The sequence below is a fragment of the Lotus japonicus genome, chromosome 2 (assembly GCF_012489685.1).
Source record: "Lotus japonicus ecotype B-129 chromosome 2, LjGifu_v1.2".
Lineage (NCBI taxonomy): Eukaryota > Viridiplantae > Streptophyta > Magnoliopsida > Fabales > Fabaceae > Lotus > Lotus japonicus.
The window spans coordinates 50949182-51093360 of NC_080042.1; the positions used below are offsets into that span (position 1 = coordinate 50949182).

General features: G+C 38.1%; 8 protein-coding genes across 10 annotated transcripts; 6 read left to right on the top strand and 2 right to left on the bottom strand.

The window, feature by feature from the left end:
* The first annotated feature begins 24008 nt into the window (after positions 1–24008).
* On the top strand, positions 24009–28229 carry LOC130738232 (uncharacterized). The gene is made up of 2 exons (XM_057590169.1): positions 24009–24484; positions 26560–28229. Exons 1-2 carry the CDS (start codon positions 24389–24391, stop codon positions 27871–27873), a joined length of 1410 nt encoding a protein of 469 aa, XP_057446152.1. The 5' UTR covers positions 24009–24388; the 3' UTR covers positions 27874–28229.
* A 15349-nt stretch (positions 28230–43578) lies between these two features.
* LOC130738233 (silicon efflux transporter LSI2) lies at positions 43579–48381 on the top strand. 3 transcript variants are annotated; one of them, XM_057590170.1, is made up of 4 exons: positions 43579–43906; positions 45072–46547; positions 46691–46880; positions 47923–48381. In XM_057590170.1, the coding sequence occupies exons 2-4, from the start codon at positions 45381–45383 to the stop codon at positions 48183–48185; spliced, it is 1620 nt and encodes a 539-aa protein (XP_057446153.1). In that variant the 5' UTR covers positions 43579–43906; positions 45072–45380; the 3' UTR covers positions 48186–48381. The 3 variants fall into 3 exon arrangements, with proteins under 3 accessions (XP_057446153.1, XP_057446154.1, XP_057446155.1); XM_057590171.1 differs by lacking the exon at positions 43579–43906 and adding an exon at positions 43994–44011; XM_057590172.1 differs by lacking the exon at positions 43579–43906 and adding an exon at positions 44020–44612.
* Positions 48382–52725: 4344 nt separating this feature from the next.
* On the top strand, positions 52726–61263 carry LOC130738234 (mitogen-activated protein kinase kinase kinase YODA-like). The gene is made up of 12 exons (XM_057590173.1): positions 52726–52978; positions 53987–54747; positions 54885–55619; positions 55744–55831; positions 55931–55993; positions 56182–56342; positions 56454–56529; positions 56948–57007; positions 57098–57205; positions 57354–57593; positions 59758–59846; positions 59973–61263. The coding sequence occupies exons 2-12, from the start codon at positions 54194–54196 to the stop codon at positions 60481–60483; spliced, it is 2685 nt and encodes an 894-aa protein (XP_057446156.1). The 5' UTR covers positions 52726–52978; positions 53987–54193; the 3' UTR covers positions 60484–61263.
* Positions 61264–64256: 2993 nt separating this feature from the next.
* On the top strand, positions 64257–67267 carry LOC130738235 (succinate dehydrogenase subunit 6, mitochondrial). Its single transcript, XM_057590174.1, has 4 exons — positions 64257–64332; positions 64628–64845; positions 66545–66647; positions 66911–67267. The coding sequence occupies exons 2-4, from the start codon at positions 64666–64668 to the stop codon at positions 67063–67065; spliced, it is 438 nt and encodes a 145-aa protein (XP_057446157.1). The 5' UTR covers positions 64257–64332; positions 64628–64665; the 3' UTR covers positions 67066–67267.
* Positions 67268–68989: 1722 nt separating this feature from the next.
* On the bottom strand, positions 68990–79053 carry LOC130738237 (short-chain dehydrogenase TIC 32, chloroplastic-like). The gene is made up of 8 exons (XM_057590175.1): positions 78572–79053; positions 71766–71997; positions 71584–71663; positions 71017–71164; positions 70802–70880; positions 70435–70519; positions 69561–69607; positions 68990–69414 (listed from the first exon to the last, which is right to left on the bottom strand). Exons 1-8 carry the CDS (start codon positions 78675–78677, stop codon positions 69238–69240), a joined length of 954 nt encoding a protein of 317 aa, XP_057446158.1. The 5' UTR covers positions 78678–79053; the 3' UTR covers positions 68990–69237.
* A 2610-nt stretch (positions 79054–81663) lies between these two features.
* LOC130738238 (short-chain dehydrogenase TIC 32, chloroplastic-like) lies at positions 81664–87141 on the bottom strand. Its single transcript, XM_057590176.1, has 8 exons — positions 86947–87141; positions 85280–85511; positions 85019–85098; positions 84441–84594; positions 83829–83907; positions 82692–82785; positions 82173–82219; positions 81664–82029 (listed from the first exon to the last, which is right to left on the bottom strand). The coding sequence occupies exons 1-8, from the start codon at positions 87035–87037 to the stop codon at positions 81871–81873; spliced, it is 936 nt and encodes a 311-aa protein (XP_057446159.1). The 5' UTR covers positions 87038–87141; the 3' UTR covers positions 81664–81870.
* Positions 87142–99709: 12568 nt separating this feature from the next.
* Positions 99710–100649, top strand: LOC130736580 (uncharacterized). The gene is made up of 4 exons (XM_057588393.1): positions 99710–99853; positions 100033–100201; positions 100297–100393; positions 100481–100649. Exons 1-4 carry the CDS (start codon positions 99710–99712, stop codon positions 100647–100649), a joined length of 579 nt encoding a protein of 192 aa, XP_057444376.1.
* Positions 100650–110650: 10001 nt separating this feature from the next.
* LOC130736581 (uncharacterized) lies at positions 110651–111754 on the top strand. Its single transcript, XM_057588394.1, has one exon. It carries the CDS (start codon positions 110651–110653, stop codon positions 111752–111754), a length of 1104 nt encoding a protein of 367 aa, XP_057444377.1.
* The last annotated feature ends 32425 nt before the right edge of the window (positions 111755–144179 follow it).

Below are 144179 nucleotides of genomic sequence, written 5' to 3' on the forward strand. Positions count from 1 at the left end.
TTCTCAGTAAATCACAACATAGTTCTACATCAGATGGACGTGAAGAGTGCCTTCCTAAATGGTTATATCTCAGAGGAAGTCTATGTTCATCAACCCCCAGGTTTTGAAGATGAGAAGAAACCAGACCATGTGTTCAAATTGAAGAAATCACTCTATGGTCTGAAGCAAGCTCCCAGAGCATGGTATGAGAGACTCAGCTCATTCCTTCTGGAGAATGAGTTTGTAAGGGGTAAAGTAGATACAACTCTTTTCTGCAAGACTTATAAAGATGATATCTTAATTGTGCAAATTTATGTTGATGATATTATATTTGGTTCTGCTAATCAATCTCTATGCAAAGAATTTTCTGAGATGATGCAGGCTGAATTTGAGATGAGTATGATGGGAGAATTAAAGTACTTTCTGGGAATACAAGTTGATCAGACACCAGAAGGAACATATATCCATCAGAGCAAGTACACTAAAGAACTTCTGAAGAAGTTCAATATGCTGGAATCTACAGTGGCCAAGACTCCAATGCATCCTACATGCATTCTGGAGAAAGAAGATAAAAGTGGTAAAGTATGTCAGAAGCTCTATCGTGGCATGATAGGTTCACTTCTATACTTAACTGCATCTAGGCCAGACATACTATTTAGTGTTCATTTATGTGCTCGTTTCCAATCAGATCCAAGGGAAACCCACTTAACTGCTGTTAAGAGGATCCTAAGGTATCTGAAAGGCACCACTAACCTTGGCTTGATGTATAAGAAAACATCAGAGTATAAGCTTTCAGGTTACTGTGATGCTGATTATGCTGGAGATAGAACAGAGAGAAAAAGTACTTCTGGAAATTGTCAATTTTTGGGAAGCAATCTAGTCTCATGGGCAAGCAAGAGGCAATCAACCATTGCACTATCAACTGCAGAGGCAGAATATATCTCAGCAGCAATATGCAGCACTCAGATGCTCTGGATGAAACATCAGCTGGAGGATTATCAGATCCTTGAGAGCAATATCCCAATCTATTGTGATAACACTGCTGCAATCTCATTGAGTAAGAATCCTATCTTGCATTCAAGGGCAAAGCACATTGAGGTAAAGTATCACTTTATTAGAGATTATGTACAGAAGGGCGTACTTCTTCTGAAGTTTGTTGATACTGACCATCAATGGGCAGATATCTTTACAAAGCCCTTAGCAGAGGATAGATTTAATTTTATTCTGAAAAATCTAAACATGGACTTTTGTCCAGAGTGAAGATGGATCAGAACCTCTGACTATGATACTTCTTGATCAGAAGATGTCTAGTCCAGAAGGTAACTCAATCAGAGTGTGTGTACCCACTGGTACTGACTCTGAAGCTGAGACAGCAACACGTGTGTCAGTATTTCTGATGCATAGTTCCTTGTGCCCGTGTGACAGTCTGTTATGATTGCGTGTAGATGTGCTTCTCTCCTGTGTGTGATTTGTGTATTTACTGTTACTATCTATCTTTAATTTTCAACCGTTGATCTTAAATTGCTTTTTGAATCAACAACAGTTATTTGTCAAAACCCACTATACACACACGATCTCTTTCACTTCCGGTTTTTACTCTCTCTCTCTCTGCTATTTCGAAACCGCTTATCCTCGTTTTCTCTCTCGATCTCTCTTCATCTTTCAACCTTCATCTTCTACCTCAAACCTTCAACCGCTTCAAAAATGGTGAGTCAAACCAGAAGAACTACTGCAGATGCAACCCAGTTCCCTCACATGGTAGTTGGTCTAGCAACGGGTCAAAGGGGCCCTGAGAATCCGACACAAGATCAAGGTCAAGCTCAAGAGCAGATTATTCCAATTGCAGAACGGGGCTGTGCCGTTCACTGCGTATATGCTCCTGAGGAACTTCAAGTCCTGGCAGAATGGAGATTCGACCTCGACAACCTGGCTACAAATGGGTATGATCTTCGTCCTGAAGTCCAAGTTCAAGGTTGGGGAAATTACTTCAACAGACTTCGAGGACCGGTGTATGATAAACTGGTCAAGGAATTCTGGAAGCACGCCGACTGCGATGATACTCAGGTGGTATCTCACATTCTTGGAAGAAAGATCATCATCACAGAGAAGTCCTTCGTGAAATTGCTGGGTGCAGAAACTGCTTTTGGGTATCGTTTCCAATTCACGGAATCGAAGCTGAAACCCAAGACGAAGGATGAGATCAACAAGGCCCTGTACACCAATTACAAACCGGGCAAGACGAATTACAAGGTGATGGACCTTTATCCCAAGCTCAGGATCTGGCACAAAATTTTGCTCCATTGCATAAACCAGAGACCAAAGGGCAGTTCCCCAGACTACATCAACTTCAACCAGAAGGTGATGTTGTTCTTCATCCAAGACCAGAAGAAGATCTGCCTTCCCTACTTCCTGTTCTCCTACTTGAAGGAATGTATCCGGAAGTCTCGTACCACTGCCTCCATCAAGTCAGCGATCAAGTATATTCCCTTCGGGAGACTTTTGTCTGATCTCTTCATTGAGAGTGGTCTCATTCAAGATTTGATAAATGCTGGATGCACAGAGGATCTGACCACCATTGTCAGTGATGTCTTCACGGCAAATTCTCTAAAGAAGATGGGCCTAATCAAGAAGAAGATTGCTCCTGCCCATGAAGACACATCCTCTGAGATCAGAAGTAGAAGGATGCCTCTGAATGACTACCCTCTGTGGACACAGGCAGACAATCCTGACGCCATTCGGTGCTATGTTGAAGACCTAAGGGCTCAAGGATTCGAAATTGATCTCAATGACTTCTTTAGCAGACTGCCGCCAGCTCCAGAGTTTCCTTCTCCTCCCAAGAAGAAAGTTCAGAGGAAGATGATCCTAGCAGAATCTTCTGAGGAATCAGATGTCCCTCTGATAAAAAAGAAGAAGGCTGGTCAATCCAAGAGAAAGCAAGATGAAACCAGCAAGCCCGATGATGGTGATGATGGTGACAATGAGGATGGTCCTCCTAAGAAGAAGAAGAAGCAGGTTAGAATTGTGGTGAAGCCTACTCGGGTGGAACCAGCTGCTGCAGTGATCAGAAGGACTGAAACTCCTGCCAGAGTGACAAGATCATCAGCACATTCAAGTAAGTCTGCAATTGCTTCTGATGATGATTTGAATTTATTTGATGCACTTCCCATATCTGCCATGCTCAAACACTCCTCAAATCCCCTCACTCCTATTCCTGAATCCCAACCAGCTGCACAAACCACCTCTCCACCACATTCCCCAAGGTCTTCGTTCTTTCAACCTTCCCCTACTGAAGCACCTCTTTGGAATTTGCTCCAGAACCAACCCTCTAGGTCAGATGAACCAACTTCTCCCATCACCATTCCATACAACCCATTAACTTCTGAACCCATCATTCTTGAACAACCAGAGCCTACCCAAACAGAACCTAGACCCAGAACCTCTGATCACTCTGTCCCAAGAGCATCAGAACGTCGGGCTCTCAGACCCACGGATACAGACTCTTCCACAGCCCTTACACATGTATCATTCCCAACCAATGTTGCTGACTCTTCTCCCTCCAATAACTCTGAATCCATTAGAAAATTCATGGAGGTCAGAAAAGAAAAGGTGTCTACCTTAGAAGAGTATTATCTCACTTGTCCAAGCCCTAGGAGATATCCTGGCCCTAGACCTGAACGTCTAGTTGACCCAGATGAACCTATCTTGGTCAATCCTTTACATGAGGCAGACCCTTTGGCTCAACAAGCTCACCCTGCCCCTGGCCAACAAGAGCCTATTCAACCAGAACAATCTGTGTCTAACCAATCCTCGGTTAGATCACCCCATCCTCTGGTTGAAACTTCAGAACCTCACCTTGGAACCTCTGAACCCAATGCTCAAATGTTTAACATTGGCTCTCCACAAGGTGCCTCTGAAGCTCACAGCAGCAATCACCCAGCCTCTCCTGAAACCAACCTCTCCATAATTCCTTACACTCACCTCCGACCCACATCTCTCTCTGAGTGCATCAATATTTTCTATCATGAAGCCTCTTTGATGCTACGCAATGTGCACGGTCAGACTGACCTAAGTGAGAATGCTGAACGTGTGGCTGATGAGTGGAACAATCTGGGCACTTGGCTAGTGGCTCAAGTTCCAATTATGATGCAGCTCCTGCATGCAGAGGGAAGTCAGAGCATTGAGGCTGCAAAGCAAAGGTTTGCTAGAAGGGTGGCTCTTCATGAACAAGAACAGAGACATAAGCTTCTTGAAGCTATTGAAGAAGCTCAGAGAAAGAAAGAACAAGCAGAAGAAGCTGCACGTCAAGCAGCAGCTCAAGCTGAACAAGCCAGATTAGAGGCAGAACGAATTGAAGCTGAGGCTGAAGCTCTTAGATGCCAAGCACTTGCACCAGTAGTGTTTACTTCTGCTGCTTCTGCTTCCATTCCAGCTCCTCAAGCTGCTCATAATGTTCCTTCCAGTTCTACTCAGTCAAGCTCGTCCAGACTCGACATCATGGAACAGCGTCTTGACACTCATGAATCCATGCTAATTGAAATGAAGCACATGATGATGGAACTTCTGCGTCGAACTGATAAACCCTAGTTTTAGGATCTCTTCGGTTTTCTTTTTTCTTTAACGTTGTTTTATTTTTGTTAACTTCTGTTTCTTTTTATTTATTTATTCTACTTTGTTCGTTTGTGATTATCTATGCATATCTATATATATTTGTGTCACATATGTTTGCAAAAATCTTTTTATTCATAATCTCTTTATGTTTACATCATACATTCTTTCCCTAAAGTCTAGAATGGAGGATCCCTCCTCATTCTTCTGCACTCCTGGCGCTGCTCTGACCTATCCTTCTCCAGACGCTCCAGTGCATGCTGGATGTTGTTGAGCCTGTCCTTTAGCTCATCCCTCTCCAGAATCTCTTCTGCAGTCTTGAGCTTCTCTTCCAAACTCTCTTTTTCTTCCAGCAGCTTGAGTTCAAGCCGGCTGAGTTCTTGCACCTCCTCCACGAAGGCAAGAAATTCCCTCAAGTCTCTCTTCAACTCTGGACGCAGGTCCTCCTCCAGAAGTGTCCGTGTTAGCTCCGAGATGGTCGTTGTACCCTCTGGATGCCTGATGTTAAGGAACGTGTCTTCCTCGAAGGCCTTCTTCCTCAGCTCTTCTAGTGCTACGATGTATGATGCCATTTTTTCCTTACTGAAAATTGTTCGAGGTGTGAAGCTTACCTTTCTCTCCAACGCTTTATATAGGCTTCACTTTCTCTCTAAAAGTTAATGCTCCTACAGTTTCTCGCGGTTAAGTTCTTGGTAACTGACCCTTCTCTTTACTCCCTTGACCGGTGGTAAACGTTCTTCTCTTGCATTAACTCTTCTATTTATTTCGCCTAACTCTGATTCTTGCATCGTTTTCATTTTCTGTAAACTTAGACCTTCTCTAAGGGGGAGTACCTTGTACTTCAAGCTAAGTTTTTCACACCCCAAGCTTTTTTCTTATGACAAAAAGGGGGAGTAAACCCAGTTTTTGATGTGTAAGATGTGTTAGTGTGATTTATTTTTTTCTTTTGGAGAATTTAAGAGTTCCACCTTCATGACCATAGATGTGTCACTGGGCAAATACAAGGAATACATTTCACTTCTTCTGAAGTGATTCTACGTTGACTCTGATACCCAAGACTCTGATACCTTGTCCGTGACTCTGATTACTTATGCGCTCTGATTACTCGATTTTCATCTATGTCATAAGTTTTTCACTCTGAACTCTTATATCATTTAGCTCAGAATCTAGACTTTACTAACGTTTTCATCAAGTATTAGATTCAGGGGGAGCTAAGCTCATAATCAAGCAGTGACTTGAATTCAGAATGAGCAAGATAAACTATTCACATCAGGATAAGTCTTATTCTATATCTCTAAACTCTGAGTGAATTTAGTTTAATGTTTAAGAATTGTTCATCAAAAATCTTAGTTTTGTCATCATCAAAAAGGGGGAGATTGTAAGATCAAGTTTTGATCTAGTAGTACAACTCTATGTTTTGATGATTACAAATTAACCTTTTGATATGAACAATTGTGGTACTCTAACGTGTCTTTCTGAGTGTGCTATTTACAGGCTCTGACCTCAACTCAGTCTCACACAAATCAGAAGCACTGTGTATAAAGAGCGACCCAAGCAACGCTTTCGCATTCACCATGTTCAGTATGAACAGTGGAAAAGCTTCAGAAGTTCTGAAGTTATACAAACTCTGATGTGGACTCAGTCACTAGAAGTTCTGAAGATCCAGAAAGTCTGATAACCAAGAAACACTGAAGGCTCAGATATTCTGATGGTGTAGAAGACTCTGAAGATCTAGAAGCTGATTAGTGAAATTCTGTTGTCTAGAAGCTAGATACTCTGAAGGCCATGTTCTTCCCTCTGAGTTCAGAATCAGAGGAAACATTGATCAGAGGATCTGGGCTTTCCCTCTGACTCTGATCAACCGGCTTCACAAGTTCCAATATGAAGCGTTCCCCTGATCAGAAGTCTCCTAGGTTTAAAGGTCAAGTCGCTATCCAAGTACAAAAGAAACTGTACCTTCCTGACGACCTACCTAACAGTCTCAGACACAGCAGAAGCTGGATTTTCCAGAACTGCCCTCCAACGGTAGCATTTCCCATGCAACGCTCAACCCTAATCCTTGGAGTATATAAAGAGGCTGAAGACTGAAAGAAACGGCTAGAAGCATTCACATACGCGCAAGACAAACTTAAATTCTTCTAAGCTTTCTTTCATTTGAAATTCATTGAGTTTACTATTAGCTTTTTAGAAGTAAATCTCTTGTAAACAATTCTTTGATAAACAGTTTGTTTAGTTCCTTTAGGAGATCAAGGCTGATCGGATCCTAGAGAAGACTAAGAGAGTGAATCTTAGTGTGAGCTAAGTCAGTGTAATTGTTAGTCACTTGTAGGTTTCAAGTGCAGTTGTAACTCTTACCTGATTAGTGGATTGCCTTCATTCTAAGAAGGAAGAAATCACCTTAACGGGTGGACTGGAGTAGCTTGAGTTATTTATCAAGTGAACCAGGATAAAATCCTTGTGTGCTTTTCTATCTCTTATCTTTAGCACTTAAGTTCTCGAAAGATTTGTCAAAATCTTTAAGGTGGAAGTTTTATACTGAAAATGTTATTCAAACCCCCCCTTTCTACCGTTTTTCATACCTTCACTTTCAAAGATTTTTGGTTTTAAATTACTGTTCTAAAAGTTGGATTAATATTTTTCTGATTTAGCAGATGTGATTGAAATTCTCACCGGTGCAACTGGTGAGCAAGAATGAGAAGGATGGGGAAAAACATAAGAGAATTACTATTCAACTTGACCAAGATGGGTACACTTAATGTTCAATGCTTATTCACATTTAATCCATCTTTATTATTATGAAATCGATTTTATATTTTTCTCATTTTTTTGAATAGGGTTCGGGTTGAATGCGCCTTTTTTGGCAAGTATGTTGCTGAAGTCGTAGGTTATCTTGCATCGGGAGATGCAACAAATGCTGTTGTGGTTGTGCAATGTGCAAAGATCAAGCCCTTTAAAGGTATTTAAAAGTTTGATCTGGTGTCGAATAATCAAAATATAATTGGTGGCGTTTTTTCCTTAGTCCTAATTTTTTTTACAAGTAAGACAAGTCTCCAAATTTTTTTGGGGCTACAAGGGTTCTTTTTAATCCTCTCACACAAGAAGCTGCCCCTTTCCGAGCTCGGTGAGTTTTATTCTGATTTTTAAATCTCTTTCATTTTTTTTATTCATATCAAATTAGTTCAATCGGCTATCTTCCAGATTCTTGGAATCAAATGATACTGCTGCACATGTGATTAGCCCGCTACAGAACTCGGCAAAAAAATCTACCCCTGAAGATGATTTCCTAAAACATAGGGATGGAAAAACCATTGAGCAACTCAAAGATCTTGCTGAGGTATACTCTTGAGTTTACAATTCAATAATAATTTATATTCCATATTTAGTTACAACATATATTACACGTTCTTATCTTCGAATTTAATTTTGCAGAAGTCTTATTGTGTTGTTCTTGGTACTGTTAAGTATATTGCAGAGGGTATGGATTGGTGTTACCCTGCGTGCAAATGTAGCAAGAAGGTATATCTTGCTGACGGAATATATTTCGGTGAGCCATGTGATCGACACATTGTTTCTCCGGCTCACAAGTTAGACTACAACTTCGTGTGATGGATTCAAAAGATACTGCTACCTTTGTCATTTTTTATCAGGAGGCTACTGCGCTTCTAGGCAAATACTTTGCAGATCTGCTTGAAACTAATGTATGTATATTTTTGGTAGCGTATGATTCAATATAGAATTTATGTGTATATTATTAACAAGTTTTTAATATTTTTTTCCACAATTGCAGTGTAACACCCCGATTTCGGTGGCGTCACTTTAGTAACCAAAAGAAAATACTTTAAGCGGAAAAACGTGAATTATTTTTTTCGACAATATACTAAAGACAAAAAGCAATAAAACTCCCCAACAAAAGATAAAAGGAACTACTATACAACTATATATACATGCCCCGTGTCGGGTGACAGAAAAGAGTAACGCCCGAAGGCAATATGTACAGTCCAAAATAAAGATGCTGTGTCCGCAACACTAACCTACAAAAACTGAGAGCAAGTTGGCCCAGCGGCCTAAGAAAAGACCCCCTAAATCCAACCAGCTCTCTGTGATCTCCATAGGAAACCACACAAAAGCTACCGGTAGGAAAACTACCCTGTCCCCAAAACGGAAGCATGACGGTCAGAGCATCGACACAACTCCTACACTATCCCTACCCGAGGAGCCCACACTAGCACTCGATCCTACATGCTAGCGCGGTCGTCATCCGAATCTGCATCCAGGACGACTAGGTCGACGTACTCAACACTGCCCTCTCTGTTCACCCTAATGCGCTCCCGCACTGGACTCTCGGGCTCGGGGCCCGGAACGAGATCCGCAACGACAGCAGCAGCAGTAGACGGACTAGACTCCGTCGAAGCCCCACCTACTGGCAACTCCTCAGAAGGGTCCTCATCATCTGAAGGAGATGGTGGCGGTGGAGGTACTCCCAAACCGGGTCCACAGTGTACTCCTGGAGGCAGGTTGAAGCTCACTATGTGCCTCCTCATCACTCCCTCCGTCAAGCGTCCGAATCGATCGACACGGTCCTCCATGATCCGACCGGTGTAGGTCGCACGGTGGCCCTCGGGATCGACCACCCATGCACCTGGGTCGTCTTGGTCAAGCATCTCGTACCTGGTCCCCCCTGACGGGCTGACCATGGTAAACCAATCCCCCATACTCATCTGACAAATGGCGTAGTCCGCCCAAACACACACAGCAGACGCGAGGGTCAACTCCAAAGAATTATATAATTAATAAAACCAGATATAATTATAGGATAATAAATACTAGCCTCTCAGGCTTATAAGTTTTGGGATAGCTTCCTAGGGTTGCATGTATCACAATAAATATAAAGAGCCATAAAAACAAGTAGCATGCCTCAAAAATAGGATAAACAGTTACCAATCACACTCAGCAACTAAGTTAGCATGTATGTTGCATGAAATGCAATGCTGGGTAACAAAATGCATTCCGGAAGAAGGATGGACATCAACGAGACGGCCCTAACACCAGCCACGGTGGGTACCTTCCTGCTCGCGTGTCTCTTACACCACACAAAAGTAGTCAGATCAGCAGTGAACCCGTAGGTCTGCCATTCCGTCTGCTACTGAGGACCACCGTAGTGTCCTAAATATGGAAATCCGGGTCTTATGACCATTTTGGAATCCACCGAGGTCCGGTATCACGCCGTGTATTAACCTCAAAATGAGTGCATGAATGCAAGTGATTAGCCAAACAACGTCTCCGACCTCACCCGACACGTCGCCACGTGTTCTAGATTAACTTAAAGTCTCTAAAAGAATACCCTAAGGTAAATGTCGATTCTGCGACAAAATACAATTAATCATAAACAAAAGAGTGCAGCCACTCACGACAACTCTTCGAGTCATCAATGCTCTCACGAAGTCTCACGCTTCTGTGGAGTCTCACACATTCACAAAGTCTCACGCTTCAGTGAAGTTTTATGCTTTCACAAGGTCTCACGCCTCAGTGAATTTACACACTTGCACGAAGTCTCACGCTTCAATGAAGTTTTATGCTTTCACAAGGTCTCACGCCTCAGTGAATTTACACACTTGCACGAAGTCTCACGCTTCAATGAAGTTTCATGCTGTTCACGAGGTCTCACACCTCCGTGAAGCTTCTCGGCTCATCCCTTGGATGGCTAAACAAACTGCTCCCAGAGCGAATGAGTATCAACATACCCAAAACTCGAAATCTTCCCAACACTTGGATCCGACGACACTTCTCATTTTCCAAAACTAAACTTCAATCCAAAGCTTGCATCCGAGATTGTTATCTTTATTTAAAGGTTTAGAGGTTGTTTAATATCTTATGAATTTCTTTATAAAAATAGCTCTTTTTAGTCTTATCGTATTCCCTATGAGTTCAAAGTTCCCATAAACCCAAGTAATTCCCTGAGAAGGTCTCGATCCATTGGAGCATGACAAGGTCCGAACTCCGTTCGTCCTTTTAAAACTCTCTCAAAATCTCATAAAAATTCGGCATGACCTGCCCGTAATCCTCACTTTTCAGAATCTCAGGTACAAGTGGAATAGCATCATTGAAACAGCTCAACCAAAAGACATAAACAGCATATTCCAACACATCCTAAGTTAACCATGTAGCACATAGCATGTGAATCATTTAGCACACAATATCATGGCATCAAGTACTCAACAAGTTCGGCCGAAGCCTCAGAAATCATTTCAGACATTTAGCAATTAGGTGCATAACACATAAATCAAGTCGAATTTCATCGACACCTAAAGCATTATCTAGTAATTCAGAGAGTAGCCCTCACCGGTGGGTCTTCCAGCTTCCTCCTCCAAATGTTCTTCAAGCTCTTCTCCTTGGTTTCTTGGAATCTCCTCAAACGAACCTTAAGCAAAAATCACAGAAATCAACACCAAGAGTCAGAAACTCAGCAATCAAAAAGTCCTAGGGTTACACAGTACACTACTACCTCCGTGGTACGACAATCTAACGCGTTAAGACAAGTTTTCGAAAAATCGGATTCTCCTCCCCCCTTGATATAGCTCTCGGCCACTTTCCTTAATTGGGAGGGTCGATTTTTCTTCGATCAAACTTGGTTCCTAGGTTAACATAAGCCGTAACTAAGACGGTTCTAGGCTCGGAAAAATTTTCGGATCGAAAACTGATATAGGGGTAGTTTGGTCATTATTTTTAGCTCAGAATTTCAAAATTGGATTTTTGAAAAACAAATTGGATGGGGACGTCCACAACGACGTTTATGACGACAAATCCTACTAGCACTAAGCCAAGTCGATAGATTAGAGCGTAAAGGTTGCGACTTTGGCGAAAAATGGGTATTTAGGGTAGAAATTGATCCCGGCGGCATTTCGTCGACATTTGACAAAATCTAATCCGCAGAACACGCTCAGGAGCATGCAGGGAAGAAGTTTAGACGCTGAAATCAGCTGTTTTGAACAGTTTTTCAAAAACCTCAAAATTTTGAACTCAGAAAGTCGCAGGAGAAATGGACAGAAACGACGATTCGAAGGAGAGTATAGATTACCTACCTCGAGGTCTTCGATTAGTGACGAACGGTGAAGCAAACGGGCGAGAATCGACGAAGATCCGGATCTCTCTCTCTCTCTAGGAACTCGCGGTTTTGGAGGGGTGGGGAAAATGGGTTTTGTGAAAAAAAACTAATTTTTCAACTATTTATAGGTTTTGGAAAAAACGGAAAAATGATTTTTTTGCGATTCCGATTTTTCCTGCGCGTTCCTCTGCGCATTCTAAGATAGGTTCTGGCGACAGAATTCCAGAACTCAAAATAGAATTCTTGGAATTAAACCAAAAGATCCAAAATCGGCATAAGTCGGTGTAAGTCGGTTTATCCCGAAAAACTACTTTTTGCAGTGATCGTCGGATGAGAAAACTTCCTTCTGAAGAAAGATTAGGAATGATGAGAGAAGTAGGAGAACGCGGGTGGAATCTTCGTTTGAGTTTCCGGATAGAAAAAGTCTTCATCGTCTGTCGATCTTAGGTTTTCCGAACTATCAGGGATTCCGTTTCGGCAAACTTCCGAGAATTGGAATTTGACGTTCGTACATTCCAGGATTTCGCATCGAAATGGTTGTTTAAGGACGGAAAAGAGAAGTTCTAACATTTCTCTGAGGATTTTTGGAATTAGTTTCCATCGTGTCCTAAAGCGTAAATTAACTATTCACTAATACCTTCGACCTAGGATTAAGCGTATGTTAGTCGTGCTATAACTCTTTCGGTTTTTCGATACATTCTTGGACTTTTCCTGAACCTCTTTCCTTCCCAAATTTATCTTAATCAAATAACTTATTTATTTTATTCACTTATCCAAAACGTTAAAACTTGGGCCTTACATTACTACCCTCCAAAAAGAAAGTTTCGACCTCGAAACTTAAGGGTCAGTAAAAAGTTCTGGATACTGTTCCTTGATCTTTTCCTTCAGCTCCCACGTTGCATCGCCGGTGTCCTTGTTCCAAATAACCTTCACTAACTCGATCTCTTTACCCCTCAACTGCTTTACCCTTGTGTCACCAATGCTGATTGGCGGTGTCTCGAAAGACAAGTTATCCTTCAACTCAATGTCATCCAGCTCGATGACGTGCGTCGGATCAGCAATATACTTCCGCAGTTGTGACACATGGAATACATCGTGAACGTTTGATAGAAAAGGCGGTAGTGCGATCTGGTAAGCTACCGGTCCTACACGACGAGTAATCTGATAAGGTCCAATGAACTTTGGCGTCAGCTTTCTTGACTTGATTGCTCGACCAACTCCTGTAGTCTGGGTAACTCGCAAAAACACATGATCCCCTTCTTCAAATTCCAGGGTTCTGCGCCTTTGATCTGCATAGCTCTTCTGTCTACTCTGAGAAGCCTTCATCTTTTCCCTGATCTGTTTAATCTTCTCAGTTGTCTGTTGCAGAAGTTCCGGTCCTACTAACAAATTCTCTCCATCTTGATACCAACATAAAGGTGTTCTACACTTGCGGCCATACAATGCCTCATACGGTGCCATACCTATGGTCGTATGAAAACTGTTGTTATATGTGAATTCAATCAGTGGCAATAGGGTGTCCCAACTGCCCTTATTGTCTAACACGCAAGCTCGTAGCAAATCCTCCAATGATTGGATAGTTCTCTCAGTTTGCCCATCAGTCTGTGGATGATAAGCAGAGCTTAATCTCAGCCTCGTTCCCAAAGCCTCATGAAGAGCTCCCCACAGATGTGAAGTAAACTTCGGGTCTCTATCGGAAACGATACTTGTTGGCACTCCATGAAGTCGCACAATCTCAGCTATATAAATCTCTGATAGCTTATCCACGTTGTACGTAGTTCTCACCGGTATGAAATGAGCCGACTTAGTCAGTCGATCCACGATTACCCAAATCGAGTCATATCCTCTTTGAGTTCTTGGTAACGCCACGACGAAATCCATCGATATGCTATCCCATTTCCATTGAGGTACATCCAAGCTTTGTAGCATACCCGCAGATTTCTGATGTTCCACCTTCGCCTTTTGACAGATTAAACATGCAGCTACGTATTCTGCCACTTGTCTTTTCATTCCTGGCCACCAAAAATTCACCTTCAAGTCCTGGTGCATCTTTTTCATTCCAGGGTGAATACTCAGCTTACTTTTGTGACCTTCGTCCAGTATCAACCTCCTTAGGTCAGGGTTGTTGGGTACGCAAACTCTACCCTTACACCGTAGGATATTGTCACTTCCTACCTTGAATTCCGGGTCCTTACCCTGAATTACCAAATTCCTTTTTCCGAGTAAAAATTCATCTTGTAACTGTTGGTCTCGGATTTCTTCCATCAATCCATTGGTAATCCTGATCATCCCGAACCTCAGTTCTCCCTCGGATACTCTTACGTCCAAACTCAAATCTCGGAATTGTTCCAGCAGTTGTAGCTCCTTCACCATCATTGACGAGATATGCATTTTCCTGCTCAATGCATCAGCAACAACATTAGCTTTTCCAGGATGGTACTGTAAGGTAAAATCGTAATCCTTGAGAAACTCCATCCAACGTCGTTGTCTCATGTTCAACTCCTTCTGGTCAAACAAGTACTTCAAGCTCTTGTGATCGCTAAATATGGTGAAATTGCATCCATATAAGTGATGTCTCCAGATCTTCAACGAAAACACAATGGCAGCAAGTTCTAAGTCATGAGTCGGATAGTTCTTCTCATGAGTCTTCAGTTGTCGTGAAGCATAAGCCACCACTTTCCGATGCTGCATCAGCACACATCCCAAACCTTGATGCGAAGCATCACAGTACACTTCATACGGTTCCTCTGGTTGCGGTAAGACGAGCACAGGTGACGTCGTCAAACGTTCCTTCATTGTCTGAAAGCTAGTTTCGCACGCTTCGGTCCATGCAAAAGGTTGATCCTTTCTCGTAAGTTGAGTCAAGGGTCCAACGATCTTGGCGAAATTCTCAATGAAGCGACGATAGTACCCCGCCAAACCGACAAAACTCCTGATCTCAGTCACGGTCTTTGGCCGTTCCCATGACAACACCGTCTCTACCTTTGCTGGATCCACAGCTATACCTTCTTTAGAAATCACATGGCCCAAGAATTTTACCTCTTCGAGCCAAAATTCACACTTAGAAGGGTTGGCGTACAACTTTGTCTCTCTCAACACTTGTAAAACCTGACGCAAGTGCCCTTCATGATCTTCAGCGTTCTTTGAGTAGATCAGAATGTCGTCGATAAACACCACGACGAATCGATCCAAGAACGGATGGAATGTCCTGTTCATGTAATCCATGAAGATAGCAGGTGCGTTTGTCACCCCAAATGGCATCACTAGATACTCATAGTGTCCATAACGAGTCCGGAATGCCGTCTTCTGGATATCCTCAGTCTTTACTCTAATTTGATGGTAACCCGACTTCAGGTCTATCTTTGAGAATATCGCAGCTCCTCGTAGTTGATCCATCAAATCATCAATTCTGGGTAGCGGATACCTATTCTTGACGGTTACTTTGTTCAGTTGTCGATAGTCGACACAAAGTCTAGATTTCCCATCCTTCTTTTTCACCAATAAGACGGGTGCTCCCCAAGGTGAAACGCTTGGTCGGATGAATCCTTTCGACAGAAGATCCTCAAGTTGAGACTTCAACTCCACCAATTCCACAGGTGCCATCCGATATGGTGCAATCGAAATCGGTCCTGTTCCCGGTACGATGTCAATAGCAAACTCAATGTCGCGTACAGGCGGCAAACCAGGTACATCGCCAGGAAAAACATCCGCGAAGTCCCTCACAACTGGAATATTACTCACTTCCGAATTTCCTTTACTCTCCAAGCTCAACAAAACTGAATACTCTTGAGATCCTTCATTCAGAGAGACATTAATATGATTGGCGGATAGATACTCGGAAAGGTCCGAGTCAGGAAATACCACTCTCTTTCGGCTACAGTCCAGAAGACAATGGTAGTGAGACAACCAGTCCATCCCTAGGATAACATCTAGGTTCTTGAGAGTTAGGCACACTAGGTTAGCATGGTAAACTTTATCCCTATAGGTTACTGGGCAATACATGCATGCAGTATTGGCAAGCAGAGTTTTGGCAGGTGTGGTAACTATAAGATCGAAACTCAAAGCAGTAACGGGAAGTTTTAATCTAGTAGCACATTCCCTAGAGATAAAAGAGTGCGTTGCTCCGGAATCAAAAAGTACAGTTAGGAGATTACCGTCAATCTCGCAACCTCCCCTGATCAGACCATCAACATCTTCAGCTTCTTCACCATCCATGGTGTAGACTCTTGCCTTGGCAGCAGGACGCTTCCCACGAGCAGTGTTTACAGCCGGTTCTGTCTTAGGTGCTCTGCATTGAGCAGCAGTATGCCCCAACTTGTTACAGTTAAAGCATTTGGGCCTCATGTCAGTACAAGCATTGGCATAGTGCCCAGGCTGCCCACATCTGTAACAGGTCATCTCCCTGTTCCCAGTCTGACCTCCAGAACCTCCAGCAGTACCCACCATGGGCCTATAAGATCCTGAAGCAATTCCTCTACCTGCAGGACGTTGATACGGCTTCCTACTCTGAAATCTCCCTCTGCCTTGAAAATTTTGAGAGCCCGACCTCATCGGCCCTCCTGTCCCAACACGGTTCAGTCTCCTGTTCTTCATTATCTCCACCTCAGTGGCTTTCTCAACCAAAGTCTGAAAACGAGTGATCCCCAACGGTTTCACCGAGTCTTCAATATCGGGCCTCAGCCCATTCACAAAGCGCTTGCACATGTAGGGTTCATCGACCCCATTGCGGAAGAATCGAAAGTGCTTGGCCAACGATTCCAGCTTGGCAGCATATTCCGGGATGGACATGCTACCCTGACGAAGTGTCAGGAATTGCGACTCACGCTCGTCCCGCGCACTATCTGGAAAATACTTTTCCAGAAAAGCAGCACGAAACGAAGTCCAGTTCACTTCCAGGTTGTTTGCTTCCATCATTCCTCTGGCGCCTCTCCACCAGTACTCAGCATCACCCAACAGTAGAAAGGTTGCCATTCCCACCTTGGCCCCCTCAGCAGTCTGCAATACACCGAAGATCTTTTCAATCTCCTGGATCCAGAGATCCGCTTTGTCCGGGTCCGTACCCCCCGAGAACTTAGGTGGATCCTGTCTCCTAAAATCATTCAGGCCTCTGTTCTGATCCATTGTCACTTCCCTCTGGCGTTGGTGCTGATCACGTGCCTCCTCAGCAGCACGCCTCATAGCATTATCGTTTGCCTGTGCAGTCACAGCTTGGGCCATAGTGGCCATCATCTCAGCTAGTTGGTTAGCGTTCACCATGTTCTGCTAAATTAACAACCAGTTAGTGCTCATCATAAGATAGCATCCAAAATAACTATACAATATGATTAAGCAATAACTTCAAACAATTCTAAGCGAAAAATCGCTTGGCAGACAATCAATTTTTACTCTTTGCAGAGTCACACAACCTAGCACAGAAGACCTATTCCCCAAAGACTCCCGAAAGACTCGACTAAGCTCTGATACCACAAATGTAACACCCCGATTTCGGTGGCGTCACTTTAGTAACCAAAAGAAAATACTTTAAGCGGAAAAACGTGAATTATTTTTTTCGACAATATACTAAAGACAAAAAGCAATAAAACTCCCCAACAAAAGATAAAAGGAACTACTATACAACTATATATACATGCCCCGTGTCGGGTGACAGAAAAGAGTAACGCCCGAAGGCAATATGTACAGTCCAAAATAAAGATGCTGTGTCCGCAACACTAACCTACAAAAACTGAGAGCAAGTTGGCCCAGCGGCCTAAGAAAAGACCCCCTAAATCCAACCAGCTCTCTGTGATCTCCATAGGAAACCACACAAAAGCTACCGGTAGGAAAACTACCCTGTCCCCAAAACGGAAGCATGACGGTCAGAGCATCGACACAACTCCTACACTATCCCTACCCGAGGAGCCCACACTAGCACTCGATCCTACATGCTAGCGCGGTCGTCATCCGAATCTGCATCCAGGACGACTAGGTCGACGTACTCAACACTGCCCTCTCTGTTCACCCTAATGCGCTCCCGCACTGGACTCTCGGGCTCGGGGCCCGGAACGAGATCCGCAACGACAGCAGCAGCAGTAGACGGACTAGACTCCGTCGAAGCCCCACCTACTGGCAACTCCTCAGAAGGGTCCTCATCATCTGAAGGAGATGGTGGCGGTGGAGGTACTCCCAAACCGGGTCCACAGTGTACTCCTGGAGGCAGGTTGAAGCTCACTATGTGCCTCCTCATCACTCCCTCCGTCAAGCGTCCGAATCGATCGACACGGTCCTCCATGATCCGACCGGTGTAGGTCGCACGGTGGCCCTCGGGATCGACCACCCATGCACCTGGGTCGTCTTGGTCAAGCATCTCGTACCTGGTCCCCCCTGACGGGCTGACCATGGTAAACCAATCCCCCATACTCATCTGACAAATGGCGTAGTCCGCCCAAACACACACAGCAGACGCGAGGGTCAACTCCAAAGAATTATATAATTAATAAAACCAGATATAATTATAGGATAATAAATACTAGCCTCTCAGGCTTATAAGTTTTGGGATAGCTTCCTAGGGTTGCATGTATCACAATAAATATAAAGAGCCATAAAAACAAGTAGCATGCCTCAAAAATAGGATAAACAGTTACCAATCACACTCAGCAACTAAGTTAGCATGTATGTTGCATGAAATGCAATGCTGGGTAACAAAATGCATTCCGGAAGAAGGATGGACATCAACGAGACGGCCCTAACACCAGCCACGGTGGGTACCTTCCTGCTCGCGTGTCTCTTACACCACACAAAAGTAGTCAGATCAGCAGTGAACCCGTAGGTCTGCCATTCCGTCTGCTACTGAGGACCACCGTAGTGTCCTAAATATGGAAATCCGGGTCTTATGACCATTTTGGAATCCACCGAGGTCCGGTATCACGCCGTGTATTAACCTCAAAATGAGTGCATGAATGCAAGTGATTAGCCAAACAACGTCTCCGACCTCACCCGACACGTCGCCACGTGTTCTAGATTAACTTAAAGTCTCTAAAAGAATACCCTAAGGTAAATGTCGATTCTGCGACAAAATACAATTAATCATAAACAAAAGAGTGCAGCCACTCACGACAACTCTTCGAGTCATCAATGCTCTCACGAAGTCTCACGCTTCTGTGGAGTCTCACACATTCACAAAGTCTCACGCTTCAGTGAAGTTTTATGCTTTCACAAGGTCTCACGCCTCAGTGAATTTACACACTTGCACGAAGTCTCACGCTTCAATGAAGTTTTATGCTTTCACAAGGTCTCACGCCTCAGTGAATTTACACACTTGCACGAAGTCTCACGCTTCAATGAAGTTTCATGCTGTTCACGAGGTCTCACACCTCCGTGAAGCTTCTCGGCTCATCCCTTGGATGGCTAAACAAACTGCTCCCAGAGCGAATGAGTATCAACATACCCAAAACTCGAAATCTTCCCAACACTTGGATCCGACGACACTTCTCATTTTCCAAAACTAAACTTCAATCCAAAGCTTGCATCCGAGATTGTTATCTTTATTTAAAGGTTTAGAGGTTGTTTAATATCTTATGAATTTCTTTATAAAAATAGCTCTTTTTAGTCTTATCGTATTCCCTATGAGTTCAAAGTTCCCATAAACCCAAGTAATTCCCTGAGAAGGTCTCGATCCATTGGAGCATGACAAGGTCCGAACTCCGTTCGTCCTTTTAAAACTCTCTCAAAATCTCATAAAAATTCGGCATGACCTGCCCGTAATCCTCACTTTTCAGAATCTCAGGTACAAGTGGAATAGCATCATTGAAACAGCTCAACCAAAAGACATAAACAGCATATTCCAACACATCCTAAGTTAACCATGTAGCACATAGCATGTGAATCATTTAGCACACAATATCATGGCATCAAGTACTCAACAAGTTCGGCCGAAGCCTCAGAAATCATTTCAGACATTTAGCAATTAGGTGCATAACACATAAATCAAGTCGAATTTCATCGACACCTAAAGCATTATCTAGTAATTCAGAGAGTAGCCCTCACCGGTGGGTCTTCCAGCTTCCTCCTCCAAATGTTCTTCAAGCTCTTCTCCTTGGTTTCTTGGAATCTCCTCAAACGAACCTTAAGCAAAAATCACAGAAATCAACACCAAGAGTCAGAAACTCAGCAATCAAAAAGTCCTAGGGTTACACAGTACACTACTACCTCCGTGGTACGACAATCTAACGCGTTAAGACAAGTTTTCGAAAAATCGGATTCTCCTCCCCCCTTGATATAGCTCTCGGCCACTTTCCTTAATTGGGAGGGTCGATTTTTCTTCGATCAAACTTGGTTCCTAGGTTAACATAAGCCGTAACTAAGACGGTTCTAGGCTCGGAAAAATTTTCGGATCGAAAACTGATATAGGGGTAGTTTGGTCATTATTTTTAGCTCAGAATTTCAAAATTGGATTTTTGAAAAACAAATTGGATGGGGACGTCCACAACGACGTTTATGACGACAAATCCTACTAGCACTAAGCCAAGTCGATAGATTAGAGCGTAAAGGTTGCGACTTTGGCGAAAAATGGGTATTTAGGGTAGAAATTGATCCCGGCGGCATTTCGTCGACATTTGACAAAATCTAATCCGCAGAACACGCTCAGGAGCATGCAGGGAAGAAGTTTAGACGCTGAAATCAGCTGATTTGAACAGTTTTTCAAAAACCTCAAAATTTTGAACTCAGAAAGTCGCAGGAGAAATGGACAGAAACGACGATTCGAAGGAGAGTATAGATTACCTACCTCGAGGTCTTCGATTAGTGACGAACGGTGAAGCAAACGGGCGAGAATCGACGAAGATCCGGATCTCTCTCTCTCTCTAGGAACTCGCGGTTTTGGAGGGGTGGGGAAAATGGGTTTTGTGAAAAAAAACTAATTTTTCAACTATTTATAGGTTTTGGAAAAAACGGAAAAATGATTTTTTTGCGATTCCGATTTTTCCTGCGCGTTCCTCTGCGCATTCTAAGATAGGTTCTGGCGACAGAATTCCAGAACTCAAAATAGAATTCTTGGAATTAAACCAAAAGATCCAAAATCGGCATAAGTCGGTGTAAGTCGGTTTATCCCGAAAAACTACTTTTTGCAGTGATCGTCGGATGAGAAAACTTCCTTCTGAAGAAAGATTAGGAATGATGAGAGAAGTAGGAGAACGCGGGTGGAATCTTCGTTTGAGTTTCCGGATAGAAAAAGTCTTCATCGTCTGTCGATCTTAGGTTTTCCGAACTATCAGGGATTCCGTTTCGGCAAACTTCCGAGAATTGGAATTTGACGTTCGTACATTCCAGGATTTCGCATCGAAATGGTTGTTTAAGGACGGAAAAGAGAAGTTCTAACATTTCTCTGAGGATTTTTGGAATTAGTTTCCATCGTGTCCTAAAGCGTAAATTAACTATTCACTAATACCTTCGACCTAGGATTAAGCGTATGTTAGTCGTGCTATAACTCTTTCGGTTTTTCGATACATTCTTGGACTTTTCCTGAACCTCTTTCCTTCCCAAATTTATCTTAATCAAATAACTTATTTATTTTATTCACTTATCCAAAACGTTAAAACTTGGGCCTTACATGCAGGGTTCTGATCCTTTAACAATTCTCAAGGAAATTCTAAATTTGATTGACAGAACCTTTTTATTCAAGATTGAAGTCGCAAATAGTTTCCATTCTAAGTTTGAGAAATCATACCGTGTCAAAAAACTTTGTGCTGATCAAAAAATTATTAATCAATTCAGAGCGGCAATGACCTTCCTGCCTGTAATTAGTTTACCTTAATATGACATTGGTGGGCTAAACAACGTTTTCTATTTCACATTTTTAAGTTGGTTTATTCACATATATTCTTGAACCTATTCTTTGTTGTACAGCTATTATATAAATATATCTAGGTACACAATAAACTAAATCGTCGTGCAACACACGGGTAAAAAACACTAATAACAAAGAGAAAATATCAGAGTCTAAATGAATAATTAGATAACAAATGATGAGTTGTGCCTAATTAGTTTAAATAACCTTTTTGTAATGATTGTTTATTGTTTATGTTTTTTTTTTTTTTGCCTAATTAGTCTGATCAACAATAGAAATGGTTAGCCGTTTGCAAACCCGACACTTAAGTGTTCAAGTTAACCTGACTAATAATTTAGATTTACATATTTTTGGTTGTCTAAAAAATTATCGTATTGAACGACCGATTGACAAACCTTAGTTGAATAGTAATTTGGGCTGAGCGTAGTATAGTTTTTATCAAAATTTTGGTTACCAAATTTATCTTGCATTAATATGATGTTATTATAATATCATAGTTTTCATTATTATAAGCATTATATGTTCAAATTGTAACATTTATTAAAGCATAAATTAAATATAAATAAAATGATATTTTTGGGGTTTTCTTTTATTTAATTACTATTAAAAAATAAGAAAACAAGAAATAATACTACTAACTACTTTAACAAAAAGTTCTTCCAATGTTAATTTTTTCATTTCTTACTTATATTTTAAGGTAATCAAACCAGACGCAACACTAATCTCTATCCTATCTACATTATAATAGCAGCCCCAATTCATAAACTACCAATTGTAATGACCTATTTTATACACCTTATTTTTCTTACTAGTTCTGTTTTTATCATATCTATTACTTATGTCTTTTAATTTATTTTCTTATCTCATTATAAGTATCTACATCTCTTGAGCGTGCCCCTAACATTTTCATTATAGAGAGCGTTCAAAGAAATTATTGTTATAATAATTTTTTTGGTGCTTGTTGTAATACTTTAAGCCATATCGAAGTATAATGTCTCAAATGATGTGTATTAATAGAAAACATACATATTGTGATTAAGTTACCATATTAATACTTTTATTATTATTTTATAATATTAAATATCAATATTATTATCATTATTTACTAAGTAATCATTCACACTTTTTTAACCCTTCATCTTCTCTACATCACAAGAATGTTCCAAACCAGAGGCGTTAGAACCTGCACCATCGCTCTCTTCTTCTACCGGCTAAGATCTCCAAATCTTACCATTCCCGTCATTAATAAGTCTTGACAGTTAAAACCCTCTTCGTTCGTTGGCCACCATGGTGGTGTTCGAGGGTGTAGAAGAGAATATGGAGTGGTGGTGTTCCTAAGATGAAGTGGTTTTGCGGTTGTAAATTTTGTGTTTCCGATTTTTTATGTCATCATTTCAGGTATGTCCAAAGAATCAGGATTTTGAAGTTCAAGATGGGTGTAGAGCATGGAGGATGACATGGAAAGAACTTATATGATCTCCCAGAGAGTCACAAGTTAAATTTGAACAAACTTAAGAATAATCTGTTATTAGTTTATTTAAGTCCATTAAATTTCTTGGAATTACAACGATAAATCCCCATGATGAGGTGGTTTTGCGGTTGTAAAGTATGTGTTTCCAGTGATTTATTATGTTGTCATTTCGGGTATGCCTCAAGAATCATAATTTTGAAGTTCAAGATGAGTGTAGACTATAGAGTATGGAGAAAGATGATCATGATATGAAAAGACCTTAAATGATCTCCCAAAGATTTGCAAGTTCAACTTGAACAAACTTGAATAATTTATTACTATTGATTTATTTAAGTCCGTTAATTTTTTTAGTATTACAACGATAAATCCCTCCGCCTTTTTTCAACAAATAATAAAATTATAACTTAAAACACAACATGACAATTACTCCTTCCATTTCTTAATAACTGTCCACTTTGTAAAAAAACACACATATTAATAATTGTAATTAATTTTGTTAACTTTTAGAAAAATATCATTTGTTTTCCTACTTTACCCTTTAGAATACATTTTATCTCTCCTCATTTATTCTTTTCTTTTTGTAAGGGTATTGTTTGGAAAATCATCAATTAATGTTTTCTTGAAATTCTAAGTGAATAATTATTTTAAAACAATTTTTTTTTTCTAAAATAGACAGTTATTTTGAAACAGAAGAAGTATATACTAGACCACCTAACGTGCAGTTATTGCATTCTAAAATATTAAAAAAATATTTTGGGTACCAAAAAATCACCTAATTTTTACTCCATGGTAATAGCAGTAAAACAGTAAAAAAAATAGACAACAGTGGGACCGAACATCGCTTCACAACATGACGTGGAAATAGTTTCGCGCAAAAACGGAGGTAACCAGGCAGAGGATAACTGCAGCAGCCAGCAGGGGAACTGAACCAAGACACATACAAGTTACAACCATAGAAAGAGAGAACAAGACAAGAAACATAGAAAGAGAAACAAAATGATTCATTGATTTTCCTTCTATTCTATTCTATTCTATTCCTTCTTCTACATACAACCATAACTCCTCCAACTCCAACTCACATAATAATAATTTAATTCATAACTATTCATTCATGTGTCCCTTCCATGTTGAGTAGTGTGTGACTGATCAATCACACACACCACATGACTCTCTCTCTCTCTCACTCTTCCTAATTACTCATACTAAATAAATACTTCTAATTTCCATTCTCTTCTCTTCCCCCTCTCTCTCTCTATCTCATCATTCCTTTTTTTTCTCTCTCTCTCATCCGTTTCTTTCCAATCCATGATTGCATCTCGCCGCCAAATCCTTCCTCCGCCGTCAACTTCCGATCTCCGGTGACCGGAAAACACTCCATCCCGTGTTTCTTCCATCTGATTTATTCAATCTTATGATGGGAAGCCTCAACAACAGCGTTGATACGGTGAACGCTGCCGCCACCGCCATCGCCTCCGCCGAATCCAGAGTCCAACCCGCCGCCGTACCGGTTCGTTCGTCTCTCTCTCTCTCTATATCTCTTAAAATATTCCTGTTACTTACCTCGATTCTTTTCGAGTTTCGAGGCTCTGTTTGGTTTCCGAGAAACAACGTGTGGAAGAGAGAAAATAATGGGATCTCGTGTTCTGTGTTTTATGTTTTCGATTTCCTTTTATTTTTTCTCTTCTCTCTCTGATATTTTATTGTAGTCTTTTATAGTAATTGGACTTGTGTTGAAAGGTTTGAAATCATTTCTCTTGTTTTCCTTTTTTTTTCACTTTTTAGTTGTGGCTTTCAAAAAGTATGAAAAAGAAGGGAAATTTGGACTTTGGAGTTTGGATCTTGGGTCTCCCTGCTTCAATTTTTTTTTCATTGTAGCTAGTTAGCTACTGTTGTTATTTTTGCCTTTTAATGTTTTATGCATTCCATGTACTTTGATTGATTCACCTATCTATCAGAGGCTTAATTTCTATTATTAGCACCTAGATTTTTTGCTAATGTTAACTCTTGCCATTTGTAATCTGTAGTTTCTTATTTTGGGTTGTTGCAATTAGAGTCCTAGAGTCCTCTTGATTTTACATGTTAAGCAGAAACAATCCTTTGGCTGAAAATTTTGAGTTTAGTACTTACTATCATGATTCCAGGAACTTTCTTTTCTTGCTGTTTGATGACAACTTTTGTAAATAATTGACTGAGTTGAGAGCATTTTGGCTTGGCATAGTTCTATATTGGTATGCTTTCAATAAGCTATGTTAATTCTTTATTATATCTTGGTGTTTTTGGGGTGTGTGTCTCAAATTAACATATGGAAAACATATAATTGAATAAGAGTGGGAAAATTGCTTCTACCATGTTTCGATCAGCTTCTCTTTTCTGAATTCTGAAATCCAGTCACATAATATTCTTCCCATAATTGATTCTGGATTTAGAATCAATTGTTAAAGTATTTCCAAACATGCACGTCAGTGTCTGAAATCAGCACCGGATTAACTTCCTAGTCCTTCTGACTATGGATTTCAGTTCACATCTTCGTCTTACAGAATAGGATGAATTTTGAAATTGATTGCGCCATCAATGCCATTGGCTGATAAGGGTATTTCTTCCTCCCTCTTCTGCTCATCGGTGAAGCAAGGCTTTTGTTAGTGCTATTCTTTTTTTTAATCCTTTGACTGATGGGCTATTTATGTTACTCTACCATGATCTTTTAAATAGTAATGCTCACACATTTCAATTTTTGCTGCCTGTTGATCCTTTGATTACTGACATAAATACTAAGTTGCTGACATGTTTTTCATATCTGTATGTAATTAGATAATATATCAAACATTTTGAGAGACATGGTTATCATCAGAAGATGAAAATACTGATAGTTAGTAATCACTTAGGAACGAACTTAAGTAAGAACTAATTAACTATCTGTAACTAACTATAAGTATTTTCATCTTTTGTTGATAATAGTAAACTCAAACTCAAGCTTTCTTCTTCTATGCTTTACCATGGGTAGGCTGATGAATCTAACCAGTAACATTCCTTCCCCATTAGTTATAATAGGTAATTTATATAGTTATTGGATAAATTTCAGGCTTAAATCAATCTGTGTGTGTTGATTAGCTATCAGAAAATTTAATGTGCTTACTCTGGAAGGTAAATGTCTAATGGGCATTCCTTATCTCTAATATGTTTTCTCTAGGCCAAACCTCTCTTTTATCCTGAAATATTGGACCCTGTATAACTCAAAATTGAGTATTTGGTAGTGTGTGTAGTAAAATTACCTCAATGTTAAGAGTCACATAGTAAAGCATTTGATGCTTAATTTATAGGGATTATGTACTATTTCGGCTGAGTAAACCTGACTGGTTTTATTTAATGCATGAATCTTGATACATGGACTTCACTTGCCCCTCAGTGATACAGTAAGTGTTGAAATTGGAATTTTAATTATGAAAGTGGAACTAAATCTAAAAACATAATTACAGTGAAGGGGAAAGGGAAAGGAAACAGTATATAATTTTTCTTTCTATGCAGAAACATAGAGTATTAATTCTGTTTCAACTTTTGATTTAGAATTTTTTTCCATAAATGCAGAAAAAACGCTGGGGAAGCTTCCTGAGCCTGTCTTCGTGCTTCGGATCTCAGAAAAGCAGCAAGCGAATCGGCCATGCTGTCCTTGTTCCTGAACCTCTTGCACCAGCCGGTCCAGCTGCTGCTACTGCCGCACAAAATCCTTCAACTTCCATTCTAATGCCTTTCATTGCTCCTCCTTCTTCTCCTGCATCTTTTCTCCAGTCTGATCCTCCCTCCGCTACTCACTCACCGGCTGGATTACTGTCACTCACTTCTCTCGCTGCCAATGCATACTCTTCTGGTGGTTCTTCTTCCATTTTCACCATAGGTCCATATGCCTATGAGACTCAGTTAGTTTCACCACCTGTATTTTCCAACTTCACAACTGAACCATCAACTGCTTCTTTTACTCCCCCACCTGAATCTGTGCAGCTGACAACACCTTCATCACCTGAGGTTCCCTTTGCTCAATTGCTGGCATCTTCGCTGGACCGGGCTCGTAAAAGTAACGGATCACAGAAGTTTGCATTGTACAATTATGAATTTCAACCTTATCAACAATATCCTGGAAGCCCTGGTGGCCAACTCATATCACCTGGATCTGCCTTTTCGACTTCTGGTACTTCTACCCCTTTCCCTGATAGACGCCCAACTCGAAAATGGAGTTCAAGGATGGGATCTGGATCTTTGACACCAGAAAGTGCAGGGCAAGGTTCAAGACTAGGTTCAGGATCTTTGACACCTAATGGTGTTGGACTTGCTTCAAGGTTAGGTTCTGGGTGTGTGACACCTGATGGTTTGGGGCAGGACTCAAGATTGGGTTCGGGATCTTTGACGCCTGATGGTGCTGGACCATCCTCTCAAGACAGGATCAGTGTGCAAAACCAGTTTTCTGGGGAAGCATCACTTGCAAACACAGAGAATGGAATTCAAAGCAATTCAACATTAGTCGACCACAGAGTTTCATTTGAATTAACTGGTGAAGATGTTGCGCGATGTCTTGCAAATAAAACAGGTATACTGCTTCGAAACATATCAAGATCTTCCCAGGGTATACTGGCCAAAGACCCTATTGAAAGAGATAACATACAAAGAGACTCTAGTAGTTGTTGTGATGTATGTTCAGGGGAAACTAATGATAAGCAGTGCTGTCAGAAGCATCACTCTGTTAATAGTTCTTCCAAAGAATTCAATTTTGACAGCAGAAAAGGCGATGTTTCCGGCACTGCTGCAAATAGCTCTGAGTGGTGGGCTAACAAGAAGGTTGTTGGGAAGGAAAGTAAATCAGCCAACAGTTGGGCTTTTTTCCCAATGCTACAACCAGAAATCAGCTGAGGATATAGTTCATTGCAACATGACTTATAACCTGTATGGTTTTAGGCAAAAAGATTTTCCGTTTCTTTGCAGAATCTTTAGGAGCATACTGAATGAATATGTGAAATTATTTTGAATGCAGTAAATGGATGATTGAGTGACACTCAGTTGATAGTCCCTTAGGATCGTACAAGGTAGAATGCAAGAGGAGCATAGTTGGTATAGGTAGGGACCTATAGAGTGGGTTTTAAATTCTGTGGAACATTACTTCTGGCATTTCATGTTTCAATTATACAGATAGCAAAAGTACAGGTATTTGGTGTTGTGGATTATTGTATCATTTCCTTTGCAATAATGAAAAATAGTATCTTTTTCAATTGGGCATTTGGTTTATTATAGAGGACCTGCATGTATGATGGGGTCTCCAGCTGCAATTGTTGCATTGTGGGGACTTTCAAATATACAGGTGGTGCTTGTATCATTTGAAGGTGGGTTCCCCATACAGCTCCTCTCTTACATAATCTTTGATGTTCAAACTCTGGTAGTCCCTTCTAACAGATGACTCTTATGGGATTCGAACTTGTGCCCCCACTCATATAGGGGTCCAGCTTGCTTACGAATAGACCAAGACCTTGTTGTCCGCGTCTACATTTTTACCTGTAATTGTGCCCTTTAATTAATGCAGCAATGGGGCATGGGGGAGCTACAGTTCAGCTAGCACAATTGGGCACCAATCTACCACTAACTGATGCATGGTCCCATTGTATATGAATGTGTTGCTGAAAGGCTGCAACGAACGAAGTGTTCTGGCTCATCATTTTCTGACTGGTTCAATATTGATCTCATTTCAACCGAAAAGAAAATGAGAAATGCAAAAAGGAAGTGGTTTTATGAGATGGCAAGTGTGTGTGTTTGTCATATGGGGACCCTTATAGTGCTATGCACCAGCCACTATGTTGGTTTTGTCTGAGTTGTTTCATCTTGTCTTGTTTCTTTAAGTTCACAAATGAGTTCCCTATTGGACAAAATGTTTCGCTTTCATGATCAAAAGCTTTTATAGTAGGTGGGTGCCTGTTTCATTCAACCACCTCCAGGATTGAACTTTTCCCTTGACCTTGTCTAAAAAGGCCAAGTCCTGTGAATAGCTTTGTGTATTCGCAGTTAAAATCTGGCGAGTACAGATGTAATTTTCTCACCCGAGAAATAGGGACTGCCATATTTTCTTGACCACCTGTAGGTTAATTCACCATTGCACACCTTTGCCAATGCATGCAATTAAGCAAGGGTTGTAAAGGCGGACTACATGATTTATAGTAAAGGAATGTCGTTCTTGAAGACCACGAACTAGCCAAGATGTAATAAAAAAAAACATGATGGTGCGAAGCCAACCATGTACTCGTGAGCTTCTACTCAAGGGATTCCTGAAGATGTATTAACACAAACTTCAACCCTATAACACAAGTTCAGCCGTTCATTTACGTAACTTGGTATCCATTCTTAGCATTTCACCTAGAGTTCTTTTAAAGCTCTTAGGTTCTCTCCTCACTCACACTTTGATTTGAGCGTCGAAGTGTCTTCTACATGTACCTCTGACGCTTGCAACTAGCACCACCGCATTCTCACCACCACTCTTGGCCGTGCTCCACCACTGAGACCAAAGAAGTGATCCAGGTCTACCTTCAAGAAGAACATATGGTAAGTTTAAATTTATTTGAAAAAAAAAATGCTAGCACTACTTTCTTTTGAAAACTCAGTTCAATACTCTCATCGAATGATTAAAATTCAAGTGAGATCCACTAAAAATATAGAACCACATGAATTTCAACCATTTAATGAAAGAGTGTTGAAAAGAGAATCTTGTTAGCACTTCTCTTATTTGAATATAATTTAAATAGTGACTATGAATAGTTATATATAGTGCACTATGATTTTTTTTTTCTTTTTCGTTTAAATAAAATACTCATCATAACATTAACCAGCAATATTAGAAGTGGAGGATGAGATTCCCTTTGAGGGGATCATCCCACCATAAGCCATTAGAAAAATCAAAATTAAGCTTAAAAAACTAACATATGGCCGGAGAGTTTAATTCCCTACAAACATGTTAAAAGCCAACTGAGGAGTAGTTTTAGTCATCATCTTACAGTCATGAACTACATGCCAATAATTGGTGGGGAATTTCCATACCTCAGGTCATTGTACAGAACTGGACATCAACTCAAATGCACAATCCGCCTGTTGGTTCTATCAAGTATCAACAATAATAAAAATTGGCAGCCTCCTTTCGAAAGATGTATTAAGGGAAATGTTGATACAGGAAAGGATATATAGTGGTTCAAATTATTTCAGATATAAAATAATGATTTTAATCATAAAGAAATTCATGTATAACTCATATGAAGTATTTTTTTTTAACGATATGAAGTATTCTTTAATTCCACTCAAATGTACATTACAAATAACCTACAAAAATTTGTTACAATTGTAAGTTGTAACTGCATATGCATTAAAAAAAGTTGAAGTGTAATTTAGTTAGAAACTTATAATCATAATTGAACATAATGGTTATTTCAATTGAAGCATGGCCTAGTCAAAACTTTTATAATGATATACAAGTTTTTAATTATTTTACGGTTTTCACAAAGTTGTAACTACAAATATTGAATATTACCAATCTATAAATATAGTTTAGTTTTCCACTAAAAAACCAGAAGCAAAGCTATCTTGTTATCATCAATAGTTAATTTTTAAACTTTGAGTAATGACCTCATTCCACTCTTTTAGTCTATTGGTGATTTTCATGACAAGTTTTGCTTTGGTAGTCCAAACAGGGCTTTCAACTGAAAGTAACAATGCACCCGGGCCATTATCGTCCTACGTAAAGTATATAAAAAATTGTGCAGCAGAGATAAACCCGACGTGTGGTCATGAGATTTTCAATAGTGTATTTCATGGTAATCAAACTGTTGGTTATGAATGCTGTCTTGATCTCGTGAATGACATGGGACAACGTTGCCATGAAGACTTAACCAATTTTATTTTGATGTCACCACAGCTCAAGGCAAAAAAGATTCTTATTTCACAAAGAAGTAAGAAACTTTGGGAATATTGTGCTTCTCTTTCACATGACCTCTTTCCAACGGAATCTGCACGTGTTCCTGCATAAGCATTAACGAAATAAATTGTAAACTTTATTGAAGAATATAATAAATGCAGTTACATTATCTCACAAGATATTATATAAATTAGTAATGTGTTTTTTAGGTTGATGAGATTTCATTTATGTTTCAAAATTATGTTATCCTTAGTTATGAGTTATGGTTCCTAAAGGTTTACTGGTGCCTTGTAAAATCGCTGGAAAACCTTCTATCGACCCATACACCAGTCGGATTGTGGCTGCAGCCAAAAGATACAACGACCATTTTAATTGCTACTAAAAGAGATATTTATTTCCGGAAAGGTTCAATCAGATAAATTTAGGTGATTAACATTTATCTTCTCCGCCAACCCCTTATCATCACATCTTCGTTACCTTAGTAGAACATCCACCCCGCCTGACTGTTGATGGTCAGGTATGAGTGATAGAACCGGTATCCAAAAAAATAGGAAAATATACACACAAAAAAGAATGAAACTCCTTATCCCTGAATCACTATGATTCTTGAATAGAGACTGATTCTTATTTATGAGAGCAGAAGATAGAGTTTCTGAGGAATACAAAATGGTGCTTCAAATAATCAGCCAAACCAAATCGTAACTTCCCAAAAACTAAATCTATATAGCTAACTCTCACAAACGGAAGAGTTAGTTACATTCAGGTATGATATTGTACCTATAATCTGTTACGAATTCTAATCAGCCTTCCTAAATTTACGTCTCACATAGACATTACTAAAAGCAGGTTTATGGCTTTATCTATCGATACCCATCCCCCAAAAAGAACCACCTTGTATTCAAGGGGGAAAATGAGGTGTTCTTCCTGTATTTTGGATTGCTTCTCTTGTCGTGCTTGGTGGCGAGCTCAGCTACGACTTGGCCTAACGCTGTTGTGATGTTAGCCTCTTCCGTAGCGGGGAATACCTGCAGAAGACACTCCAATACTCAAGTCAGTGTATGAGCAAATAAAGAATCCATGAGTCTTAGAAGAACTCAGAAAATGCTAAGAATGTATTGCATGTTACATAAATGAACGAAAGAACTTGTATTTAAAAGGCTCGGCATCTGTGTTTAGAGTCTTTGAAAGTGTGAGGGAAGTCCTTTAACTGTAGCTTCCGAGCACACAGTTGACTTAATGTCGTTGTACTTATGTAGTGTATCTCGGCCCTATGTTAGATCGCTCCAACACTTGGCCAATTGAGCTGGGATGGTTCGTTACTGAACCAGGTCGTGGTGGCCGACCTTATGGTGCCTGCTCAAGAGTAGAACCTTGTGATCCAGCCGCCACATCGTCGGGTCGTATGACTTTGAAAGATGATTGGAACATGAGGGGATTTATCTTGAATTTGATCTGCAAATTCCCAAGTACTTCATATGAAGGTAATTGTGCCTACTTGACTAACACTTTTGTGCCTCCCCTATGACTCTCCCTCCACTTTATGGTGTGTTCAGGATGCACCTTTAACTCATGTTTTTCATTCAACATTGAGGGTTAGGGTTGAGATTGTTGATGAAGAGCCTTTTTAAACAAAGAAACATAAAAATATGGGTGAAACTTGGTTTGGTCAGGTAAGTCCGTGAGACCCAAGTTTTTAAGCTTAGAATAAATCGATAAAATTCCTATTCACGATTAGGTTCGATGTAACGTGAAGGAAAAATGAACAAGTGTTCATCAAATGGAAGGAATTTATGAAGAAGAAAGTTCAGGAAAAGGCTAACTGGCTAAGGATAACATTAGAATCGATATAAGTTATAGCGCAAGTATTATTCGCTTATACCTAGGACAGGAGCGTTATTAAACGACTAATTTACCTTTAAAGACACGATAGAAACTAATTCCAAAATCTTCAGAGAAATGTTAGAACTTCTCTTAATCCTTTCCATGACAAGCGTTTCGATACGAAACCCTGGAATGTACGAACGTCCGATTCTAATTCTCGGAAGTTTGCCGAAACTAAATCCCTGATAGCTTAAGAAACTTAAAATAAACGGTCGATGAAGATTTTTTCTATTCGGAGCTTCAAACGAAGATTCCACACGCGAACACCTATTTCTTTCGATGTTTCTAATCTTTCTTCAGAAAGAAGTTTTCTCATCCGACATCAACCGCAAAAAGTAGTTTTTCGAATTAAATCGATTTACACCGACTTTGGATCGTTTGCTTTAATTCTGAGAAACCTGTTTCGAGTTCTGGAATTCTGTCGCCAAAACCTATCTTAGAATTCATAGAGGAATGCACAGAAAAAATCGGAATCGCGAAATTTTCATTTTCCTGCATTTTCCATCAACTATAAATAGCTTGAAAAATCATAAACTTCATCACCACCATCAACACCTAACCTGCGAGCTTGAGAGGAGAAGGGGAGGAAGTGATTTTCGCCGTTTCTTGCCTGATCGTTGCACTGACAGTTGCTACACGTAGACCTCGAGGTATAGATGTTATTCCTTACCTCTGATCGTAAATTATGTCGCTTTTCTCTATGTCTTTCTGTGCTCAAAGTTTCAAGCTTTTTGTAAAACTGTCCAAATAACTTGATTTTAGTGTCTAAACATATTCCCTACTAACCCAAGAGTACTTCTAGCGGATTACATTTCGCCGAATCTCGCCGAATCGCCGCCGAGTTTCAATTCTGCTCAAATACCCATTTTCTGACCAAAGCTTCGCCCTTTAGACTTAAAACTCTCGACTGAGCTTAGCGCCAGTAGGATTAGTTGTCATAAACGTCATTGGTGACGTCCCCATCTAATTTGTTTTTCGAAATTCCAATTTTAAATTTCCAAGCTAAAAACACTAACCAAAATACCCCTGCGTCAGTTTTTGATCCGATAATTTTTCCGAGCTTTAATTCGCCTTAGTTACGACTAATGATAACCTAGGAACCAAATTTGATCGAAGAAAAAGCGCCGCACACAATTGCATGTGTGTGGCCGAGAGCACCTCAATGAGGGGAGGAAAATTTCTCTTTTTCGAAAACTCGTCTTATCGCGTTAGATTATCGTACTTCGGAGTTTATAGTTCTTCGTGTAACCTTAGTAATTATTGTTTGCTGAGTTTCTGACTGATTGTGATTGAATTCTGTGATTTCGCTCTAAGGTTCGTTTGAGGAATTTCGTGGAGCGGAAGGAGGAGATTGTGAAGGAACGCTGCAGGATCGCACTGGAGGAACTACAAGTGAGAGCTACTCACTGAATACTAGATAATGATTTAGGTGTCGACGAATTCGACTTGATTTATTGTTTATGCACTTGATTGTGATTGACTGAGAAATGTTTTCTGAGGCCTCGGCTGACAATGTTGATTATTTATCGCTGGATTTGTTTTTGATATTGATTCACATGCTATGTGCTAAATGGTTAATCTAGGATGTGTTGATATATGTGCCATGACTGCTGGATTGTGCTAATTTGATTATGCAATCACACATATACCTGTTGTACGTCAGAGTGAGGATAACGAGAAGTTATGTCAAATTTATCATGAGATTTTGGGAAAGTTTGACGGGACGAACGGAGGTTCGGGCCTTGTTATTGTTTTAATGGATCGAGACCTTCTCTGGGAGTTACTTGGGATTATGGGATCTTTTAAACTCATAAGATTAGAGGTAAAACTAAATGAAAACTATTTTACAAGGAAAATTCATAATACACTAAACAACCTCTGAACCCTTTAAATAATGATAACAATCTCAGATGAAAGCTTAGGGTTTGGATATTAGTTTTGGAAAATGAGAAGTGTCGCCGAATCCAAGTTTCGGGGAAATTAATAAGTTTCCGAGTATGTTGATACTCTTTTGCTCGATGAGCAGTTTATTTGTTTGGCTATCTAAAGGATAAGCCGGGGAACTATAAGTCCCAAGTACATTGGTACTCTTTGTTCGTTGAGCAGTTTTGACCATCGGAATTAGATGAGTCGGATGACTCGAGAAGTTATCACGAGTGATTGCACTCTTTGTATATTTAATTGTCTTTTGTCGCAGAATCGACATTTACCTTAGGGTATTCTTTTTAGAGACAATAAGTTAGCTAGAACACGTGACGAGTGAGGTCGGAGACGTTGCTTGGCTAATCACGTTGCATTCATTCACACATTTTGAGGTTTATACACGGTGGGATGCCGAACCTCGGTGGATTCCAAAATGGTCATAAGACCCGGATTTTCACATAAGAACACTACGATGATTCTTAGTAGCATAGGGAAATGGCAGGCCTGCGGGTATACTGCTGATCTGACTACATTTTGTTTGGTATAAGAGACACCCGAGCGGAAATGGTCCCACTGTGGCCGGTGATAGGACTGACTCGATGGTGCCCATCCTTCCGGATTGCATCTTGTTCCTCGTCATCTCATTCATGCACCATGCATACTGACTTAGTTGTCGAGAGTGATTGTCACTTGTTAATCTTACTTGATATATGTTATTTGTCAGTAATTATCATTTACATTCAATTGGAAGATATACAATTTATAATGCAACTACAAACTTCTAAGCCTAAGTAGCTATCCCTTAAACTTTATCTATTGTGTGTATTACTTATGTAATTCTTTGAGTTGACCCTCGCATCTGCTGTTTGTGTTTTGGCGGACTACGCCCATTGTCAGATGTCCATGGCGGATTGGTTTACGATGGTCCACCCTTCGGGGGGGACTAGGTTTGAGATGCTTGATCAGGAGATCCCCGGCTCATGGGTGGTCGACCCCGCTGGCCACAGAGCGATCTACTCGGGGAGAATAATGGAAGATCGTGTCGACAGTCTGGGACATTTGACGGAGGGAGTACTGAGGCGTTACACTGTCAGCTTTAACCTGCCACCCGGCGTGCACTGTGGACCCGGTGTAGGAGCACCACCACCACCGTCGTCTTCTGACGACGAGGACCCCTCGGAGGAGGAGCATGTGGGAGGGACTTCATCGAACTCTAGCTCACCTACTGTTGCTGTTGCTGATGACTTTGGATCGGGTCCCGGACCCGCGAGACCGACCCAAGAGCATGTTGCAGTAGCGAGAGAGGGGATGGTTGTAGACATTGACCTAGTCGTCCTGGATTCTGATTCGGACGATGATCATGCCAGCATGTATTTGGGAGTGCTGGGGTGTACTCCTCTGGACAGGATTAGGGTAGGAGTAGTGTTATAGCTCTGGTCGTCATGTTCTTATTTTGGGGCAGGGTAGGTGCCCGACCGTTAGCTTTTTGTGTGGTTTTCTTTATGGAGATCACAGAGAGTTGGTCGGACTAGGAGGTCTTGTTTAGGCCGTTTTGGGCTGACTTACTTTCGTTTTGGAGGACTGTATTACGAACACTTGACCTTTTATTCTAGCTTGTACATATTTGCCCACGGGCACTACTTTCGGCTACTTCCCGTCACTGGAGGATACTCGTGACGTGGTTCACTACTTACATCAGGGGTTGTAAATATATTGTACATTAGTTATGTTTACCTTTCGTTGTAGAGTCTTTATTTCGACAAGTCTGTATTTTATTATTTAAACAAATCGAAAAAAAAATATTCACCGCTTTATTTTCTCTTTGGTTACTAAAGTGACGCCACCGAAATCGGGGTGTTACAAAGTCCAGCTACTGTGCTACAACACTCACCTTTCTTACAGTCTCATAAAGACCATAGAAGTATGAATCTAATTTTGCATATGTCGTTTTCCAAGAATTGAAGCTCTTAGGGTTGTAACTCCAAGTAGACCAAATCCTGAACATCAAACTCTACTAGCCGTCTATGTTTGTTGGCTCGATACTTAATATGATGTTGAGGTTTTAGATACTTAATATGATGTTGAGGTTTTAGAACATTCTGCTTAAGTCTTTTCAAAATATCATTCTTCTAATGCATAAGGTAATTTACCTCTTCCACTTTTGAAGGAATGGTACAACCCTTTATCATCAAGGGAGGATCTTACCCACATAATGCCTTAAAATGAGTTATTCCTACTGAGTCATTGTAACTTATGTTAAACCAAAACTCTTCCCAAGATAACCAATTAAGTCATTGTTTTGGTTTGGGTCCCACCACATCTAATGTAGGTTTTAAGCCATCTGTTAACCATCTCTATTTGACCATCCGTTTGATGATGATAATTTGTACTAAGCTTAGGTTGTGTGCATGCTAAAAAGAACAATTATTTCCAAAAATGAATCAAAAAGATTGGATCCTTATATGAAATAATGGAAGAAGGAAATCCATGTAATTTGACCACCTCTCTAAGAAAAACATTAGCAACTTCCTTTGCATAAAATGGATGACCCAAGGCAAAAGAAATTGTCATATTTAGTTATTCTACCTACCATCACGAAAAATAATGTATTTTCCTTTCATTTTAGGTAGGTCTCCCAATTTCTAATAATATTGTCAATTTGTTACGTATAATATTTAAGATTCACTGGTGATTGATCGTGAGTGACAAGGACTAAATGTTGCGTTTCTACTTATTTGTGAACATTTACATATACCTTCAAAAAAGAACACGTACATATGAGAGATTAATAAAATAAAATTTTGTCTAATACTATAGTCTTGATAAGCATTTCTTCTTTGTGAATTGGACCTCCCCTAGTAGCTACTTCCTTAGAAACCATTGTTAAGATGGAACGAAATTAGCATGACGTGATTCCTTGAGACTCGTTGATTCGCATTTCTTTTATTTTGTGATTAGGATAGGTTGACGTTGAATGGAGACTAAGTTCTGTCCTCAAACTTTACCATACTTTTCAAGAAGTCAATATTGAATTTGATTCGGTTTTGCTAAGTTTCTCTATCAACCTTAAACAAATTTTCAAACCTACATTTACCCATATTCTTAAATACAAATTCATTATTTTAAACTTCATTCAACGAAACATAATTATATCAAACTTCATTTTTCTAAATAATTTTATTTAATAGTAAAACGGAATGACCCTAACTGCACAAAAAGAGTGTCAAGAAAATTGCACTATTAGAACTAGCACTACTAAAAGATAAAAAGTAATTACAAATATTTTTAGAGCATGTTAGGTTGAGTTTTGGAATGGAAAAAAAAAAGAGGGAGACTTATGAGTAGTCTTCTCCTTATTTTCTTATTTGAGAGATTTTAAGAAAGGAAATAAGGGATTAAGGAATTTTTGAAAACCTCCAAAATTCCTCTAAGACCATCATTTAGTTATTTTGTGAAGTTATCCAAATTAAAAGTTTAAAAATAAGAATTTGAAACTAAATGAGGGAAGGGTCTCGAATGATAGCTCAAGTGGTAAGAATTATGAGACATATCAGTTGAATGGAAAAGTCTACGAATCAATTCTAAAAGGTGCAATTTATCTTTCTAATGTAAAAAAAATAGGGAAGAAAACTTTCCCTCCCTCAAAATCTTCTCACTCCATCCCCTAGAAGCTCATAAACACATTTGAGTGTTAGGAGAAATAGAAAAGATGAAGAGAGAGCATAAGAGAAAGATGTGCTAGGGTTTCATTGGAGGCAAACGATAATCTAAGAGTGTTACAATAAGAGACAAAGCAAAGTATAAATAGGTCAAAAGTAAAAGACTATACTACCCATAAAACCTAAATAATAAAATAATGTAATATTATCTAACATCCCCCCTCAAACTCACGATGCATCAACAGGAACAGGAAGCATCGAGAGTTTGCCAATCAAGAAACGAAAACGCCTAGCAGAATGAGACTTAGTAAATAGGTCAGCAAGCTGCATGGAGGAGGACACAAAGGGCAAGGTGATAGTCCCCTGCTGAAAATGGTGTCTAGTGAAATGACAATCAATCTCAATGTGTTTGGTGCGTTCATGAAAGACTGAGTTGCGAGTAATCTGGATGGCACTCATATTATCACAATACATAGGAGTAGGTGCAGAGAGGGAGACACCCATGGATGCAAGGAGCCAACGCAACCAAACAATTTCTGCAGTAGTGGATGCCATGGCACGATATTCAGCTTCAGTAGAAGATCGAGAGACAACGACTTGCTTCTTACTTTTCCAAGAAATAAGAGAATCTCCAAGGAAAATGCAAAAACCAGTTGTAGATTTTCGATCAGAGGGAGAACCAGCCCAATCAGCATCAGAGTAAGCACGCATCTCCAATGAGGAAGAAGAAGGGAATAAGAGGCTTTGAAACTGAGTGCCCCGAAGATAACGAAGAATGCGAAGAATAGCTGCCCAATGAACTGTAGTAGGGGAGGAAACAAACTGACTAACAACATGCACTGCATAGGCAATGTCGGGTCTAGTAATGGTAAGATACACCAAGCTGCCAACAAGAGTGCGATACAAAGTAGGATCTTCCAAAGGGACACCATCAGATGAGTTATATCGAGTATTCATTTCAAGAGGAGTGTCAACTGTTCGAGTATCAGAGAGAGGAGCTTGTGCAAGAATGGTGGCAATATACTTAGATTGAGAGAGGAGATAGCCTCGAGGGGAATAGTCAACCTCAATGCCCAGAAAGTAACGAAGAGTCCCCAAATCTTTCATCTCAAATTGTTTAGTCAATTGAAGTTTCAAATTCGTAATCCCAACAACATCATCCCCAGTAATAATCATATCATCAACATAAAGAGATAGCAAAATAAGACTATGAGGAGAGCATTTGACAAACAATGCAGAGTCATGTGGGCTGGAGGTGAAACCAAGTGATTCAATCACAATGGAAAACTTCTCAAACCAAGCACGAGGGGCTTGTTTAAGCCCGTAGAGAGCCTTCTTCAATTTGCAAACTTCACCTGGATTATGAGAAACACCTGGTGGAGGAACCATATAAACCTCTTCCTGTAGATCACCATTCAAGAAGGCATTTTTAACATCTAGTTGGGAAATATGCCACTGACGAATAGACGCAACTGCAATAAGGGTCCGAATAGTGGTCATTTTAGCAACAGGAGCAAAAGTTTCTTCATAATCCATACCAAACTGCTGAGAAAACCCCTTAGCAACTAAACGAGCTTTGTATCTCTCAATTGACCCATCAGACTTGGTTTTGATCTTATAAACCCAACGAGAACCAATTGCAGTTTTTCCTGGTGGAAGAGAGACAAGTTCCCAAGTATTTGTCTTACGTAGAGCAAAGAGTTCTTCTTCCATAGCCTGCTGCCAACAAGGATCAAGAATTGCCTCTTTATAGGAGGAGGGCTCAGACAAGCTATGAATGGAGGTTAAAAATGAAGCAAATGAAGTGGAATAGAGAGAATAAACAAAATCAGGCTTTTGAGTGGACTTACGATCACGTTGAGGACGATGAGGTTGAGGATCTACAATCTCAGAAGCTTCTTGGGGAGGCATGGGTGCAGATGAAGCTTCATAAGTAGCAGAACTACTAGTGTCGACCCTGCAAAGCTCAACATGAGAATTAGTTTGACTATGGGGAACAAGGGGAGCATCTGTGATGACCGAATCTGTAGAAAAGGGATCAATGCGAATGAGATCAGATTTGGTAAGATCATGGGTACTAGAAGGAACAGTGTAAAAAGGAATATGTTCAAGAAACACAACATGGCGAGAGACATACAATTTTTTACTTGTAGGGTCATAACAACGATAACCCTTTTGACCATCACCATACCCAAGAAAGACACAGATTGATGAACGAGATGACAACTTACTGCGTTCTACATGCGGACGAAGAACAAAGCAAGTAGAACCAAAGACGCGCAATGTAGAATAATCAGGAGCATAACCATATAATTTTTCAAAAGGGGACAAACCTGAAGTGAGAGAGGTAGGGATTCTGTTAATGACATGAACAGAAGTGAGGACAGCTTCCCCCCAAAACTCACTAGGAACAGAAGCAGACAAGAGAAGAGAACGAGCTGTTTCAACAATATGACGATGTTTTCTTTCAGCAACTCCATTCTGTTAAGGAGTATCAGTACAAGACGTTTGATGAGAAGTACCATCAGATGCAAGGAGTTCAGTAAACTTGTTAGAAGTATACTCACCACCTAAATCGCATCGAAAGCACTTAATAATAGCATTATGTTGAGTTTTAACCATAGCACGAAACATATGATAGACAGTTATAAAATCAGAATGATGTTTCATAAGATAAACCCAACAGTAACGAGTGCAATCATCAATGAAAGATACATAATATCTAGAACCACCTTTAGTAGCAATTGGGGATGGACCCCATACATCAGAATGAATTAAGTCAAAAGGTGCAACAGAAATTGAGACACTTTTACTAAAGGGCAAAGCAGAAAACTTAGCAAGTTTGCAACCACAACAATCAGAAATATCGTTAGCTTGCAACTTTCCTAAAGCTCCTGTAGAAACTAAGTATTTCAAACGGGAGAAAGAAACATGACCAAGACGAGAATGCCATAAATAAAACTTAGAAGAGGACGGAGTCAAACAAAAGGACGACAAGTCTGCACTAGTAGCTGCAACATCTGGACTTCGTAGCTCTTCCAAAACATAAAGTCCCCCATATCTACGGCCTGTCCCAATCAGCCTCTGAGACCGCAAATCCTGCACATAACAATAGGTAGAAGAAAATGAAAGTAAGCAACCAGAATCACATAACTGACTTATAGAAATAAGACCCACACATAATTTAGGAATGTAATAGACATCTGGAATAGATAAACGAGATGTGGAAACAGAACCAATTCCTTCTACAGGTAGAGGTGTGCCATCAGCTGTTACAATAGGTACAGTTGAAACAGGGTGTATGGACACAAATGATTTGAGATCAGGTGACATGTGATGACATGCTCCAAAGTCAAGGATCCACAAGGATGGAAAAATATCTGAGGGACTGGTGGATGGCAAACCTATGTTGGACTCGGCAGAAGATTGTGCAGCAGACATAACAGACATGGAATATGAGTGCGTGGAAGACGGTACAGGCATGGCTGACGATTGTGCAGCAAGGAATTTGTTGAATTGCGCAGTAAGATCATCTAAGGAAGGACCAGAAACATATTTGCTCTCATCAAACACAGGAGTAACTGCATTAGTATTAGGTGCTGGAGGCCTGGAATTCTTAAAGTTGCTTTGGTTGAACTGACTCGAAGGCTTCCATTGAGAGGATTGTTGTGTTTGTTGTGCCTTGTTCACCAGTTTTGGACATTGGGCTTTCCAATGCCGTTTTTGCTTATAAAAGCTACATTCATCAAGACCAACTTTTACATGAGATTTTCCTTTAAAAGGAGGGACAGCAAGAACAGAAGAATTTGGACTTTGGAGAATTCCTCTGTCAACTTTTCCTTTATCAGATTGAGATCTAAAGCGAACTTCTTCAGCTATCAATTCACTAACCACTGAATCAACAGATGGAAGATGATTACGATGCAGAATTGACCCACGTATCCCCTCAAAATCATTCCGAAGAGCCATTAAAAATTGAACTAGACGTTGTTCCTCTCTACGTTTAGTGTACGGTGCAAAAGCACTAAGTTCTGCAGATTCAGTGAGCGCCAACTGGTCCCAGAGGTCAGACATAGCAGAATAGAACTCTTGAATGCTCATGTTATCTTGTTGAAGAGCCCGAATGTCAATTTCCAGCTGATATTGTTTGGCAAAATTTGACTGCACATACAACTTTTTCAAATGATCCCAAACCTCCTTCGCTGTTTCAAATTTTGCTAACTGAAAGCCAATAGACTGCATAACAGAATTATTAATCCAAGTAATAATCTTTGAATTATTTGCTTCCCAAGATTCGAGCTCCGTTTCATATTTTCCATCTTTCTTGTCTTTTGGTGTTTGAGAAGTTCCAGAAACATAACCCCATATTCTTTTGCCTTTCAAAAAAATCTTTAATACATAGCTCCAATACGGATAGTTTTTACCATTCAATTACACACTAATAGCTTGAAGGGAATCATCCTTTTCACCGGCCATTGCAAATAAAGATGAATAAATACAAGTAAAGAGAGAAGTGTGGGTGTTACCAAACTAATGCAAATCTGATGCAAGAGACAAGAAGCAGCAAGCACAATTAATCAAAAAGTGCCCAAAGCAAATTCTTCAAATATTAGTGTCGTGGAGCACTAATTCTTCAAAAAGCTTTGCAAACTTCAATAACAATCTAAATTCTGTAACGTCCAAAACATAGGAACAACGCTTGCTATGGCGAACCTTGATTTTCAGCAACAACGAAAAATTCTTCAACAAAGCAAATTCTTCACCAAGGCAAATTAAAATCACGTGGTGGAGCATATATCAGAGGTGCAACAAATTAAAGCTTCAAATCACGTGGTGCAGTGGCAAGACAATTGAATCTTTAAATAACTAATATTATGGACCAACTTTGCTTAGAAAGACCACTAGATCTCCAAGAATCAAACCAGCTACCATGTTAGGAGAAATAGAAAAGATGAAAAGAGAGCATAAGAGAAAGATGTGCTAGGGTTTCATTGGAGGCAAACAATAATCTAAGAGTGTTACAATAAGAGACAAAGCAAAGTATAAATAGATCAAAAGTAAAAGACTATACTACCCATAAAACCTAAATAATAAAATAATGTAATATTATCTAACATTGAGAACATGTGGTCAAGAAGATCCAAATTATACTATTAGCATTCACTATAACACTTTATAGAGAGAAAAACTTTTCATTAAATTTGAAGTGGAACCCAAATCTTTTTATTATTTGCACCGCCATACATGGCTTGTATTCTCCTTAGTTTATAGACGACAGGGGGGCACGTTTCTCCATGTGGCTATGAGGTGTCTTGAGAAGCCTCTGAACATGCTGCAATTCTCTTCTACCATTTTCATTACATAATCTCATCTCAACCCCAAAAAATAAACCTTTCATAAATTTGTTGCTTTTTCAGCAAATGACAAAATTCCAATTCTGAGAAGAGCTTCCAAGTTAGAGTTCCGCCCAAGAAATAAAGATCTTTCCTTTCAATGTGTGTGGTCCACATGTTCGTGCTCTTTTCTTGGAGAAGAGGTTATATAAAATGATATTTTTGCTGATAATTTGCACAGCATGTGTTCACCATAAAAGCAGAGACAATAAGGATAAGGGGTTTCACTTTTATCATCCAAATTGAATGTGAATTGTTTCTATAATTTTAATTTTGATTTAGCTGAATAAGTTTGTTGTGCTGTACATGGTTACTGTTTTTTTATTTTGGGATTTGTGGGTTGTTTCATTCTCTGAGAAGAGTACCAGGACTTGCATTTTCTGAAAGATGTGGTTGAATCGTTGACTTTTATTTTCTCTGGAATTTTTTAGTTCTATGCTTTCTGAAAGTTCAGAGAAATTGTTATTATATCTCATTTTGCTAGATTCTACTGCTTTTTTGTTTCTTGCTCAACTTTGACTTTTTGTCATTTTTTAAGCTCTGTGTGTACCATGATTCCATGAACATATCTGCTCCACCTGGTTGATCACACAGTAGTGATTCATATCAGGGTAACAGGGTTCTAAATTGCGGTTCGCAACTGCAGTTTCCCGGCCACAACATTACGGGTTTGGAAGTCCTGCAACGGCTTCTCGACTCGCAATTGTAGGCGTTTCAATCCGCAATTCTGCAACGCAGCAGTGCAGCCAGCCACAAACGCAATTTAAAACCCTTAGTAGTATTTTGAATCAGAAATGGAGTCTTGCAAAGTTGGATTTTCATCCATTTAACTAACTAATTGGAGTTAGGGTAGTGAACTCTGTCTTTTTCCCCTTAGCTGCAAAATAAGTAGTTTAAGCTTGAGCGAAGTAATAGAGGTTACTGTATGAATAATCCTTTCATGTTTTGTGCAGTTTTAGAAACTAGAAGCTCCGTAAGTGTTGTACAATAATTGATTAACTTCATCTATGATTTGAATTGATAGAGTTTCCGGACAACTAATCAGATTCTTTTAAGAAATTGTTATTATAGCTCGCTTTGCTAAATTCTACTGCTTGTTTGTTTCTTGCTCAACTTTGACTTTGTGTTATTGTTTAAGCTTTGTAAGTACCATGAACATATCTGCTCCGTCTGGTTGATCACTAATCTTAACTGTCAGTAGCGATTCACATTATTGCAGTCCCTCATAGTAGTATATTGAATCAAACCGGAGTTTGAAAGGTAGGATTCTCATCCATTCTTACTAACCAATTGACTTTTCATGTTCAGGAAATTTCAATCTACCAGACTAAATTTTGTTGTGCGAAAGGCCTAGTGGTACCACCAAACGCGTAGATAAAATGGCACGGGATTGTTCTAACAAGCAAATGTCTCAGGTTAGAGTATCTGTAAATGCAGCTACATTAAGTGCTAGTTAGGGAGAGCTTTGCCGCCCATAGAGGTCCTACTCGGCTCGAACAGGATTGCCTCAGTGGAGGATACTTGTGGTTTAAACAAACCACAGAAAAAAAGGCCTAGAGGTGGAGATTTTAATTCAATCATTGACTGGAACTGATTGTTTCTTGTTTAGCCACAATAATGGCACTGGCTCCTATTCCAAAAGTTATCCTGGGTTCAACTGCCTTTGCAATCTTCTGGGTATTAGCTGTTTTCCCAGCAGTGCCTTTTCTACCCATTGGGAGAACTGCTGGTTCACTTCTAGGTGCAATGCTGATGGTCATATTCCGAGTCCTTACTCCGGATCAAGCTTATGCTGCAATTGATCTCCCAATTCTCGGTCTTCTTTTCGGGACGATGGTTGTCAGTATTTATCTTGAAAGAGCAGACATGTTTAAGTACCTAGGGAAATTACTCTCTTGGAAAAGCCAAGGAGCAAAGGACTTGCTTTGTCGAATCTGTCTGATTTCTGCTGTATCAAGTGCTCTATTCACCAATGACACGTCATGTGTTGTTTTAACTGAGTTCATATTGAAAATCGCGAGGCAACACAACCTCCCACCCCATCCTTTCCTACTTGCACTTGCCTCCAGTGCTAATATTGGGTCCTCAGCAACTCCAATTGGCAACCCCCAGAATCTGGTTATAGCTGTTCAGAGTAAAATTTCATTTGGGAAGTTTTTGACTGGTATTCTTCCGGCTATGCTCGTAGGAGTCGTAGTGAATGCTTTAATTCTTATAGCTATGTATTGGAGAATATTATCTATTCATAAGGATGTAGAGGATCCAGTTGCAGAAGTTGAAGCAACTGAGGAGGTTAATTCGCATCAGTTTTCTCCAGCCACAATGTCTCATGTTACATCCTCTAATTCTCAAGAATTGAATGGTTATCTAGAAACTTCTAGTCTTCAAAACTCTCCTCTAGTTCATAATTTAAGAAACCGATCAACTCCAACTGACAATGAAATTCACAAGGTTCTTGGTGGCACGCTGGACTCCACAAGAAACTCAAATGCATCAATGGAGGGGACAAATGATGTGCCCTCTCAGATAAAAGAGGAAACAAATCCTTCAAAAACTGTTGCAGAAGTAGATAACCCAACAGAACATGAAATGCACTCTTCAGAAGGAAAGGGCAATATAGACGTAATGTGGAAAGATATACTGTGGAAATCTTGTGTTTACATGATCACATTAGGAATGTTGATTGCAATGCTTTTAGGTTTAAATATGTCATGGAGTGCAATTACAGCTGCACTAGCTTTGGTTGTTCTTGATTTCAAAGATGCTAGACCATGCTTGGAGAAGGTAAAACCTATAAAGATAACCTCTTTTACAATCTCTTTTTTTTTTACCTCTCTCCCCCTTCAGAAACACTAGCTGTTTCTCTTTTTCTAGTGCCGATTGATATTTGAACTGTCTCTTAGAATGGTATTTTTTTCTTGTAACAGGTTTCGTATTCGCTATTGATATTCTTTTGTGGAATGTTTATCACAGTAGAAGGCTTCAATAAAACTGGAATTCCAAGTTCCTTATGGGACTTGATGGAGCCTTATTCTGAAGTAGACCGCGCTAGTGGAATAGCCGTACTTGCTGTAGTTATACTTGTCTTATCAAATTTGGCTTCGAATGTTCCAACTGGTAAGTGGATGATTCTCCAGTCACAATAATTTCATCATGCGTTCTTTTTACTCTTTCATCTTTCTTTTTGTCCTTTTTTTTGCTCATGTGTCATGATTTTTGAAAACATTCCGAATGCATATTTCTTATAGTAGGAACCTGGGAAAATCTGCATTCTCCAAGTCCACTGAGTCAATTCTTGCAAATCCTCTTGATTGCGAACTTCATAGCAATTCAATAAATTTAGGAACATATATGAGTGAGTTGTTTGCCCCAATCATTGAAGAGCTTGCATGTCTTCATTTAAGGAAAATTGTGTGTTAAGACAAAAAACAGTTTATCGAAGATGCATATGCACAAATAGTACATAACTTGTTAATAAAACGTCTGAATAAGTGCTAGCTACAATTATTTTGATCAAAATGATGGTTTTTTTCATTAAAGAACATTTAAAAATTTAATTTTGACTTTCCTTTTAGATCTATATATGTGTGTGTGTGTGTGTGTGTGTGTATTTCTCAACCATAAACTGGGGAGGAATAAAGAAAGGGGATAACACATTTTACTATTTTAGGAATATTCTGCTCTTATAATGAGGATTGCAGAGCTTAGCAGGAGTGTTGTAATAATTTAACGGAACATGAGATCAATCAACTAAATAGCATGTGCAAGTGCCATTTTCAATACAAAACAACTAAAGGTTTAAAGAAAACAGATTATGGAAGATATGTTCGTCAAAGTTTTAGTTATTGCCTTCTTTTATATGGAGGAAAAGAGCATTGTTGTAAAAGGAACCTTGAACTGCAGTTTTCCTGAAAAAGGTTCAGTTTTATTCTTTGAATGTTTACTGATTTGATCTGTGGTTTCATACAAACAAGAAATATGTTGAGATTTCATTTCCCCAAAAGTTTCCACTTGTATGCACAAAACTAATATACACAGTAGAGTCATGAAATGATTATGTAAGTATGTATTCTAGAATTGATCCTAATGGAGCTTTGTTTTTCATTTCTTTTCCTATAAAGCCTGTTATTAAGTTGATCTTATGTTATATATTTTCTAGTTTTATTGCTTGGAGCAAGAGTTGCAGCATCAGCTGCTACAATTTCGAAAGAAGATGAGAAAAAGGCATGGCTCATCTTGGCTTGGGTTAGCACCATAGCGGGGAACCTGTCACTGCTGGGATCAGCAGCAAACTTGATAGTGTGTGAACAAGCGCGTCGAGCTCCGAACCTTGCTTACACATTAACCTTCTTGAGCCATCTGAAATTTGGCCTTCCTTCTACTCTTGTGGTCACTGCTATTGGTTTGACACTCATAAGATGATAAGAATTTATAGAACTCCAAATTCTTACTTAGAAATTCACATAGCACCAAAAAAATCAGTATATCTGGTATATTTTAAGTGTATATGAAAACATATGTAATGAATCATGAATTTTGTGAGTTTTGATCCTCCATGTGAAACCAAGAACCACTTGCAAATTTGCAAATAAGAAGATTAGATGCTATTGTGCATGTATGATTGCTTGATTCTTTATTCCAATTTGCACAACTTCAATTTTCGATATTGTTTTCTTTCAAAAAATAAAATCGATATTATTTTGTTTTACTTGCCGGAATCAAAAATTCTTATTACCATCAACCAACAATTGGCCAGTTCAATGGTATCTTACTTTCAAAAAAAAAGGGTAAGATCTTAAGTTTAAATATTGTATATAGAAAAAAAAAATACTTACTAGAAGAACTAATATGTGAATTTTTTCAAATTGAACAAAACTACCTCCTATAAAAAATACTTGTCTCAGATAAAAAAAAAAATGTTAAGTAAACTTTGGTTCTCACATGACCATGGTCATATGGAGATCTAAGCCTTTAATCATACTTTAATGAAATTTGAGCGCTTGATTGATATTTGGAGAAAGAAAATTAAAATTGTGCGGGAAATAATATTGACCATCAGATTTCATTAAAAAAAATAATTAAATGTTTAGATCTATCACATGACATGATTATGTGAGATTAACACATGAGGGGATCTAAATTTGATTTCCCGTTTACTATACTTTTTTTTTTAAACTTACTATACTTTTATGATATCTAAACAATATATAATTTCTTTTTTCCCTCTATTTCTCTTTTCTTATCACATCATATTATGTATCAAATACATTATTTTTTCTTTTTTACTCTTCTTTTCTCATTCAGTGTGTCAATATTGTACCTAAGTTTTTCAGAGAAGTAAGAATTCGTTCTAAAATACGTACTTTATAGAATTTATAAATAATACTGATAAAAGTAATTATTTTCGTATACCTTTTTTAAGTCTATCAAATAAACATTAAAATGTGATTTTATAAGAGATGCAACATTTTAATGTTTTCAGTTTTGCATCCAAAACCAATGGAATGACTCAACATGATTGTGTGACAATTTTATGGGACATGTTAACACCCATTTAAACACATTTGATGCCTGAAATTGAAATCCAAGCAAACATCATGGGAGATTCTATCATCATGCAATGGATCATTAAAGATTGCTTGCCGGGCACCCTTGAACTCACCTCTATATTGATAGTACAAATTCAATGCAACATTGCCATCATTAACCTTCAATCATCTAGTTTGTGGTGGTTGCCTACCTGATGCAGCACAAAGAAATTCGCCAATTTTCTATCATACTATATATGAGGTTCCTGATCCAAAGCTTGGAAACCTCCTTAGAAATCATGCTCCATCACTAAGTTCTTAAATACACTTGCTAAGGCGCGAATGTACTTATGTACCCTTCCACCAGTCGGATTAGGGAATATACCCTTTAATCAAGGTTCCCAAGTTTGATCATACTTATATATGCTCAGAAGAATTGGCAGGGGTTGTATACCTTCCTATCTGCTAGTAACGGTCGTGGGGACCACAAGCGACAATAAAAAAGAAACTGATCATGAAAAATTAGGAGCAACATGGAGCAAAGATTCATAGGATAGGAGGAACAAATAGTACGTAAGCAAAGATGCTTAAAGAAAGAAAGGGACAACAATACTTCAAGACAAAAAAAGGAGCAATTGGGCTAAATAGAAAAAGCCCAATTGACGGAATTAAATGTGTCCAAAATGTAAGGAGAAGACATGTTGACTTAGTGACCAAAAAAAAAAGACATGTTGACTTGAAAATTATGTAGGGTCATAGTAACCGTTGCAAACAGAAGCAATGTAAAGGAAATAAGAAGTAAACAGAAGCAATGTAAAGAAAATAGGAAGAAGAGAAGAGAAAACAAAATGCATTAGGATCTACATTGTGAAAAATTGATTTCATTAAAATATAAAATACTTATCCATACTATGAGTAGACTCCTAATCCTAATAATTAAATAGAGAAACAAGGAAACAATTTAATCTATAAAATAATCTAAACTACCTTACACTAGGATAAGACTTCGATAGTATTGGATACTAAAATATATGACAAAGATATTACTAGATATCTTTTTCATATTCTAATACTCCACCTAAAGAGTAAGTTAACTAAGTCTTAAGTTTGTTACAAAAATACCCTTTACAAAAAAAGAAAAACTAATGAGAGTCGTTGTCATTGCCACCGTTGTCATTGCCTTAGAGAAGAGGAGAAAATGAGATAGTGAGATGTAGGCGAGCTCGTCCACGTTGAAACTTGTTGGGGTGTGATCTTCGTGCAATGGTTTTCGGAGAAAAGTCTCAGCTTCGTTCAGCTGTCGCGAATGAAAGATAACCTTGTTGTCGCTGAATTCGTAGAAGGTCTCTCACGCAAAAGCCCATTTAGATTTGAAGTGTGGAGCATGTACAGACCCACTTAACATGTGCTTTAAATTTAACTTTTTATTAGAAGAATTGTGGGCGGCAATGATCAAACTCTAGATTGTTTGGTCATAGAGGTTCTCGTTGTTGCAATTGTTGTTAGTGAGATAATGAGGCAAAGGCGGCGCGTGTGATCTACCCATATGAATGATATATCTTGTAAGAAATATGTTTTAATATGAGAACATAAGAATGAATTACGATCGTTGATTATAAATGGTTAAGATTAAAATAAATTATGTCATATGACGTCATGTGACTATGTTTTAATCTGAAACATTCATTGTTAGATGTAACAGTCATAATTATTCTTATGTTCTCACATAAAAAATATCATTCTCATTAAATACATCACATAAAATTAATACATATATATATATATTCTAAAATTTAAAAATACACTTAAACCATCCATTAATTTTTTATATGAATATTTTAATCTTTTGTCGTCAAATAAAACTACTATTTGGATGGGACGCAATAGGAAGCAATTAGATGGTTATCTTTTCAACATTGCTCAGACCTTGAGGCTCGCTTCCTCCATGATCACAACAGTCGAGGAGAGAGCGAGCTTCACACTTCAGCTCTAGCGAACCAAAAGGTACGGTGGCTGGGCCTCATGATGGTTGGGTTAAAGTAAATATTGATGCTGCTTTCAAACCGGATCGTGGTGCAGGTTTAGGAGTTTTCATTAGAGACGAGAAGGGTGAGTTGTTGGTCGCGACTTTGTTCTTTGTGGGTCACCAAATTGATGCTGAAACAGCGAAGTCTTAAGGACTGTTTTGGGCTCTCCGGTTATGCCAGGACCTGGGTCATACGAGAGTTATATAGAGGCAGATTGCCTTCCCCTTCTACATGCTTGGTGCTCATTGTTGGCTGCAAATTCATATACCGTAGAGTTGATCAAGGACTTCAAGATTCTTACTGGAGTGCTGGTCTCCCTTCATCTTTCATATGTTTTTTTTAAAGGTAAATATATTAAAACAAAAGATCAAACAAACACCAAGACCCTTACATCATCCTGAACGAAATGCTCAACCTCATGGGGAACCTCCTCAATCCAAACAGTTTGGTCAAAGTCCTCTGAATGGCGAGCACCTTTCATATGTTGGTAGGAACAAAAATAAGGCGATACAATTTATTTCTAAGCTAGCCAACTATCATAATGATTCTGTATGGTTGGAGGAGGGCCATGTTGGCATTGAGCTTATATTTTCTAGTGACGTGTGTCGTTTCTTCCCCGCATTAATGAAATCGTGAAATTCCCATAAAAGATTACTATATCCTCCCTCTCTCTACGTATAAAAACTATTATTATGATTAATATATGTATACAAAATTTGAAATTTACTTATAAGATAAATACACGTGGATAAACAATGAACATTTGAATTTGATTTAATTTATTTGCTCTCACAGTGTAATTTTTTTACATATTCATCATTATATCTCTTCATTTTCCATTTTAAATATTTTTAAATTTAATTATAATATGAGAAATTAATGGATTATAATGGATAATTGTGTAATTTTTTTACACTATTAGTGCATAATAATTAATCTGTTTGAATTTATTGGGAAAATAATCATAATAAAAATTATTGATAAAATGAAAAACATGAAATTTTTTTAAAATTCAGTTTCAATCAATTAAAAAAAAGTCATTAAGGCAAGTACATCATCCTAAATGATTGAGGAAATAATCCAAACCATAAAACTAAAACGAAATGAAATACATAATTTTTTTTGAAACAAAATGAAATACATGATGATTCACATTGTTGATGGAGTATGAGTACATTACGGCTATGTTACGTGGCAAAGTGCTCAATAATAGTAATCACAATTATAATTATAATCATAAAGTGCAAATGGAAACCGTAAAGTAAGATTCTCTCCCAAAATTATATCCTTTTAATTTTATAACATTTTTTATACGCCTTGTAATAATTCCCAACGAGGAAAAATCAATTTATAATAAAATGTAATAATTACCTCCCATAATATTTTTCATTTTTTCTTAATATTTTTGTCACACAACAAACACACTCTCTCTATTTCTCTCTCTCTCTCTCCGACCGTACGCGATCTCTTGCACTCTCTTCAAATTCCTAATTTGTTCACAGTCACCACAAACCACTGCAAAATGCAAATCCTTCTCCATTTTCTTGCATTTTGGGTTTCTAGGGTTTTTCAATTTTGGGGGTTCTCTCGTGTAGCTTAAAACGCTTGAAATTTACTCAGATTTGAGCTGAACATTTTACACGACGTTGAGGAATTCGAAGTAAGTTTCTACCTTTCTTGCATTTTGTGGTTTCGTTTTTGGTTTATCTTCAGTGAATGAATGAATGATCATCTAGTTAGTTGATTAAACTAACTGGGTTGTGTTCTGTGCTCAGTGATGTATGTGTGTTGGTGGATGAGTCAGTGGATCTGTGTTTTGAGTGAGGTTTTTGTTTTTGACAATGGGGGTGGTAGTTTCAATTGGGGTTGAAGGGTGTGAAGTTGAAAGTTTGAGTTTTTATTCTACTTCTTCTTCTTGTTTAGTTAGGGGTTGGGGTTTGGGAATCTGGGTATTGAAATACACCAGAAAAGTTGTGCTCTTTTGAAGATTAGTTTACTGTAGACATGGGTTTCTATTGATTTGACCATCTGGGTACAAATTTAAGTCTTAATGTTTTCATTTACTTCCTTTTATAAAAAACATGGTTAGAGCTTTGGAGTTGGGATAGTAAACACTGCCTTTTTTCCCCTTAGCTGAAAAATAAGTAATTTAAGGTGGTGCAAAGTAGTAGAGGTTACTGTCTGAATGTTCCTTACAAGTTTTGTGAAGTTTAAGAAACTAGAAGCTACTTATGTGTTGTACTATAATTGATTAATTTATGTTGATTAGGAAGTTTAGTGATGCTTAAGCTTTATTATATGGAATAAACACAGGACTAGTATTTGGGCTAGGAATTATGGGGCCCAAGGTTAGCTGATGAAATAGTTGATATTTATATCTTAGTTAATTCATGTCAAATCAGTTGTATTGTATTTTTCTCACACTGTTTGACCATATCTTATTGAGAAAAAAGTGGATTACTATCTGTTAAATAAAGTATTGAATCATTGAATTTGTAGCTTCTTCTGTATCACAACTTTGTGAAATTTATCACTTTGGAGTATCTTGTTATAAGGCTCACAGATTAAGAACAGATGTGCACTTATAGAGTAGTTTTGATACAATTCAAAAAATTACAAACGTGTGCATGACTTAGTAATGGAAAATACTTGCTTTTCTCTGTTGCAGGTTTTTAGCAACCATTATCTATCATATTTTCTGTCTCTCACTTTGAAGTACTGCTTTTGGAATTATTGAATCCTCTACTAGTGAGGATTTTGGAAGATCATAATGTTGAAACTTCATCTACTGATATGAGTTGATGGAGTTTCCAAACTATTGATGGGATTCTTTTAAGAAACTTGCTTGCCACGTTGCACTTTATAACATACAAATATGCCTTCATGGTGGGGGAAACCATCGTCAAAAGAAACCAAGAAGAAGGCAAGTAAGGAAAGTTTTATTGACACACTACAACGAAAATTTAAAAGCCCATCCGAAGGTAAACTAAGCAGTAGATCTGGAGGATCCGGTAGACGTTGCAATGACACAATTTCAGAAAAGGGGGCTCAGTCTCCTCCTGAATCGAGATCTCCTTCACCTTCCAAAGTTGCAAGGTGTCAAAGTTTTGCTGAAAGGCCTCGTGCTCAACCATTGCCTCTTCCTGGCCTGCATCCATCTAATATAAGCCGAGCAGATTCTGAAATTAGCATATCATCTAAAATAAGACAGGAAAAGAGCTCCAAACAATCACTGTTTCCGCCGTTACCAAGACCTGCATGCATGCGTGGTCGACTAAACCCTGGAGATTTGGATAGTGATTTGATCACTGCTTCAGTCTCTAGTGAGAGCTCTGCTGATAGTGATGAACCATTGGACTCCCGCAATCGCAGTCCTCTGGCGACTGACTCCGAGACTGGGACTAGAACTGCTGCAGGCAGTCCTTCAAGGTATACTCATGACCATTCAGGATAATGTGCTTCCAGATTGCATATTTCGTTAAATTACTTGTATGCATGGGTTATTTATGATTACTTGCAACTTATTTTTTACTTTACTCATCTCGGATGTTGGCATTTTAATGAAGCCTAATGCTCAAGGATCAATCAGCTGCTGTTGCCCAAGTAAATTCAAGGGAAGCCAAAAAGCCGGCAAACATTCTGGGTAATATGTCTTCTACTTCACCAAAACGGAGGCCTTTAAGCAACCATGTTCCAAATCTGCAGATTCCTCCTCATGGTGCCTTTTGTAGCGCTCCTGACAGTTCCAGGTCAAGTCCATCAAGAAGTCCGTTGAGAGCATTTGGCACCGAACAAGTATTGAACTCTGCGTTTTGGGCTGGAAAGCCATATACAGAGGTCAATTTTGTTGGGTCTGGGCAGTGCTCAAGTCCAGGTTCTGGACACAATTCTGGGCACAATTCAATGGGAGGGGACATGTCAGGACAGTTATTTTGGCAACCAAGCAGGGGTAGCCCTGAATATTCTCCTGTACCTAGTCCCAGAATGACTAGCCCTGGTCCAAGCTCTAGAATTCAGAGTGGAGCTGTTACACCTATTCATCCCAGAGCTGGGGTAACATCTGCTGAATCACAAATAGGACGGGTTGATGATGGGAAAAAACAGAGCCACCGTTTGCCCCTTCCTCCTTTAGCTGTTACCAATTCCATGCCTTTCTCTCATTCAAATTCTGCAGCAACATCTCCATCCATGCCGAGAAGTCCAGGAAGAGCAGATAATCCAATGAGCCCTGGTTCACGTTGGAAAAAAGGAAAGCTACTTGGCAGAGGCACATTTGGGCATGTCTATGTTGGCTTCAATAAGTATGTACTTAGGAACAAAATTTGTTGATTTTATTATGAACTAATTCTTGGAAAAAAACATTCATGTGAAGTTGTAAACATCATCTTAACAAAATTGCTTGATGCAAATGTTTGTCTCGTTTAGGGAAAGTGGTGAAATGTGTGCAATGAAAGAGGTGACTCTGTTTTCTGATGATGCCAAGTCTAAGGAAAGTGCTAAGCAATTAATGCAGGTAAATTGATTTATTTTTAGACCCAGGAAAATTTCATGGAATATCTATATGTTTTAAATGTAATGTACCTTTGAAACTCTAACTCCTAGATTCTTGCAGGAAATTTCCTTATTAAGCCGTTTACAGCATCCGAATATTGTGCAGTATTACGGTTCTGAAACAGTAAGCTCTTCATTTCCTGTTTCATTCACATTCGGATAGTTATGTTAGCATCTGAATATTGGTCCATTTCATATATATGCATGATTGCTGGTGGTTTACCTTTTTATCTAACAGCATTATATTAGAAACATGTTTGCATTGTTTGTTTTTCATCTACTTATAGAGCTTCTGACTGTTCCCTTAAACAGGTAGATGACAAGCTTTACATATACCTGGAGTATGTAGCTGGAGGTTCCATATATAAACTTCTTCAAGAATATGGGCAGTTTGGTGAGCTAGCTATTCGTAGTTATACTCAACAAATTTTGTCAGGGCTTGCTTATTTGCATGCTAAAAACACTATCCACAGGTGAACTAAGTCGCATATATTTTTAGATTATAAATTTTACTTCTGCCACATAATGATTAATTTTCTACACTTACTGATATATCTGACAAAATTTGCATTTTTCTTGTAAAGGGACATCAAAGGAGCAAATTTACTAGTAGATACTAATGGGCGGGTCAAGTTGGCAGACTTTGGCATGGCCAAACATGTAAGCTTGGAGATTAAAACTATCCATTTTATAATTGACATTTAAGCTGATAGAGAATATGAGGTTCTGATGCTTAGAGAAATTATGAATCAATTACAAAATATCATGGATTTACTAATTCAAGGGAGATGCTATTGCCAATTCTCTGGGGTTTATTCATGTTAGTAGTTTTTTTTCCTGCCCGAAATCTTACCCATTAAACGCGCATGTCTTTAACTTAAAAAAATATGACATAACCCAAAAATCTTTCACAAAGACTTTAGATTCATTTGGTTATAGTGTTAACCAGATGTTGGGTTCCTGGTTAATTGCCATATTATATTGCATCTGGTTTATTTATTTATTTTTATTCTTAATGCTTTCAATAATCACAAGGTTGCATAATTCTTGCTTTTTACCCAACTTGCATATTTTGCAGATAACAGGGCAATCATGTCCATTATCATTCAAAGGAAGCCCTTATTGGATGGCACCTGAGGTTGTATTATTTTTCTATTAGCATCTGTTCTTTATAGATTAAACTACGTCTCAGTTTTGTGACTTCACATCTCTGCTCCTAATTAATCAGGTTATAAAAAACTCTAGTGGGTGCAATCTTGCGGTAGATATATGGAGTCTTGGATGCACTGTTTTGGAAATGGCTACAACTAAGCCTCCTTGGAGTCAATATGAAGGGGTTTGTAAAATATCTTGGAACTTTAAATTATTTCTTTTGTCCTAATATATATGTACTGTTTTTTCATTTTTATAAAGTACTGATGATAATTCTAGTATTAACTTGGCTTGGCTTAATGTAGTATTGCATTTGTGGGTTAACATAACAGGTTGCTGCCATGTTCAAGATTGGTAATAGCAAGGAACTCCCAACAATACCAGATCATCTCTCTAATGAAGGAAAGGATTTTGTTCGGAAGTGCCTACAACGTAATCCTCAACAGCGTCCTTCAGCTAGTGATTTGTTGAATCACCCTTTTGTAAAATGTGCTGCACCTTTAGAAAGACCTATTCTCCTTCCTGAAGCTTCAGACCCCGTATCTGAGATTGCACATGGATCAAAAGCTCTGGTACAGAAACTATTCCCAACATAATTCATATAAAAATAAGTCTTCTTCTGTTGTATCTCCATATTGTCATTATTTTAGCCAGGGATGGGTTGTTTGTCTTGCATTGCATGCCATGGTTTAATGTCAAATATTGTTTCTCCCTTATTCCTCTATGCATGGTAGGAATAAAACATAAAGCCATCTGGTCCTTTACATGAAAATATTACATAATTTTCTGCAGTTCACTCTTTTGAATCCCTCCTGAGTGATGAATCAGTTTTGTAGTTATGTATATTGTATAGACAATTCATTCTCTTGGAAATGCAAAGATGACCAATTTTAATCTACCAGAGACCAGAATATTTGGGCTAATGAAATATCTTTCTTCTATCCGTTGTCCATATATGTTGCCATAGAAGTTAAACATTTTTCTGAGGCAGCATAAGGGTATAGAAGGGAAAGGCAGGTACAGCAGCTTGAGAAAGATTTAGTGTTGAAGGATAGGGTGATAGAAGCAGGATTGGAACTGAATGAAGGTTCTAGGTTTAGGACACCCTCAGTTCTGGAATCCAATAGATTACATAGAAATTCCTTGAATAATTGTGAATGAAAAAATATTATATCTAAATATTTTACACATGGGCCCGCGTTCATGTAGAAATAGTACAACTTTATCGGCTCTTCTAGGACTTTTCTAATCCATTTATATAATAATTTACCATCATAATCACCTTTAAATTATCTTAAGTAAGTTATAATAGTATACAAAGAACAGCTATTAAAATTACTAAAGGCCTATTCGGTTTGTTTTTTCACTTCCTGTTTTCAATTTACATTATCAGTTTTAATTATATAATAGTCACCTTGTTTTCTCTTTGTTTCATGTTTTCAAAGTTTTGTACTGGAAACAGTGAAAATAATGAAACAGGGAACAAATTGAAAATAACGTGGTGGGTGTTATAATTAAAACTGAACAGAAATAAAAATAAAACCAAATAGGCCCTAAAATATTCAGAAGTCAAAACATCACTCTAAATTGCAGCAGGGCAAAATAGTGGACATTTGTAGTCGAATAATGTTTTGTTGACACTCGAAACACATCTACACCTAGTGAGATACAAGAAGAAAAGAGAGAGGATTAATGGATAATGTTGGATAATGTGATAGGAAAAGAAAAGAGATAGGAAGAGAAGGTGAGTGGAAATGAAATGTAAGAGAAAGTGAAGTATGAATGAAATACTCTACCTTTTCAAAGTATTACCTGATAAGGGACTTTTTAGTTTGAACAGAAAACCTTCATGGTGATTTTAAATTTCAGACTCATTATTATGATAGAGACTGGTTCAGAAGATAGACATTAACAGAAAGAAAATAAGGAAATTTTACTGAATATCCTTCCCCAAATCTCGATCAATGGATATCCAGGGTCAAAAATGGCAAGAATGATGTACAATGTTATCTTCCTGATGAATTCAAACTAGTTCCCCCTACCCAAAACTGACTGACTAACTAACTCCTGTCCTGTACCTTCGCTGCCTCTATTTATAACTGCTTACCTAATTAACTATTGACAATTTACGAGGCCTGCTCTCAACTTACAAAGCGTAACTAACTGGGGCTGGCCATTTTGATCCCTTAGGCCCTTATTCTTGTAGACCTTCCTAATTGGAGGTTGCATGCTAACATCCTGCAGAAACTATGATGTGTTTGTTTACATATTAGTAGAGAAGGATTCTTCTTCTTGCTGAAACTTTAAGTTTTTTACTAATGACTCGTGTTATTGAATCCCTTCGTATTAGAGGATGAAGACACAGCTATACAGACACAATGAGAAAAACTGTATTAAAGTATAACTAAGGAGTTTTTCATTACCTTGGGTAAAACAAACACTTGGAAGTTCAGAGGGGAAAGCAAAACAAAGATAAGGGCTTTTCTGTCATCATAAGAATTGTGGGGTTGAATATTTTTTATCAGCAAAATAAAGTTAGTTTGTTACCTCTCCATGTGGAAGTTCCAAAGTTTCTCTAGATTAGGTATTCAATTGAACTATCTTCCTATTATAAGATACTAGAAATTTTTGCTTGCATCAATGAAGTGATCTTTGAACTTGTTTTCCCTTTGTGGTTTCTCCTGTATTCTCTTGTTATTTTTGTGGTAATCTCATTAATCATTGATAAATTTTCAGGGCATTGGACAAGGACGGAATCTTTCTATGTTGGATTCAGATAGACTTTCTCTTCATTCTAGGTTTTTGAAAAATAATCCTCATGCAAGGTCTCTCTCTCTCTCTCTCTCTGTCTGACTCTCTCTCTCTCTCGCACACACAGTCACACCATGCACACACAAGGGTGATGACATTGCCCATGGTAATCTAACATTATTTTAATTATTGATCTCCAGTGAGCTCCATATTCCAAGGAATATATCCTGCCCTGTCTCTCCCATAGGAAGCCCACTTTTGAGACCAAGATCACCACAGCATATGAGCGGAAGAATGTCTCCGTCTCCTATATCTAGCCCTCAAACTGCTTCTGGTGCATCCACACCTCTCAGTGGTGGTAGTGGTGCCATTCCATTTAGTAATAACTTAGTTTACTTTCAAGAGGGTCTTGGAAGCTTGCCAAAGTCCCCAAACGGCATCTACATTAGTGGTCCTGCTCATCCTGACTCAAATGTTGACATTTTCCGAGGAATGCAGAAGACTTCTCACATTTCATCGGAACTGGTTCCCAGTGAAAATGATGCTCTGGGCAAGCAGTTTACAAGGCTTCCTCAAGACAAGTCATATGATGTTCAATCAGTCTTGGCTGATCGTGTTTGCCGGCAGCTGCTCGGGGATAATGTGAAGATTAACCCATCTATTGATCTAAGACCCAACTCCAATCTGCTCAGCCGAGCAAATGGTTTATGACACTTGCATTTTTCTAGTACATGTTTGAAGTTTCTCAGGATACCTTTTGGTTACAATGATCTCTGTTTGTGGAGGAAGTAATTGTACAATATGGAGCCAAAGCATAACAGAATCAGTGCAATGAATTTGGAACTGATAATAGGCGAGTTGGGGCGCTTAAGTCCATTTTACTGGTGAAGTGCCAAACTCAGCCATAGGATGAAATTTTCTGACATTTGATTTGTCCACATCAACTGAAGCAAATGCTCGAGTGTTGGCAAAACGGAGCTTATATTTGTATCTAGAATATTTAATATGCAGCATCAGTGCATGAGAAGCAGGGAGCTAGGATTTCTATCAGGAATGACAGGTTAAATATTAATATTAGCTCAAGGAATATGAGTTTTTATAACCATATGTATGGAGTTCCTGCGGTTAATAGAATTCATGGAGTGACAACTCTATCTTTTTTAACATCATATAGATGCCAGAAAAAAAGAGAAATTGCTGAAAATTTTAGCTTCTAGACTATTTTTTGAAATATCTGATATTGCTGTACAGAAGATGGGAGACCTTATTGTGACTGCATTTATTAATGGGAAGGCAAGGATTTGTGTAGCACATACATCTATTGCTTAATTGCAGGTTCAGATGTATTTACTGTCATTATGTACTTTTCTACCTATTTTGTACATTTTTATTTGTCGTAAAAATCGCAGATACATGATTAATGATCCTCTCACTAGATTGTAAACATCAGTCTCTACTCCTTATGATACTTAATGTCAAAGTTTGAACAAATTCGAGTTATATTCCTAGAGTTTCATTGCCAGTTCTGCATATGCTGCTTCTGAACTTGCTAAGTTAAATTACAGTGCACAAAGTAGCAACCAGTCAACGGTTATATAAGCAAAAGCATATAATCAGGAACATAAGGTAAGCTTTCTTTGAGTTTACTCCAGTTAAGTATCCAGAATGATTCAATTTTACAAACCTCAGTGTTTAGTTTCTGTTTTATAAAATAGTTTTAAGTTTGGCTTTAAGTTTCTAAAAATAGAAAAAAAGGAAACCATAAATAGGTTTTAAAAGCTATTTATAACTCCTTGGCCAGCCGCCTACCGCCGCCTACCGCTTAGTGCGCTGACCGTGGGGCGAGGGATTAGTCTCACGGCTGTCGGCTGTGGGGATACATTGGTCAAGAAAAAAAAAGCTATTTATAATGTTTATATTTTCAGTTTTCAAAACTAAAATTTAAAAGGAAGGGAGGGCTGCTAAAAAGATTTTCTTAACGTTAACCTCCCAGCAAAGAAAGATCTTGCCTTTCCAATTAGAAAGTCTGAGATGCTCTATCCAAGATGTATTGGAAAGTTTGGATAGATACTCTCTTATGATTAAGAGGCACCCCGAATATTTACCAACAATATTAGTCTTGAGGAAATCAAATTCAGAAATAATCTGGTTACTGACATTGAAGCACATTTTTAGAAAATGAGTTTCTTGTCATTATCTCTATTAAACTTCTGCCTTGAACTTTACAAAACAAACTTTATCTCTGTTAAACTTTTGCCTTGAACTTCTACAAAATAAATCAATGATATATATTTTTTAATGACTTCCACTTGATCCAAGTTAGATTTTGCTAAGAGAACAAGATCATCTACAATTGAGAGGTGCGATAATTTAGGGCCATTTCTACTCAGTTTGATCAGCTTCCAGAAGCCCTGATCAATAGCTATCTTGAGCATGTGAGTTAGTTTTTCCATGCACGACACATAAATAAGGAGATAAGGGATCTCCTAAATGGCTGAGGTTCTTCAAAAGCTTCCCCACTGAAAACCAAACACAACCTTAACCGTTGAAATGCAAGCATAAATGAGTCTGAATATCTTGTAGAGTTTCCAAATGAATTTCTATCTCACTTTAGTCTTCTCCAAATCCAACTTAATACCCATCCAACCAAGTTTCCCTTTCTTGTTTCTCACAGAATGGATTACTTCCTCTGTTAATGTGATATTATCGCTACTATCTCTTCCAAGCACAAAGCTATGTTTAGTTGTACCAACAAGATGAGGCATGGCATCTATGAACCTTGTAGCTAGGATTTTTGAGACAACTTTATATGATACATTGCATAAGCTAATTGGTCTCAGCTATTTCATGTTCATCATTTGTTCCACTTTAGGGATAAGACTGATTAAAGTATAGTTGATATCTTCCACCTTCAAAGGGCTATTGAAAACATATTTCACCATACTGCATTATGCAAGTCCATCTACATCCCAATTGCTCTGATAAAAAAAAACTTGAAAGTCATTTGCATGGAGCTTTAAATCCACCCATATTCAAAATTGCAGATCTGACTTCCTCATTGGTCACAGGTGGTAAAGTATTTCCTTTCGAAAGATAAGCAAGGGAAACACATCATGTAATGCAATAAGAACAATTTTTATTTGGCGAGTACATATTTTTGAAAAATCCAGTAACCGTGAAGTACAAGCTATCACTAACACTAGCATGGATCTAATTCCCTCATCATTTTGAAGATCTTCTATTTTGTTTTCTTCCCTTCTAATCATTGCTTTGCCATGAAATAACCGTTAGTTTTGATCACCAAATTGGCGTCATTTACACCTAGACTTTTGAAAAAAAAAAACTTCTTGATGAAGGAAATCTTCATATTTTATCCAGAGAAATTGCAGATTCTCCAGAAACCAATCATGTCCTCCACCCAAACTTATAGCAATACCATTCAATCGGTTTAGGAGTTTCTTCTTTCTCTGAAAAATATTTCCAAAGATATTTGTGTTCCAATCACAAAGATTAACTCGAAGGTTTTCCACTGTCTCATTCCCAATCATTGCGCCTCCAATTACTTCTCAAAAATTGAGGAAACTGTACATGGGATAACCCAGCAGGCAGCAGCTTGGAAACAAAATGGTCTTCTACATTTGTCTTAGCTCCTGATTAAGAGTGATAAGAAGAGGGGCATGATCAAACTTTAAGCTATGAAGATGGTAAACAGTAACCCTGAGGAATTCTAATCCTGCATTCAATATTACACATGACTCTATTGAATCAATCTTGGCACCCTCCTTGTTTCCAAGTGAAAGAGTTACATACAAAACCCATATCAATTAATTCACTACGTATTCTTTCATGATCATGCATAGTAACATTAAAATCCCCCATCAAGCACCACACTTCATTAGTATTTTCCACCAAACTCTTAATATTATTCTAAAGCTTTTTTAGAAGAATATTTTTGGTCGTGACCAAGGTATCCACACAGCCGACAGCCGTGAGACTAATTCCAAGCCCCACGGTCAGCGCACTAAGCGGTAGGGGGCTGACCAAGGAGTTTTTTCTATTCGCAAAAGTTGAGATTCAAATTTCTTAGAGGAATATAGTTTGAACTTCCATAAAAATCATTAAAAATACTCATTAAAACATAATATAACGAAAAAGAACATTTTAGAGAAAAATTAAATTTTAACATAATTTCATTATTTTAATAATTTAAAATAAAATTAGTTTGAAATATCCAACGATCCGGTCGGAGTGATAAAAAATGACTGTTCGAACTCCTAATTCGAGAGTTCAATTCTTAGGAACCGTAGTCCTGGAGACCCTGTTAGCCTTCACTATATCCAGGTCGAAATTGTGAGTGCAATTTAACACAAAAAAAAAATTCTTAATTATTTCAATATTTAATGACCAAAATTAATTTTTTAATTGTTTTTTTTTTCGATGAAATTTTTTTAATTGTTGAAATGTAAAATTTGTTTTACCTAAATAACACAAGTTTACAATAATCGAAATCAGACGAGTCCGAGACTGAAACTGTGGCGTGGGTTTGCTGCGATTGCTTTGGTAAACCACTCTCTTTCTCCTTCTCATTCTCCTTGTTCTTCAGATTCGTATTGATTTTGCTTGATTGAATCTCTCAACCATCAATTTTGTTACAACTATTATCATTCATTGTTTTTCTCTCTCTAGTTTCATTGTTAGAACTATTTGTTCGCTGAATGATTCGAATTCGAGCACGGAAATGGGTGTATTTTTTTCGATTCGAATGATGAAACCCATTTTTTATTTTTGATTCTAGTACTTGATTCAGTTATCGATTTTTCTAATGGAACTGAATCTGATTCATGGGTCATTGCAGAGGGAAACAACAAGTGAAGGAGTAAAGAAGAGGGGTTAATGGCGGACACCACACAAGGTTCATCGTCCTTCTGGGATGGCTACAAAGAATTTTGGTCACAGAGGTTTGCCTTTCTGGGCAACTATTCCAAGTTTGTGAAGCGTGAGAAACCTGTCCGTTCCTGGTCTAGCTCTGATGTTGAGGAGTTTATTGCTTATGATCCGGTTCACGGACCCGTCGTAATGATTCTTTCACTTTATAATTATCTCCATTTGTGTCCTTTGATGTTTGTTTTGATTTATTTCATTGTCTTTTGTCTGTTGTTCGTGGTTTATTGCTTTTGATGTTCATTTGGGTGTTCCTGGCTGTAGTGATTTTTGTTGTTATTTGCCATGGTTTGGCTGGAAGAAAGTGGTTGGTTTTAGATTTTGAGTGCATGACTAAATGAATTTCTTGCTTGGTTAGACTCTCTCAAGTGTTTGGTGTCTTGCTGGCTGCTAGGATAGTCTTTGCATTTGTTAGATTAGTTTGAATTCAGAAAAGGTGATGGTTTCCTTCTCTGTGTCAAACTTAGTTTAGATTTTATGAGGATGACTGTTTTTATGACAAACTAGTGCTGTCATTTCCTTCATAAATTCCAAATTAGGGTATTTGTGAGTTGAGTTTTGGAGGGGAGGGAAGGGAAGAGGGAGGCTTATGAGAAGCCCTCCCCTTGTTTGGGAATTTTTAGAAAAAAGGTGGGGGGGGGGAGTGTTTGTGGAATTTCTGAAAACCCGCCTAGACCCTCCTTTAGTTGTTTTGTTCTGAAAAGGATGGGTTTACACCACTTCCCCCTCTCTGCCTCCCCTCCCCTTTCGCTCAAAGCCTTCCCCTTCCCTCCCCTAAAAACCCACAAACACACCCTTAAGGAATTTTAGGTCTACAACAGGACTCTCCTACTTTGTTTTGGATTGGAAAAATGGAGTTATTCCAGCTTTTCCTCTAAGATTTGTGTTTCAGTGTGAGATGCTCATTTAGGTAATCATTTGTTCATTTTTTGTTATTTTGTGTATCTGTTTTGTTGTTTAATCATAGGCTTCTCCCCAGAACTAGTTAGCAATCATCTTCTCAATGATATGGACGGTTTCAACTAATAAAACATCAGATTATAAAGTAACATATCCTACTTGACCAGCAAGATAAAGGGATCAAAATGAATGTAGTGTAGCATGCTTAGAAAAAAGTAATGCTTAACAATCCATAAACAACCTGCTAGCTTGTGATCAAGTTAAGAAGAGCACAATGAACATAGTGACTGGCCTAGATATAACAACAAACTTGGTACAGTATAAATTTGATCGTCTTTTTTAAAGATATAAGAACAACCTGCCTAATGCATTTGTGCCTTTTTTTCAAAGAAAAAACACTTTTTAAATGGAAATATATGTTTGAGAAAAATTATAGGAAATTTGTTGGGTCATAAAATTGTATCATAAGCTTTAAATTTTTTAATGAACACTTTGAATTTGACAACATTTATCTATCTATGGGTGGTTATGATTCTTATGATCCAATGGGATAGAAGAAATGAACATGTTTCCAGCACCCACAGTGATTGGTGGTACCCTTGAAAAATCCCAACTCTTCCCAAAACATAAATAGGAACATAGTATAAAACAAAAATCAGCATGGACTAACCAAATTTCTGTTTCTTATTTTTATTGTCTGTTGGAGCTCAGTCTCTTAATAAGCAAATGAAAACAAATTGAAGTTGTTAACCCTTCAACATCAATAACTGTTTGTAGCTGTCAAATTTGTAGATTATTTTCTGCATTTTTTTGTGATTTTGGTAAATAGAAATAGTTCACCTGCTGGAATATATTGTGTTTTTTTTTTAAAATTTCATATTAACTGTGATCTGAAGTGCTGCTTGGATAAATTTCCTTTTTCCCATGTCAGCTGAAAACTGCTAGAGAAGCAGTGCAATATAGTGTCGCTGGAAGTGCTTTGGGAGCAGTAGTTACTGCAGGTGTTGCCTTGAAATATTCAAAGAGCTTACATGGTAATTAGCTACTTTTCATAATATTGATACCTTTTACTACAGCAACATACTTTTGGATAGATGTTAACTTGATTATCATATTGTAAGCAAAAGCAGACATCATTCTTGCTCTTTTTGACACTTAAAATTCTTTGACTCTTAAATTAACTTTATAATATTTTCTATATGAAGTTTTTATAGGGTTTTTGAAGTGCAAGTTGTGCAAAAGTATTTTATGCACATTGCTAATCATACACTGTTGTTTCCCCTGCCACATTGAACAGGTGCTGGACTGTCTCTTTTAGCTGGAGGTATATTTGGGTGGACATTTGGGCATGAGGTTGCAAATCATGCACTTCAACTTTACAGGGTAGACACATTGGCTGCTGAGGCTAAGTTTCTGGACTGGTGGAAATTTAAGACTGAAGGAAGTGATTAAAGCTGTTGGCTTCTGGGTGTTAATGCTGCGTGCATTTGTTACCGTTTCATGGAAATTGAGAATAATTTTTGTTGTTGCCTGTGGGATTTGTGTCCTCTGAATAAGTACTTTGATGTGATCAAGTTTTAGAACCAATGCATCATATGGCAAAACAGGTTGACTTTATGACATTTTTTCTGACTGTATGTGGTGATTTTTGTTACTGATTGTTGACGGGATCATAAGGGCTTGCATTTTCTACTCTGAAACAGGGGGTGATATCCTAATAGAAAATAGTCACGTGAACAAACTTTTACCTCAATTCTCGGGAAGAATTTTGCTTACTTTTTATCTTAAATTTGCGTCACATCCGTCTACACTAGTGTTGATGATTATTCAAACATAGCTTTAAGCAAGAGCAAGCAATGTCCAAAGAGTTAAATGTACTTTAATGGAAATTAATTCATAATACAAGTGAGAGGCATGTTAGCTCTTCGCATGACGTACAAACCCACCCAAAGTTGTCATGGAATCCATAACTGTTTATATTGTGGCTCTTCATGCTTGCTTCTGTGGAGAACCTTTAAGTTGATAAAGTTCTTGGTTGAGAAAATTCTGAAGTCGTCCGAATATCTTCTATTGACCATAGAAAAATAGAAAAATACTCAGGGTTGGAAGAATGTGTAGAAAACTTAAAATTTGTTGGACCCAATTAAAAAGGCAACGACCAAGGCCTTTTTAAGGTTAAAAGCAAATTAAATTAACACTTGGAAAGTTGGAACACCACTCCTCCATTTTTAGTGGCCAACTTTGGCAGCCTACGCACACCTCTTTGCTGTGAAGAAGAATTCTTCCTCCTATAATCTTGGGTATGGTTTTGATGGTTACAACAATACTACAAAAGAAGATAAAGAATGAAGGCCTCAAGCTAGAGGTGTTAAGATCATAATAGCTAAATTTATTGATTTCTGTATTGCTTTCTAGTTGATTTTTTTTTTCTTCTTAGGAAGATCACCTAAATTCTCTAGTTAATATGCCCTCTCAAATTATTAGAATGTGTTTAAATTGAGGTTAAATGGTTTTATAATTAAAATATTTAGAAACCCTAGATAAAGTGACTTAAAATGTGTTTTTAAAAGGTTTTCATAGTAAAAAAAAATCAGCATAACAAATTACCAGTTTTCAGGTTAACTCATCTTTGTTTGTAACACATTTGTTACAAACGATAGGAGGACGAGTACTTGTTGGTGGAAATACAATGTTGATGGATCAATTAGGAGTTCTAAAGAGGCAGGGTGTGGCGGAGTCCTCCGAGATAGCGATGGTCATTGGGTGAGAGGCTTCTGTAGGAGGTTGGGAACCTCAAATCCTTTGCTTGTAGAGTTTTGAGCTATCTATTATGCAGCGGAGCTTATATCCAAGGAAGCTTTCCCAAGGGAGGTCGTGGAGAGTGACTCGACGGAGGCTGTGGAGGCAATTACTTTTAGTGGCGTTCTGGTCAATCCTTATTTGGATCTTGTTCGGGATATTCGTCAAATGATCTTGTTCCGTATTGAAGTTAAATTCCAGCTAGTTGCACGTGAGGCAAATTCTGTAGCGGATATCCTTGCTAAGAGCGCTCGCATGCTTGGTTTTGGTGCCCACATTTTGCACTTTCCTATGACGGAGTGTCGTAGCTTGTTATTTCAAGATGCAACGGAGGCCTTAGCCTCCCTCTATGCTCCTGCGTTGTAGTGTTTTCGCTTTTGGGGCTTCACCGTGCCATGTTACCAACAACATATAATAACTATCCTGTCTCCTTGTACGTTGTGAGTGTAAATTCAAAGCAACAAGTTGACTTCTCATAACTATAAACGAAGAAGTTGATTTCCCATCTCTATAAAAGAGATTTCATAGTTAGCCGAAACTCTCCCTATAAATAGGAAAATGAATATTTGTAACAAAATTACAGTCATAATTGTCAATCAAAATACAAAATGTAAATTTACCAGTGTATACTTGAATACCAATATGAAAATCATTAGAAGAACACTGGCTTCGTCAAAACATTTTTTTTGCTTTTCTAATTGCTCACATGATACACATTGATACACACTCGATGCTGATACAGGGGCACACAAAATTGTATGCTTAACGAGGGAAATCATATTAAAAACAGTAAATTACATAATGACAGATCTCACAACATTTACGTTATATCTGGGTGTCCTGCGGCTTAATCAAATTCATGCTGAAATCCCAGAGTTTCTTGGCCAAATCAATGTCTTTTCCCCTTGAACTTGCTTTGGCAAGATTACTATTTTGAAAGAACTCGCCACTGATTCCCTGGACTTGTGGGTTCAATGCTACATAGCATGTTGTTGCTGCTCCCTATAGTAAGGTTTGACAAGGTAAAAAACATTGAACATCAGAAGAATCACATGTTAATATCAGATTTATTTTAAATCTTTTTTATAGATTCAATCACCAAACAATTTCTTCTCCACATAGTCATAGGTCATATCGGTTAAGCTTACCTGAGGTACATTTTTAAACACGACTCTCCCAAGTGTATTAACTAGACCTGCATAAATCATACAAACATGTATCCATAAACTCGGTAACTATCATTATCTAAATGGAAAAATACTTGCATATAGAGCCATCCATGAAAAAAGAAATAGAAGATAACATGAGTTCATATTGGCATGGTCTAGTTAGGTGTTGCATAATACTAAGGCTGCCTCCATGTGAGGTGAACATGTGAAATTGTTTGGCAAGGGTATTTGACTATTAATCATGTTATGTTGAGAGTTCAAGTGTGAGTTTGAAGTCGCACATCGGTTAAGAATCAGTGGCGGACCTACCACAGGGCTTGGTAGGTCCAATGCCCTAGCTCAAAGTAAAAAAAATACAAATTTCTTTGGACTAGGTAGGTTTTTTGGCCCAAAAAAAAATTAAAGAAAAGGCAAATTTATAAGGAAATGCAAAGTTTAGGGACTTAATCATAAAATTTGCCTAGGCTTCCTAAAATTTCTAGTTCCGCCACTGTTAAGAATGATTGGTGTGAAGACAATATAAGAGATGTGACTCTCATAAACTCAATGTCTTAAGGTTTTGGGTAAAAATGTAGTGTTCAGTTCTATTGATGTCTAGCTTCCTTGACCCATGGACTCACACTGTCCCCCCAACATGTTAACCAGCCTGAACTCAAAATATGAGATTATAACACCTAAAACTATGTTGAGGAATTGGAACTTAGAGACATCTCAAGGAAACTAAACAACACTGGTGTCCTCTACTAATGGAGGATTATGCAGTATACATCATTTAGTTTCCCAAATCCTATGTTTTTAAATAATTCCTAATCATTACCATAAATTCATATGAATAGTGCAATGTCGTAGTTACCAGAAACTATACGTTGACGACGAAAAATCTTGGTGACAATGGCTCCTGGATCAAGAGAATTAGCAGTAATATCCACCCCTTCTTCCTGATCAAGTTGCAACAATTAATGAACAAGCAATATCACGTATACACCACAGACAAGCATTGAGGAACCAGAGAGCCATTTTCACTGAGTAGATTCACAAACATAAGAAAGTCATCAAAACAAAGAAATAACAGAGTGAGTAACCAAACAAAATTGTCTTGTGATTTTGGTTTTAGGAGTTGACTAGGTGCGAGAACTGAAAAGAAAAAGCTATAAGCTGATTTTTTTTACCAGAATAACAAACATATCGTTCAAGCTACGATACAATAAACTTCAACATACCTTGAGATGTCTTGCAAGTTCATTGGCATGTAATATGTTTGCAAGCTTTGATTTCCCATATGCAAACCACCTGCAGTAACTGTACACAAGGAAGCAAACATAATGTACTAGTACAACATAAGATTCCACTGCTGTCTATGGTCAAATCCCATTTCCCTGAAAAAGAAGCTATGCTAGCATAATTTATCACACCTAGTGTTTAGACTACTTCTTACCTTGATTGATCATTGATTTTATCAAAATTGATTCCGCCAACATATCGGTGAGTGACGGAGGAGACATTAACAATTCTCCCCTCTTTCTTACTTTCGCGTGCTGTTTTCTTCATAGTATCCAACAGAAGATTTGTTAAGAGAAAATGACCTGTGGAATTACATGAATTAAAACTTATAGGATTCAGATCATTTTAACATCTTCTCAGCCTATGCTTTTGAATTTTTTTTTAAAGAAACAGTGGAAAACTAATTAATTTGAAGTTTTATATAAACTATATAACCCAATTAGATGAGCTAAGGCAGATCAAAAGTGTTGAAGATGATTTATGACCCTTCTACCATGATTGAGAGAGAGAGAGAGCACTCACATATTATAGCCAAACTATTCCTTTCTTAAGAGCTTGAATAAAAAAAAAATGAAAACATCATATTCATATTCCCCAATTAACTCCTTACTCCTTAGAAACATTTTCATTGTCATAATGTTTATTTTTTCCCTATATACACCGTGAAGCTCATAAAAGATTTTGTCATTGTCTTCTTGAAGATTATAAAGTTCCTACATACCTATATGATTTGTGGCAAAGTGTAGTTCAATGTTGTCTTTGGACAGTGCGAAACGGGTTGCCAGAACACCTGCATTGTTTCTTAGAATTGCAACAAACAAACAAACAAACCATGAAACACTACTATTCCATTGTTTCCTTATATGAAAAACTTTGACAATGTAGCCCATATACTCTTCTTACATCAGAATGTTTAGTGGAAGACCAGAGGAATTGAACTCTGATGCGAATTTCTGAACAGATGCGATTGAGCTAAGGTCTAACTCAATGGCATCAACTTTAGCTGTGGGAATCTTCTTAAGTATTGCATCTTTGACATCTTGTGCAACAATCATATTTCTCACCCCCATAATCACATGGACACCATGCGAAGCAAGAACACGGGTAGTCTCAGCACCAATACCACTGGTAGCCCCTGTTATTACATTGTCCAAAATCAACCAAACTTTGCATTTAATGGTAAATTTCATATTTTTTTTGGAAATGGTAAATTTCATATTGAATTTCCTATTTCTTTAACATTGTAAGCTTTTGAAACTGAAAAAAAAAGTTACGGCTCCTCTAAAGTGAGTGGACGAACTTTAGAGGGAAAAGTAAGCATCACAATCATTGCAGAATCTAGCATGGACCAGCTAAAATAGTAATTCACCTATTCAGTGCTTAGTAAAATTTTCCAAAGACAAAATTATCCTCAATAAATATTTCCAAAATTATCTCAAATCTCATATTTTCATCTTCTTCGACGACGACAGCGAAACAACTAGATACGATGGCAAGCGCAGGGCAGCACGAAGACTCTCCCTTCTCCCAGGTTCGATGAGGTTTCTGGTGTGGCGAGAAATCACAGTGGTGGAGGCTTCTGGTAACAGGAAGTCAGAAACGACGACCTTGGAAGCTTCTAATTGACCTAGCTACTTTGTTTCTGTTCTAGAACAAACCCTAAGACTAAGTAGGCTGCATGAGAAACGAAACCTTAAAGTTGCATTCAGTAAAAAGATGAACATTCATCCGCCCAAATGTCTTTGAACTGAAATAGTTAAGGTAAACAAATGAGTGACAAAGAGAAGGAGCTAAATCCGGGATCCCTAGGAGAATCGGCCATGATAGAACCTGACATGTCAACTGGACGAACCTAAGCCGCTTGCTAGGCCACATCATGCTGGGCCATCCTTCCTTAATGGCCAAGCCCAGTTTCCCATACCTACGTTGGTCGGCCCAAAAACCCCAACTGTACACAACCCTCCAAGGTTTGCGTCTAGAAGCTAGGCCAAAAGGCTTTGAGAAGTCAAATCACATCAGTCGACTGACCCCCCATCCCATGCTTAGGAGAGGCTGAAAGTATTCTCACCGTCCAAGAATACGTTGACACCTACTTCACCGCCAGCTTACAAACCATGTGCAAGCAAGTCTGTGCCCACATGATCCAGGCTGTCGCCCAAGACAGATTGGACGAGTATCTTTTCAACGGCGAGTGCTTACTTTATTGCCTAGTTTGTTTCTATCTTGCATATCTGTTCATGCCTTCTAAAGTTTTTCCTCTTGTTTTTACAGTTGGTGGCGTCAACCTTTCCCTGGAGGCCATGGACGCCTTCCGGAAACGCCAGCAGGCCCTTGAGAAAGAGCAGAAGCTGCGCATACAAGCATCAACACTGGGTCCCGACAAATTTTCTTGAATGATGGACTTGTTGTTTCCCGGCCTTCTGGTACTTGCGAACTTAGCCAACACATCCGCCCTAGTGTTTTGCTCTCGAGGGACGTGTTCAATGTCCACCTTGTCAAAACGGGTCATCAATTGCTTAACAGTTGTCAAATATCTTCCGAGCTGTTCGTCCCGCACTTGGTAGGTTCCCAAGACTTGCTTGACCACCACCTGAGAATCACTCCGTATCGATAATGACCTTACTCCATCATCCAAAGCCAGTTTTAAACCTACAATCAGGGCCTCATACTCAGCTTGGTTGTTCGTCACATTGAACTCGAACCTTAGCGACTGTTCAATTTGTATTTCTCCTGGCCCGTCCAAAACAACATCCGCCCCGCTACCAGCCAGATTCGAAGAGCTGTCAACTGAAAAAATCCACAACGCCTCCTCCTTTGGGGTCCCGCCGGGTGTTAATTCCGCAACAAAATTTGCCAAAACCTAGCCCTTTACCGCCCCTCTAGGCTCATAAGTCACTGAGTACTCTGTCAACTCTACGGACCAAGACACAAGACGTCCCGCCAGGTCCGGCTTTCGCAGGACTTGCTTTAAAGGCAAGTTCGTGCGCAGCACCACTTGACAAAATTGAAAATAAGCGCGGAGACGTCTCGCTGTAGTGATTAGAGCGAATGCTGCTTTCTCAATTTTTTGGTACCTCAGTTCAGCTCCCTGTAAAGCTCTACTGACAAAGTAAATTATGTTTTGCCGGCCCTCCACCTCTTGAACCAAGACCGTGCTCACCGCCATGTCCGTCACCGCCAGGTAGATAATCAGGGGAAGTTTGATATCTGGCTTTGACAACACAGGTGGTGTTGACAAAAGACACTTTAAGCGTGCGAAAGCCTCCTCACACTCGTCAGTCCACTGGAAGGTCGCGCGCTTCCTAAGACATTTGAAAAAAGGGGCAGACCTCTCGCCTAAATGGGGGAGGAACCGCGATAAGGTTGCGATTCGTCCTGCTAGTTTTTGGACCTCCTTTACATTCGATGGACTCCGCATTTCCTTGATAGCCTTGCACTTATCAGGATTCGCCTCAATTCCTCTTTGTGAGATCATAAAGCCTAAAATCTTTCCGCTCTGAATGCCGAAAGTACATTTTTCTGGGTTCAAACGGACATTGTGCTTCCGCAGCTCCCCGAATGCCTCTGCAAGATCAACTTCATGTGCTCCACCGGACATTGTTTTTACCACCATGTCATCGACATATACTTCCATGTTCCGGCCCATTTGTTTATGGAAGATCATATCCATCAGTCGTTGATACGTCGCGCCCGCATTCTTAAGGCCGAAAGGCTTGGTTTTGTAGCAGAAATTGGCCGTCTCGCATTCTTAAGGCCGAAAGGCTTGGTTTTAACTTTTCGAAAGCATCTCCGTAAATGACATCCGCTGAGCTCCCCTGATCTAGCAACATTCACTCAGTATCATACCCGCCTATTATGAGCAGGACCACTATTGGATCGTCCTCATGCGGAGCTATTCCCTCAAAATCCTTTGTTGTGAATGCGATGGGCGGGTGATCAAAGCCATGCTGCCCAGCATGGACCAAGTTGACCATGCGCAAGTATCTCTTCCGGGCGGATACAGTCTCGCCTCCACCGCTGAAACCTCATGAAATACTACATACACGCCCCAGTGGCTCATCTAGATCTAAGTCCGCCTCTTCCACTGGCGCCACTTCGTTGTTGGCTTCAGTGTCCGCCACAAATTCCAGCAAGTAACCCTTCTTGATTAGGCGCTCCAGCTCATGCCTCGAGGTCCAACACTCGTCCGTTACATGCCTGTTCATCCTGTGAAACTCGCACCATTTGTTCGAATCATCATTCACCGGAGGTCTGGACCGCTCCCTTGGGAATGATATCAACTTCAGACGTGTAGCCTCCTTCAGGATGTCAGAAACTGGCGCATTCAGCACTGTTCCACCGCGTGCCGGGTTCATGTCGGTCGTTCCTGCTTCTTTAGATGCTCCAACTGCATTCACAACCTTTAAAGGCTTCGGGGCGGACGACCCTGTTGACGGTCGCGCCTGATACGGACTTGGGCGACTCGTTCTCGCCTGATTGAATTTGGAAGTGGGACCTGGATGTGCTTCCCCTTTGAGAGATGCAGACCCGTTCCGCTTTTGCTTCTGACGATTATCTTCCTCCTCCAGGATGTAGCTTCGTGCTCTCGCCCTGATTTCCACCATGGAGCTTGCTGGGTGCCTCGTCAGATTCCCGTTCAAGCGCCCCTCCCTGAGTCCATTCTTGAAGGCTGCGACGCATACTGATGGCATTGAATCCTCCAAGTGCACCGAAAACTCGTTGAACCGCGTCATGTAGCTTTAATCGATTCATTCTCTCGCTGAATCACTGTTAGCAAAGCCACTATTGTAGCCTGCTCAGATCTGCTCGCAGAAAACTGAGACAAGAAACGTGTCGAGAACTCCGTAAAATCGGTAATGTGAAGGTGTGAAAAACGACTAGAAAGGGGGGGGGGTTGAATAGCGTTTTCAATATAAAAACTTTCCCCTTAAGATTTAAAGTAAATCTTTTCGGTTTCTCTAAGATAGATGGTGCAGCGGATAAAGATAGAGAGAAGAGAGAAGCACACAAGTATTTTATCCTGGTTCACTTGATAAATCCCTCAAGCTAATCCAGTCCACCCGTTAAGGTGATTTCTTCCTTCTTCGAATGAAGGCAATCCACTAATCAGATAATTGTTACAACTGCACTTGAAACCTACAAGTGACTAACAATACACTGGCTTAGCTCACACTAAGATTCACTCTCTTAGTCTTCTCTAGGATCCGATCAACCTTGATCTCCTAAAGGAATCACCACTAAGATTCACTCTCTTAGTCTTCTTAAGGATACTGACCTACCCGGTCCCTTAAGGAAAATCAAACAACTGTTTTTGGTTGGTGTTTACAAAGGTTTGCTTCTAAATAAGCTGAGTGTAAACTAAATAAGAACAGATGAAGAAAGTAGAGGCTTGAATCTTTTCTTGTATTGCAGCTCTTGATCTCTCTCTCTTAGCTTTCTTCTTTTTCTTCAGCCTTTTATAGTCCAAGGTGCAAAGGATATTTCTGTTGAGAGAATATGACCGTTGGAGGGCATTTCTGGAACTTCCAGAACCTGCTGTGGCTGAACCTTGGTAGGTAGGCTTATCAGAATAGTACACTGCTCTTGTACTTCTTGATAGAGACATTTGCCTTTAACCATTGACTTCTGATCAGAGGAATGCTTCATGTTGGAACTTGTGAAGCTTGGTGATCAGAGTCAGAGGGATGCTTGGATCCTCTGACCTTCGTAACTTCTGCTTCTGGACCTTCAGAGCTTCTGGACCTTCAGAGCCTCTGGTCCCTCAGAGCTTCTGGTCTTCAGATCTTCTGATCCTCAGATCTTCTGATCCTCTGATCCTCTGATCTTCAGATCCTCTGATCTTCAGATCCTCTGATGAATATATCTTCTGGTGTCAGAATCAGAACCTGTTTGTCAAAACACTCAAGACAAACATTAGAGTATCATAGTTGTTCATCCACAAATAAATACTTGTTATCATCAAAACATAGAGTTGTACCACATGACCAAATCTTGATCTTACATAATGGACCCAGGAGGAAGGGTCGTGAACCAAGTCATTGCCGACTTCCTGAAGGTGGATGGAAGTAGTTTACACTTCACTGCATCGTTCACTCCAGCGATTACCATCCTCGTGTTGAAGTAAACTAGATGCTCCTTTGGATCAGAAGCTCCGGAGTAGGAATTTAGGGCGAGTGTCTTTACATGCTTTGGGATCTCTGCCTCTGCGATCCCCTGCGAGAAGGGTTGGAAGTTAACCACCGCCGTCGCCGTGTGACGGTCAGATCCTTGATGATCCATCTTGCCCCGTGTTAACTCTGTCACCTGAGTTTGCAAAGCCTCATTCGCTCTTTGCATCGTGTCAAGCCTATCCAAGATCTCTCGGAGATCTGGGTTTTCACCCACATTCGCCGCCATGCTCGGTTGTCCAGTAGCAGCCGGTAGTGGTGTTGCCTCGGGATGAGTCCCGGTCAATCTCGCCGCAACCGCTCTTCTGGTGAATCCAACCAGCTCTCACTGTAGTGGGACTGATGGTGTTACCGTCGGGCCCCACGGTGGGCGCCCAAAAGTGTTCTTACACGGCCAAGAGCCCCCGAATAAGAAGGTTTATGGTTTAGGGTTCCGTGCCGCAAACACAATGAATGTAAGTAGAAATGAGAACCTGTATATTCAATGAAGTATTTTGCCTTTAATAGTGGAGCTGTTACATTAACCCTAATCTATTACATATGGGCCTCATCTATGCTCTATGGGCCTGACTACTAGCCCACTATCTACCTGGTCCATTTCCCACGCTCGCACACATATACGTTCACTCGCCATCCTATGACCCCTTAACCCTAAGGACCCGCCAAAGGCCTATTTGGCGAGTCCTGTCCAGTTTTTAATTATATTTATAAATATTATGTAATTTGAACTGTCAAAATTATTTTATTAATATATATGAAGACCGACAAAACTTTAGGACAAAACAAATTCATTAGGACCACGATAACACCACCTTATCAATAATGAACCTATCTGTATTAACCAACGCATACAACCATTAATTGAATTATTTTATTAGTTTTTTTTCAAAGTTGGTAATTACTTTATTAGTTATCATTCTTCCTTTATCTTTTAAAGTGAGTCATGAATATGAAGGAAAATCTAAAAAAAAAACTTAATTGCGTCCCTTAATTTAAACTATGTGTGATCCTCCTCCCTTAGAAAGTGCGTGTGACGGCATGGAAATGTTATCCGATTTTTATCACACCACAAGTGTAACATATGATAGAGGAAATAAAGTTTTGCTATTAAATTAAAATTAAAACAAAATTGACTAAATCCTTGATCCTATATGGTGTCCCCTTAGATGCCTTCACCACATCATAACAAACGTCAGATTGTACATTTATCCAATTGTTATTCTACTAATTTTTATTTATGGTCATCACATATTGACATCAAACTTTCTAGCTCTTGCATTTTATTTTCACTCCATTCATCTTCGTATCTCATTTTTGTCCTATCATATCATTGATTAAAATATTTTTTTCTCTCACCACTTTTCTTATCTTTCTATAGCTATATGTGTGATTGGTGTGTTCTTTCCTTTAAGTTAATTTAATTTAAAACTGTGAAATAGTGCTTTACACTTGTCGTTTGATACATGCATCATATAGGAGAGCTCTTTCGAGATAAAAATTAAATTAAAAGAAACAAAAAAAAGAATGAGAAAAGTGACCGACCTGTAACAATAGCAACGAGACCATTCCCATCGATTCCATGAGTAACATCCTCAGCTGTGGAAGATGATGAAAACCCAGAAGCCCCTTTTCTACAGAACGGCCACATCCAGGTTTTCTCTGTCCCTTTCTCTCTCTCTCTCTCTCAACCCAGAAGCCCCTTTTGCGGATAAACTTGCAAAAGATGGGTGTAACAGGAATGAATCATTGTGGGTATGTCTAGATATATAATTTTGACTAAGATGTCAAAAGAAGGCTGCTGACTTTGTTGCAGTTTTCAGGATGTTCAGGTTCGGTTGTAGTTTCACTGATAGAGGTACTGTTTAGCTTGCTTGCTGGTACAAGTTTTCTGTTTTGCTGCATCTCATTTAATTTCTGTTTTTTTCTTCTGTATTGCTACTCTCTCATTTCTTGTAGCTGTAATCTTTGTATGGATTATAGAGCTTTGCCTCTCTCTTATATATATATATATATATATATATATATATATATATATATATATTCTATTTGGTCTTTCCAAAAAAAGTTTAAATACTTAATTTCTCTCACCAATTTACTTTTTATATTCTTTTGGTTTTTCACATCAACTATTGGAAAATCTGGCTGGAACTTTACGCAGAATTCTGGTTGGCGAGGGGACCAATCTATAAATACTACCGCTTTGTTTGAAGGTAGAGGTGTAAATAAAAGAAATGGATATGAGGAAAAAAAATATAAGAATATGAGTTAATTTTCCGTGATTTTTATGTTATTTTATTGATAAAAAAAAAGAGTGAATGGAAGCAAAAGTGAGTGTAATTACTGTTTTACCCCTCTTTTTATGATTATAATACGGGAGAAACTTATATGCAGTACCCTAAGTACTGTTGGTGTTGTTATCCAACCAAAATATTACATGTGGACTGTCCTTACACATCATCACCCCTGACCTTCATTTTACCCAAAAATTGCTCGCGACCAAAACGCCAGCCTCCTCCTTTAACCTCCAAGTCTTCCCACTCACACGAAAACTCTGATGTTGAATCCCCTAAACCCACGACATGGATGGTGATGAAATGGAGAATGTTTCTAATCACTCTCCTGGTTCTTCTAGTGGCATTCTCTTAGCCCTTTTGCAAATTCAGCATACATCAATTGAGTCTTGATTCATAAAATTGAGAAGCTTCAAGCAAAAAACAAATCCTCTACGTTCCTGGACAGAATTCAGAAATGAATTGGTATTTGGTGGGGCTTCAGGGGTTTGCTCATCCCATTAATGGTGAATTGGTGATGATGAGATGTAGTTTCCAAACGAGAAACAGTGAGCGATGGTGGCTATCTTGTCTTGAGTGTGGCTATGTCATGGTAACAAGGTGGACTAATTGAGGTGAAGATGAACGCGCAAGCCATGGTAGTGGTGAGCGATTGTTAACCATGAGAGCAGTTTTTGGGTAAAATTGAGGGTTAGGGGTGATGATGGGGAATGACAGTCCACATGTAATATTTTGGTTGGATAACAGCACCAACAGTACTTATGGTACTGCATATAAGTGTTGCCCTTATAATACAACATAATATACTGTTTTACCCCAAAGCTCTGCATGGAGAATAGAGCAATTACCTAGATTAATAGAGAAACCCACAACGAAATAAACAACCTTCATGGTTTCTCAAGATCCCACCACACGCAACATGATCATTCAAGGAGGTAAAGGAACCTTCTGAATTCATTTCAATCCAATCATGCATAGGAGGAGACCATCTCCATTCCATTTTCTTGCCCATTCATTTTCCACTTACATCCAAACACACAAAAAAGTAATTTTCCACTCATAATTCATCCTACCAACTTTTTTCCTCATAAAATACATTCAAACAAACAAAGTGGTACAGGCTATTAAGATCAAAGTCCTGTTCATGTTCATAGTGGATTTCATTGATTGTGGTGTTGGTATTCTACAAATGGTGCTAATTTGGTGGGAGAGACCGGTTAATGAAACAATGAAATATCAAACCATATTAAATGCAACTTGGACAATGCAACGTGCGAATGAGAAAATTTAATGACTTTGATAGTAATTAAACTTTTTAATATTAATGTTTTGTATTAATAAATTTACACTTTTCAAAAAATTAATGATTTCACAGCTAAAAAGCTAAGAGAATAATATAAAAAAGGGAAAATTAAATTCAAATTACTACCTTGACGTTTAGCTTCCGTGCGAATTAACCCCTCACATTTTTAAATGTATATTGATAACCTTATGCTTTTTGAAATGTGTAAATTTAACTTTCTGTTAAATTTTAATAAAATTTGTCAAATGACATGCACATGACTTTTTCTTTTCCAAAATTAACCTTTGTAAATGAATCTTTGTTGTGTGAAAAAATTCATGCTTGACGTTCCAGAATTTTTTTCCACCATTTTTCTTCTAGCCAAGTTTAGTACTTTATTAGTTACTACTTTTTTTCATGTAGCTTAAGCTTTCATCTACTGTTTTGACGTGTCTATTGTGCTTTAGTGCTTTTTATTTTAAATTCATTGGTTTTATATTGAATTCTTACTCGGTCAAGGTTTTAGATGGAGTGGGGGAATGCAATGAGTTTTTACAAGGGGTAATTTTGGAAAAGAAAAAATTATGTGCATGTCATGGGACAAATTTTAATAAAATTTAACAAAAATATTAACAGAAGGTTAGATTCACACATTTCAAAATGCTTAAGGTTATAAATACACATGCATTTTAAAAGGTGAGGGGTTAATTCGCACGGAAGCTAAACGTTAAGGTAGTAATTTACATTTTTCCTATAAAAAATTAATAATTTATATAATATATTTAGTATTTTTAAAATTCTTGTTAAAAACAGTCCTAAAATATCTATACGCAGCCCTAAAAAGGCAATTATTTTTTTTTGAAATACCGAAAGGCAAAATGGAATGCATATTTCTCGTTCAGTCCCTTCCTATCCATTTACTGAAATAATTTTGCGAAGGTAGTTTCACCAAGGTTCCTTACTAAAACAATTTGTTTGTTGCATACAGATTTCTGAAGTGTTCGATTTTGGTTGCTCTCAAGTCAGCTAATTGCATGTTTAACAAGATTGCCATTTTACCCAGATAAAAATAAAATTTCATTTTTCCAATTTAATGAACATTGATGCTATGCGCCATCAAGTATAAGTTTCATAACACCATACATATAGGTTCAATGCCATATAGAGGCATAGAATGCAATAATCAGATACTTATATCATAATACTTTTCATTCAATAGAGAAGTGTTTTCCATCTGCATTGACAAATGCTTTTGAGTTTTGAGTATTCTATTCAGTTAATTTCATGCTGAAATCCCAGAGCTTCTTTGCCAACTCAGTGTCTGTTCCATGTGAGCTTGGTTCAGCCAAGTTAATGTCTGAAAAATACTTGCCACTAATCCCCTTCACTTGTGGATGCAATGCTACATAGCATGTTGTTGCTGCTCCCTATAGTAAGGTTCAAGAATGTGGACATGGAAGAATAAAATAATCACTAAATGAATTTTGATTTTTTTTTAAGATTAAGTAAGTAATCAATACCAAAGTGTCCCTGGCATTTATGTTCAACATGTCAAACTTAGTTAAATTACCTGCTGGACACTTTTAATCTCGTATTTCCCAAGCACAGTATGCATCTCTGCATGAATCAGACAGAAAAATAACCATAAAACTCAGCAACTTTTATCATCTGAGTGGAAAATTTCATTGACTAGAACCGACTAAAGTAGTTCTGTACACAACATAAGTTAATGTTGCAATTAAGTTCTAATAATTATAAAGAAAAATAAATAACTAAGATGTCCTCCACATTATGGTGGATTATGCAGAATACTTAGCAGCTCCTCTGAGTCATGTTAAATAGTAAAGCAAGCCATCACAAACGGCTGAGATTTTATAAACGCTATAGTTTGTTATACATGTGCAAGTATGTCATTACAATGCCAATTGTTGCTTTCTCAACACCATTGTGACGGATTACTTTACCCTCTAAAGTGATTCCATTACTTTACAGGAGCCAAATCTGTGATTTTAATATATCTAATTCTACGATGTGCATAATCTGTAGACAAACCATAAATTGACATAAATGATGGAAATGTGGTACTTACCGGCTGGCATAGTTAGACCAACCTCAAGATTTACAATACCGGTGATAATCGCTCCCGGATGAAGAGAATTTGCAGTAATATCTACTCCTTCTTCCTGATCAAGATGCAAAGATTAATATTGAGCATACTATTGTATACCACAGACACCTAATGAAGAAAAATCAAAGGGACATCTATAGGAGTATATCCTAATTACATATAAGATATATTTTCTAATCTGAATGTAGTTTCTCTTATACCTAGATTCTCCTATACCATCTTTTCTCATAAATAAATGAAAGGAAAGTCATCAAAATGAAAAAAAATGAGAGCAGTTGTCATATCTATATTTCATAGATATGTATAGTTTCCAATAACTAGTAACTACTGAAGAAATTTATCTTGTAGAACCAGTGAGGTATAGGGATTAGAAAGAGTAGTGCACAGAAGATAAATACTGCTAAAATAATTTAAAGTAATTCAATAAATAACTATTTTGGTGTATTAAATTACTCTCGCAATTTCGACCCATATGTGGTGAAGGCCAAAGGTCTCCTCTCCAAGGGTGCTGCTCATAAGGATCGAATTTTCGACCTAGGGGTTCAAACAACCACGTTGGACCACTGCGACCAGCAGCCATTGGATCCATGAATAAAATGCTATAACTCCTTACGGAACAATGAACATAGTGAGGAGATATAATATAAGAACAAAATGTGGACAACAAAAATTTGATATCTCCAACCTAACCATACAAAACCAGACAGAACATCAACCTCAGAAGTTCACCAGTTCATTGTTCAACTGGTTCATCCAAACTGACCTTTGAAAATTGAAATTGAATAAAATAAAAATATATTAAAAAATTATTTAAAATATTAGATATAGGATCTAATAATGTTTAACATATAAAGACTTCTTGTAGCATTAACTTCCCTAAAGACAATGAAAAGAACAAATGTGTCTTCAGGGACATCTGTTTCTCAGTAATCTCGGCCAAAATTTTAAGGAAATTAAATGGAGCCAATAGTGCTAACTTTTAATGGCCATCACTAACCAGCTAAAATGCGTCACTTTGCTTAAAAATAAAAACTTTTAGCAACTTCTTCACTAGAATAACCACTTTATCACATTAAAGTACGATAAATGTCAACTAACCTTGAGACGTCTTCCAAGTTCATAGGCATGTAAAATGTTAGCAAGCTTTGATTGACCATATGCCTTCCATCTCTGGTAGCTGTACACAAAGAAAGGAAACAAAAATGATGATATATACAAAAGTCTGTACTCTGTACGACTTAGAGCCCGTTTGGATGCAAGTCAAAGAACACTTATTGGAACTTACTTCTTGTTTGGATACGGATTAAAGACCACTTATTAGAGCTTATCAACAAGAAAAATCACTGGATAATTTCCAGTAAGTGTTCTTTGGTCCACATCAAAACAAACTCTTAGTGCTTTTTTTAGTAGAGAAGCTTCAATAGCGCTCTTCAGTCCGTATCCAAATAGACTCTTATTCCATGGGCATTAAAATTAATATCAGCAGGTTTTCTGTACTACAGACTTTTTAATCTGATACCTTCCATAAGAGGCAGGTGACAACAAATTTATACAAATCAAGTTAGCAATGTAACACCTTAAGTGACATATAGGCACAAAAAAAGAATAACTCAACCTTCAAAATCTACAATAACATTTCTTTATATAGCTGTATTTTCAATGGAACTAAAACTGGGTTTCCCAATAGTCTGTGCTTAGGCTACATCTTACCTTGACTCATCATTAATTTTATCAAAAGAGATTCCTTCAGGATATATATAACGGTGACCATCAGAGGATAGATTAACAATTCTTCCCTCTTTCTTGCTTTCACGTGCTGTTTTCCGCATAGTATCCAATAGAAGATTTGTTAAAAGAAAATGACCTGTGGAATTATGAGAAAAACAAAGTATTAAGATTCCTTTCATGTCTTCTCAGTCTGCATTTAAAAGAACATTGGAAAAATTATTTGCAGTTCTATATAAACTACCAACCACTGCTAATTATATAAACTTACAGTTTGAGAGTTGAGACAGATCATGAATAAGAGTATAAGGTTAAAAGATAGATTTCATGTATTAATGATTTACAACCCCTATCCTTTCCCAAAGAAAGAGAAGAAAGACAGAGAGAGAAGTTTCTTATGTATGTGATGCAACAGGACCAAGGTCTGAAAGAAAATAGATCATATTCCCAAAGCTCCCTAGAAAAATTCTCAGTGTCAATGTGTTTTTGTCTACCACGATTTACATGTGAAGGTCACTCATAAAAGAGTACATGTTACCAGATATCAGACTTTTCCTACATACCTAAGTGATTAGTGGCAAACTGTAGTTCAATGTTGTCTTTGGACAGTGTGAAAGGCGCTGCACAAATTCCTGCATTGTTTCTAAGAATTACAACAAACAAACCAGAAAAACATTAGTTCTCCTGTATATTTTTTCTCAAATGATCAAAATTTAGGTATATACATGAATAAGGAGAGTAATTGAAAACTGTACTGAAAACATCATTGAGTGGCTTAAAAATGTAGAACATTGACAATAATGTAGCTCATGTATTCTTCTTACATGAGGATGTTCAATGGAAGACCAGAAGAATTAAACTCTGATACAAATTTCCGGATTGAATCCATTGAACTAAGATCTAGCTCCATTGCTTCAACTTTAGCTGTGGGAATCTCCTTAATTATTGCTTCTTTGAGATTTTTTCCAGCAATCATATTTCTTACCCCCATAATCACATGAACACCTCGCAGTGCAAGAACTCTTGCAGTCTCAGTGCCAATACCATGGGTTGTTCCTGTTATGAGAATGTCCACCAGCAACAAAAATATGCAAATAATTAACTTTGATGATGATAAAAAGAATGTAGACTCCAGTACATATACCAAGCCAAAACAAATAGGTGCTGTGGTACCTTAAGGCTTAAGCCAGATTAAGGCGTGGTACCCAGAATGATATAAATTAATAGAAAAATAATACAATTTGAACTTAAAAGAAAATGATGGATGAAGATTTGCAAGGTTCAACATAGGTGAGGCATGAAGAAAGAAGATCCTGACAAGAAAGGATTTTAGATGATCTCTCAAAGTTGAAATTTAAACATAAAACCTTAGTTTTTCAAATCATGCATTGAACAATATAAACAAACTTAAATACAATATGTTATTAGTTCATTGAGTCATGAAACTTAAATTCTTAAAAATTGCAACAATAAATCATCCATTCTTTTTAAGAAAATAACAAAATTATAACTTAAAGTAATATATGAGGTACCACACCCGAAAAAAAATATGGGTACCACAGAATTCACCAAATAACTTGTTCAAAGAACTTCTTACTATTGTCCCAGCCAATTGCAAGAATGAAGCAGGATATAAACAAAGTTGGTCTTTGAAACTTCACCTTAATTTTTCTATTTCATCTCTCAAAGTTTCTAAGTCAAAATTAAGAACTATAGCTATGTGGTTCATTAAAGTATAGACATTAAGTTCTTCCTTGTGAATCCAATTGTAATTTACTTCTATGAGTGAGAATTATAAAGTATATTTGTATATTTAAAGCGTAGAAAATAAAATATGTATATATATATATTTGTATTTTTTTAGCGTAGAAAACATATATATATATATATATATATATTTTGTTAAAACTTAATTCAATCAAAATCAATTCTTCCAAAATTTACCCCAACAGAAAGGATTTGGAAGGGAACATGAGAAAGTTTTCACTTGAAAGGTACCTTGTCCAAAAGTAAACATTTCTAGTGTTCAACCAGCATGGAAAGGGAGAACAGAACAAAATTCCAGTACTCCTGTAGTAGACTCAACATCCAGTTCTCTTTAAGTTTAGATTAATTTTTTTTGAAAATATACAAAAAACTAATCATACATGGACATGTGTCATCACTTTTTGAAAAGAACCATGGTGCATTTGGATAAACATCTTAATCAAACATTTGACAAAAAACGCTTTAATATGCGAAATTTACTAAAATAAACTGAAAAAACGTTATGAATAATAATATATATATACTCTTATTTACAAGCTAATATGAATAGCTTATGTAAATAAGCTCAAAATAACTTATAGTAAACCATAAACTATTTTACATTACATTTTCCAAAAACTTACAGAAGGGTTTACACTGTAAGATAAATAAACTCTTCCAAACACTAAAGTGACAATTCTTAGAATTTTGATAAAGAAAAAGAAGAAAAGCTAATTAGTAAAACCTGTAACAATAGCAGTGAGGCCACTTCCATCAATCCCTTGAGTAACCTCCTCTGCGGTTGAAGACCATAAAAACCCAGACGAAGAACACATGACTACTACTCCAATTATTTGAATTTCTCTGCTTTCTCTGCTTTCTTTGTTGTGTTAGTTGTGTTTGGATTAATTGCATGTTGGACTTATATAGTCACAGTTGCCGGCTCGTTGAATCCCAAAAATGATGACTATTGATTCAGTATCAACACACACTTTATTGGTCCAAGTGTGTGGTGTTTTTTTCAAGTCAACAAGCTAAGTGTTAGTGTGTGGTGTTTTCTTCTTGGTTTATGTTTTGGGTTCGGCATTTTTTATTTTTTTTATTTTGTTTGGCATATGCTATTACTGTACCCGGCCTGCACTCTCCTTCTCTCTTATTTTTTTCTCCCCGTGTTATCTCTGGAGCAGAAGAACACCACTAACACCATTAACACATTTTGGCTCAGTGGTATAAGAATGGAGCAGTTTTTTTCAGAAGGTTATGTGTTTGGTTTTCGCGGCTGATGTGGGGTTGTATTGGTGGATGATTTATAAGTAAATTTGTAAGTAACATGTAGTTTCAGTAGCACGCCCTGACCCGTGGTGGTGACTGAAGTCAAACTCACCTAAACTTTATTAGTATAAAAAAAAAAGAACACAACAAAAGCGGTGCGCAGAAATTTAGTTGGTATTTAGAGTAAAAGAAAATGTTTAGTGGCTGAATTCTTTTTTGTATTTAAAGTCGTAACCTTAAATTTTCATTCTCCAATTTAAATCTTTTTGAGTTCGATAATTGGATTTGTAAGGAAAAACAAAAACCAACTCTGTCCTAGAGAGAAAACACCAAAAAGAAAAACTAAAAGAGCCAAAACCAAACACTTGTACCAAATCCAAAAGCAACATAAAATACACCAACGCTCAAGACGGCCACTGCTCCTTCAATTCCTCTGCAAGGCCTCAAATAGCCTCTTCGTCACTAGCATCAACCTCCAACCCCAGAAACTTGTCAAGAAGCCACGCCTTCTTGGCTCGCGTGAAATAACCACAAAACATAACACTACCCGGAACCAACAGTGCAGGAGAAATAGGTGGCGTGGCCACACCAGAAACATAACGGACTTAGGACTTCTCTTGATATTTGTAGGACGCCCGCGCCTACAAGGTTTGGGGGTAGGAGCTCTTAGATTCTGGTTATTGAGAAGACAAAGAACCTCCTCACACCAAGAGTCACCATCCTCCAAACCACCAAGAGCAGTAAAGAACCAGAAGAAACAGACTGCTGTGAGTAGCTAGCAACCACACCAACCTCACAAGTAAGGAAAACAACAGCAAACCTGTTGGGAACAGGATGGAAACCCGCAGAATTGCTCTGCCCCTCCCTGGCATCCCTCAAGCGAGGTTGAGCGATACGTACCAGTTGGCATAGTCGGACCATCCTCAAGACTTACAATACCGGTGACAATCGCTCCCGGATTAAGAGAATCTATATATATATATATATATGAAAAGCTCACTTGAGCTATAAGTATTAAATGCATTAAATAATGAAGTTAAACAAATTTTTATTCAACTTTTTTTTTAATTTTTAATTAGTAATTGTTAAACTTTTCAATTTCTCATATTTTAAATAAAATATTGATATTATTTAAATTTTAATTATTAATGAGGGAAAATTTTAAGTAATAATAATAATTGAAATTGACTAACTTTACACTAATAACAATATTACATAGTTAATAGTAATTTATACTTCTTTCTAATTGTAAAACTTTCTAATTTTTTATATATTAAAATTAAAATTAATTTAATAATAATTATTCATCATAGGTTGAGGAATTTAAAAAAAAAAACTTATTACTATTTTTTACACCACCTACTAAAATGTAAAAGTAAAAGTTACTTTGAACCTTTGTATTAGCATTTTCATTTGTATTAAATAAATTATATTAAAAATGAATAAAACTGCCTAAGTCATTAGCTATTTAAACACCTACTAAAATGTATAATTAAATTGAAATTTTGTTATAAATACACCAAAAAACAAAAAAAAATTGTATTATATACATTAAACTAAACTAAAACCTGATCAATAATATTTTCAAATTAATTAGTTATTCAACTACCAACTAAATTTCATGTTTGTTATATAAGGTAAAATAGAACATGACAAAAGACTCCTGAAACATAACTCTTTAGTTCTCTAAAAATGTGTGGAAAAATAAAAACGAAACAAGACACTCTAATAAACAAAAACTTCACTTTTATTTCAGGTAGGGAGGTTAATACGAGTTAGTGTAATGATTTAATAAAATATTTAATTAGATACAAAAATATTTCAAAATATATATATTAGTCATAGTCATTTATTTTTTAATTTAATTCTCATAAAAAATTCATTAAATACATTAAGCAGTAAAATCTTCCTAGCTTTGTACTAAAATAAATGAAGCAATAGAAAATTTCTTTGTAATTAATATATTAAATAATAAAATAAAAAACTGAAAAAAAATATATTTTCAAGAGTAATTCAACTACCTAAATTGAATAATAATGGTCATAAACTTTAAAAATTGACTTGAATTTCGCATTAGGGAAAAATAACAAAAATTAAACTTGATTAATGACAAAATAATGTTATCAATAAATAATTTAGGTAAAATAGTTTAAATTTTAAAATGACGCTATAAGGTATTTACTATTAACTATAACGTAACGTTCAAAAAAATCTACAACGTATGTGTGTTTTATTTGAAGAAACAATCTCAATATAATTTTATGATCTTATTATATATTAGTAAAAATGACTTTGAGCACGCTTAATAGAGAAAAATAGTTATGATCGAAGTTGAATAAATATAAATTTATTACATAATTCTTAATCTATTTAATTTATATCTTATTATAGTTGAAAAAGATGAAATTACTTTATTTTTCACGATTTTAATATGTGTAAACCTGTTTGGGAAATTGTGATTACCCTTTCCAAAAAATGACTTTCTCCGAAAAAAGTACAAAAAATGGTAAAACAACTTTTTTAATGGCATTAAAAACTTATTGCTTAATCTTTTTTTTAAATGAACTGTATTATTTTTCACATTATTAAATAAATAAATAATTAAATTTATAAAATGATCTAACATGTGTAAACCTGTTGGGGAAATTGTAATTGCCCTTTCCAAAAAATGACTTTCTCTGTAAAAAGTACAAAAAATTGTAAAACAACTTTTTCGATAGCATTAAAAACTTATTGCTTAATCTTTTTTTCAAATGGATTGTATTATTTTTCACATTATTAAATAAATAAATAATTAAATTTATAAAATGATCCAATGCTGATTATTAAATATTAATTATTAAATTCGAGTAATATTAATTATTTATAAAGAAAACTTCAATACTATTTATTGAAAAGTCTTTTTTTTTTCAAAATTATTGAAATAATGAACACAATTATTATTTTTTATTTTAAAATAAAAATTATTTTAATATTTATGTTATAATTTAAACTGTAATTATTATTATATAATGTTAAAAAATGTTGTAAATAAACCCGTGCAACGCACGTGTATAATACCTAGTTTGCTGTAATATCTACTCCTACTTCGTGGTCAAGATGCAACAATTAATATTGGACATAACATTGGGGCCATCCTCACTCAAATAAATAAATGGAAAGTCATCAAAAAAGAAAATTTTTAGCAAGAAAGAGAAAGAAATGAGAGAAGTAAACAAAATGATCTTAGAATTGTTGTTGTTGTTATCATAGTTACCCTGCCAGAAGGAATGAAAAGCTTGAGGATTAAAGAAGGACTATATAACCATGAGAACATAGTGAGCGAATAAGCGAGATTAAGAACAAAGTGTGCACAGTAAAATTTGATATCTCTAATCTAATCATACAAAACCAGACAAATTTTAAAGAACTGGACAGAGCATCAACAACAAAGTTCACCAGTTCATAGTTCAACTGGTTCTTCCAGATTGTGAAACACATCTTGATGCAAAATTAAAATAATAAATTTTTTGTTTTAAAATGATAAATTATAGGATATGTTAATTCTTAAGATATAAACACATCTTGTTTAAAGAAAAGAACAATCAAAAGAACAAATGTGACTTCAGGGACATGTCTTTCTCAGTAATTTCTGCCAAAAGATTACATAAATTAAAGGAGATAATGCTACTAATTTTAGAAACTTCTTTACCACAATGATGTCTTAATCATATCACAGTACAATAAATGTCAAATTACCTTGAGATGTCTTCCAAGTTCATATGTATGTAAAATGTTGGCAAGCTTTGATTGTCCATATGCCTGCCGTCTCTGGTAGTTGTACAAAACACAAGGAAACAAAAATAATGAAATATATACATGTCTGTACGACTTAAAGCCCATGTGAATGCAAATCAAAGAACACTTATTGGAACTTGTTTAGATCTTGTTTGGATACGGACTGAAGAGCCCTTTTTGAAGTTTATCTACTTGAAAAAAACACTGGATAAGCTCGAATAAGTATTCCTTGATCCGCATCCAAACTGGCTCTTAGTGCTTTTTTAGTACAGAAGCTCCAATAGCGCTCTTTAGTCCGTATCAGAACGGACACTTATTCGATGTGTATCAAAATCATATTAGCAGGTTTTCTGCCCTAGACTTTAATTTGATGCCTCTTCCATAAGAGACAAGTGACAACAATTTTTTACATAGCAAATTAGAAATGTAACACCTTATGAGACATATAGGAACACAAAAGAATAACACATCCTTAAAATATAAAGCTGAACTTCCCTTGGAAATAAAATTGCGTCCTCAATAGTTTGTGTTTAGGCTACAGGTTTGCTCCTCTGGCTTTCGACCTACAGGCTCAAATAGCCACTTTTAACCACTGTGACTGACTGACACCCATTGGATAGTGTTTAATGCATATGGTGTAACAGGAACAAGCTGCTTTTATCTCTAAGTGCTTAATTTCCTGAATCCGAAAGAAAATAGACCATATTCCCTACAAAGTTTCATTCTCAGTGTCAAAGTGTTTCTTTGTCATCCATCATTTACATGTGAAGGTCATAAAAGATTTCATGTTACCAGATATTAGACTTTCCCTACATACCTAAGTGATTAGTGGGAAACTGTAGTTCAATGTTGTCTTTGGACAGCGTGAAAGGCGTTGCGCAAATTCCTGCATTGTTTCTTAGAAATGCAACAAACAAACCCCAAAAGCGTTAGTATTCATATTTCCTGAATGATCAGAGTGAGGTATATACATATGTGTTGGTTTGTGAACAAAGAGAGTAACTGAAAACAGCAATGGAAACATAATTGAGTGGCTAAAAAAATGTAAAACATTGACAACCTAGCTCATGCACTGTTCTTGCATGAGGATGTTCAGTGGAAGACCAAAAGAATTAAACTCTGATACAAAATTTCCAGACTGATGCCATTGAACTGAGATCTAATTCCATTACTTCAACTTTGGCTGTGGTGATTTCCTTAAGTATTTCTTGTTTGAGATTTTTTCCAGCAATCATATTTCTTATCCTCATAATCACATGAACACCGCACAGTGCAAGAACTCTTGCAGTCTCAGTGCCAATACCATTGATTGTTCCTGTTACGAGAATGTCCACCAGCAACAAAAATATGTAAATAATTATGTGTGATGATGATGATAAAAGAATGTAGACTTCAGTACATACCATACCAGTCTATGCTTAAAATTGCAAGAATTTAAGGTAGCATGTGTATAAAATGAAGCAGGATATAACCAAACAAATGAAGTTCAATATAGAAACAGAAACTGTCTGCAAAATTTTAACATTTTGAGATTTCTTGTTAAATTCTTCTTCCAAAGCCAACCAATTTTTGTGACTGGTTTTTAGAGATAATGAAAGGAGGCACCCCGCCTATCAGGTTGGTCTTTCCCTTGTTTGCAAGTCCAAAACCCCCCATCAAAGTTTGTCAGAAGCTAGCTTTAAAGCGCTTTAGCAAGTCTGCGCTTCAAGCCAACACTAAAGCAGAAGTCCTGCTAAATACCAAAAGCTACTTAAGATTATGCTTTAGCGTTTTACGCTTTAGGACCCCTCACCGCTGTGTATCTAAAAATCCCGCTTTTGACCAAACCAACTGCATCATTAACATGAACAACCAGGCCATTTATAACAATATGTTCAAGGAATTGTTTGAAGATATTAACTGATCCCGCACATCCTACCAGAAATTATTAAGTATAATTTCTTCTTTTTAAGAAAGGATCAACATACTTACTAAGATATTATGATAAAATGTTTGTGGATGCTAATTAGAACACAACTTGAATGGAAAGGAAAAAGAAGGTTGAAATGGAAAGCAGAAGAGGGCATTTTACAAGTGAACTTGTTTTTATGTTGAAATATAAACAATTAAGCTTCATAATCAATTATTAATTCTATAGATACAATCATTCATAACAATCTATTTAGTCAGTTACATAATAAAAGGCACAATATATCATCCCATCATACACCGATCAGCAACCCAACTTTGGGAAAACGTACTCAAATAAAAGAGATGAAATATTGCAAATCGACATGTCAATTTCATGTTGATTTGGTGGCTGAAACAGTAACAAACAACTAGAACTGGAAAAAAGTTTTTAAATTTATTGTTAGTAGTATATCTTTATTTCTTAGGGGTTAAGTTTATTGTTTTTAGGCTATTTCAGGTTTGATCCATGAATTGAGTAATTGAGCTGTAAAGGGAACTGGCCCTATTGGAGACGCTCTCACTTGTTTTAAAAAAGCCCTATCTTCTTCTCAGTTTCTAGGTCTTAGAGACAACCTCAATGTTGTTGACAAATTCTCACTTGTCAAGCCACCTTGAGTTTACAGGGGCATGTTAGAGTAAGTGTTAGCAGCACACAAGCAAGTCAATTAGGTATCAACTGTGTTAGTTAGATGCATGTGTGTGACAGTCACTCTAGGTAGCTTTTTAAGTAATCTGTCTCATGCTATATAAGTGTTGTAATCCTGTGTAATTCACATTACCATGAAATACAATTACAATTCAGTTAGTTAGTTTTCTCTCTCTCTCGAACTATTCTATCAAGAGGAAAGAACATGGCTAATGGTTGTCATTAAAATTCAAAATAACAATGTGTACTGAGAATAGAAAGCATCATACCTAATTATACTCTTCAAGTAGACCTCTACCAATCATTAGCAGAAAATATCCCAAAACCTGTAGCTTTAAAAGATGGATTGCGCAAGAATATGTGCGAAGTTATCAAAAAATCTGCATCTCCTGTATCTTTATATCGCTTCAATGTTTCAACTGCGCCATCAAAATTATAATCCTTGCATATAGCATTTAATTTGGAAGTGTAAGTGATTCCATTAGCGCGCATCTCTGCCAGAAGGACAATAGCATGCATGTAATGCAGTAAACTGAGCCACCCTTCAATAAGAATACTGTATGTTTCTGCATCGGGTTTGATGTCTTTAAGATCTATATAATGATAAAGACTCATATAGCTTCATCCACCATCTGTAACTCACATAGCCCACTAATCATGATATTATATGTGTGAACATCAGGAGTCACTCCTCTTCTAGCCATAGTGCAGGACAAAAATCTCGCCTTGTTCATTTGATTAATTCGGCAGTATCCCTCCATCAAGGTATTATACATAAAAACATTCGGTTCCACACCTGCTTTTATCATCACAGCTACCACAATGCTAGCTTGTTTCACCTTTCCTTCCTTGCATAAGGCATGAACCAATGAATCAAATGTGCAAACAACAAACCAACCGCTTTTGTCAATTGACCTGCGCAAAAGTCATATATTAGAGCATTGTAACTCTGTTATGTATGTAGCAAGCCATATTCATGGCTTCACCCCCAAACTGATAAGGAATCTTTTTAGTATGTAACATGACTCTGGCTGATTCCTGCAGAGTTTTATTCTTCCTCTCAACAAATCCATTTTGTTGAGGTGTGATAGGTGCAGAGAACTCATGACTTATTCCTTCTGATCCACAGAACTCAGAGAACTTAGAGTTCTCAAACTCCTTCCCATGATCACTCCTGATTCTTACAATGACCTTGCTCTTTTGGTTTTGAAGTTTCAAGCAAAGGTTTTTGAAAATTTCAAATGTCTATGACTTTTCTCTAATGAAGTCAACCCAAGTATACCTGGAAAATTCATCAACACAAACAAATACATACCTTTTTCCTCTCATACTTTCAACCTGCATAAGGCCCATGAGATCCATGTGCAAGAGTTCAATGACCTTTGTTGTAGTCTGATGCTGGAGCATCTTGTGCGACATCTTTGTTTGTTTGCCTATCTGGAATTCTCCTCACATTCTTCCTTCACCTAGCTTCAACTTAGGAAGACCTCTTATTGCTTCTTCACTGACGATCTTTTGCATGCTCTTGAGATTAAGATGACCCAGTTTTTGATGCCACATATTTATCTCATCTTCTTTTGGCAATAAGCACCTTGAAAAATGAGACTTCTCCTATGAGATCCACATATAACAATTATCCTTGGATCTGAATCCTCTCATTACTACCTCTTGATCATCTTTAGTAACAACACATTCTGTTTCTCAAAACTTCACATCAAGCCCTTTATCACAGAGTTGACTTGTGCAGATGAGGTTGGCTGTTAGCCCTTTCACAAGTAACACATCAGTTAGATCAGGGGATCCAGAACCTACAAATCTTCCAATTTCTTTGATCTTCCATTTGGCTCCATCTCCAAAAGTGACAAAACTGCTGGAGTGTCCTTTGATATTTTCCAAATAGCTCTTGTCTCCTGTCATGTGTCTTGAACAACCACTATCAAAATACCAATCTTTCCTTGATGAGGCCCTAAAAGATGTGTGAGCAATCAAGCTCGAGACTTCACCTTTGGGTTTCCATTTCCTTTTCACTTGGGACTTCTCAGAGCTCCTAGGTTGACTTGATATATGAGGATAACCATACAGCTTAAAACAGTAAGACGTTATATGACCAGACGTTATATGACTATTTCTACCACAATAGTGACATCTCCAAGGGGCACTTCTGACATTTTTGTACTGAGAAGTCATATGTCGAGGCACATGCTGAGACATCTGTCCATACAACAGGCGGGTTATTGGTTTCTTGAATTCAGATTGCTTGGCAGCAGCCACAAATTCCTTTGGAGCCTTATGACCTTCCTTGTTTGCAGTCCTGTAGTCAAAACCAATACCCTTCAAGCTTCTCCCTTGTTTGCTTGTTTCCTTGAGGATCTCATCAAGCATATCTAGGCCATTGTTCAACATCCTAAGGGATTTGTGTGTGGTTTCAAGCTTGTTTTTCAAAGAAGCAACTTCCTCCTACAATTCTGCATTAACACCCATTAATTTTACCTTTTCTAGAGTATCAATGCCTTCAAGCTTTGATTTCTAGTCATCAAGTTCTTCTTTTAGTTTACTACTGATCTCATACAACTTCTCCTTTTGAGTAGTTAGCTGTTCTATTCACTTTCTTGCTCTCTCACACGTTTACATGCTTCCTTCTACTTGCTATACAATAACCTGTAGGTTTCAGCCAGCTCTTCATCAGTTATGTCCTCATCACTGGAGTCAGGTTCATCAATTGTTCCAGAGAATGTAGTAACTTTGTTTGCAGAGACCCCGTCTTCCTCATCTGTGTCTTCATCTGACCAGGTTGCCATCATGCCTTTCTTATGCTTTTTAAGGTAGGTAGCATATTCAGTTCTGATGTGACCATATCCTTCACATTCATGACATCACACTCCTTTATTCTGACCAGATTTATCATCCTCTTTGGCCTTCCTCTGAAAGTTAGAGGATCTGGAATTTTCGAACTTCATGTCCTGGACATTAGACTTTGATCTTTTGTCAATTTTTCTTAAGGCTCTGTTAAACTTTCAACCAAGAAGATCTAGAGCTTCAGAGAAATTTTCACCTTCACACTCAATATCATCATCCTCATCAGTGTTTGACACAAATGTTATGCTCTTATTCTTCTTTTCAGTCTTGTCAAAGGTTAACTCATATGTTTGCAAAGATCCAATTAGTTCATCAACCTTCATGCTCCTAATGTCTTGAGCTTCCTCAATGGCAGTGAATTTCATAGCTCTCATCTGACATAGGTTCTCCCAAAGAAAAAGATGAGTTAGCCAAGTCACGTACACACATATAAAGTTCTGAGATTGTTTCCTCTTCAGTCATCTTCATGTTCTCAAACTGAGTAGTAAGCATTTGAAGTCTGGACATCCTCACCCTGGTAGTTCCTTCATGTGCAGTTTTCAGAATATCTCAGGCAACCTTGGTAACAGTACACGTATTGATGAGTCTAAACATATTCTTATCAACACCATTGCAGATAGCATTCAAAGCCTTAGAGTTTCCCAGAGCAGCTTCATCTTCTTCCTTTGTCCATTCTTCCTCAGGTTTCTCAGTGGTCGCGATAGAACTCCCTTCAGTTTGTTCCTTGGTTGGATGCTTCCATCCTTTGACAATGGCTTTCCAAGTCTTGCTGTCAATTGACTTGAGAAAAGCTGTCAAGCGAACTTTCCAATAGCCATAGTTAGTACCATCTAGAATGGGTGGCCTGTTGACTGATCCTCCCTCCTTGTTGTCAATGAGAACTGAATCTATTTCCCTGGAGCTCACTCAAACAGAATATGGTGCCTGCTTTGATGTCAATTGAAATTATAGTTCCCGTATGACAGATGTTCTAAGCGATGCTTAAGCAATTGCTTTGACAATCGATTAACAGTAAACAAAACAAGCATAAAATACACAAAGCACAACACCAGAGTTGTTAACCCAGTTCGGTGAAACTTCACCTACGTCTGGAGGGTTTTTACCCAAAGAAAGGAAATCCACAATATCAAGATATAGGAACTACAGACACTCATGAACACCACAGCTCATAGTTCTCTTCCTAATCTATCCAGTGTATTTCTACTTAGTATATCGACCTAAGTATGAGAGCCCCTCTCACTTTCTCTCAACCACTGCCACAGTGATTGGTAAGAACAACAACAATCAGAGTTTTAACACTCAAGTACACAGAAAACGACCTTGCCTTATAGAATCAATGAGCAAGGTTTGTTCACAACGAATACAAGGACTAACACAAATAACAACCCTAAAATGCTTGATCAGTTTCTCTCAAGAGCTTCAGTCGTCTTCACATTTTAGTTCTTCATATATATATATATGCTTCAGCAGCCACACTAGGGTTTCTAGAGGCTGAAGCAGTAGTCCAACAACAACAAATCAAAACACAATCTTCAGAGTAATGATTGCGTTTACAATTCAATCAACCATTAACACAATAGAAACAAATATTCAATCAGATATTGTTTCAACAAATAAACTAGCACACAATAAATAACCAAGATACAACTACTTAAACCGTAAGTAACCACAATAGAATCTTCACCAGATTTTCAGGGCACACATAAGCACTCTAAGTCATGGACTAATTTCATGTGTTACACATATGCAGATGTCACAACATCTGCTTCGACATCAGGTTGTTTTTGACAAAATGCAAGACAACAAAAAGTAACAACAAGCCTCCTCAGTTGCTCAAAAGCATTTTTGGGTTGGAAATATGTGTTCCTGAGCGAAAGGAGATGAAGAATGGAGGCATCTTCGTCGCACTCTGCCGTGCTCCGCCGTCGGAGGAGATTTCCGGCGAAAACTCCGGGGAGCTTTTTTTTATAAAAAAAAAAAACGAGGACCTTTTCTTCGGGTTGTGGTGTTGTGGTTATTGTGGAGGTTAAGCGACGATAGTGGTGAGATCGGGAGGTTGAGTTTTCAGCTTCTGCGTTTTAGTTGAGTTTGTTGGACTGATGAAGGTTTCTGTAAATCTATATACTTTAGAAAAGAGAATCACTGTGAGCCCCACTTAGATGAGTTGACATTCCAAGGTTAACCCTCACTCACCCCCTCATTAGCTGACAAGTGTTACACTCCTATTCATTTGGACCAAATTATTACAAGCTCATTTGAATTTGAATTTTGTGTGGAGGCCCATTATTGACAACCTTTTGACTGCTTATTTGAATTTTGTATGGAGTCCCATCACTAATTAAATTTTTCGTTGGCATTGGTTAATTAATCTTTGACTAATTTGGTTTTAATTAATTGCAAATAATTTGGACATTAATGGTTGATTCATTCCACCGCATACTAAAAGCACTAATTTGGTTAATCAAATTTCAGATGTTTTTAAAAATTAGAAGTCTTAATTTCGTTGACTGCAATACTATTGAATATAAATTCATAATTTCAAATTCCTTCTATAATTTGAGCAACAAACTTGATTTGGAAAATAAAAAATAATTAAATAATGTTACAAGAGTTAGGTACGGTAATTAGCTCAAATAAGGTTGTTACAATAATTCTGACTATAAATAAAAATAATCACAATTTCAAATTCCTTCCATATTTGAGAAACAATCTTGATTTGAAAAATAAATAATAATTATATTAGGCCTTACAAAAGACATAAACGATAATTAGTTGTACGATTGGCTGTTACAAAAGTGTAAAAAAAATGATTGAATGACTATGTAGTCTCCTTAAAAAATTAATTACATGATTAATTCACATTAAATATTCTCCTTCCTTTTTTAACCCGCAATCATCATTAACCCCAAATCTGACTCATCTATATATATCACCTTATGTTATTCTTCACCTTCATCATTCCTTCCATTTACCAGCATCTAATAGCTTTGAAATAACCTTTGTTCTGATGGCAATCTATCATCTCGCCACCATCGATGCCTCCAAGAAGAACTGGACTGTTTTTGCAAAAGTGAACCGTTTATGGCTAAGTCCGAGCTTATATGGTTCAAAGCTTCCCTTTTTCATGGCAATGGTTCTTATGGATGACAAGGTATATCATTTGTTTTACATAATCACCATGTTTTAAATTCTTTTTTTATTGGTTGGAAAATCTCTTATGTTCTCTATTTATTAAATTTCAGGGTTGTAAGATTCACGCTTCGGTTAGGAAGACTCTTATATACCGATTCCAGTCTCTTATGTTTTCTAAGTGAAGGACGTGTATATCAGATTTCGTTCTTTGGTGTTGGTGAAAGCGGTTGTGATTTCCGTCCAACCTCGCATCCATTCAAGATCAACTTTGATATACATATTTATGTACGATTGGTTCCTAACAAGGCTATCAACTTAAGCCCTTACTATTTTGTGCCACTTTCTGACATAATGTTTAAGGACCTTGGTATGCCTTTCCTCATAGGTATATACTATTTTCTAGCCTTTTGATTTTTAAATTAAATTTCTTAAGTTTACTTAAATGTGTTTTTGTTTGAGCAGATGTGATTGGAATACTCACCGGAGCAAATGGTGAACCAGAGTTTGAGAAAGATGTTACAAAGCAGAAAAGAATTACTATTGAACTTGACCAAGATGGGTACATTCAATGTTCAATGCTTATTCAAATTTTTTCCCAAAAATTTATGTGAAATCGGTTTTATATTTTCCCAATTTTTTGGAACAGGCTTCGGGTTGAATGTGCCTTTTTTGGAAAATATGTTGCTGAAGTTGTTGGTTATCTTGCATCTGTTGATGCAAACAATGTTGTTGTTGTTGTGCAATGTGCCAGGATAAAGCCTTTTAAAGGTATTTATAAATTTGATATGGTGTCGAATAATTATAATTTAGGCTAAAATTTTTTTTTGGCCCCTGATGTTTTAAGTTTGTGCAAATTCTGCCCCTACTTTATTTTTTGTCGACGTTTCTACCCCTCATGTTTTCAAACAATGCATCGTCTACCCCTCCGTCAGTCAGGCTTTCTCAGGAGAGGTTTCTGAGTGGATTGGAGAGATGAAGAAGAGTATATGAAGTTGATGATTATCAAGGAAATGATATAAATTAAATTTGCTTGATGTATATATCAATTATGTATGTAACTAAATTGGTTAAATGCATGTTTTTCTACTTACATGTCTTGAGTTTGAATCTCCCATGCCCCCTTTTCACAATTTCACTTGTAATTTCCACCTGGCAGGTCCAAAAAATATATAAAAAAAAACCAAATCAGCTCATTCCGTTAGTTTTTTAACGTCGGACTGACGGAGGGGTAGACAGTGCACTGTTTGAAAACATAACGGGTAGAAACATCGACAAAAATAGAGTAGGGCATAATTTGCACAAACTTGAAACATCAGGGGCCAAAAGTGCTTTTTAGCCTATAATTTATCAACATTTTTTTTTCCTTTATACCAATATTTTTTTACTGGAAGATTTTTTTTTTCGAGAGCAAAAATGATATTATTATTCAATAAAAATCAAAAGAGGTACAACCCAGCGGGAATGGAAAAGCAAAAGAAAACACAAAACCACCCAAAGAACAAAAACACACCAAAGAGACAGCGCAAAAAACCTGACGTAAAGAAGGGAATTTTTTTTAAGATCCGCTGCCAACCCCCTCGAATGACATCTTCATCGCTACCCGGAAAAGCCATGCCTGCGGACTTTGGCAGAAACCGAGCCTTCGTTGCACGCGTGAAATACGAGCCGGAAGGGGTGGGGGGACTAGACGACTGCAGAGTAGCATCAAGAACCACACTCTCCGATTTACGAGGACGGCCCCGAGGTCGACGTGAGCCCTCCAAACCGCGCTTCGCCTCTTTTATCCGCTTAGGTCGACCCCGAGGACGAGGCCTCGGAGGGGAAAAATCAAGAACGGGATCATGAGCAACAACATCACTATCCACCCCAAGAGAATCCTCCACCCACGCAAAATCATTACGAGCTTCCAAATGCACTAAAACCAAGGTAGAGCAAGCGCCAACCTCATAGCAAGAGTGTGATGGACGACCAGGGGCAAGCCCATCACAACTCAACACACCTACATCATAAGCTGAGTCCCCAACAACCTCCCTTGCTTCAGAGAGCCAGGACCAATCACCTGCTGAGGAGACGCCAAAACAGAGGAGAGGGTGCCACCCACAAGAATAGCCGAGAAAGGAATAAAAAGATGCACCAAATAATTATTTAACCAAGGCCAAAAATTACTCCTAGATCCAAGGGTAGAAGTTAATAAGAGTTTGAAATTCAAAAACCCAATTTCAAAGGAAGCCAAACCATCCCTAAATTCAATTCTTGGTGGGATCAGACCAGAATAAATAGTTAAATTATCATTCTTGGCCATTAATGGAGAAAAAAAATCCCTCTCTCCTGCTACTGATTGCAACTCTGCATATTCCACCACCTGCACCTTTCCAAATTCCACCGCTAGCGACCTGCCACCTTCATCAGAGCTAGAAGCACAGGCAACCAAAGCCATCCTCGAATCAAGACCAGACCAAGCAGCCACCTCCGGGAACAGCAAATCATCAGAAACGCGTTGCACCCCCTCAGCCTCATGCCTTCCCACAACAATCAATTCAGGGAATAACAGGTCATCAGAGATCCGGTTCGAACAGGAAGCGCAGCCACCAACGCCCATAAGCATAACCTTCGAGTCCAGTAGCAGCTGCTTTTCAGTCCCTTTACCACGTCGCTCCAGGAACGGCATGACGAAGCATCCAAAATGTTTATGGGGCTACAATGGTTCTTTTTAATCCTCTCATACAAGAAGTTGCCCTTCTCCGAGCTCGGTAAATTCTATTCTGATTTTTTTTATCTCTTTCATTGTTTGTATTCATCTCAAATTGTGAAATCGGCTATCTCCCAGGTTCTTGGAGTCTAATGATCCTGCATCACAAGTAATTAGCCCTCTTCAAGACTCGACTATAAAATCTACCCTCGAAGATGATTTCCTAAAACAGAGTAATGAGAAACCATCGAGCAACTCAATTGGCTGAAGTATATTCTTGACTTTACAATTCAACATGAATAAATATTGAAGAAAAATAATAGTGTGATTGGAATTTGAAAATTAAAATTGAGTAAATGCATTTCCTTTCTCAAAATAAAAAAAAAGTAAACCGCATAATCTATATTAAAAAAAATGAAAACGCGATTTGGATTTGAAATAAATGTTGAGTTCTAAATAATATTATTTGGGGCTAAGTTTTCAGGAATATTTGAAAACAATTATCTTAAAGAAGAAAAAAAAAATTTTAATGAGAATCACGGAAGGTATATACTTCCATATTTTAAAAACATTCTAAATTGATTAACTAAATTGATGCTTTTATTATGTGTTGTAATGAATATCATTAATGTCCAAAGTGTGCAATTAATTAAAAAAAAAGTCAAAGAATAATCAACCAATGAAAATCAAATAAACATGGTCGTCTTAAATTATGTATTACATTAAATGAGTAAAAGTCATGTTTTTTGAAGTATTTAGTTTTGGGTTAAAATCTGCACTATTACCGTAAATAATGAAATGAATTTTCGTTAACTACATGAATACTTAATGTAAAACGTATTTAATGGTGTGAAAATAAATTGATAGCATAAATTCCAGAAATTAAGAACTTAATGTGTATATATTGTCCTTACATAATTATTTATTATTCTTTGTTAATGAAAAAATATAAAAAAGAAAAGATCACATAGATAAAGTTCAAACTTCAAATTTAGTTAATGCATTTTCTTTGGTAAAGTGAGTATACCCTTATGTTTTGTTGCATAAATTAAGAAGTCTACTAAATAATAGTAATTGGCAGAAAATATGAGTAAGAGTTCATATAATGAATACAAAATCAATTTTTTAAAGCAAAACATGATTTAGACATTTATTTGTGTACATAAGGATATTGCAATTCGCCTTTTTTTAAAATATTATAATAAAAATTGGAATTATTTTCCTTACTGAAGCTCTGATATATATAATTTCCAAATTTAATTTTTAACTTGAAAAAAAATAATAGTGAGATTTGAATTTGAAATAAATAATGCGTTTTCTTTTTTAGAAAATATAAAATAAAAAACCAAAATTGTATCTAATTAAGAAATAGTGATTATTTAAAAACAATTCCAACATTGATTAACCAAATTAGTGCTTTTATTATGCGTTGGAATATTTCAACCATTAATGGCCAAAGTTTTTTCCATTATTTAAAGTTGAATTAGGCAAGGAATAATCAATGAGTGTCCATTCAATAAAAATAATCACCTTAAATTTTGTATTACATTAAATGGTTAAAAGCCTCGTCCTCGTGGTCGTCCTAAGCGGGCTAAACAGGCGAAGAGTAGCTTGGAGAGCTCTCGTAGGCCTAGGGGTCGTCCTCGTAAATCGGGGAGTATGGATCTCGAGGCTACGCCGCATTCGTCTAGTCTCCCCTCTCCTTCCGGCCCGTATTTCACGCTTGCTACGAACGCTTAGTTTCTGGCTAAGTACGAAGGCATCTCTTTTCCAGGTAGTGATGAAGATGCCATTCGCGGGTTGGCTGCGGAGCTTAAAGAAAATTTTCCTTCTATCTGCTAGGTTTTTTGCGCTTTTCCCTTGGGTGTTTTTGTTCTTTGGGTGGCTTTGTGGTTTATTTTTTTCCTTTCCATTTGGATTGTACCTTTGATGATCCGGGATTTAAGGCTATTTTCCTAGTTTATCATTTTAATATACTATCTCAGATATTTTTGTCATTTTAGCACACTTTAAACTTATTTCATGAATTTTAATGTTTTTATTTGGTTTTAGTATTTTTCTACATTTTATATTATTTTTATTGATATTATTAGGATTTATATACTTTAATTTAGGATTAGATAATTTTATTTTAAGGTGTTATCTTATTTTTATCTCTTATATATTTTTATTTGCTGTATTTTAGGAGAAGATAGAGAAAATTCAGAATTGAAATAGAATTCTAAAAGCTGGAATCATGCGAAGCGCAAGTGCACGAGCTTACCATGCACATGCTCTGGGATCGAGACACGTGGCAGACTCTGGAATTGGAAGCTCAGGATCACGTGAGTGCACAACTTTACGATGGGCGCGTCCGCGCTGAATCACCAGCTGCGTTAGAAAAGACAAAATAGGTCCAGAACACGAAAAAACACTATAAAATTAGTTTTTAACATTTTTTATGGGATCTTTTCATCTTTTCTTTTCTCCTAAACCTAATAAACTCTTGGGAGACTCTTGGAGGCACTTGCTTCGTGGAGAGGAAAGCTAGGCCCTTGAGGGCTGGTGTCAGGGTCATGGAGGAAGGTGACTGTTCCGGTCAAGAACATAGAATCAAGGCATGGTGCCTAGAGTGTGTGGAGTGTGATCGGAAATCTTAGAGAGATGAACTCCTAACTGTTTAGAGAGAGAAAATATAACTGAATTTCAATGTTGTTATTGCCAAATGAGCTAAGAGTCCCTTACAATTGGTATTCCCCTCCTATTTATAGGGGCTGAGTCGGGCCTCCGCGCCTTTAGTCTGTTTAAATGGGCCAGTTGGGCCTCGGGGTGCGAGGCCCAAAAGACCTGGGTCTGTCCAGCGCTTGAGTGTAAGCATCCTGGGCGAGGGACCCTGGGGTCTCGCCCAGCCCAGTGACGGCTTCTCCGGACGTCCATGACTCTGTTCTATCTTGTGTTCCACTTTCTTCTTTAACCACTTTTTGTCGTCTTTTGACTCACTTTTAGTATTTGGGATGATAGAACTTGATTTGTCTCTTATTCAAAATACTATTATGCAATTATAATTATGGATTTTCATTATTTGGTGTTTCTCTCTATGTTTAATGCTTCAATTGGTTAATTGGTGATTTCAAGAGTCTACTATATTAATTCACAAATAGATTGATAAATTGATGTGAGTTAATGTAGGCTTAGTTCATAAAAAGAGAAAAAATTCATATGTCTTAGGTTATTAATTCTCTTTGCACGTTCATGTATCTTTTGCCCATATGATGGCTATGTTTGGCATGCCATTTCAGCTAGCTTATAGCTTATTTGACTAGCTTAAAGCTTATTTGACTAGCTTAAAAGCTCTTCAAAAGTGTTTGGTGAATGAGCTTATTTTAGTAGCTTAAAGCTTTAAGCTATAAGCTATCTCAGGTAGCTTAAAGCTTATAGCTTATTAAATTTATTCTCATTTTTATCCTTATTATTTTATTAAAATTTCACCATTACCCTTATATATTTATAAAAACACTAAACATATTTTCCCCTCACACTTACGTATGCAGTTCCCGCCACACCTCTGCGCACCATAAGTATTAAAAATATTATATTAATAAAAATAAGTAAAAATTAATATTATATTTTTAAGATGATAAATAACTTGAGTTAATAAAAATATTTAAAATGATAATAATTTTAATATTAATATCATATAGGTATTAATGTGAAAATAAAGTAATGTTAAATATAAAAATAATTATACAAGTATGTCCTTTTATGTCATTTTACAATTTCAGCTTGTTAAACAGCTAGTTTTACCAAACACTTTTATTCCAATCACGTAGCTTTTCAGCTTTCAGCTATCGGCTTTCAGCTAGCTTATCAGCTTTCAGCTATCAGCTAGCTTATAAGCTTTCAGCTAGCTTTTCAGCTTTCAGCTAGCTTATCAGCTAAACATGCCAAACATAGCCGATGATTTTTAGGATTTGCATGACAATTGAGAAGTTGTGTGAATTTAGTTAATGAAAGAAACCACCTTTGCATCAATCATCTTAAGAAAGACATGTCTTAGGTAGGGTTAAGGTTTTCTGGATGAAAATAGGAGACATTAACTCTTAGGTATGAATATCATGAGTTGGAAAAGAGATCTATACCGAGTGACAAGTCAGGATACTCACCTCTCTAGGATAGGATTATCTAGTAGGAATTATTAGGATTTCTTGAGTGACAGACAGAGATTCTATCCACTAGGACATGAACTTCTTGGGTTAGGAACAGAGCTTGGGAATGTCTTATCGAGTAGGTATGGGCTATAATGCTCCTTTTATGATCACTAGGGCTTAAGGAATTAAGGCTAGGTTCTTATTTGATAGATTCACTTAGCTAAGGAATTAGTAGGTAAATAGCTCTTATCGACATCTTAAATGCTAATTTCATCTTATAAAAGTATATTGGTTGAGAATAAGTTGTAAATCAATTGAACTCATTTTCCGAATACACTTTCTTCTTTGTTTGCCTCTGTAAAACTTCTTTTATCGCTTTATTTATAGTTTTTCCTTTATTTAAATAAACCTATATTCTACTTTTAAAACCGCTCATCTAACATCCAGCTAGTGAGATTAATACGTAGCAACACAATGTCTGTGGAGACGACAAAACCCGATATTATACTACGATTGAGTCTTGAAAGGGATTTGATAGTAGTTAGTGGAGGAAAACCTCTTCATTAAATATCCTTTCATCAAACCTCTTTTGATTATTAATGAATAATCTCTTTTTTCTCTAAAAAAAATATTGATTTGTGGAATAAGATCTACACTATTAACTTAAATAAGAAAATTACCTTAAATAAGGAAATGTATTTCCGAATAAAACCATAACAATTAATGTAGAACGTTTTTATTTGTATGAGAATAAATTGATTTAGCATAAACTAACTAGATTAAGAAACCTAATTTGTATAAAGTCACATTATCTTATTCTATCATTCTTTCCCGTAAGTTCGGTCTACCATTCTTTTACTCACTCATATTTGTTTCATTCTCTATCCTGTCAAAAACTTACGGGAAATGAATAAGATTTAAGACTTTCCATGGATGGATTACAAGTATAGGGTTCCTGTGCTAAGTTATAAGTGGAAGGTATGTTTAAGCTACAATTTCTTTGAAAATTTCTTCCTTTATATTTGAGTTGTGATACTCCATGCAAGCCAAACAAAAATTCAGATATTAATGCGGAATGGGTTACATCTGAATTCTTAAATGATTTCAAATGCTCTGAAATTCTAAACCATGCAATTAAACTGAAAGTTTGTATCTCTATCATGCTCATTTGAAACATTGACCAAGCTGCAGGGTTGTGTAATGGTACTCGAATGATAGTCAACGCTCTGATTAAATATATAATTGTTGCTACTGTTTTAAATGGAAACAAGAAGGGAGAAACGACCTTTATTCCCTTCAAATTCCAGCGCAAACAATTCCCTGTTAATTTTTGTTTTGCAATGACTATAAATAAAAGTCAGGGGCAATCTTTATCTCATGTTGGACTGTATTTGTTAAGGCCTATCTTTAGTCATGATCAGTTATACGTTGCACTCTCAAGAGTTAAATCTAGAAAAGGGTTGAAGATGCTCATCATAGATGACGAAAGATTTGTATCTAACACTACACGCAACATTGTGTATCAAGAAGTCTTCGATAGTATTTGACATGTAAGTGCTGATTTTTCTTATAATTATTTTCGATTTAAATTTTATTAATAGGAAAACTGATATGGTTTTTCTTTTAATCGTTGACAACATAAAAAGATATCAAGCAGTTTATTGATCATCAAATTCGAAAGCTTATTGGCGTTGTTATAAGGTTTGTTTAACATTTTCAAATTATATTAAGTTTATCTTTGTATTGGTTACTAATTATTGCTCTTATATATATTTTTCCTTTGTAGGTTCTATTGCTCAAATATGTTTGCTAGACTACAAGGTCGATTTTGAAGTTTTTATCATTAATCATGGACTACAAGTTCTAATAAGCGTTCATGTTGTTGTCATTGTTATGTTTATTTTATTTCGATTCCAATGTAATGGATTCCTTAAAAACTTGGTTCTTATTACTATTAAAATGTTGGCATTGTGAGGTCTATACAACCTCATCAAATTAATATTTTTACTGTGGTCTATTCATCTACATGTTTGAAACATATTTTTGGTTTCACATTTGTTCTACTTATTAAAAAGAGTCTAAACTAAGTCAAAAAAAAATTCTACTGATATATCTATACAATAAATTAAATCGTCGGGTAACGTACGGTTAAAAAACACTAGTGTGTGAAGAACTGATGAAGAATTGTGTTTCTGTAATTTTATATTTTTAAGGGTTAATCATTAAGAACGATTTTTGTTTATTTTATTTTATAAATTAAATTTTTTGATGTGTTATTTAATTTTCCTAAATCCACGTAAGCGTCATTAGCGCAGTCAATGAGGATCCAATCATTACTCGTCGAAGCTCTGGGCTTCAACGAGGATCTGCCCCAAATACTTTACAAATGAAAGGATATCTTTTTGTATTTTTTTCAGCGAGTGACTTAGTTCAGACAACAACTCAAAGACATGGACTAATATGAGAATTTACCTTTTTTTAAGCCCAAACTTATCTATTTTAAAGTATTGTCTGGTCTAGTTATATATTTAAAAACTTTGTTTTATGATAAGACATTCGAGAAGAACAACAAATCTATTTTAAAATAAATTTATAGGCTAACAAGCTAGTATGTATTAAGATCAATAAATAGGTTATTAGTTCATTTCTCAAGAGGTTTGTATAGTTAGATGATTACATAATCTCACATGTTTTTTTTTTTTACAGAACAAAGAGATTTATTAATGATCAAGAAAAAGATACAACCCCTCCAAAGAGGAGACAAGGCACAACCAAAACCACAAAAAACCAACCGACAACCACAAACACTCAAAAAACCACAAGACCCTACCCATAATCTCACATGTTTAAATATATAAATAAGTTTAATTGATATGCATCGTCGGTATGTCGGGTGGAATAATTACTTGCGTTTTAAATTTTAATTAAAAAAATATATATTTACTGATTTTGCAGAATTCAATTGGAAAATTGTGAAAATATTTTTTTTAAACTAACCGTGCGTAAATCTTTAATCCTATATAAACAAGTAAATAATTTTAAGATATTATAATAAAATCTAATAAAAAAATAACAAATTAAATTTATATTAATCAAATTTAATTAAATAAGTTGGCTTGTGGACTGGGCGAGACCCTAGGGTCCCTCGCCCAGGGACGCTGGCTTAAGGCGAGGAATGCATCAGGGGCTTGAGCCTTTGTCCTGGAGGCCCAACTGGCCCATTAGGATGATTTAGAGGCACTAGGTCCAACTCCCCCAACTATAAATAGGGGAGGGGTACCAGTTGTAAGGGACTTTTGGCTCATTTGTGAAATAACAAGATTGAAATTCAGTTAATCTTTCTCTCTCTAGCGGGTAGAACCTATCTCTCTAAGCATTCACATCACTTTCCTCAAACTTTGGGTACTATACCCCTATTGTATGTTCTTGGATAGAACATTTGGCGCCGTCTGTGAGGATCGGTAGATTTCGATTCCCAGACTACGTGAATCGTGATTCGGTTGAGAGGAGCTCGATTTTCTGTGCGATTTTCTTCAGTTTTCAAGATTTTCCGTTTGCATTCTTCGGTTCACTAGCGAAGCTCGATGGAAACACATCGTAGACTATGTGAATCGTGATTCAGTTGAGTGAAGCTCGTTTTTCTGTGCGATTTTTTCTTCAGTTTTCTTTGTGGATCGTGACTTGGTTCCCGCGTGGTTGCAATTTGATTTCGAGAAGTTCGATTTTCTGTGATATTTTCCACGATTCGAAGACTTTTGGTGGAATTCTCGGTTCATCAACGGAGCCTGATGGAGCCGTCTCGCCAACGACGTCACAAGGAACCGGAACGAAGCTACGCCGTGCTCTGAGTGGCGACCTGAGATTGCAAAATGAGTGTCTGCAGGAGCAATTGAGGTACTATCACCTTCGGCAGTGGAATCAAGAGAAGGAGGGAGCTGAGGCTGCTGCCGAGGTTAAACCTTTCTCGGCGGCAGTACTAGAGGTGACCGTACCGGACGATATGACAAACCTCGTGTTGGAAACGTACGACGAGAAAACCGATCCGAAGGATCATCTGCTTCGTTTCAATGCGAAGATGGTGATGAGCGCGGTTTCCGACCCGGTAAAGTGTAGAATGCTTCCATCCACATTCCGAGGTGCAGCTATGGACTGGTTTATGGCTTTGCCTGAGGGATCTCTAGCCAGGTTCCGCGACCTCTCATCAAAATTCCTCGGTCATTTCTCCGCGAGAGCGATCGAAGATCTGTTTGATATTTGGCAGGGGGAGCGTGAAACCTTGAAACAGTATATGAAGCGATATAGTGCCATGTCCGCGAGGTTCGAAGAATTGGAGCCACGCGTGTGCGTGTGCGCTTTCAAGGGCGCTCTGTCCCGGGGAAAGTTTAGCTGCAAACTGAGTAGGGAGCTAGCATGCTCAATGACGGAAGTCCGCGCCCGAGCGCAAGACTACATCCTAGAAGAGGAAATCGAGGCGCACAAGAGGAAACACGAGAGGGCAGTGAAGGTGTCGCTGGCGAGGAAACAGATACAGGATGAGGAAGCGAGTCAAGAGCAGAGGGTCAAGGAAGCTGGCCAATTTGTTAAGAAAAACAAGAGAGGGCTATCCAGTTCGGGAAGAAAAAACGTAGGGTACCGGCGCTCTCGGCGAACAGCTGAAACGAGTCGGCGAATGAGACCGAAGGGGCGCTCAAGTAAGGAGTTGACAAAATTACTTTTGGAAGTAGGGATTGAGGACATGGACAGGGAAGGCGAGTGCAGAATGGATCCAGGGTACGTGGCGAAGGATCAGCCCAAGTGGTGTGAGTACCACAACTTGGAAGGCCATAGCACCACTGACTGTTTCACGCTGAAGGGTCAAATCAAGCAGCTAATCAAGGCGAGACAACCACGGGCGGCGAGGAGGAAGAAGGCTGAGGAAACTGACAACGGCGAGGGCAAAGGGACGGTTGAAACAGCTAACACGATTGCTGGGGGTTTCGAGGGTGGCGACGGTGTATCGACAGCAGCACGAAAGCAAGTAGGGGGTAACAGCATCGGTGCAAGAGTATCCAGCCCCATTTGGGTGCCAACACCCAGACATAGTAGTATCGTCCGCGGATTTTGAGGGAATCAAGGCCCATATAAATGACCCGTTGGTGGTAATGGTAAGAATTAAAGGTTTCAATGTGCAAAGGGTGCTCTTGGACCAAGGCAGCTCAGCGGATATAATCTACGGGGACGCATTCGAGCAGTTGGGACTGACGGACAAGGATTTAAAGCCATACACAGGAAACCTGGTAGGTTTCTCGGGAAAGCAAGTTCAGGTGCGCGACTGTGTGGAGTTGGACACAGTTTTTGGAGTGGGCGAGGACGTCGAGCTTTTGAGGATAAGATATCTGGTCCTACAGGTTGTGGCAGTTTATAACGTCATCATAGGACGAAATACTTTAAATCGCCTCCATGCAGTGATATCCACGGCCCACCTTGCGGTAAAGTATCCGCTGCTCTGCGGAAGGGTAGGGAAAATAAAGGTAGACCAAAAGGGGCGAGGAAATGCTACAACCATTGCCTTAACTTGTACGGTAGGAGGGGAGCTGGCGACGGACACAGGTGCCATGAGATTGAGGTAGCCGAAGGCGAGCAAGAACATCTACATCTAGCAACACAGAGCCAGGGCGACGCGGGCGAACAAAGAAGGCGGGTCGGCAAGCAGGTGAATGGGACGAAGAAAGGGAGAAGTCAGGACGAGGAACCCCGAGAGGCGAGGGAGAGCGGATCCATTACTCGAACAGATAGTGAGTGGTATGGCGAGAGCCGAGAAATGAATGCAACCAGTAGAGGCATATTGGCGATCGAGCCCAGGCTCACCATTGAGCAGGAGCGACGCCTAAGTTAGATGGTAGGGGACAACATCGACCTCTTTAATTTGGAGCAAAAAGGAGCCACTTCCAAGGGGCTGCCCACATTTAACCGGCCCTCTCGGAAGGCTGGAGGAAAGGATAAAAGTGGCAGAGTCTTCAGGATAAAAGGAAATGCGAGCAGCTAGTGGATGGGAGTAAGAGGCCAACGAAGTCAGCTCGGCACGCCGAGCGGGAAGATGAACAAGGATGGATTCCTTTTTACGACAAGGGGGTCAAGCAGGGCGACGAGGATGGAATACTGGGTGTGATATTCTGACCAAGGAAACAACAAAAAAGCTAGGACTGAAAATAAAGATGCACTCTTTTTCTCCGACACAGGAGTTTTTTAACGAGGCATCCCTCGATGTAAAATTTTATGCAAATCAAATACAAAAGGATATTCTCAGCAATACTCCTAACTATTAAGACCGAGACGGCAGCCTGGTGGGAAAAATTCCCTGAAGGTGGCAATCCCAACACGACCTTGATGTCTGGGGATCGCTTCGGAAAGTCCGGCGCTGACCGTAGCCCCTGCAGGCGACATATGTGGATGAGCTTCCTGTCGCCACCCGTTGGCGGCGTGCACGAATAAGCTCTTTATCCAAAGAACATCCCCGAAATATGGACGAGTCAAGTCTTCCTGAAACGCGGGAAGCATTTTTAACTAGGCAAAAAGTCTCGGGTAAACTCATATGGCCATTGGGCCCCGAGCAACTGTAAGTCCCCACCTAATAAGGCTGGCGGGGCCACACCTGCTCTTACGGGAAATATGCGTGTGAACAAAAGCCTCGGTCAAATACCGAGCGGAAGTCCTAGTTATACGCAGCACACTCTCGAAAAATTACTCACGCAAAACTCGGAATCCAACACTGAAAAAACACGTGCTAAGCATCGAACAACGGAAGGCGAGATAAGTAGCGGGCCGCCCGCCTTGCCCGCTTATCTATCCTTCGCTTATTTAATTATTCATTTATTTGCTCCGCATCATTTTACTGATTCGTTGCTTGCTTGCTTAACACATTCATGATGGCACATATCTAAATCATTCAGGAAACAACTTTTATTAATATCATTGCATTACATTTTAAAATGGAGGATTTCTCCTTATAAGCCTACATTGACGACGAAACTCCCTTTTCTCAAGTTCCAGGCGGTGCTGTTTGTACTCCAGTCGAGCCAAGTTTCGGCGAAACTCCTACTTCTCAAAACTCTCCTCCATGGCCTCCAGAGAAGCCTCCACCGCATATATCTTGGCGTAATTATCCAGCTCCCGCTGGAAGAGATCCTGCAGTTCCTCCACGAAGCCGAGGAGCAATCTGAGGATGCTATCCATCTCTGGACTCAGATCCATCCCCAGTAGCTGATTGATCAGCTGGTAGATGCTAGGATCCTCTGGATGCCTAACATTGGTGAAAAGATCTTCATCTAAGGCTTTCGTCTTTAGTTCTTCGATGAGGGCTATGTAGGATGTCATTGCAACGTTGATTTAAGAAGAAAATTTGATGTGAGGACTGTTATGCTTTAGTCACTATTTATAAGCCCAGTTCAGTCTCCGGAAGTTATTGCTGAAGCAGTTTCTCAAGGAGTTTTCCTTGAAAAGGATGCGACTCGCAATAAAGGCTTGAGTATTCATGGCCGGTGGTCAACGATAACCGTTGGAATTTGGAGAGAAGCACTTAAGCAAATGTCAGGATTCTCTGGGGAAAACAACTCGCATGATTTACAGCCCAGAGCCTTCTTGGCGGGGTGCTTATACCTGAAGTTCGTGACAAGAACAGCGTCGGCGGAGAAGAAGGACATAAGCTTGATTGGATTTTTAAGAGAAAAATAGAATAAACATAGAACGCAAAAAGAATTTGGTGTTCTCATTTAAAAACAACAGGGAAATCAGTCTTTAAGTACAAAGTTGACCTAAGAATCGCTAGCATTTTTCGGTTTGCTCTACATCTTCTTCGGTCAGGAAACGCCCGGCGATGAAGCCAGGAGGATCGTCGATCCCAACCAACCCTGTGGGGGTAACCTTTTTGAACGCCCCCATTTGGTGAAGATCGATCTGGGGATAAAGGTGCTGAACTTGGGCTTTGGCGAGGAAAAAGCCACGGTCGCGCTCAAAAACGGCGGAAGCAGCGGCGTCTGACCTCATTCTTTCCTCCAAGTCCTTCGCGTCGAGCTGAACTTGTGTCCTCATCATGGATAAAACTTCATCCGTCTTCGCCAGTTCAGCACGAAGGTGTTCGAGTTCAGTCTCCATTGAGGAAATGGCTTGATCCTTAGAGGCCGCCAGCTCCACTTTTGCTTCAGATTCCTCCTGAGTCTCCTGCCGAAGCTTCGCAAGGGCCTTCTCCAAATCAGAGATTCTTCTGTCTCGGAACTCCAGGCTGACTTCAGCACGGCTAGTTTGTTCGGCCAACTCTTTGGCAAGCGAGGTCTCCTTGGCGTTTAATTGGGCGAGGAACGCCTTACGCTCCTCAACAAATCCAGCGTTGAGGGCGCGGAGGCGCGCCACCTCTGATCGCAACACCTCGACACCCTGGGCGGACCGCTTATAATGATGAAAAGCGTGGAACGCCGTCGCCAATGCACCTTCTGAAACCATGTCCAAGCCTTGCTGCTTAACCACTTCGTCCATCCTCGCAATCTGCGCTGGCGTCAGGGGCAAGGAATATGGAGGCTCTCGATTTATAAAGCCCTGGGGCGGGGCTATGGTTGGGCGGTGAAGCACTAGCAGATGGCATTGAGTTTTGACCAGGAGGCGGTAGGATAACTTTCGCACTGAGGGCAGGCTTGTCGACGGAATCACCTCGGGCGCGAGGCGAGGAAACCAGAGTCGCCAATAAAGGCTCGCCGGGCTGGTTCGGCTTGGGAGTCTCCTAAGGCCTGCGAAAAGCTGCAGAGATGACAGGAGTTCTTTCCCCGCCGGAAGACGATGTAGCGGCCGCAGAGTGTGGTCTGGTTGGGGACGGGCGAGAGGCCTCCTCGCCGAGAGGCCTCTTCCCACTCACTTTTAACAGGGACGTTTAGTCGCCCTTCAGGTTGACTCGGGGGGGGGGGGGGGGGGGGACGAGACGTTTCCTTTCTTCTCAAAGGCGGTCAGAAGGCCCTCGCTGACTTGGCATATTTTTCCTGAAGCAAAGAGCGACAAGGGTAAGCTAGCAGAAAGCGGGAAAGACGGAGTAGGTAGTGAGAAAAAATTTACCGATTACACGAGTGCAGTCCAAAACCGGGAGTCTAGCCTGGAAGCTGATGACAGTTTTGTCCTCAGGGGTCAGGGAGTCCTCGGGCGGGTCAATTACTTGGCGCACTTCTTGGGTCCAGTAGAGGGGGAATCGGGCGGTGCCGTCCCTATGGGTAAAAACCTCAGGATACTCATCGGACACCAAGACCCTGAAGAACTTCCGAGCCAAATCGACAGCAATGCTGGGCCAAAAAGGGTTGAAGCGCTGACGCCCGGGTCTGGCTTACAGGGAAACCCAGTTATGTGGCGGCGACGGCTGGGCGGACACGCGATAGAAATAGAAGAAGTGGGAGGGTTCAGGCTCTTGCTGAATCACGTCGCAAAGGATTTCAAAGCATCGTAGAAAAGCCCAACTGTTGGGGTGAAGTTGGCTGGGAGCGACATTGATGCTATGAAGCACTAAGCATATGAAGGGGAAAAGGGAAACCTAATTCCCAAACTGGTGAACATGTATCCATACACATAGAAGAAGTGGGGAACACCCACGTGGTTGTCTTGGGTACGAAGCCAAGGATGTTCGGCGGTTGTGCACACGTCGTAACTCATGAGGTTGTGAAGAGGTTTCTCATGGCAAAACCCACCGGATTCTGAAGAAATTTCGCAAATGGATGACCACTGATCCAAGCTTGATGGTTGGTTGGGCATCATTCCGGCGGGCAGGGCCCTAACGACGGGAACCAGCAAGGATTCCCAGGTTCTCGTTCGGAAGGCAACGGTGTCTTTCTCTTCAAGCGGAGCTCCCCCTGGGGGGGCAGATCAACAGGGGGAACGCACCGCAGAGGAGTGGCTACGGTGACATTACGCTTGGAATTTTTGGTTTGGCGCTTTGGCGTCATTATGAAAAGGGTGCAAGAAGTGAAGGTTACTCTAATGTTGTGAAGGTTCGCCGGAAGAAAGGCGGTGCGCAGGAAGTCGCAAAAGCTAAAGCAATGAACTGTGGAAAAGGTTCGCGCAAGGAACGGGAAGCAAGATTGTAATCGTGAAAGGATTAGAAGAATGAGTAGGACAACACCTTTGTAAACGGGAAATGTCGTTTGGAAGGAAACGTGTGAAGAAAAGCTAAGGGAGGTTGTTGTGAAACGTGGATGAAAAGTGGGGAATCGTGCCCCATGACGTCAGGAAATGATATGATGGCAGTTGCGAGATTTTGGGGAATGGCGAGGACGCATTAAATGAAAAGTTACAACGGTTGAAGCTAATTGGTTTAAATTCAAATTGTCAGGCTCAACCATGATTCGAAGGGACGTTTCAGGGGAGCAGTTGAGATTTTGCAGACCTAGGCTGCCACGTGTCGTAGGCCCAAAGGCATCAAGGTCTCAGGGTGCAAGACGTGTGCGTGGCCACAACGGGGCGGGCAAATCACGTGTCATCGCCACAAGCTGGCTTGTGGACTCAAGCCGCCACTAGACTCAAGCCACCAAGGGAACGCGACAGGGCGTTCGAAATTTCAAATTTTTAGGCTTTAGATTACCAAGCCATGTTGGAAATTGCTCTTTACTTTCGTGCCTTATGTTTAGCATTAGTTAGTTTCTTACGTCCATCGTCTTGTCTCTTTTGTTTAAAGACACACTTAGCTCTCATGCTTCGAGCTCGGTGTCTTGTGGACTTGTGGACTGGGCGAGACCCCAGGGTCCCTCGCCCAGGGACGCTGGCTTAAGGCGAGGAGTGCATCAGGGGCTTGGGCCTTTGTCCCGGAGGCCCAACTGGCCCATTAGGATGATTTAGAGGCACTAGGCCCAACTCCCCCAACTATAAATAGGGGAGGGGTACCAATTGTAAGGGACTCTTACCTCATTTGTGAAATAACAAGATTGAAATTCAGTTATTCTTTCTCTCTCTAGCGGGTAGAACCTCTCTCTCTAAGCATTCACATCACTTTCCTCACACTTTGGGTACTATACCCCTATTGTATGTTCTTGGATAGAACAACTTGTTAAGATTACGAACTTTTTTGAATAGCCTAAGGCTGAACTTTTTACCTAAATTCTATATTGTATCATTCAGTTAATATAGTTGACAATATGGTACCATCACTAAACTTGAAATCTATTTTTCAGTTAATATAGTTTGTCACTTCACGGGACAGGCCCCTTGAAGAGCATTGGCTGGCAGTAAAACACATTCTTCACTATCTTAATGGCTATCTTACTCAGGGTCTACTATTACAGCCTACTACTCTAAAGATTCATCTGCCATTGGTAGCCTTTTATGATGCAAACTGGGCTAGTGATCCTGATGATAGAAAATCTAAATATGGTTCATATATTTTCCTAGGTAATAGTCTAGTATCTTGGTGGTTCAAAAAGAAGTCTCTGTTTGTTAGATCGAGTACTAAGAAACACACTATCGCGTGTGCACTCGTCAAATTGGCATCGTTGCCATTGTAAACAACTTTTAGAGGTTTTTTCCTTTTCCTTTTATTTATTATTATTATTATTATTATTTTAATAGAGAAATTATCTTGTCCTTTATGACTTCCTTCATTGCATGACATGTTTGAACTCTGGTATTTTATACCTTTTGATCTTGAAATTGTTAAAGACATTTCACCGTTTGCAAAGGAGTCATAGTTTTCCTACTTTTATATATCTATTTCTCTCCAAGCTAGAACAAAAGAGCTAAAGTGTAGGAGCATCTAGGGCATGGGGAAGTCAACCCTTATGTAGAGAGAGGAATGGCTTCCCAAAGCTTGCATCATCAAGCTCCTCTCATGTTCCTTTTAAGCCAACTCAAACTTGTCCTCTAGTGCTTTGCTTAAGTCCCTAGGGCTATGTTTGGATTGATGGAACATATAGTTAAAGCTTGGGCACCAAGTTTTCATGGAGAATCTACCCAGATTTTAGATTTGGCTTGTTTACGAGATGAGCTCACCTCATTTACGAGCCGAAAACAATATTTGTCGATTTCTTTACCCCATAGCAATATTACAGTTAAAATTCATCAAATCACTCATACATTATTGTAATAATAAGGAAAATATTTAATTTTCATTCAAAAAATATTCCTATATATAAATAATGTTCTAGACAACATGTATTTTTCGACCGTTTTCGAAACGTAACCGAATTCCTTCAGCAACGCTTAAAGAAACGCATGGGAAATAACTTTGGTTTGAATAATCAAAATATTTTTCATTGGATTAAATCAATCATACAAAGTAACATACAAGGATCAGACAAATTCTGTGGTACCCTGAAATTCTTTTGGGTACGGTACCCCAACTAGATGAAATTATGAAATTGAATGGCAAAAAAAGAGAGAAAATTAGACCTTTTAACTTTTGTTGGAATCTTAGACATCATGCCCGTTGTTCCAGCTCTTTTTAAGTCACAATCTAGTGGTGGAAGTGGAAATGTATGCGATGTAGGAATAAGAGAGTTATTGACCATAATAAGGGTGAGATATGGAAATTGGTGTCTGGCGAACGACAAGATAATGAAATAATCTACTAAAATGTTCATGAATGATGGGTCTAGAGGCTTTTAGAAGTAAATTTTTTTGGAGATAAAGTGGTTTTACATCATTTAAGATACCGTACCCTCGTTCAATTTATTGCCAAACAAACTTTAAAGCAATAAATTGAAAAATTAACTAAGTTAATTCCCCTTAACTAATTACAGTCTTACACTCCCATGGTACGGTGCATCATAATAAAACTTGCACAACACTATCTCTTACAATTAAGAGCGACATATATACTTTTTTCCTGTAGTTGAAAATCATTCTATAAATATTATAATAACTTGATATCACTATTGAATTTTCCATTCAAGGACTGTTTTTACGTATCTTTTGGTTTGGAATAAAAGCAAGACTTTGAGCTCGTATGCCACCAAGGCCAAACGAGCGACGATAATGTTCTTTGGTGGGTCTCATGATCGTGAAGCACTGGAGCAATGGAAGAAAATGGATGACCACCTAGCAGTTGAAATGAACTTTGTGAGGTTCCTTCAGAGAGAGATAAAAGGTGATAACAATGTGCTACGCCATAAAGAAAAGGAGTTGGATGAGAAGGCAGTAGGGGAGTTTCAAAGTGTGAAGGAAGGGATGCTGAATTATATTGAGATGGTTTGTGGCAACATAGTGAAAGAGGTGTTGGCCATAGGGAAAAGTGGGTATTATTATGAATTCCTCTTCTTTAGTGTCTCTCCCTTTCCACTTTGAAACTCTCCTATTGCCTTCTCACCCAACTCCTTTTCTTTCTGACATAACCCAATGTTGTTACATTCTCTTTGAAGGAACCTCATAAAGGTCACTCAAGTACTGGGTGGTCAACCATTTTCTTCCCTTGCTCCAAGGCCTCAGGATCACCAGACCAACCAAAGAACGATATCCTAACTCGTTCGGTCTTGGTACTATACGAGCGCATAGTCTTGGACCCAGTTCCAAACCCTCGATCCAAGAGCACCACCACAGAGCAAGGTGGGTACTTAAGCACCCTCTGGTTAGCCCCTCTCCACTCTTGGCCCGTGTTCTCCAACACAACGTCGCCCTTGTTGTGCTCCTTGACAACTTCCACCCAAAACGAAATCTTCAATCCTCTCCATTAACCCTTCACAAAGCTGGCATCGCCAACCCGAACACGAACGCCTCGAATATGAAATGGATTCCAATCATGTTCGTCACAAACCCCAACACCGTGGCACCGGCAAGCGTCAAAAAAAAAATGTAAGCCTCCTTGACAACCTCATTCTCATGGGAGAACGTCGCTCAACATGTGTCATGATGGGTCGGATCACGATCATCATGAAAGCCACGAAGGAGGCGCTAGTGAGGAGGACCTCGAAGGAGCCAATGGGGCTCCATGATGGGTAGATGTGGTGTAAGTAGCTCTCGTTCCTCCCCAATACTGATGGTTCTAGCAGAATCCCACCCTGTACAAATATTCAAACAAGATCACTTTGTTAATTTGCTTTTATTTACAATATATTATTGTTAATATAACCGTGATCGGATAGAATGGATTTACTTGTTAACTAGATTTTAAATGTAGAGTAATATTTTCCACAATGAATACGATCAAAGTTTTCAAGAATTACATGTCAAATCAAATATATAAGAAATGAATGGTTAAACATTTATTTTTATTGATTACACACATACAACGATCAAGAACTTTTTGTATTGAAATGATTTTGTTAGGAGCACATATATCTTCTTACCCGGCCGGGAGAAATTGTCAAATCTGCATCCTCTCAATTCTCTCCGCTCACAGCTCCAAAGGGAGAGTTTGATCTTGATTCTTCACTCTGCGGCTGCCACTAATTAGACATTTTCGAACTGAGATTCTCTCTGGCTGTTGCACCACCATCCAGCTAGCATAAAACAACACATTTTGATATTTTAAAAAATTAACCATGTTCTTTTTAATCAACAATTAATTTCTAAAACTGCTAGGAGCTGGAGTTTTTTAAATTAATGCTTGGTTGTAAAATCTGTTATAGGGAGTCGGAGAGAGGCTTAGCTGGAGAGGATCCCAATTCCTTGTAAAGTTGGATTAACTCGGCATGCATTACTAGCTAGCCGATCCATGTAGTTAGTGGCTAAAATAATAAAAGCTTTAGTGGTTATAAATTATAAAAACTCAAAAGCCTAATTTTTATTTGAAGTACGAAACATCAAAAGAGTAGAATAACATAAGAGCTAATTAGTATAACATAACTTCACTGAATTAGATATATTCGATTCAGTTTCTCATATATATATATATATATATATATATATATATATATATATATATATATATATATATATAAAAGAGCTAATGACATAACTAAAAACAGTTGTTGAGTCTTAGAATTAATTTTGAGATCATAGGGGTAAGATGATCCGATCCAAATGTACTATTAATTTTGATTTAGATAGATTAATAAGTTTGGAAACATGCTATTGATTGATTAATTTTTGAAGGATAGGGAAACTTGTGCACTTACCACAATCTCAGCTATGAGGTTTGGCCTGTCGGATAGGTTCAAAGAGCAAAGCAAGGGAGCGGCTGAGGCTGAGGACGAGGACGAGGGTGGTTTGGACGATGAGAGCGGTAAGGGCAAGGTGTAGTTCAAGGGAATGTACGTCGCCTTGCCAGATTCCATTGGAGTTCCAAAGATGTTCTCTAGTCTCTATGAGTAATTCATGGCCATATCTTACATGCATGGGAGTTGGAGGTTCATACATTTATAGCCATAGGAGTGAGGTGATACCATATCACACGACTGAATAGCCGCACGACCAGCGCCTGTTATGAAAGTAGGAACTGGTCAGAATTCATAGAACTAACAGTTTTATTTTGAATTATTAGTTAACCAATCACATGTGCTGGTACCATATATATAATTTCTATAAATTTATTTAAATGTAGAATTCTCATATATATAATTTCTATAAATTTATTTCTCATGTAACTGAAAGCGAAGGAAGTTATTTTTCACTAAGACTTATGTCTTAAATTTGTTTAATTAAATAATTTCAAAAACATTCATGTTGTTATGAAATATATGGATGCTCATCAGGGTTAAGAGTCCATGAGCCAGACCCACATGTATACTTGTTCAACACTCCAAACCTAATAATATAAATACAAGGGAGTCTGCACCTAGCAGATCATCTCCATCACACTATTTCTCTATCTCTTGTTCCTCTTGCTTACTCTTTATTCACAACACGTTATCAGCACGATAGTCTCTCCATAATTCCTAAGTGAAAGAGTAAGTACCACTTCCAGAGTAAGTACCACATCCATGTGAAAGGTTATAATTTTTAATTTCTTCTTCTTCTTCTTCTTCTTCTTCTTCCTTCTCCTTCTTCTTCAAATCATTTATCTATGAGTCCATAAGTACTATAGTAATAAATATGAATCCTGAAGATTCATAGCCTTACAGTCCAGAAGCATTGTAATTGAAATATTTTGCATGAATCAAGAAGATTCATAGCCTTACAGTCCAGAAGCACTGTAATTGAATTATTTTATTTTTTTGCATGAATCAGGAAGATTCAAAGCCTTACAGTCCAGAAGCACGGTAATTGAAATATTTTGCATGAATCAAGAAGATTCATAGCCTTACAGTCCAGAAGCACTGTAATTGAATTATTTTATTTTTTTGCATGAATCAGGAAGATTCAAAGCCTTACAGTCCAGAAGCACTGTAATTGAAATATTTTGCATGAATCAAGAAGATTCATAGTCTTACAGTCCAGAAGCACTGTAATTGAATTAATTTTTGCATGAATCAGGAAGATTCATAGCCTTACAGTCCAGAAGCACTGTAATTGAAATATTTTGCATGAATCAAGAAGATTCATAGCCTTACAGTCCAGAAGTACTGTAATTGAATTATTTTGCATGAATCAAGAAGATTCATAGCCTTATAGTCCAGAAGTACTGTAATTGAAATATTTTGCATGAATCAAGAAGATTCATAGCCTTACAGTCTAGAAGCACTGTATATGAATCCTGAAGATTCATAAAGATCATATCCGAATTGTATTGAGATATATTCTCTTTGAGCTATGAGTTCAGAAGTAACATAGCATGAATACACAAATATTGACGTGAATGAAATATTGATTATTCTTCATTCCTTTCTTGATGTGAATGGAATATTATTGAATCTTTCCACCAGAAGTGGAAGAGATAAAGAAAGGTCATGAAATATATTATAACGGGGAGAGATCAAGAAAAGAGTCATAAAATATACTATATATTTAAATTGAATTGATCTCTTTATTGAATGGATGATCCTATCTTATTATTAATTAACTTGATTTGTGATATTTTATCTTTTAATTTGATGAGATTATTTCAGAATTTTTTTTTACTTCAAACTGAATTGTTTGATATATATGATATATATATTGTTAGGTAAAGTTTGTAAAAAATCTAAAATTTTTTGTCAATATTTTTTTTTAGTTCGTAACATCTTTTTGATAAAAAAAAGAAGTAAGTTTGTAACAATTTATTTTTTATTTTAAAGATGTGATATAAAGATAAAGATAAGAGTAAACAAAATTAAAATAAAAACAATTTTTTAAGGTTGATTTTAATGTCAATTATCCTATGTTTTTCTCTTTCTCTAAAGTATTTTAGATATACACGAATCTTTTAACTATGATAATTGACTCCATCTTTATATGTGAAACGTGGTACATATTGATTTTTAATTATTTTGAATACATGCAGCAACACTTGTATATGGATGTGCTCTATTTTAGATAGTACATAAATCTTATGAAATCTTAAAGAGATATTTTTGAATTCGTGTAAATATTTATGAAATCATGAAGAGAGTATATTTATGAATAATTTTAAGAGTTTTTTGTACAATTATTTTAGTTATTCATTATAAACAAGTTTTTGCACATATATTTGAAATTCCTTCTTTATCATAAAGGAATATTTAAACAAACTTGATTATTTCAAATAAACAAAAGAAGAAGATCTTATAGTCATTTGTGAATATCTACATTATAGTTCCTGAAGAACTATATCGTTATCATTATAAATGATCAAGTTGATTGAAAGATATGTGTCTATCATGTAAGCTACAGAAGTAGCTATATTAATGAAGGATTGAGATATTCCCTGAAGTGAATATTTCAACAAACATGACAAAAGTTGTGATCATTTAGATCAACACATGGTTAAATGTCCCTGAATGACATCCAATGACATATATGGTATTGTTTCATGAAATGAAACTTTTGTGGTGGCTCTCTAGAAGAAGCCTATGAAATTTCAAAGCAATATTTTAAAATGGATCATTGACACTCTTGAACAGATCCATAAATCAATAATATTGTATTTTTGCAAGAAACAACCCAGATGCGGTTGCAATCATAGAAGTGGTATTTGAATCAATGGTTAATGTGACCATGATAGTGACTCCCCATATCGAAAGTCTTCTTGACACAATGTAGTGGTCATGCGACGTGTCCTATTGACACGGTGATGAAGCGAATTGCAGTGCAATTGCTAATAGCTTGTTGAGGGGGAGCATAATAATATGGTTGTGACTCGCACTTAGGGGGAGAATGTTGAGAATTGAATTGTGAGTTAGAGTCTCACATTGGCGCATGATCTAATGCTTTCTGCTCCATTTATCTTCCCCTAAATTGGTATCAAAGTATAGAAAGATAAGGAGCAATATAAACACTGTTGTTAGATATTGCTTGGATCAGTAGTAATTTAGACATGTGAAGGTGTCAAACTCATTAAGCTTTTCCATGCGATAAATATGAGTTAAAGGAAAGTATTAGATGCAATGTTCATCTTGTGACACAACTATCATGTATACATATTCCTTATTAATTTGAAAGTCTTTGAAGACTTTATTTACATCTTATTGATGTAACGATAAACTATGAGTTGAAAATATCAAAATCCTTGAAGGATTTAAAATGCCAGAAAATTTTACTTCAAACATTGAAGTAATATTTTGAATGAGAAAGTTCTATATATGGAACAAATTGAATGTGATTGGCATGACCGGTTAGACCATCCCAAGTCTTATGATGCGAAAGTATATGAATTCATATGAGTACCTATCGAAGAGCCTGGAGATTCTTCAATATAATGAATTCTTATATATTGTTCTCATGACCAATTAATAATTGGTAAAATATATGGGTTTGAATCCCGCATACTCTTGAGTATATTTGATGCGATACATGTGCACGTATTCACTCCTTTTATGGGTCATTTAAGTATTTCATAAATTTATCGATGCATCGACTAAATGGCTAAATATGCCATCAGCTCTCAATATTGATAGAGTGAAAATTTCAACTTTGATCAAGTTGGTAAATGACCTGATTTTGAATATCTAGTTGCACATGTTCATATTCAAATGATCTAGCTGAGTTGTTAAGTTAAATGCCTCATATTTATAGCTAGACAGTTACATATGAGAACAAATATCCTTATTTATGGATATGTGATTTTGCAATTAGCAGCATTGACACACATCAAGCCAACAATTCATTAGAATTCTCCCCATTGCAATCGGTTCATGGTCAGGAACCTAATATCTCCCATCTAAGAATTTTCTATGTGCATTATATATTTTGAATTGCTCCACCACAACGCACTAAAGTGGGACCACAAGGAAAGCTGAGATTATGTAATCAATTTGAGCCATTATCGATAGATATTTCATATCTTATTTGTTGTTTCTCAACATTAGGGGGAGAGGAAATTAAGCAGCTCTGAAAAATTTGTAAAGAATGCATATGTATACTCGCACTATGAACCAGAAGTTCAAAAGATGCATTCTCTAACCTAAAAGGAATTATTAAATTCCTTATATGCTGCAAATACCCTTCTCTAACTTAATATGCCAGTTGGAAAATTTGTCATTATTATTAAACTAAGGCATGCCTAAAACTTGGTTCAAAAAGATATATCCTAGAGAAGGAAGATGATCTTGTTAAGGAGGCAAACTATCTTGAAAAGTGTAGAGACAACAAAAATGTTTATTCCTCCTGAAGTGGTTCAGGTACCTGTAATTATTTATTTAAGAGATCTCGTATGATTATGTCTCTACAAGTTAAACCAAGGAACCAAGAATATGAAGAATTGTCGACATGATGAAGTAGCGCTCAATATTAGAAATATGTGCGAGAATCTTGAATCCAAAAAAATGAATGGGTATGATTGGCCATAAATAGAAAGAAGAAATTCATTTGCTGAATTTAAGGGTCTTTGGACCTCATGTCTATACCCTAAAGGTATAAAGACGATAAGTCTTAAAGAGTCTTTGTAGTAAAATGAAATAATTTTGTCATATTTATGACTCATGTGACAATCATGGTGGATACTTGGAGTTACAACTTATTTGTATGGCTCACTTGAGATTGATATCTCTATAAAACTCCTTGAAGATTGTAAGATACCTAAAGCACACAATTCATGTTCTCAACAATGAACAAATTACTAGATTAAAGCAATCTAGATAATTATTTACTTAAGAACGGTCACAAATTGACCCAACCAACTCATGCATATTTATGATGAGATGTGAGATTGCTTATGTTATAATTAATGTTAGTGACAATGATTTATTGGGACTCTAGAAGAGATACCAAAGCTGTAGATTTGCTAAAGAAATAATCTGAGATAAAATGGTTGAGAATGAAAATTTTGTCTAGCCTTATCAATTGAGTATCTAAAGGCTGAGGTATTTATGTACCAAGGGACTTATATTGCAAAGGTATTAAAAGGAATATATATGGACAAATCATGTTCATTGTGTACTCTATTGATTGTAAGGTCATTAAATGTAAATAAATATCCTTTTAGACCTTGAGAAAAGAATGAAGAATTACTTGGTCCTGAAGTACCATATCTTAGTGCTATCAAAGCATTAATGTATCTTGCTAGTCATACTCGACTTGATATATCATTTGCTATTAACTTATTAGCAAGATATAGTTCTTCACCTACACGAAGACATTGGAATGGAATAAAACAAGTCTTTCGTTATCTTAAAGGCACATTGGATATGAGTTTATCTTTTCCCTCTATGTCCAAGCTTGATCTAATTGATTATGCAGATGTTGGATATTTGTCTAAATATCTCAAACAAGTTACTTGTTTACATGTGGAGGAACAATCATTTCATGGAGATCTGTGAAACAAACTATGATAGCCACCTCGACTAACCATGCAAGAATATTAGCATTACATGAGGCAAGACGAGAATACGTTTGGCTGAGATTCGTGATTCAATGCGTACTTGATATCGGTGATTTGTCCTCTGGAAAGATGCCGCCAACAACTATATATGAAGATAATACTATATGCACTGCTCAATCAAAAGAATGATATATCAAGGGAGATGAGACAAAGCAAATATCACTGAAACAAAAGAATGGTGACATAGACATCCAACAAATTCGCTCAAGTGATAATTTGACAAACTTATTTACGAAGACTATTCCAACTACAACATTTGGAAAGCTTGTGCGGAATATGAGAGTTCATCGGCTCAAAGATCTCAATTAAAATGCATTGCACTCTTTTTTCCTTAACCATGTTTTTTCCCATTGGGTTTTCCTGGTAAGGTTTTTAATGAGGCAATGTACAAAGAGGAACTATAGAATGATGTACTCTTTTTCCTTCACTAGGTTTTTATCCCACTGGATTTTTCCTAGTAAGGTTTTAATGAGACACATTCTTAAGGGATGGTCATCCAAGGGGGAGTGTTATGAAATATATGGATGCCCAATAGGGTTAATGTAAGATCAAGATTTGGTCATGTGGTACAACTCTATGTTTTGATGATAACAAGTATTTATTTGTGGATGAACAACTATGATACTCTAATGTTTGTCTTGAGTGTTTTGACAAATAGGTTCTGATTCTGACACCAGAAGATATATTCGTCAGAAGTTCTGAAGATCAGAAGATCTGAAGATCAGAGGATCTGAGGATCAGAGGATCTGAGGATCAGAGGATCAGAAGATCTGAGGATCAGAAGATCTGAAGACCAGAAGCTCTGAGGGACCAGAGGCTCTGAAGGTCCAGAAGCTCTGAAGGTCCAGAAGCAGAAGTTACGAAGGTTAGAGGATCCAAGCATCCCTCTGACTCTGATCACCAAGCTTCACAAGTTCCAACACGAAGCATAACTCTGATCAGAAGTCATTGGTTAAAGGCAAATGTCTCTATCAAGAAGTACAAGAGCAGTGTACTATTATGACAAGCCTACCTACCAAGGTTCAGCCACAGCAGGTTCTGGAAGTTCCAGAAATGCCCTCCAACGGTCATATTCTCTCAACAGAAATATCCTTTGCACCTTGGACTATAAAAGGCTGAAGAAAAGAAGAAAGCTAAGAGAGAGAAACCAAGAGCTGCAATACAAGAAAAGATTCAAGCCTCTACTTTCTTCATCTGTTCTTATTTAGTTTACACTCAGCTTATTTAGAAGCAAACCTTTGTAAACACCAACCTCAAACAGTTGTTTGATTTTCCTTAAGGGACCGGGTAGGTCAGTATCCTTAAGAAGACTAAGAGAGTGAATCTTAGTGGTGATTCCTTTAGGAGATCAAGGTTGATCGGATCCTAGAGAAGACTAAGAGAGTGAATCTTAGTGTGAGCTAAGTCAGTGTATTGTTAGTCACTTGTATGTTTCAAGTGCAGTTGTAACAATTATCTGATTAGTGGATTGCCTTCATTCTAAGAAGGAAGAAATCACCTTAACAGGTGGACTGGATTAGCTTGAGGGATTTATCAAGTGAACCAGGATAAAATACTTGTGTGCTTCTCTCTTCTCTCTATCTTTATCCGCTGCACCATCTATCTTAGAGAAACCGAAAAGATTTACTTTAAATCTTAAGGGGAAAGTTTTTATATTGAAAACGCTATTCATCCCCCCCTTTCTACCGTTTTTCATACCTTCAATTGGTATCAGAGCGCAAGTTCTGATTACCACACTTAACAGTGTTCAGTAGATCCGGGCCAGTGTGAAAAACTCATGGATTCCACCACTACTACAAGCAAATATCAATACAGTGCAAGACCGCCTATCTTTGATGGTCAGAGATTTGATTTCTGGAAAGACAGAATCAAAAGCTTCTTTCTTGGCTTTGATCCTGATCTTTGGGATTTTGTTGTTGATGGCTACACCCCTCCTGTTGATGTACATGGTGTAAAGATCCCAAGGAAGAAGATGAGTGAAGATCAAAAGAAGGAGTTCAGAGATCATCACAGATCAAGAGCTATTCTGCAAAGTGCCATTTCATATGAAGAATATGAGAAAATTACTGATCGTGATTCCGCTAAGTGTATCCTTGATTCCTTAAAGATGACACATGAAGGAAACAAAAAGGTGAAAGAGACAAAGGCGTTGTCTTTGATCAAGCAGTATGAATCCTTCCAAATGGAACCTGACGAATCCATTGAGGATATGTTTTCCAGATTCCAGTTGATTATTGCTGGAATAAGACCCCTCAACAAAAGCTACACCGCTGCTGATCATGTTATGAGGATCCTTAGAGGTCTTCCTGAAAGCTGGATGCCTTGGATAACTTCCTTGGAGCTAACTAGAAATGTTGAGCAGATGAGTTTGGAAGAACTCATAAGCATACTAAAGTGTCATGAACTAAAGCGTGCTGAACATCAGGATCAGAAGAAGAAGTCTATAGCCTGGAAATCCAAATCTGAAAAGGTTAAGGCTCTCCAAGCAGAAGCAGAAGAATCTGAAGAAGCATCAGAATATTCTGATGAAAATGAGCTGACTCTGATATCCAGAAAGCTCAACTGCATCTGGAAGCACAGGCAGAGCAAATACAAAGGTTCATCAAAGGACGAAAAGTCAAAGAAGCATTTCAAACCAAAGAAAAGTCTGATGGTGACTTTTGATGAATCAGAATCAGAGGATGTTGACTCTGATGGTGAAGTTCAAGGACTCATGGCTATTGTCAAAGACAAAGGAGCAGAGTCAAAGGATGCTGTTGACTCTGACTCAGCATCAGAAGGAGATCCTAACTCATACGATGAAAATGAGGTATTCGCTTCTTTCTCAACCTCTGAACTGAAACATGCTTTGTCTGATATCATGGATAAGTATAACTCTTTATTGTCTAAGCATAAAAAGTTGAAAAAGGACTTATCTGCTGCTACTAAGACTCCTTCTGAACATGAGAAAATTATTTCTGATTTGAAAAATGATAATCATGCTTTGGTAAATTCTAACTCTGTGCTTAAGAACCAGATTGCTAAGTTAGAAGATATAGTTGCTTGTGATGCCTCTGATTGTAGAAATGAATCTAAGTATGAAAAGTCTTTTCAAAGATTCCTGGCTAAAAGCGTAGACAGAAGCTTAATGGCTTCAATGATCTATGGCGTAAGCAGAAATGGAATATATGACATTGGTCATTCTAAACCTTCTAAAGTTGCTCCATCATCTCTTAAGAAAGGAACTTTCTCAATGTCAAAATATCATGCTCAAATTCCTTTATATTATCCTGTTGAATGACCCAAAGTTGTCAGAACTTCTGGGCTAACTAACAAGAAAGGACCCAGAAAGTGGGTACCTAGGGATAAGATTATATATGTTGCAGATATCTTCAATAGGTCCATCGAAACTCCAACCATGGAACCTGGACAGTGGATGCAGGCAACACATGACGGGAGAAAGGCATATGTCCCAAGATCCAAAACTTGAACCTGAAGGTGAAGTTAATCTTGGAGGCATCAGTAGAGTAAGATTTGGTCAAGTCAAAGCTAGCTGAAAAAGCTTGTAGAGATGAGCATGACTGTTTCAGATAGAAACAAAGACTCAGAACTTGTCAAACCAGAAGCAACAACATCAGAAGATGCTACTACAACTTCTGACTTGCGTCATCAGAAGAAGAGTAGGTTCATAGCTTCTCATTCTGAAGCATCTGAAGATGGAATTTTTTTCCAGAATGGAGATGTCACCAGAACCTCTGGACTTTGACACTTCTGCTCTCATAAGAAGATATACTAATCAGCAGCCAAGTATCCCTTGGTATTCCTTCTGAGGGGGAGTATTTCGTCTTATGCTCTTACTATTTTTTTTCACCTTCATTCTTTTTGCTTATGACAAAAAGGGGGAGAACTTATAGTATCTTGACAACTCCTATATTATTTAGCTCAGAATCTAGATATTACTAACGTTGATATTAAGTATTAGATTCAGGGGGAGCTTAGCTCAGAATCAAGCACGAGTCTTGGATTCAGAAGGAGCAAGATAAACTATACACATCAGGATAAGTTTTAACTCTGATACCTTATACTCTGAGTGTATTCAGTTTATTTGTTTAGAGTTGTTCATCAAAATACATGGTTTTGTCATCATCAAAAAGGGGGAGATTGTAAGATCAAGATTTGGTCATGTGGTACAACTCTATGTTTTGATGATAACAAGTATTTATTTGTGGATGAACAACTATGATACTCTAATGTTTGTCTTGAGTGTTTTGACAAACAGGTTCTGATTCTGACACCAGAAGATATATTCGTCAGAAGTTCTGAAGATCAGAGGATCTGAGGATCATAGGATCTGAGGATCAGAGGATCTGAGGATTAGAGGATCTGAGGATCAGAGGATCAGAAGATCTGAGGATCAGAAGATCTGAAGACCAGAAGCTCTGAGGGACCAGAGGCTCTGAAGGTCCAGAAGCTCTGAAGGTCCAGAAACAGAAGTTACGAAGGTTAGAGGATCCAAGCATCCCTCTGACTCTGATCACCAAGCTTCACAAGTTCCAACACGAAGCATAACTCTGATCAGAAGTCATTGGTTAAAGGCAAATGTCTCTATCAAGAAGTACAAGAGCAGTGTACTATTCTGACAAGCCTACCTACCAAGGTTCAGCCACAACAGGTTCTGGAAGTTCCAGAAATGCCCTCCAACGGTCATATTCTCTCAACAGAAATATCCTTTGCACCTTGGACTATAAAAGGCTGAAGAAAAGAAGAAAGCTAAGAGAGAGAAACCAAGAGCTGCAATACAAGAAAAGATTCAAGCCTCTACTTTCTTCATCTGTTCTTATTTAGTTTACACTCAGCTTATTTAGAAGCAAACCTTTGTAAACACCAACCTCAAACAGTTGTTTGATTTTCCTTAAGGGACCGGGTAGGTCAGTATCCTTAAGAAGACTAAGAGAGTGAATCTTAGTGGTGATTCCTTTAGGAGATCAAGGTTGATCGGATCCTAGAGAAGACTAAGAGAGTGAATCTTAGTGTGAGCTAAGTCAGTGTATTGTTAGTCACTTGTATGTTTCAAGTGCAGTTGTAACAATTATCTGATTAGTGGATTGCCTTCATTCTAAGAAGGAAGAAATCACCTTAACGGGTGGACTGGATTAGCTTGAGGGATTTATCAAGTGAACCAGGATAAAATACTTGTGTGCTTCTCTCTTCTCTCTATCTTTATCCGCTGCACCATCTATCTTAGAGAAACCGAAAAGATTTACTTTAAATCTTAAGGGGAAAGTTTTTATATTGAAAACGCTATTCAACCCCCCCTTTCTACCGTTTTTCATACCTTCAGTTAAGAGTCCATGGGCCAGACCCACATGTATACTAGTTCAACAGTCTAAACCTAATAATATAAATACAAGGGAGTCTGCACCTAGCAGATCATCTCCATCACACTATTTCTCTATCTCTTGTTCCTCTCTTCTCCTACCTTATTCACTTGCTTACTCTTTATTCACAACACATGTGAATAATAAATCAAACACATTTTCCATTTTATCCAAGAATGACTAATAATGAGATTGTTGAGAAATATCATTGTTGTCTATATTATTTTAAAACTTGAAACAAAGTCCTCCTTCATATTTAAAAAAAAAATGTTTTTTAAGAAACTTTATTTTATGACAGAAAAAATGGTTAATGCCAATCTTTTTTATCGTTTTTTTTTTCTGCAAACGTTAATTAGAATTTAATTATTGAGGATGCCACTGAAGTTGCAGCGGCGAGTTCGACGGTTGCTTCGCCTAACGAAGACTTTAAGGTCTATGTGGAGGACGTTCTGAAATTCTGTATGAAGGCAGGGTCGATTTGCGATTTGGATGCGCTGGATTGGGGTCAATATGGTGATCAGATTTTTCGTGCTATTATTTCTGACTTTGATTCGAGAATTAATGAATTGAGGGTCAAGTCGGCTTCGAAATTTCCTGCTAGGACAGAACATGTGATCCGTATTGCTAGTAAGCCCGTGCTTGAGGATGTGCGGGGTGAGGATGCTTGCGTTGATATGGGGCTAGAGAAGCTGCAGGTTTTGAATCACGATGTTGGGGCTTCTGATTTGCCTCTACGTGTTGTATCCTCTCAGCCTAATGAAAGGCATAATAATGGTAATTCTACAGGTACTGAGGATGATTTGGAAACTCCGCCGCGCCGCAAGCGGGGTCGTCCAAAAAAGATTAGTGGTCGTGGTAGGAACAAGAAGGTCCTTGGCTTCACTAGACGGCGTTGGAAGAAGAAAGCTTTTGAGGATATAATTTATGAGGATGTGCAATCACCGGCGATTTCGGATGCCACTCCTGCTCTTGAGGAGAGGGGGAGCGCATGTGGTTAGTGATGAGGTTGTTCGCATGCGTGCGACTAATGTCTGGAAGATTGGTAAATCTTGCGGCTTGATTTTCCCCTGTACTGACGAAGAGGCTATTGAGGCTTGTGTTTCTCATCTTCAGGAGACTCTTGCAGAGAAGTACAACAGAGGTTAGAGACTTTTGCAGATGGTTGTGGTTTGGTTTGCATGGGAGGCTCGTTTGTCTTTTATTTTGGTCGTTTTTTGTCGTTGTTTTTCGATGCTTTCTTCGCTTTTTTTTTACGTATCTTTGTTGTATCTTCGACTTTGATTAATATATCATTTTTCCTCTCAAAAAAAATAATTATATTTCTCTCGCAGAATTATTAAAATGAATTCTTTCCCATGCAAACGCCACATAAAATCAGCTAATGTTGCAGATGTTGTGCAGTAGTGCTCTGAATTTTTATTGATGATTAACAAAATAGGAAATTACTTCTTCACATTCAATATATATTTACACTATCCTCGTAGGATAGCTCAAGTGGTAGGAGCTGAGGATATATAGGTTGGGTAGGGGAGGTCCAGGTATCGATTCCTGTCGGGTGCAATTTATCTTTCCGATGTAACAAAATATATATATATATATATATATATAAATATATATATATATATATATTTATATTTACACTCATACAAGAGAAGAATAGAGAAATAGAGAAATATAGGTGATATAATAAAAAAAAGTAAAAAAGAAATTAGACTAGGCGAGTCCCTAGGGGGCCTACGCCCAGGGGTTACCCGCCCAGCGGCGGTCGCCCAACCTGAGAATTGGGCTTCCTCTCGCGAGGCTAGGGATGGCAATGGGTCGGGTCGGGTGCGGGTTTTGGAAAACCCAAACCCAAACCCGAAATCAAAAACCCGCACCCGCACCCGAACCCGAACCCGAAATGGGTGGTGAACTTAAACCCACACCCGAACCCATTGGGTTTCGGGTTCACCCGACCCGTACCCACACCCGCACACAACCTCAAACAAACAGCTGAACCCAGAAACCCGACCCGAAGAATAAAACCCGACCCGGTTGCAACCCGGTCTAACCTTGAATAACATTACTTTCTTAACAAATTTCATTGCTTTTTACAATCAAAATCAGAAAAAGCACATTGTATGTAAATTCATTAGGCTGACAATTATTCTCCACCATTTTTTGGAAGAGCATATGGCCCTTAGCAAGTGCCTCAATCATAGTATTATAAGCAATCAAAAAGACAACACATTGTATGCTTTCTTGTGTAGGATTAGAAGTTCCTTCCGGAATTGTGTTCACTTGATCCATTTTCCCTATAACATCAATAACAAAATCAGAAAAAGTAAACAATAATGTTTGATAAACAAACAAAAATTAAACTTATCTCAATTAAACTTATCTCAATTAAACTTATCTAAATTAAATATCACTTGTGTAGCAGCAGTGTCATATTAGGATTCTTTTCGAGTGCCGAACATTAGAATTAAGAAAGATAGAATGTTTGATAATAAAAATGTAATCTAAGAATGCTGGTTTTTTACTTAACATACATGCTGCAATGAGTGGAAACAAACCAAGACATATTGCAGATAAGAATGCTGGTTTTTTATCAAACAGATATGCTTAGAAGAAGTATATGGTGTTCATGGCATGTATAATTGCTGATCAAGATTAAACAAATGACAATATCAAAACAAAATCCAAACCCTTGATAGCAAATAAAAACCTAACAGAAAAATCAAATTGATAACACTACTAATTGCAATCAATTAGCAACAATCACAGTAGTACAGTACAATGAGCAAAACCAAATCCCACCTAAGCCAATGAGATACAGATACAGCACACAACCACACAAAAACCAACCCCCAAAATCATCAAGAACACACCACCAAACCAACCCCCAAAATCACGAAAAAAGTGAAGAGAAATTCGAAAACAGAATAAACAAAACAAGAGAACTGTTACCTGTCCCGCTTGAAGAGGAGAACGGCGTGGAGGAGCAGGATTGGAAGAAGGATTCGCGTGGAGGAGCAGGACGGAAGAAGGATTCGCGTGGAGGAGCAGGACGGAAGAAGGATTCGCGTGGAGGAGCAGGATTGGAATTTGGAAGAGGAGAACTGGAGAACGGCGTGGACTTGAAGAGGATTCTGGAACCTCAAACCTAATTCTATTCTAATAACATATATATACCTAAGGATATATCTGGAATTTCACTTATACTGAGCCGGGTTCGGGTCGGGTTCGGGTGCGGGTTTGGCCAAACCTAAACCCGAACCCGAAAACAGTTACAGTGATCGGGTAAAACCCGAACCCGAACCCATTTTACTCGGGTTTTCACCCAAGAAATCGGGTCGGGTCGGGTCGGGTGCCCATGGGTTCGGGCTTCTCTGCCATCCCTACGCGAGGCCCAATCGGCCAAGTAGAGGCAGTTATGATTCGCTAGGCCCAGCTCCCCTACTATAAATAGGGAGCGATTACCATTTTTAAAGGACTCTTGGCTCATTTGAACAATACACACTTTAGATTCAGTTATTTTCTCTCTCTAAGCAGTTACACTCTCTCTCTAGATTCTCTCTTAGTGCAATCTCTCTCTACTATAGGTACTACACCCTATCTCAATATTCATGGCAATAACATTTGGCGCTGTTTGTGGGGATCGGTAAATTTTTGATTCCCGGATCATGTGGATTGATTGCATAGCCGCGTTTTGTGGAACTTTTTGATTCTCAACACCTCTAGTCTGATTTCCGATGGAAGCTCGCGGTCGAGGACAACGTACTCAACCAGGGCAGGGGCAAAGCGAGGAGGTGCAGCATGAGCGCACAGCTCAGTCACCTCCTCTGCCGCATTTGGTAGTTACTCTGAGAGACTGGAAATGGATGACGTGCAACGTTGACGGAATCCGGCGTCGGAATGATTACCTGCAGGAGCAGCTCAATTTCTTTCGCCGCGAACAGCAGGTCAAAGGGGATTTCGAGGCGGAAGCGGTGGCGGAATTTGAACATTTCTCGGCGGAGGTGAGGGAAGTCGCTGATTTGAACAATATGAAGAACTTAGTGTTAGAGTCCTATAGTGGCGGAACCGATCCGAAAGATCACCTGCTCTATTTCAATACAAAAATAGTGATCAGCGCGGCATTAGACGCGATAAACTGCAGAATGTTTCCCGCAACATTTAAAGGAACAACGATGGCATGGTTTACGACGTTATCGCGTGGCTCCATCACCTATTTTCGTGATTTCTCATAAAAATGCTTGATTCAGTTCTCTGCGAGTAAAGTCAAGCAAGTTACTAAAGAAGATCTGTACAATGTGCGCCAGGCTGAGGGCGAAACTTTGAAGCAGTTCGTGGCGCGTTTCTGTGCGGCCTCCGTGAAGGTGGAGGAGTCCTAGTCGTGCGCTTCCGCGCGACCGTTCAAGAATGGCCTGTTGCTAGGACCTTTAAATAGCAAGTTGAGCAGAAAGTCGGTTCGTTCCATAAAGGAAGTTTGTTCTCGGGCGAGCGTGTATATTTTGGATGAAGATGAAGATGCATTCAAGCGCCACCGTGCGAGAGAAGAGATGAGAGTTGCCTAGACGCGGTGGCGAGAAAAACAAATTACCCGTGAGACCGGCCAAGGAATAATTAGCGACACCATAGTGGCGAGAAAATGAGGAGCGACATCGCCGTTGGGGACGTCCAGGGACTAGCTGGCTGGATGAGAGGGATGCGGTGCTTAGCGCTAGTCGAGCAGACATTTTCTGAGAGCTAAAAGTTGTGCATTTGATTGGCGATCCATGGCTGCCCAAGCGCCCGCCAAAGGACGTCGATGTGATGAGGTGGTGCGAATATCACTGTGCGGTGGGCCATGATACTGGTTAAGGCAAGAGGCCTGAGACGACATGAACGGGGCGAACGGGTAAAGCCCTCGCCAGCTAAAGGCATTAACACGATAGATGGAGGGTTTGGCGGCGGTGGAGACACTTGTGCGGTGAGGAAGCGACACATGAGGGCGGTGAATTCTGTCCAAGAGAAGCCTTTTGGTTTCACACATCCTGATATTATCATTTCAACAGAGGACTTCCTTGGAATCCGATCTCACTTTGATGACCCGATCGTGGTCATGTTGCGAATCAATAATCTAAACATCAGGTGTGTACTCTTGGATCAGGGCAACTCAGCGGACATCATTTATGGGGACGCGTTTGATCAACTCGGTTTGACGGATGGAGATCTGACTCCGTATACAGGAAGCCTCGTGGGGTTCTCCGGCGAGCAAGTTTGGGTGCGAGGCTTCCTTGATTTGGACACAACCTTTGGCGAGAATGAAAACGCCAAAGCGCTCAGGGTGCGACATCTCGTACTGCAGGTAGTTGGATCCTATAACATGATTATTGGGTGTAATACTTTAAATAGAATGTGCACAGTAATCTCGACGGCTCACTTGATGGTCAAGTATCCGCTGCCTAGTGGCAGGATAGGAAGGATCAGGGTAGACCAAAAACGAGCCCAGGAATGAAGCCAGTCTCCCAGCTGCGTCGGCGGATGGGCGACGAAAAGGAGAAAGTTGTGCAATTGGAGGTAAACAAGTTGCTAGCAGTTGAGTTCATTTGTGAGATCAAGTTGCTGGCGAACGTGGTGATGGTAAAGAGTGCCAACGACAAGTGGTGGATGTGCGTGGATTACACGGACCTAAACAAGGCATGTCTGAAGGATTCCTACCCGTTGCCAAATATTGATAAGTTGGTGGACGATGCATCTGAAGGTATGAAAAACGGTAGAAAGGGGGGGGGGTTTGAATAACGTTTTCAAGATAAAACTTCCACCTTAAATATTTTAACAGATCTTTCGAGAACTAAGTGCTTAAGATAAGAGATAGAAAAGCACACAAGGATTTTTATCCTGGTTTACTTGATAAATCCCTCAAGCTAATCCAGTCCACCCGTTAAGGTGATTTCTTCCTTCTTAGAATGAAGGCAATCCACTAATCAGGTAAATGTTACAACTGCACTTGAAACCTACAAGTGACTAACAATTACACTGACTTAGCTCACACTAAGATTCACTCTCTCAGTCTTCTCTAGGATCCGATCAAACTTGATCTCCTAAAGGTAACTAAACAAACTGTTTAAGAAAGAATGTTTACAAAGGATTTGCTTCTGAAAAGCTAATAGTAAACACAATTAATTCAGATGAAAGAATTCTTAGAAGGTTTTGAATATAGCTTGCGCGTGTGTAATTCTTCCAACCGCATCTTTCAATCTTCAGCCTCTATTTATACTCCAAGGATTAGGGTTTGAACGCTGCATGGAAATGCTACCGTTGGAGGGCAGTTCTGGAAATTCCAGCTTCTGCTGTGGCTGAGAATGTTAGGTAGGTCGTCAGGATAGTACATTTGCTTTTATACTTGGATAGTGACTTGACCTTTAAACCTAGTAGACTTCTGATCAGGGGAATGCTTCATGTTGGAACTTGTGAAGCCAGTTGATCAGAGTCAGAGGGAAGCACAGATCCTCTGACCGTTGTATCTTCTGATTCTGAACTCAGAGGGAAGTACATGGTCTTCAGAGTCATCTTGCTTCTGGACATCAGAGTTTCCACTATTCAGCTTCTGGATCTTCAGAGTCTTCTACACCATCAGAACATCTGAACCTTCAGAGTTTCTTGGTTGTCAGAACTTCTGGATCTTCAGAACTTCAAGTGACTGAGTCCATATCAGAGCTTTTATGACTTCAGATCTTCTGAAGCATTTCTACTGTTCAGAGTGAACATAAATGTTGCGAAAGCGTTGCTTGGGTCACTCTTTATGCACAGTGCTTCTGATTTGTGTGAGATTGAATAAGATATTATTTTGAATTGAAGGTTATATTTATATATTGGGTATTTTATTTATTGATTTCGCTTTTGAATTTCAAAATTTATTTTAGAAAGTGAGATGTTGAAATATCTTGTTCATCTTGTGATGGGAATTCTCGGGTTTGTTCTGGCTAGGAAAGTCTTGGTACTTAAGCACATCCTTCGGGAGAAAACCTCACTTTCTTGGGAACTTCTCAGATGAGTCGTCACTGGTGAAAATGAGAGGTTTTTAAAAACCAAGTTTTTGCTAATTGGTTCTTATTTTTTGCGGTTACTAATGTGACCTTTGACCTAGAATTGGGGCGTTACAGTTACAACTACCACCTTCATTGCCGCCACTACCATCGTACAACACTGCCACCACAACTCTCACCATCGCCATCACCACTATTACCAATACCACCCTACCATTGTCACAGCTACCACATTTTTCCTCTGTCGCCATCAACTTTACCTCTACCGCCACAACCTACTCCACCACCATGTTGACTAAAGATATGATTGTATCAATTTAAATAATATGATAAGTTATAAGGGTCAGTTTGGTATGTTGTATAGTATAAGGACTAATAACAGACTTATTAATAGTGTGTTATAGTGGCGCAATAGCTCTATAGCGTAGCACTCTCAGGGTTCACTGCTATTTACCGCTATAGCGCCGCAATAGCACTCAAAATAGCGTTTTTGGGCTTGCCACTACATTACGCTATCTGTCATTAACAACCCTGCCTAATAGTATAATTCCTGATTGTTAGGGGTGGATATAGGCTATGCTTTGCTTATATAGGCTGGTCTGTTTCAAAATTTCAAGGCCTGAGCCTGACATGTTAACTATTATCGACTTTATTTTCAACTCGAGCCTTGATCTGTTGAAAGCTTGGCCTGACTTAGTTGCCTATTTAAAGGTCTGGTTTATCATATGATATTCATGTATACAAACAAATTTATTTGTAAACATGTCAACCAACTTATAGCTAATGAGAAAATATAATAATATCATTATATCGTCTAAGTCAAAATCATCAGTCTCTATCTATAGAGGTTTATATGATTAAATAAGTTAATAGTTTAACATGCTTGAACATATTAATAAGTAAATATGTATATTTTTTTCTAAGACAGAATATATTATTAAAGATAACAAAGTAAGAGAACAAACCCTCTCTTGCAATGGGCCAAAACAACCAAGGCAAATCTACCCCACAATGGTGACAAAAAAACTTAGGTTTGAGCCTCGTTAAAAGCTTCATAGGAAAAACCCAGTGGGAAAAATCCTAGAGAAGGAAAAAGAGTGCTCATTCGAAAACAATCGCCATATGTTAAGAATAAAAACCCCCCCACCAAATGCCACTAAACAAATGACCCAGTATAAAGCCCTAAAAAAAACCAAATAGACAATGCCTCTCAAAATCACAAATGCTTGACCCCTGTTTTGATCACGCACTAGCAAGCTGTCCAACCTTTCTCAATTCTAATAGATACACATGACAATGTTTTAATCACCATTGACCAATGAATGCCTTCCAATCTTTTGTACAGCACCCCCTTACGTTGACCAAGCTTTGCACAAACATATTAGTTTCAAATTACTCAATCTGCATAACTGATTCCTGCATAATGCCTGATGACCCTATTTTAGTAGTGTTTTTAGGGTCATTTCTTAATTAGTTTTGAGTCTTTTTATTGAGTCTCATGTAGTGTTTCATGCATTCTCATGCATTTTTATCTTTATTTGTGTTTTTACTTTGTTTTGGTAATTTTATAGTTTTATAGGGACCTTTCTTGCATTTTAAGTAAGTTTAGGATTTGCATATCTTTTCTACTTGAATTGAGGGTCTTTTGTGCTAATAAACTCTTGGAAATCCTAGATATTTTCCTTGCTTTGTTCCCAAGTAGCTAGGTCTGAAAACTGATGAAGAAAGAAGGTCAAAAGGCTTGGAAAATTGAAAGGAGGCTTAAAGAGGAGTTAAGAAGAAGGTCAAGAGGCTTTCTAGCATGTAGAGGGCGCTCAATTGCCTCCAGAAGCTACTTTTTACACTTGGAATTGGCGCTCAGGCGTGCTTAATTGGCGCCTGAGCGCCCAGACTCGACCTGTTTGCCTATAAATAGGCTTTTTGTCATTTCTTTTGTAACTTTTGTCATTTCTATACATTCCTAAATAAGTTAGAAGTAAGGTTAGGCTCTGGAGCTTGAGGAGAAGCTTTCTCCAAGTCCATGTTCCAGGTTTTATCCTTTCTTTCTTGTATGGGTTCTATAGCCATGCTTGGCTAAAGCCCTCTGGCTTTGGGTTCTTTGTAAGACTCTTGATGTTTTAATCTTAATTCCTACCTCGATTCATGAATTCTCTGAGTAAACCCTTGAATCCCATATCTTTGCTTCATCTTTTAAGCTTGAACGCGTGCTAGCTTCATGCTTTTCTATAATAGAACGGAAGTTTGTTATAGATTAGGGACTTGTTGTGGGATTACCTCTTCTATGCTTGCTACTAGGAATAGAGGAAGGGTTGGGGTTTGTTGATCTGAAATTGAAAACTTAATGCCTCAAACAATTGTTTAAGCTCACAAGGAATTGGGCTTATCCTTTGATTTGAGAGTATTACCTATGCGAGGCATCGATAGGTAGTTGTTTAGATTATAGCATCAAGGAGAGACTCAGAGTTTTGTGGATAGAATAGGTTGACTAAAACTGAATTAGTTAAGCAAGAACCCAAGGCATTCTCACCATTGTTCTTCACACACTTATCTTTGTTAGCTATATAATTAATCAACTCAACAATCAATCCTTAAAACTGAATTTTATTTGCTTTCCAACCTTGAACTTGATTCTTAAACCGAATTCGCATTCCAATTCCCTGTGGTTAGATAAATTAAAACCGGGTAGATTATGTACACTTGCAGATTGACCAACAATGCCCTCTCAAACTGTTAGCTTGTTACAGTAATCTCACAGATATGCCTATTGTATAGAAAAGCACTACACAAATGCAGTATTCACACATTAAAGACACAGGCTAGCATCACCAATAGCCTTGTAGCACTACTGCTTCACATTATATGGCAATCATATTGGCTCACAAAGAACCCATCTAACATCCCCTCGCCAACACCCTTGATTCGCAAGGTAGTCAGCAAAAGTATTTCCTTCCCACATAATATTGTAAGATCAAGTTTTGATCTAGTAGTACAACTCTATGTTTTGATGATTACATGTTAACTATTATGTATGAACAATTATGGTACTCTAACATTGTTTTCTGAGTGTTCTAATGACAGGCCATGACTCTGGTCTTATTTCACATAATTCAGAAGCACTTTGCTAAAAGAGTAACCTCTGCAACACTTTCGCACGTACTATGTTCAATCTGAACAGTAGATCAAGCTTCAGAAGATCTGAAGATCATAAAGCTCTGATATGCATTCAGCTCACTAGAAGCTCTGAAGGATCACAAGCTCTGAAGGTCCAGAAGCTCTGAAAATCCAAAAGCTGAGTAGTGAAGATTCTGAAGTCCAAGAGTAAGCTGGCTCTAAAGACCAAGTACTTCTCCTCTGAGTCTAGAAGCAGAAGGTACAAATGTCAGAGGATCCAAGCTTCCTTCTGACTCTGATCACCAAGCTTCACAAGTCCCAATATGAAGCATCACTCTGATCAGAAGTCAACAAGGATAAAGGTTATGTCGCTATCCAAAGTACAAAAGCAGTTGTACCATTCCTGACGACCTTACCTAACTGATTTAGCCACAACATAACCTAGAAAACCCAGATCTGCCCTCCAACGGTAGCATTCCATGCAAACTTCCAAACCTAATTCCTTGGAGTCTATAAAGAGGCTGAAGATGAAAGATGCTTTTTAGAAGAAACTTTGTAGAAGCTCATGCGAAGTCAAATATTCTCTCAAAGCATTCTTTCTACACATTGTATTAATTGGGTTTACTATTAGCTTTCTAAGAAGCATTTCTTTGTAAACCCAAACCTTCAAACAGTTGTTTGATTTTCCTTTAGGAGATCAATGTTGGTCGGATCCTAGAGAAGACTAAGAGAGTGAATCTTAGTGATAGCTAAGTCAGTGTATTGTTAGTCACTTTGCAGGTAGCAAGTGCAGTTGTAACAAACTCTGATTAGTGGATTGCCTTCATTTTAAGAAGGAAGAAATCACCTTAACAGGTGGACTGGATTAGCTTGAGGGATTTATCAAGTGAACCAGGATAAAATCATTTGTGTGCTTTCCTTAACTCTTATCTTAGCACTTTTATCTTTGGTGGTTGAAGAGATTTACTTAAATCTCAAGTGGGTCGAGTTTTTAGTTTTAAAACGTTATTCAAACCCCCCTTTCTATCACTTTTAATACCTTCAAATATGAGTAACCCCCAAGCAATTAACTACGGACATCAAATGGTATATTTTGTTAAATGTTTGCAGCAAACTCCATGGCCTTGCATGCCCGTTCCTAACCCAACTAACCACCAAAGAAGCATCAATTTCAATTAACACATTCTTAATTTTGTATTGCTCGCAAAACAGTAATGCATGCAAAATTGCTTGTAGCTCTGCCTC

Coding starts and splice junctions, on each gene's coding strand:
- LOC130738232 (XM_057590169.1), top strand. CDS start 24,389: ATGATGGGAAGCCTCAACAACAGCGTTGATACGGTGAACGCTGCCGCC. Junction 24,485..26,559: donor TCCAACCCGCCGCCGTACCG/GTTCGTTCGTCT, acceptor CCATAAATGCAG/AAAAAACGCTGGGGAAGCTT.
- LOC130738233 (XM_057590170.1), top strand. CDS start 45,381: ATGGCACTGGCTCCTATTCCAAAAGTTATCCTGGGTTCAACTGCCTTT. Junction 46,548..46,690: donor CTAGACCATGCTTGGAGAAG/GTAAAACCTATA, acceptor TTCTTGTAACAG/GTTTCGTATTCGCTATTGAT. Junction 46,881..47,922: donor GGCTTCGAATGTTCCAACTG/GTAAGTGGATGA, acceptor TATATTTTCTAG/TTTTATTGCTTGGAGCAAGA.
- LOC130738234 (XM_057590173.1), top strand. CDS start 54,194: ATGCCTTCATGGTGGGGGAAACCATCGTCAAAAGAAACCAAGAAGAAG. Junction 56,343..56,453: donor GCTAAAAACACTATCCACAG/GTGAACTAAGTC, acceptor TTTCTTGTAAAG/GGACATCAAAGGAGCAAATT. Junction 57,206..57,353: donor CTTGGAGTCAATATGAAGGG/GTTTGTAAAATA, acceptor TTAACATAACAG/GTTGCTGCCATGTTCAAGAT.
- LOC130738235 (XM_057590174.1), top strand. CDS start 64,666: ATGGCGGACACCACACAAGGTTCATCGTCCTTCTGGGATGGCTACAAA. Junction 64,846..66,544: donor ATCCGGTTCACGGACCCGTC/GTAATGATTCTT, acceptor TTCCCATGTCAG/CTGAAAACTGCTAGAGAAGC. Junction 66,648..66,910: donor ATATTCAAAGAGCTTACATG/GTAATTAGCTAC, acceptor CACATTGAACAG/GTGCTGGACTGTCTCTTTTA.
- LOC130738237 (XM_057590175.1), bottom strand. CDS start 78,677: ATGTGGCCGTTCTGTAGAAAAGGGGCTTCTGGGTTTTCATCATCTTCC. Junction 71,165..71,583: donor CTTTGCCACAAATCATATAG/GTATGTAGGAAC, acceptor GTAATTCCACAG/GTCATTTTCTCTTAACAAAT. Junction 69,415..69,560: donor TGTTTAAAAATGTACCTCAG/GTAAGCTTAACC, acceptor ACCTTACTATAG/GGAGCAGCAACAACATGCTA.
- LOC130738238 (XM_057590176.1), bottom strand. CDS start 87,037: ATGTGTTCTTCGTCTGGGTTTTTATGGTCTTCAACCGCAGAGGAGGTT. Junction 85,512..86,946: donor CCTCACTGCTATTGTTACAG/GTTTTACTAATT, acceptor TTCTCATAACAG/GAACAACCCATGGTATTGGC. Junction 85,099..85,279: donor CTTCCATTGAACATCCTCAT/GTAAGAAGAATA, acceptor TGTAATTCTTAG/AAACAATGCAGGAATTTGTG.
- LOC130736580 (XM_057588393.1), top strand. CDS start 99,710: ATGGCAATCTATCATCTCGCCACCATCGATGCCTCCAAGAAGAACTGG. Junction 99,854..100,032: donor TGGTTCTTATGGATGACAAG/GTATATCATTTG, acceptor CGTGTATATCAG/ATTTCGTTCTTTGGTGTTGG. Junction 100,202..100,296: donor CATAATGTTTAAGGACCTTG/GTATGCCTTTCC, acceptor TTGTTTGAGCAG/ATGTGATTGGAATACTCACC.
- LOC130736581 (XM_057588394.1), top strand. CDS start 110,651: ATGACAAACCTCGTGTTGGAAACGTACGACGAGAAAACCGATCCGAAG.